A 144,179-nucleotide genomic window follows, 5' to 3' on the forward strand; every position below is an offset into this window, starting at 1 on the left:
CACCGGAGCGCGTATCGAGGCTTGCAGCTTGTACCGTTTTGCCGAGATGACGTCACCGGTGACGTTTGAAGCCTCATTTGAATCAAGTGATTCACCAAGTGGTTCGTTCGTTCACCGCGGACGCTTCGACTATACGACGTCCCAAAACTCATCTTGTATTCGTGGTAGTTATTGTCAGTGGTTGGAGAATTGGCGATAGTTGGAGATTTAGCTGTAGTTGGAGATTTAGATTGTTTGGTGTTGTTGGTAGTAGGCTATATAATATTTGAGATAGTTATAGAGCTAGTTAGGAAGAGAAATAACTTGATCCAGTTGCCCTGCACTGACCAGTTGTCCAAAAGTACTCATTGGCTTTACAAAAGTAGCCTACTGACCAGTATTCAAAAAGCACTTTCACTCTGTTCCAACGGCATAGAGAGTAAAGATAATTACCAGGCTTTTTATTTTAATCTAAAGCACCGTTTAAAATTCGCTTTGGTCAGGATTCGAAACTAAACAGATCAACGTTCAAACAGATCAAACAGAGGCAGTCGCTTACCGTTGTGCCACCTTACATTTCTTTATGATCAGATCGAACTATTATTAGAAAAAAGAATAAAAAAATAAATCTTTTATTGTCATTGTATTCGCCTACAATGAAATTTGAATTAATGGAGAAACGTTTTCTTCCACCATACGTTTGTGTGCATGTTATTTTAGCAGGCCTTGCGCACCACAACAAATTTAACAAATTCACTGTCCCGAGAAAATTTTTCTTACACCGTATTTTTATTGACCTGCAGGTGTCACTAGAGAGCGAACGACGCTTCGAGTAGTGAACCTTTTTTCGACACGTCTGGCTGGAAAGCTTCGAGGGTTCATGAAGCTTCATTTCGCCATCACTAGTTTACGCCCATTGTACATTGTTTGCCCTCACTCCTTCCCTCAGTGAGACTACGCATGGTGTCTTACTTCCGGGGACTCTTTATCGGCCCAAAGGAGCGCTGCCAAGATTATGCTGTATGTCATTATTACTAAAGAGTTGGGTGAGCAATCCTTATGCGGTGCCTACATTTCACACTAACGGTGCGTCTAATCACTTCTTGCCACGACAATTCGGTGGTTAATATCATATTGTCAGTTTCATTGTCCAAATCAAGCAATCACGTACCTTACAACAATGAACATCTGTTTTAAAGATTAAACTAAGAACGATATAATCCAGGTAACAAATGTCTTGCAGCGCATACAGTGTATGATTGAGGCCATCAAAAAAGATTGGACAAATGGCCTGCCTTGTCAAACACTGCAAGTAGACCTATGTGAAACCCAAACTGAACATCGGGGAATAGGCTGGAGCAACTGTTGAGAAGTGCGTAGAAATGTACAAAAAGTAAGCTGTGCTCAGGTCACATCCTCCTCTCATTTACGTGGGTCTCAGGAAAACAATAGCAATTGCAATCCGCTCACCCAAAACACTTGGAAATGTAAAACGAGTCATATTTCCTGGTAAATTACTGGGATAACCTTTCAGGCACTGCTAGACACGCAGCTACGTTCAGGAAAATTCCCCTCTTGAGCCTTTCCTCACATGCCAAGGCAATGCTGCCATAGACGGGGCAAGAGCTTGTCCCTGAAAACGTTACTGCTTTCACTTTCAACACAGCCATTCAGGCATTTCCCCTGACATGGTACTTTGTCTGAGGTGGGAAATTGGGGTTACAGAATTAGTTGAATATCGATCCCTGCTCCCATTCACACAGGACCCCATGAGGGAAATGTCCAGGAACAGTTCAGGGATAGTGTAGTGGAAAGTATGTGAAATAAAAACTCAATAATCAGTGTATGTATATTAACAATCAGTATACCCACTGGACAGGACAGGACAGTCATGATAACAAGCTATTAAAACTACTCTGCTATTCCAAAATGGTTTACACTATTGATATGAATTACATTATGTGCACTCTATGTTTAAATTTGTATCAAGTCTAACAGACATATTGATGGGCTTAGAGTCTTAGGGGAACCATCTGATGATGGCTGAGGGAACTCTCTGATAGCTGAGGGAACTCTCTGCAGGTCAGCTAAGGGAACTCTGATGAAGGCTGAGGGAACTCATAGAGAGGACTTTCACTTTCTGGTGATTTAGGGTGACAAGAGGGGATCTTCAGAGGTATCAGAAGAGAATACAAAACTCTGTGAAATCAGTATAGTCTCACGACTTGCTCAGGTTTATGCTGTTGGCACTGGCAATTCTTTTTTTACCTGACTTTTGAAGTTTGTTAAGACATTTCCTGAATGACCAATAACAAAGAGTTTTATTCAGATCAGAAAAGATGATCTTTACTCACAAACCTACAAATCAGACATGGCAATAGACTGCATGTATCTTTGGCATGCTTTAACTTGCTTTGCTACCAATCAAACAGTCTCTCTTCACGGCCCTTGATCTCATCTTGTCAAAATGTGTAAATCTACACACTTCCTGGACACTGCACTCACCTTTTTGCAGTCCAAAATAAACAAACTTCAGTGAAGAGGAAGGGGGAACTGGTCTGAATGTGAATGTGTCACACACTTCCTGACACTCCTCCTGGAAGCAGCTCCTCACTGCTGCTCCTGCTTCTTGCCTGCTATCGCTTGCTTTTTTTCACATTAATGTTACATTAATGTTACATTAATGCTACTTAGATACTGCCTTACTGCTCTATCCACTATCAAGCTATTTCCTCGGCTTGTACGGTGCCTCCCTGGAACTTAAATTCTTTCCTACACCCCTTCGGAGCGTAGCCTAGCATAGCTTCAGTTAACCTAGCTTAGCTTAGCCACTCAGCCCCATGACACTCGAAGACTCTCCAGACTGTGTAAGCTGTCTCAACTTGAAAAAGAAGATCAAGGAGTTGGAGACTCGGGTTGCTGTCCTGTACCAGATCTATGATGGTGAGCGATTTCTGGATGGGATTGCTGATCAGCCAAACCTTGCCGACAAACCTTGCTCTCACCTGGACTTCTCACTATCTGATGAGCCATGGCCTGCTCTTGGCACAAATCCAAAGAGGCCAAGCACCGCTTCTACCTCCAACGAAAAATGGACTAGCACCCAGGATAAGAAACGAAAAAAGCGAGGCAGAAACTCTTCCCACATCACTTCTCCTCCTGTTGCGCTCAGAAATAGTTTTTCACCACTGGAAACTCTCCAAGGGGAGCAATTCTCCACACCCAAGGCCAAAAGGCACAGGAGTGCTATCCGTGCTGCTAACAAGCATAAAGGGCCCGGATCCCCTACACATCATGATGGTCCTCATCTGCTGCACTCGGGAGTCCCCCATTTCACCCTAAACCCCTCTCAGACTACTCGGGGCGCTACTCGACCACTACCACAAGATCGCCGAAGACTAAGGTATGCTAACACCACTAGCACTAATGCCGAGGCTTCCCACAGGCCATTAGCACTCAGAGGAGCTAACGCTGCTAGCACTAGCCTTGTAGCTAATACTGTTTACCCAAACAACCCAAGAACTGGCCCCATAACTACTGATAAAGCAAGTGTGTGGAATGCAAACACAACGCCACAGATGGCCACTATCTTGGTTGGAGATGCCATGACAGAACATGTCAAACTTGCAAGGACAGAAAATCTTTGCCTTAGCAACACATCAGTCGAGGAACTGTCGTCAGAGATACAACCAATCCTCAAGAATAAACCAAACAATGCAAAGATTATCATCCACACTGGCTCATTTGATATCCTGCACAAAAAAACTGGCAACGTGATACTTCAAGAACATTTCACCCAGCTACTGAACACTCTAAACAAACATCAAGATGTGTCTATCAGTGGACCGATTGCATGTTTTCGCAGAGGAAATGAAATCTTCAGTCGACTACTATCTTTCAACACATGGCTGGCATCTGTCTGTCTTGCACACAACCGGAGATTTATTGACAATTTCAATGTTTTTTGGAATTGTGCAGACCGTTTTCAAGCCGATGGACTCCACCCAAACCGTAGAGGGTCTAGATTACTTACAGCAAACATCAGCCACGCGCTCTTGACGACCTCAAACAGCCATAATCAAGCCTCACTCCCTATTCCTGCTTTGCCTAAGACTGACACACCCCAAACCTCCTTCCATGGAACAGAACAGAACATTCAAACAGCCTCCTCCAAGGACACGGGCCCTGCACAGACCTCCACCACCCCAAGGAATTCCCCTGGGATAAACCACCTTGTGGGGAAAGCTGTGAAGGCCCATGAACTCAGTAATATGGACTGTCAGCCCGAAAAACAACAATAGGACAGCCACCATGCTATTTCATCAAACATACCGGTCATCATAAACAGCAAATGGCATGGTAAAATGCATGGTTATAAACCCGAAACTCGTCCTAGAAGGTTGAAAACTATCCATGTTCTCCCTATATCTCCCCCAGTTTTACCTGTTAATACCCCACAGATGAAACTGGCCCTTCTAAATGTCAGATCACTAAGTAACAAAACCTTTCTGGTCAACGATCTGATTAAAGAAAACAACTTAGATTGTATCTGTCTAACAGAAACTTGGCTAAACGATGACACGGCAACAGCAACTTTGATAGAAGCGTGTCCGCCTGATTACAGCTTCCACCAAGTTTCTAGGAAATCAAAAAGAGGTGGAGGAGTCGCAGCTATCTTCTCATCTAAACTGTTGTTCAAAATCACTGAGCTAGGTGAATTTACATCAATTGAATATCTTGCTATAGAGCTCAAAACTGAATCAGTACTGTTTGTTATTATATATCGGCCACCCAAGCACTCACCAATATTCATACAAGAATTCTCTGAACTATTATCACTATGTGTCACCAGATATGACAAAATAGTCCTGAATGGAGACCTTAACATCCACATTAATAAAAAAGCAGACCAAAGAACTATTGAGCTTTTAAATCTCCTCACCAGTTTCGATCTAACTCAGCACATAACGGATCCAACACACCAGCACGGAAACACACTTGATCTAGTAATAACAACTGGATTAAACATCAATAATATTTCAATAACTGATCTACCGCTCTCTGACCATCATTGTATACTTTTTGATGTGGAAATCATCTTACCAAAAACCACAAAAGAATTCTTAGTCCATAAAAGACATCTAGGCGATGAAGCTACGGAGAGATTTTCTGAGCAGATTGCTCTATATGAGCCAACTAGTCATGACTGCTCTCTAAATGAAATGGTAGAAAACCTAAATGATGCATTATCATCTGTGTTAGACTCTGTAGCCCCACTTAAAACTAAAAAGAAGTTTACAAGTAGGACCTCCCCATGGCTAAAAAATAAAAATGTTAGTGAAATAAAAAGAAAATGTCGCATAGCAGAGAGAAAATGGAGAAAAACAAAGACCACTATCCACCACGGTATCTACAAAGATGCACTAACTACCTATAACAAAACCATCCGTCTAGCAAGGAAAGGTTATTTTTCCTACATTATTACAGAAAATGCCGGAAATTCCAGAGTTCTGTTCTCCACCATTGACCGGCTGCTAAACACTGTCCCTGCCCCCCCACTATCCTCAGCAGCTAAATGCGAAGAGTTTGCTCAGTTCTTCAAGAACAAAATTACATCGATCAGATCTAGTATCACTACTACTGGAGGTGAAATTGACATCAGTAGATCTTGCAACTTAACTATGAGCACTTTCACATGTATCACACTAAGTGAACTCTCTAAAATCATCATCGAATGTAAATCTACAACCTCAGATATTGATCCCATTCCCACTGCATTCTTTAAGCGAGTGTTTGATAGTGTCTCAGGTCCGGTCCTTGACATCATAAACACATCCCTTAGAACTGGCGTTTTCCCAGATGCCTTCAAAACAGCTGTTGTAAGGCCCCTATTAAAGAAACCCAAATTGGATACCAGTACACTAGCAAGCTATAGACCCATATCCAATCTTCCATTTATTAGTAAAGTCCTGGAAAAGATAGTATTAGTCCAAATAAATTCATATCTGGAAGAAAATAACATCCTGGAAGTCTTTCAGTCAGGTTTCAGAAAATATCACAGTACTGAAACCGCTCTCACCAAAATAATTAGCGACCTCAGACAAAACTCTGATGCAAATAAAGTTTCTATCCTTATCCTGTTAGATCTTACTGCAGCATTTGATACCATTGATCATGACATCCTAATCAATAGACTTGAAAATCTTATTGGGTTCTCTGAGTGTGTATTGAACTGGATCAAAACATATATTAGAGGAAGGAAGTTTTATGTCAGTCTAGGAGACCATATGTCCGAGAAACATGAAAGCTGCTACGGGGTTGCACAAGGGAGCTGTTTAGGTCCATTGCTCTTTTCTCTTTATATGTTACCACTCAGTGACATCATCAGAGAACATAGTATAGATTTTCATAGCTATGCGGATGACACACAATTGTATATTTCCGCTGAGCCAAATGATGCAACAGCAATAAACTCCATTACCAACTGTTTATTGGCAATAAACAAATGGATGAACAATAACTTTCTAAAACTCAATGAGGACAAAACTGAAGTCCTACTTATCGGCCCTAAATTAAAAAGAGAGATGCTCACCAAGAATCTAGGAGGTTTATCCCGGTGGATTAAACCTGAGGTGGTTAGTCTTGGTGTCACCCTGGACTCAGATTTGAATTTCAACTCCCACATTAACAAAGTCACCAAAACAGCTTTCTTTCACCTCAGGAACATAGCAAAGGTACGATCATTCTTAAGCCAAAATGATGCCGAGAAGCTTATTCATGCTTTCATATCGAGCCGGCTAGACTACTGTAATTCACTTTTTACTGGTCTTCCCAAGAAAACAACTGTAAGACTCCAGCTCATTCAAAATTCTGCAGCTAGACTATTAACCAAAACTAAAAGGAGAGAACACATTAGTCCTGTCCTAGCTACTTTACACTGGCTTCCTGTTACCTTTAGAATTGACTTTAAGGTCCTCCTCCTCACATACAAAGCTCTAAATGGACAAGGACCTAGCTACATTGCTAACTCTCTTACTAACTACACACCAGCTAGAACACTGCGATCATCAGATACAGGTCTGTTACAGGTCACCAGAAGCAGTCATAAGAAGATTGGAGATGCAGCCTTTGTCAACTACGCCCCAAAATTATGGAACACATTACCCGTTAATATTAGGGAAGCAAACACGCTAGACACCTTCAAAAGGCAGCTTAAAACCTATCTTTTTACCAAAGCATTTTATTAATTTTATCTGGCACTTTTTATTTCTCTGTTCTCTTTGAAACTGTTTTAAGGGTTTTATGACTTTTATTACTTTTACTATTTCTCTGTAAAACTGTTTTGAGGGTACCATGGCACTGTCGGAAACCATATTGTGGCTCAATATATCACATATTATTCTCAGAGATATTTCCATAACAAATGTTCTAGTCCCCTAGGTGCAGTCACCTTCCTTAAGCCTGTAAAAGAGAGCTAGTGTCTCTCCCGAAGCCCTGAAGTGCGTTTGGTGGAAGAAGACGAAGAGGCCTCTGAAGGAAGGGTATAGAAGGAAGGGTGGCCTTTGGCCGGGGAAACATAGCTAGGGAAAATATTTAACAGGGTAGGTCGGAATCTATGGAGCAGCACTATGGTTTCGACTGCGCTAAATACCAGGCAGAAGGGTTTTATTACTTTTATTATGATTTTAATATTTTAAGCCTATCGGAACATCAGGTTCTGATACGATGTTGACCAATATTTTATTGCTCCTGCTGCTTGCTCTTATTGATTTTATGTAAAGCACTTTGAATTGCAACTCCTGTACGAAATGTGCTATATAAATAAAGTCTTACTTACTTACTTACTTACATAACAGCTTATTTTGAGGAGGAAACACACTCAACTTTATGTTCAACACACCTCTGCTTTTCTCTAAAACCACAATTGTTTGCATATACCACAGCCACAAGATTGGTGCCCCATAACTACATCTCCATATTTATCCCTATCGAAATGCAGACTCTCCAGTGTGATGGAAATTGATATAGTCATATAATTACCATTGCATACATGTATGCTCTTGTGTGTGTGTGTGCCATGTGTATTCACAGTCTGTCCCCCACCCTCACCCATGGCCTATGCTAAACGGAACCTCTCTAGACATCCCCTCTCTACTCATGGCCTATGTAATACACATCACCTTCTCACCAGGATGCATGTTCCGGAACATTCCGTGGGGGGTGGTGGTCACCTCACCTCCCCTCCCACTCACATCCCCCTTTGCCCACCTTGACCTACCTTGACCTATCACCCCAAGGTATCCTCCCATGATCGACCAGTATTTAACTTGTAACAATGTGATACTCTTCAGTCTGTTACTCTGTCTACCTTGATGTGGAACGGACTCCCTGCAGGCGTACGTGAGAAATAAACACCAAGACCTTTGATTCACCTCGTGGTTCTATTGTCTAAAGTTTACTAAAAGATTGGCTCAGTTATTGTTATATCAAGTGTAATTCGGTAAACAGGCTACACACGTGTGTCCACAAGATGGAGTGCTTACACCAGGAGCCGGCTGTATTTAGTCTGGTATGATGCCTGAGTTATTTATAGAAACCAAAATGTAAAGCTTAATGAAAAAGTGATATTATGTGTATAATAAAAAAAAACATTGATATATTTGTCATACTGAACTGTACTCACCTTGGTCGGTCTTAGAACCTGCTTGCTACGACGGAGACAAACTCGACGATTCGATTTTTTATTTACTTGTCACTCTCTTCTTTGTGGGTACAGTCCCTTACAGCTGTAACTTTGGCCCCCAGGGCAAGATACAGCAGGCTCCTAGTGTAAGCATTCTATCTTGTGGACACACGTGTGTAGCCTATTCACGAAACAACACACTGAAAATAGAAATAAATGATGAAATATAGGCTAGATAGAAACGTTTCAATTCGACAATGACAAGTGAAGCTAAGTGAGGATCCTAAAGAGTCTGGTTGGTTTCGGGCAAAAAGGAGAGACAGGTAAAACTCCTTGCCTACAATGGCGCTGGTGTCCAGGAGGGGAAACCGTGCCTACTCTTTCATTTGATAGGCTGTCTGACGAAGAAACTACCATTGACGAGCGGTGCGAACTTTCCTTTCACAGTCGAATATTTTTGCAAAAAACACAGAATTTCGGAGATACCAAAAGATAAGTGGATTAGACCATTGGACAACTGCAATGACAAGCCTACAGCAAAAGTTTATTGCAAATGTTCATTCCTTTCATAAGCAAACGTTAAAACATGTTTATTATTTGTTAAAAATATATAAATGGGATTGCATAGACCTTTTCTGCCAGGGGTTGAAATGCTTCAAAGGCTCCTGTCAAGGGTTGAAAGAATTGACCTACAGCCTTAACAAAGAAGCAATACGACTCATTTGACTCATACCCATAGTCAATGTTTAAACTCATTTTATATAATGTAATCTAGCTATAATAATGCAGAATGGTATTTTTTACATGTAGGCACCACTAGGCCTATACTGAGAATCAATAATGGCAATTTGCTGTATCTTTTTACTGTGAAGACACCAGGACTGATACATGCTTGTGTTTCTATAGTGTTTGTGAGCCCTACACTCCTCCTCGTACCTCACCTGCTCGGCCTCATCACCTGTCAGCTCACCCTCCTGCAGAGCTGAGTATACAGGGGAAGGGGGATTACAGTCAGCCACGCTCCGCTCCCCATCAAGAGGCACCCTATTGTAGACTAAAGCCTTACATTCCCTACTTCTTTGCAAACAACTCCCGACAGGACATCCTGCCCACTGATGCCACTGAGTCGTCTAAACTCCAGATTCTGGACGACCGCCTCAAGCTGGAAGACGCCTTGCTGTTCCCAGACTCCTACAGGAAGAGCTAATTCCCTTACAGCAAGACCAAGGCCTCCTTCACAGAACTGACCCTTCAGTACATCACTGAAGTCCTGGCCCAAGGAACCCCCCTAATCATTTTCTACCCCCACAAAAGTTAAGTTGTCATTTAAGGCCCATTGAATGCACATTGTAACATTTTGGTTTTCATTTAGGATGTTGGGTTTCAACAAACGTTTTATAAGAGGTACAACTTGTCCCAAGCTTCTTATAATTTAAATAAACACAGGAACCCCCAGTTGTTTTCTTCCCCCACAAAAGTATAGTTGTCATTGAAGGCCCCACTGAACATAAAGGTCTTCATATGAGGAAGTTGGGTTTCAACAAACGTTTTATAAGAGATACGCCTTGTCCCAAGCTTCTTATAATGTTAATAAACAGAGGTGCTACAGCGCCTAAAAGTGTGAGAGATGTGATATCATATTGTTTCCATCAAAGTTGGATGTTATATGCCAAATGTCATTGTTCTATGATTAGAATTGTGTCTCACATGGGTAAAACAGGTCTTAGTTGGGGTCATATCACTTCTTTTTTTACAAGAATGAACATACAGCATAAACGTGATAGAGGGATGACAAAAACCTGTTTAGCTGGCTGTGTGTTACCAGGAGGTGGAGCCAAAGATTGGATATATTATACTCTGAGAGAGTAGGAGCAGTGATCTCATACAAGTGCCCTCCCTCATGTCCTCCCTCACGTCCTCCCTCTCAGAGCTGTAGGCCCTGCAGCTCATCACTGAAGTCCTGACCCCAGAAACCCCCTAATTGTTTTCTACCCCCCACAAAAGTGAAGTCGTCATTGAAGGCCCATTGAATGCACGGTCCACTGAACATATTGGTTTTCATATGAGGAAGTTGGGTTTCAACAAACGTTTTATAAGAGATACGCCTTGTCCCAAGCTTCTTATAATGTAAATAAACAGGGGTGCTACAGCGCCTAAAAGTGTGAGAGATGTGATCTCATATTGTTTCCATCATAGTTGGATGTTTAATGCCAAATTTCATTGTTCTATGATATACAGTATGTTCATTAGAAATTGTGACCCTAGGTCTAAAATTAGCATTGCATGGATAAGATGGCCATTGTAGGGGTCATATCACTTATTTTTACATACAGCATAAACGTGATATAGGGATGTCCATAAGCATGTTTTTTATTTGAGATCTCTAGCTGGCTGGGAAACTGTCCACTCAAAACTAAATAAGGAAATTAGAGTAATTAAGACAAATGTTGCGGCAACTGAATGTCGCTGAGAGGCTAAGCAAGGGAGATTCACTTAGGTGACGGGCTACCAACAATTCCGATGCCCACTCCGGAGGTTACGATTTCTTCCATTCATTTATAGGCAGATAAAACATCTTCATTGAACAGGACGGCAGATAGAAAGTGCAAGTATTTCTGTGCAAATTGGCGATAATAAATATACATAAAATGCATCCAGTAAGCGTTTAGTTATTCCATAAAATGCATATCAAAGTTCCAATAGGCAGCATATTGAGCGGTCAACAAAAAATGTGCTCTCCCTACTCACCCCCTCGTCATACTACCACAGGTGCCTTCAGGTACGTATATTCATTCATGAATTCCTATGCCAATACCCACGTGACTTGCATACACACCCACCAGATACCAAAATAAAAGCACCAAAGCACAGACTAATTCAACCATGGCATATGGCCGCTATAACGATTAAGAGTTTCAATGATGGGAATTCATTGTTGCATGTCATTAGGGGCAGATTGTCAGTGTTAGTCTGGGCAGCAAACCAATATCTGTTAGAACAAGGCTGGTTTATCAGGTTTATAGAGGGGAAGTGAAAGTGAAAAAGAAAAGTTATTGAACCGACAAGAACTCAAGAGATGAATGAATGTCTTCACACTGGAAGACATAAAAACATTCTGGTTAATCATTGGCTTTTTAACGTCTGTTTTGATGGATGGCTTAAATATAAGTTACTTAAAGTAAGCATTAAATGCTTACATGATAGAGCTCCAAACAGTTTAATCAATTATTGTGCATATAAGTCTGGAGTTCGGTCTCCACTGCAAAGAGGTGTATTTATATCTTCATTTATAACGATTTATAAAGAAAAATGTTTTTGTTCCTACTCAACTTAAACTCAAATATATGTAGCTTTAATTTTTTTTACAACTTAACTTTTGTTTTTTACAAAACCCTCTCATCTTCAATGTTTCCTAAGCGCATTCTTTACATTCTAGTAGTGCACTGATCATAATTTTTCACCACAGCAATCTGATGGCCAGCATTATTCTGTGCTGTGGAATTGACAATGCACTGCTTGACACAGCCATTAAAGCAAGAGAGTGCTGACACACAGCATGAGGAAATGACAACTCGTGGCACTATATGGATGTTTACGTGTGTGTGTGTGTGTTTGTGTGTGTGTGTGTGTGTGTGTTTGTGTGTGTGTGTGTGTGTGTGTGTGTGTGTGTCTTTTAGTTATCTTTTTGCGTTGCTGAAAGATAACTAAAAGAGAAGTATCAAATGGGTGACTAGTCAATCTGCCCTGAGTAACTGTGGAATCAAAAATGTATTGCGCATAATAACCAGACACTTTTTCCAATTCATGTTGAACTCTTCATATGAAATTAATGTTGAGTATTTTGTGTCTGAGGTTAAACATTAATCCTTTAAGAAGAAGGCTGACTAAACCGCTTACTTCTCTTGTTGTCTGTTCGTTTCAGTAAAAAGAAAATACTTTTTTGGGGACTTCCCACAGCGGCCAAAACTCACTGTCACATGCAAGTATGCATAGCCACAAACCTCACTGTCACATGCAAGTATGCATGGACAGATTATGAAATCATGAGCCCCCTTCCCTGTGTGCGTGCCTGCAAAGATTGTGCGCTAGCAAGACATTACTTAAATGGAATGACATTTTTTTTCAACAGCATGATAACTAAATTCACCTGTACCTCAACAGGATTTACAGCTCACATACACTTTTTCTAACACAGCGTATAGGTACACTTAATTGAAGACAACAGCAAATTAAAAAACATGGAGCTGAGCGCATGGAGCTGAGCACACTACACATGGAGCTGAGCACACTAAACATGGAGCTGAGCACACTACACATGGAGCTGAACACACTACACATGGAGCTGAGCACACTACACATGGAGCTGAGCACACTACACATGGAGCTGAGCACACTACACATGGAGCTGAGCACACTACACATGGAGCTGAGCACACTACACATGGAGCTGAGCACACTACACATGGAGCTGAGCATACTACACATGGAGCTGAGCACACTACACATGGAGCTGAGCACACTACACATGGAGCTGAGCACACTACACATGGAGCTGAGCATACTACACATGGAGCTGAGCACACTACACATGGAGCTGAGCACACTACACATGGAGCTGAGCACACTACACATGGAGCTGAGCACACTACACATGGAGCTGAGCATACTACACATGGAGCTGAGCATACTACACATGGAGCTGAGCACACTACACATGGAGCTGAGCACACTACACATGGAGCTGAGCACACTACACATGGAGCTGAGCACACTACACATGGAGCTGAGCACACTACACATGGAGCTGAGCACACTACACATGGAGCTGAGCACACTACACATGGAGCTGAGCACACTACACATGGAGCTGAGCACACTACACATGGAGCTGACTGAGAACACTAATCATGGAGCTGAGCACACTACACATGGAGCTGAGCACACTACACATGGAGCTGAGCACACTACACATGGAGCTGAGCATACTACACATGGAGCTGAGCACACTACACATGGAGCTGAGCACACTACACATGGAGCTGACTGAGAACACTAATCATGGAGCTGAGCACACTACACATGGAGCTGAGCACACTACACATGGAGCTGAGCACACTACACATGGAGCTGAGCACACTACACATGGAGCTGAGCACACTACACATGGAGCTGAGCACACTACACATGGAGCTGACTGAGAACACTAATCATGGAGCTGAGCACACTACACATGGAGCTGACTGAGAACACTAATCATGGAGCTGACTGAGAACACTAATCATGGAGCTGAGCACACTACACATGGAGCTGAGCACACTACACATGGAGCTGAGCACACTACACATGGAGCTGAGCACACTACACATGGAGCTGAGCACACTACACATGGAGCTGACTGAGAACACTAATCATGGAGCTGAGCACACTACACATGGAGCTGAGCACACTACACATGGAGCTGAGCACACTACACATGGAGCTGAGCACACTACACATGGAGCTGAGCACACTACACATGGAGCTGACTGAGAACACTAATCATGGAGCTGAGCACACTACACATGGAGCTGAGCACACTACACATGGAGCTGACTGAGAACACTAATCATGGAGCTGAGCACACTACACATGGAGCTGAGCACACTACACATGGAGCTGAGCACACTACACATGGAGCTGAGCTAACTCCACACCCACATGCACATCCCCAAAAAGGCAATGTTACGACCCCCTGTGCCCCCTGCCTGCAGTCCCTGTACTGGCCATACAGAGGCAGCAGGTTGTGGGCCTGCAGCGCGTTTAAGAGTTTTTTACTCTTGTGTGTTGGTTTAGAGAGGAACCATGAATACGAAGCAATTTGTTGTACAAGTTAAGTTTCACTTGCTAAATGATGACACAATACAGCTTGTATAACCGACAATTTGGTACAGTCAGACATAGCCGGAGAATCGCAAGTTCTGACTAGTGTCCCTTCCGACTCCCACCCCCATAAAGCCCACTCCAGTGATGTCACTCGTGGACCCTTCGTATCATGAGGTGGTCATGAGTTTCACATGTATAAAGACAATCACACATTCTGTCTGAAATCTCAGATGTACTGCCTCTCATGCCTCCTGACCCATCTTATCCTGCCCAGGATGTTGTCTGCCTCCTCCTTTTTATGTTGCGGTCGTACGAGCCGTAAAAGGCAAGAAACAGGATGTGCTTTCTGAAGTAGTAGGAAGTACTGAGTACTCTGCCACAAGAAGTGTGTGGGTACTAACAAGACAAAAAAGCCAAACTGACAAAAACTGACAGCCATGGACAGTAAGACCTGCTGAGATAATCCCTTGTTCCCCCGTGACACTTAACAGGACAAAAATGAGAATACCTCTATAATGTCTATTTTGCTACCTAATGTTAGTTCATGCTGAGGTCAAATGGATTTCTGCCTTCACTGCAGTGAACACAGTCCCTCAGAGCACCTCAAACTTGCAGTGTCACATGTCAGAGTTTCGTTTTGTTTTTCACTATGTCAGCATTTCATTCTGTCCTCTAAGTGAGACAGACATCAGGCCCAGTCTTGTCAGATAAATAAAAGGTGACAAAACTCTATTTTCTTTCGATAAGGAATACAAGGAACAAGATTCGTTACTCGTACTATACAGGAAGTCGCTTTTATTTGAAATTTCTGCTTAATAAAGATCATATCTGCGCAGCTGATTGTGGATGGTTGCTTTGAGAATATGTACTGTATATAAACATGACTAAAGTACAGAAAGGGAAATTCCACTGGATCACAAGTTAAATGATGATACTATTCAATGACTATCAACCCCCACACTCAGATCTTGTGAAGGTGATACAATTACTGAATGTATGAAAAGCAACAGATCATGTAGATTCTTCAGTAAGAAGACTAATAAATAAATAATCATCATCATCATCAATAGTAATCATCAATCATCATCATAAATAAATCACAAACAACCATTGAGCTAATCTGTACAACATTCTAGATGAATAATACTGCTATCTGATTTTAAGGGTTAAAAGATTGAGATAACATGTTTGATGTAACTACAGTCATAAATGTGTGGGTTCAAAGCAAAGGTTAAAGCAATCACTACAATTACTACAAGTAGGCTAGGGACACATTTCCTTTATTTAAGTGGGTCAGTGTAAGGAAAAAAACATTATCAAACAAATATTAGTCTGAGACATCAAACAGGTATCACATGTTCAGTTTACAGCAATCCATTCAACCCGCTTCCTTAAGGGAGTCTTTTCTTTTGTGCTATCGGACAATGAGTGTTGTTAGTAGGTAACCCCAAACAGGTAAAAGAAAAGACTCCCTTAAGGAAGCGGGTTGAATGGATTGCTGTAAACTGAACATGTGATACCTGTTTGATGTCTTAGACTAATATTTGTTTGTAAATGTTTTTTTCCTTACACTGAAAAATCACTGCAGACCCCTCACAACCCGGAAACAAACTTTTTAAACGCCTCCCCTCTGGTAGGCGTTGCAGATCTCTGTTCACAAAAACCTCCAGACACAAAAACAGTTTCTTCCCCCTCGCTGTCTCACTATTGAACAGCTCAAAGTAACATACATATTTATCCATGTAGCACATATATTTATCCCTGCACTTCTTGCACTCTCCACTTTCTTCTTTGCACTATTGTAAAAATTCATAGCTCCTGTACATACTTTGTCAAACTTCATAGACCATTGCACTGCTGTTTTTGTTCATAGACCATTGCACTGTTGTTTTTGTATTGTATTGTGTTTGTTTTTGTATTGTGTTGTAATGTATATTATGTGTATATATGTGTAAGCACATGGAGAGTCAGTTCACCAGGTCAAATTCCTTGTTTGTTCTAACTTACTTGGCAAATAAAATCTGATTCTGATTCTGATTCTGATTCTGAAGAAAAAGATGGCAAGCCACAGCTACAAAGCTAATTGTTAAACAATAAAGTGCTAAAAATACAAAGTGCTGAAGTGCTGCAGATACTTTCAGAGTTTGTGTTTGTGTTTGTGTTTGTGTTTTTGTCCATTTCCTTCTCCCTTCTTTGAACTGGTCCCTTATCCAGGACCACTTCCCTTCTTTTCTTATCAAACTCAGGAACATGGATCTGGGATAATACAGTTTTGTTTGCCCTGGCCTCCCCATCCTCCAGTAGTTCAGTGTGGCTCCTTCAGAAAGAGCATAATCATCTTCATGAGGAAAGTTAGATGCTGAAATACCACAAACAATATGTGCTTCGATAAAGACATGATTGAGTTAGAACATCCTCATCCAGCAAGAGATGTTATTATTATGGTATGCAGGTCCCCACTCTGGCATCTCAGGGCAGCAGTCTCTGCAGTAGTGAGGTGGTGTAGCACAGCAGTAATAGAGAGGTGGCACTGTGGTCAGTTGGTCCAGAAGGAGAACAGGTCATTTGGCAGTCCTGTCTGGTTCAGTCTGTTCCATAAGCACCTGGACAGAAACAAACCGGATGAGATCATGTATTACTCTTTCAACTTGTCCACCAACTATTAATGTATACTCCATGTAAAACAGCCACAATTTGTGGTCTGGGGAACACTAAATCAAATCCGTAAGCTGCCAGGCCTTTAAAAAAAGATTAATTTCATGATGCCTCTGACTATTAAAATAAAATAAAGTTGGTGACTGCAATGGCAAGATTAAAAAACAGTTCAAGTATATGGGTTAAGAGGGAGAATTGGATTATTGTTGCCATGTTCCTTAAGAAATCCACAACTATTCTGGATTACATGAAAATGTGTTGTATATTTCACATATTGACATTTTTGACCAAACACAACTAAACAGAATTACAGTACATGAACACAATTAGAATCGCAATGGTGTTTCTTTGTTGCAATTTGATTCTAACTTATTTCTGTCTTGTAGGAAGATAGTACCTGACACAGACAGGACAGAAATGGACATAAGCTTTAGTGAATAACTGTACCTCTGATGTTACAGTATGGCCTGACCTCTCTTGTATGCCACTTTCCAAGCTTGTCTCTACTACAAAAATAAATACAAACAAATTTGAAGAATTCAAAAATAATCAATGAATATTAATGAACACACAAAATGAACACAAATATTACATAGATGTCTGTGTATGTCTATGAATAAAAAAAGGCCAAGAGAAAAGAAAAAACAATACCTTCATATGCTTGTGTTTTCATTAATCTTCTGGACAATGGCAATCATGACAACAGAATGCCTTTATAATAACAATAATTTAATAATAGTAAACATGGACATTCTTACCTGGTTGATCTATTCTTTTCCTCTTCCTTCTATTATATATAAATACCACAGCCCCACATGTAGCAGCTAGGACTGCAACACCAGCTATGATACCAGCTACAATGGCACAAGTGTTTTGTCTTTGACCACAATTAGTGTCATAAGAAGATGACCCTTCTCTTAGAACAACAAGTCCAATCAACTCACACCTACAGAGATCACATTAATACATATATTTTAAATACACAAGTAAATAACTTAGTGTATAATCCTTGCTTAACATGGAACATTCCAAGTGAATGAACGTACTGTGTGTGTGGTCTGCAGGATGTGAATGATCCATTTGAGTGTGTGTCGCCTACACAGTCACCACACACAGCATCTCTGGATGCTGTACCTGCATGGACAGAAAACACACATCATCCACTATGGACACATGTTGATGGTGATGGTCATTTTTAATACTGCAGATGAATGGAGACTCCGTCAGACAATGGTGTTCAATCAGGAACAAGCTTTTATTCTTTACAATGATGCATCAGTGATTCCCCCACGTCTATAATCAGACAAGGGTTGAAACAGACTGAGTTCAAGTATTCTACCAGGTGGACAGAAGGGGATGTTAATCAATAGTCCCAACCCCGGATGAATATGTATGAGACAACTACTCTACTACAGAAACTGCCATGATGGCTGCTCACAGAGAAAGCAGAAAATAACAGCATAAAAGTGTCTGATCTTGCAGGCGTCTGGAAAAATCCACTCCCCCTGTCGGCAAGAACACAAAGTTTGACATGGAGGACACAGACTTGACCAGAAACATTTCTGCTTGAACCTGACTCTTATGAGAAGACACACATGGATATAGTGAAAAATAATGAAAGAGGAATCATGATCAAAAATAGTGAAGAATAATGATTGAGAAATAATTATTCTGATTCATGACTCTTTCGATGCTTACATATAACTGTAACACGTTGCCTTGTTTTTTGCATCAGTGTGTGTGTGTGAAAGTGTATCTGTGTGTTTGTGTGTGTGTGTGTGTGTGTGTGTGTGTGTGTGTGTGTGTGTGTGTGTGTGTGTGTGTGTGTGTGTGTGTGTGTATGTATTCACCTCCTTTTCTAACTTTATCATTCTGTCTCTATAGGGAAATTAAAGAGGATTAGCAAACCTGTCTGGTTGACGTACTGCCCTGGTGAGCACTTTGTGTGTTCCACAGCTCCTCGGCAGCCATCTTTGATTGGGTCAGTACAGTAGTGACCTTCCAGAGGCTCACAGAGTGTGTCTGAAGTGAAACTGCACGCCCTCTTCACTCTTAGACCTGCACCCATATAAGGATATACAGTGCTTATAAAGTTGATTGAAAAACATATCAATTGCAATTAACAGTGCAAATAATTGACATAAATGATATACAGTACATAGAATGCACAAAAATACATTAATAAGGAAGGCAAAACAAAAGTGCTGCAATATTTGACTTACTCGAGTCACAAACTGTGCAGGATGTACAGGACCCCGGCCCATGGGGCACATCACTGTAGGTAGATGACGGGCATCGGACACATAGTGTATTGATGAACTCATGGCAGGGTTCCAATACATAATAACCTTTAATTAGTAAATAAATAGTTAATACATCAATCAAACATGGATTCATCTCATTGATGCAACATGAAGAAAGCTCTAACGAAGGAGCATGTCATGTACTATGACACAGTTAAAGGCACCCAGTGCAACTTTCGAGGCTTAAAAATAAACATTCAATTTCTAGTCTTTTTTAAACGTAGTAAGTTTCAATAACTCCATACCATTCCATATCGACATTCAAGGAGCAAAGATGAGACGTCGTTGTGTGGTGAGAACTGATAGAAAATCGATAACAACAACAATCGCCACCATCTTCTTTATTTTTTGTAACCTACAATAAATACAGCAGGCTTCCAGTCAATGGAAAAATGGCCTCTCCCCACCGGCGATTGTTGTTGTTTACGATTTTCTATCAGTTCTCACCACACAATGACGTCTTATCTTTGCTCCTTGAATGACGATATGTAATGGTATGGAGTTATTGAAACTTACTACGTGTAAAAAAGACTAGAAATTGAATGTTTATTTTTCATTGAATGTTTACATAAAGTTGCACTGGGTGCCTTTAAGTTACTTACCAGGACGACACATAGGACAGCATTCCTGCCCTATAAGATATTCAGCTCGACCACAGGCAGGAGAGACCCCAGACACGGTCAGCTGGATGATCAGATCAATAATCACCAACTTCACCAATATTTCCCCCATCAACGTCCGGTCCAATTGAGAATTGAGAATTGCCCAAAAGATGGCGTTCGTAAAGCAGTTCAAGAAATTCATGTCCTACAGTTTCATCGATTCATCTGTCAAAACAATGAAGAGACAATTTATTTCATTGCCCTCTTAATTATCTTATTTCTCATTTCTCGCTTTTCAATCTTCAGAGCTCTTTACATAACTGTAATACCAACTCCTACAAATGCATAAGTGACAGATTGGTACAAGTTAGAACAGATCAGGGACGGACTGGCCGTCGGGCATACCGGGCGTTTGCCTGGTGGGCCGAGGTGCAATATGGGCCGATAGTCCCGAATTTTTATTTTTAATTTTTTTCCCCATATAATGGTCTGACCGGCTGGCCCACGAAAGTAGTTCATCAGCGGCCCTACTGACACTGGGCTGGCCCAATCACATCCCCTGGGCTGACCCAACACAAACCCCTTTCGATTTAGACCTGCATACATAATGCATTAGGACGGTAAAAAAAACTCAGCGTGGCCCATGGCCTTGACATGCTTGACACGCGCACGCTAGTCTGCGGCCCATTGGCTGTCTTCTTGAGTGACTAGGGGCTTGTCCAATCATATCAGCAAACACCTTCTACCTTTAGCTAAATGTTTGCCACGGCAGGGCCATCATCACTCCCGTGGATGACAGTGCTGGTGGCTACAGCCAGGGAGATACGATACAACGACCTACGGTTAGCTTACTGATCATGAATTAAAACGTCTCTAAAATATGTTTGACTTAGGACCTATGTTCTATGGCCAAGTTCGTTTGCATTGTAAATACAAGACAAGTCTGTAGCTGTTGCTAGCCCTCAGCCTACTGTACTCTGAAACAGCCAGCCGTTAGCCTTCTCTCTATGTTGTGTGTTTGAGTGGTGCGCGGTGCCATGTCAATAGTTCCGAAAGCCCAGTATTCCCAAACCCTGGTATTCCGAAAATATGCCAATTTGTCCGAATTATGATAGCCCGAATTATGATAACCCCCCCCCCCCCCCAAGTTCAGGGGCGTAGTTCAAACGTTAATGCCACCTCATCAAGCGCATTTCCTACAGGAGGAAATAGACTCCCTTCTAGAAAAGGAAGCAATACAGCCTGTCCTCTCGGAGACGAGAACAGGGGGTTCTTCAGTCGCTATTTACATGGAAAATATCGACCGATCTTATACCTCCGTATTCTGAACAAAGCTTTAAAGTGTATGATGTATATTGTATTGCATTTAGATTAATTAAGACCACCACCTTAACACACAACTCTTGTTGAACTCATAAAGTAGTAGGTTCAGTGACGTGCGGTGAGACAGCTGTCTTCTGGAGCTTCTGCAAGCCCGTGAATCAATGTTTCGTTGAAATCATGATGTAGCGTTGTTGTAGCGGGAATACAGCAATGCTATTTTCTAATTGGCAGGTCATATGTATGATTCTAGACTTCGCTAAGCACTGAAGCGACTGAAACGGTGAATTTTGATCACATTCAGCGAAGTTAACAGGTAAAACGGGAGAAAAATAGGGCGTCTTTAGGCCGTCCTGCCTAAAAGCAGGGCGTCCCGTTTCTTCTTATTTTTTAGTAGACTATAGGGCAGACGCCCTGCTAGCTATAAGCCTGGTTGGTGTAGACATTCGAAAGACCAAAAAGACTGAAAAGGTGTGTTATTGAATTTAGTGGGCCGGTCTGGTTCAAAATGCCGGGCCGATTTTTTGTCCCAGTCCGCCCCTGGAACAGATCATATGGAACTGTCATCAAAATAAGCATTACCGGACATTTGTGTTGACACCTGGTCATTAATGGTCCAAAAACGAATATACAGACACTGTATTATATGCAGATTAGATACCAGCCCGAACCCCGCCCACAACATTTTTGGTCTAGGAGATTCGGTCTGGCTTTGTGCAGTTGGGGAGAGAGTATCAGAAGTCAGGATTCTGTCGTACCAATCAAATTGTCAGGGCGGGCTTTATAACGATGATGGACAGATGACCAACCATCGCTTGAGTTGATTAGATAGATAGATTAGAAGTGGTACCAAGATGGGGGCGTCTCGGGAATTTAGTGGGACATATTTTATGTGATTTAAGCTATCTACACGACTTTTTTATGTCTACATTGACTCGGTTAGTTGTGTATGTGCAACACGAATGTTGCCGAGGATTGTAGGTCTTAACTGAAGCGCTTTAGACCATTATTGATAGGTTATTGCTAATGCTGCTAACGCTAAGATCCATTGAAACACAAAGTAGCTAGCTAGCCTTGCTGCTAATAAGTACGTGAGCAGGCATATCTCACAGATATTGACAGCGCATTCATTTTGAAAGAGGAACAGAGAAACGCGATCAAGGCATTTGTCGATCGAAAATATGTTTTTGCCGTCCTTCCTACGGGATCCGGTAAAAGTTTTAATGTATCAGATGGTCATACTACGTTGCTCTGATTGGTTGTAGGTATCCAATTGAGCGAAGAGGCATTTTTTTTCCTGGTTCGTTGAAACACACCCCATAATCACAGCCCAATGGGTCAGTATCAGACTCATGTTCTGACTAGAATTATGAGTATGACATCGTCAGGCTACAGATTAGGTACATATTACATACAGATGATAAAAGAAACAATCAATATCCTGAACATTAAGTGTTAGTGTGAACAGCAGACAATAGGATGCATTTGTACGATATAGAGGCAAGGGGATTGTACAGTTTGTATTCCACGCAATTTAGTATATTAATTTAATAGATTATAAAACTAGAGTAAGGAGAATAGATATGTCTCAGTAGATATGACTGTTCTCATGTTTGATGGCTGTGGCATACAGAGGGGCTGCCAGAAGGGATGAAGTTGGAAGAGGTTGTGTTCAGGGTGGGAGGCGTCTATGGTGATTTAGCCTGTTCCTGTTTGTTTAGGTGTAAAAGTCCTGTAGGGTGGGCAGGGGGCACTAATGATCTTTTCCACAGTCCTTACTGTCCAGTGTAGTCTGTAGTGTTGCCCTGGTTGGTGGCTGCTCCAAACCAGACTGTGGTTGATGAGACTTGATGACTTTGGTGTTAAACTGAATGAGCAGCTCCTGTGGCCAGAAACTTTAACTTATGCCTCCTTTTTAGAAACAGCACTTTTTTGTTACAGTGCTTACATGTCTTTAGATTGATAAGGAAACTGTTACTGCAGTTGATAATTTTACTCTGAAGTATTGATGGACATCTATGAACAAACATCAAAGCTTTACAGGCCAAACACTCTTCCCTGGAAGAAAAGGAAGATGTTAGAGCCATACACCAACTCCAGCACGCCTCTGCTGCCCCAGATCACACGCCACATACTCCAAGTCCATTCAGCATTACAACTGTTTTCAGCGATTAATTACCATCCTCGTTCAGACTCCAGCCTCTCCATCTATTTGAGTTGGTTAAATCTATATTTAAAGTTACTTGATAGTTATTGAAGAGTCAAAGCTTGAGCACTATCTAGCTTCATAACGGTTGAGATGAGGAAAGAGTAATTCTACAGTAACGGCGTCTCTGGCCCGGTGTCTCACTCTGATTCCGCCTTCCGACTCCTCTAATAAACAGTTGCGGGATCAGCCTAAAGGGCATTTTCACCGCTAACAGAGCAAGTTAAACCAAGCTATCCTCCCAGAAGAGAACATGTAATCACACATCCCTGAGCAAGCCTATGGGAGAGATCAGGAGGTTTTGGACATGTATGTAGTTTGGGGAATCAGGTGTCTTAAATTTAAATTTGTCTTAAATGACTTGAGCTGATGCTGTTGTTGACCACACAGCTGCATTTTTCAAATCATTTGGCATCTGTCACGATCTGCCTGGCTCAAGGCAGCCCTGACATAAAATGGGTCAACCACACCGTAGTGTTTATTAAAAGGGTTTTATTTACAGGAGTATAAACAATCAGTATAGTGTATTAAAATGAAAGTGTCGTGCAATATGTCTAGGGGTAAACGAAAAAACAAACTAAAGTGTAAAAACCGCTACGAGGACGGAGGAAGTGTTCCGTGTGGAGTTCCTTAGTTGGACGTAGAGGTCGACCGATATGGGTTTTTCTATAACCGATGCCGATGCCGATACTTAGAGGTCAGGGTTAACCGATAGCCGATATGGGCTGCCGATTTTATTTGGCCGATTTTTAGGGCCGATATCTAAAAGTTTTCCCATTAATTTGCATGCTTAAGCGTAACACTAATAATAAGTAGATGCACACAATTTTACTCCCCTACTACACTGCAAAAAATGCCCCTCTAGATTTAAGACAAATAATTACATATTTAAGCAGGATTTTGCTTAAAACAAGCAAATTTGGCTGCCAGTGCGTTAAGCAAATTTGGCTTGTTAAGATTTCTTAAAATAAGTAATATTTGCTTGAATTAGGTAAAAATAACCTTACCAAGAAAGCACTAGGTAAGTACAATTTAGCTAGAAACAAGACCAACTCGATTTTTCATCTCAATATAAGAGTAATAACACTAGGTTAGAAAAGCATTTTTTGCAGTGTAGTATCTTTAGTCTGAAGTCCGTGCCCCCGTACACACACACACACACAGCCTAATACTTACAAACATCCATAATCTAGGAATCCAGAGAACCCCCCCCCCCCCCCCCATTTTTTAATGTATTATTTATTATTTTTGTTATTATTATTATTATTTTATGTTATTCTTTTCTTCAATGTATATACATATATGTATGTGTACAGACTATGATTTGTCTTTATTTTAGGGTTGCTGTCTGGGCCGTGGGAGGGGGGAGGGGGGAAGGGAAAATTCTTCTTTCTACATTTTATGTTTTCATGTGTTGTTACTTAAAAAAAAAAAAATGTATTTATTTTTTTAAATCGGCCGATGCCGATAGATTAAAAAATGACAAATATCGGCCCGATACATCGGCAAACCGATATATCGGTCGACCTCTGGACGTCTTGCATCAGGCTCTCACAACTGGAACAATCCAACCTCTGACGGCAACGCAGAAACCCAGAGCAGAGAGAGAGCCTCCATAGCGAACCGCAGCCAGCCCATTTGGTTCAGCACTCAGCACTCTGCAGGATGAATAAGCCCAGTGGCGTAACTGTAGGGAGTGCAGGGAGTGCAGCTGCACTAGGGCCCGTGGCGAAATGGGGGCCCGTCCTCGATCTCATCGCAACAGAAGTTTGACGTCTATTATCTAGTTGACGAGCTGGCGGGCCCCATGTCAAGCATTCAACGGCGTTATTTATTTGTGATCCAGTCCCATTAATTCGCAAACATTTCTCAATTATGGTGTCAGTTATTCATAATTATGAGTTATCACCTGCCCAATAAACATTTCAACAATAGTCAGTCTTGACCACATCAAATAATTAATTTAGCCTCATTTGCGTTTTGCTGAATGAAACAATTTTCAATTTTTATTAAGTAATATTGTCATCGAAAAACAGCGAGGATTTCTGGGCAAAATTGTTTTCAAAGATTCACCCACACATGTTGCGATTGTTTCCCATCCTGTGTTCTGTTGCATTGCGTATTGAGTAAGCTATAAGTAGGCTACCCTATGCCCTTTTAACACAAAAGTAGCTGCAGGAAGTGACTCGGACGTAAAGAGCAGGAAGAAAGGGTGGCAAAGCTGCCAAAATTATCTTGATTTGGATTTGTGGCGGAGAGTGTGCAGTAGGACGCTACGTCTGACCCCATACCAGCCCGACAGCAATGAGCCACCAGGGTAGGCTAATCACATAAAGTTTACTGTCTGGTATAGCCTAATGGAATGCATTAAGAAATGGCTATTAAACGTCATAAAATGCACGTATAGGCTAAGGCAGCCGCCAGGTTAGATATTAAAAACTATTTTGCAGGATGGAGTCGGAAAATAGCTAAAGCAAGTCTTCATAATCAGCCAGCTTTCCCAAAGATTCAGTAGTATGCGAGCAACCTGCCATATGGTTTACACCCCAGTACCCTTCAACTCGCAGGAGATGATGAGCTGTTTGGAAAGGCAAAAGTTTTGTCTGACCACTATGACAAAACGCCCGCGTTTCCACTGGAAACTTTCCAGAGCAACTCATATTGGTCCTGCTTTAAAGCAGCGATCAGCAATCATCAGTGCAACAGATAGCCAAACTCTGATTGTTGATAACCACTCAGTTACATCAGCATTTGGCAAGGTGTGCACAGCTCTGCTATTTTTGTGACCGTAGCCACAGCAGGGCGATCATTTTCTAAACTAAAGATGATTAAGACCTACTTTAGAGCAGCATGGGGCAGGAGAGACTGCGTGGATTAGCTACACTATCCATCGAAAGCATCCGAGCCAGGGAGTTGTGAACATTTCTGAAATTGTTGATCCTTTTGTTCAACGCAAGGCTCGTAGGATGCCATTTTAAACGTCATGCATGTTTCGTTTTTAATACGCCTCAAATGCTACTTGAAATGTATTTTTCCGCTTCAATGTCGAGTGGCTGTTCCCATAAATCCATGCAAATGTTCGTAATTCACAATAGTGTTTGATTACCCCCTGAATAAGTTGTATTAATGTTTCCCCATGTGTTGTCTATCTGCTCATTATACACTGTTTCTCCAAAATCAGTTTGATCGTTACAATACTGTGTTCATTGGTGTTTTAATGAAAACATATTGTAGCAACCCTTAATGTGTAGGCTACTGTACATCTGAAGTACATTTGCATGCACCTCGTCTGGATTATCATGCGTGAAGATAGTCTGACTACAAATCGGTAGGGGGCCCGATGGTGACGTCAGCACTCAGGCCCGTCAAGACTTTGTTGCGCCACTGAATAAGCCACAGCTGTAACACAATAAAGGGCGGAGCCTGGCCTGATTAGTAGGGCCGTAACACATCCAACTGACTTTTGCAGCTCATTTATTCCGTCATCATGGATTGTTAAGGACAGTTCACACCCCAGCCACTGACTGTTTGCCCTCCTCCCTTCTGGGAGGCGCAACAGGGTCCTCCTTTCCTGGATCAGCAGGTTCAGCTTCATCCCTTCGGCTGTCACCCTACTGAACTATGCACCACGGTGATAGCCCCCCTCACCCCTACACACACCTCCCCCTGTGACTGTACTTCCCCCCTCCGCCCTGGCTTGACTGTCACACACCCTCCTTAAGCCACTGAACATTTGCACCGTACTTCTCCCCCCTCCACCCTGGCTTGACTGCCACATACCCTCCTCCAGCCACTGAACATTTGCACCAGAATGTCTTTTTTTACTACTGTATATCCCACGTTTTACTGTATTAATCGTACTTACACCATACAATACTATATTTATATTACTACTACCTCATTCACCTAATTTCACTTACGTATTACCACCACTAATACTTACACCTGCACTTTTTATATACTAATCATATCTATACTTCTTAACTCAATTGCTGCTAGTCCCAATTCTGTTCATATTACATATCTATTTCTTACTGTACATATCTTATGTATTCACTAATTCCACTTTACATTTGCACATATTCTGCACTTTTATTGCTGTTTTGCACTTCTTTGCGCAGGTGCCAGTGAAGCACAGGTGCAAGCAAGTTTAATGACCTAATGATGTCACGATGGCCCAATAGTCTATGGGAGAATTTGTATTAGCGACGAAGTTTGAACGAAGTTTCTACGTTAAGTGGTTCGAGCTGAATAAAGCGCAGAAAAAGGTAAAAAGAATAAGAAGCCACGTAGGAATAACAATTCAGGGCATTTCATGCACTGTAATAATCCCATTTATGCAGAAAATAATCCTTGGATGCGGGTTCATGTTATTGATTTCATGTAGTAAAGGTAAACACTTACAACAGACGGCTTGCTAGGTTGTTATGTCTGGCAGCTGTCGACAACAGCGTCTGAGTGGAAATGACGATGAGAAGATTAAACGATCTTTCACTGAAGTAAAAACGTAAACCATGGTTTCGTAGGCTATTACAATGAGGTTAATTAGCAACTGTGGTTTAAACGTAAAGGTTGCCTCGACTCTGGCACGCCGCCAATATCTTAGTGTACACCAGCAGGAACGTAAAGACGGCGAGTGCAACAACACACCAAATCCGCGATAGCGCGCTACATGTCCCATCTGCACCCAGCATTAAGAAAGTCGTGCAAGACGTTCCTCATCGCTTATATATTGGTTCCCCAACCCGCTTTTGCTTTCGTTTCACTTGGCTAAGTTTAAAATCAGAGTGTAGTTCTCGCACTCTCCGCCTCTCTAGCTTTCAGATGAGGTAGGATTTATGCTGCGTTGGTACATGTCTCCGCCTTCTAACTCCTCACAGAGCAGAGCCAAATTAAACCAAGCACTCCTCCCAGAAGAGAACACGAGAACATGTAATCACACATCACTGAGCAAGCCTATGGGAGAGAATAGGAGTTTATTTAGTGAAGGGAAAGTCTGCTGAAGCTACTTTGAGCCTTCAACCACTGACTGATTTCTGCAGCTAACTTATTCTGTTATGGTGGAACTGTTGAGGTTGAGCTAGCCAAGCTGTTTCAAGAGTGTCCTGATTTGAGCCGACAGCTAAACTGTTTAGTGTAATAAACCACCAACACGTTTGACTGATCCATGAAGTGAACTTTTAGCAGCAAGCTGAAACTTTACCCAGCCTGTAGTTTTAAATAAAAGAGGATAACCAAATATGACAGACAAAGTCTTCCTTTATTCAGTGTGTGGACCAACAAACTCTCGACCAGGAAGTGAAGCCAAACTCGTAATATCGCATGGGACTGGAAGGGAGAGAGGCAGGGAGAGCAGAATTTGACATCCATGATTTCCTGTCAATGGCAGTCACATGCACATGCACGCACACACACACACACACACACACACACCAAACCCTGTACCCTGTACACAGTTCTGCTTTGACTGTCGTGCCACTGAGAAGTGAAGAATGCTGAAGCATTCTCACGCTCAGACATGCACTTGACCCTTCTCACTACGGGGGGTTTGAGGGTTTGAAATTCACTTCATCACTCCTTTTTTCCTCTCTGTATCTCTCCATTCACTTCTCTCTCTCACACACACTCTTTCTCTCTCTCTCTCTATCTTTCGGTGTGTTTGTTTTCACGAAGTGCACACCACTCATGGGATCTCGTGTGCAGGCCTCACCGGACATTTCTCTCCATCATTGGCAACTCATCGAGAGTCGACCTTTCTCGCAGAAAGCCCAAAAATAAATGACCCTTTCTTTTTTATTTTTTCTCTCTCCTCCACTCTCCAGAGTAAATGGAGAGAGACTGTGAAACTGAGAGAAAGGAAGAGACATTTCCTCATCGTATGACCCCTTTTACACCACCCTCCAACTCAAGTATGTGGTCACAGTGAAAACTTTACAGGCCTTTCATGCAGACAGCCAAATTGAAGTAACTGTACCTGGGAGTCTCAGTGGCAGGCAGCGAATGGTAATAGTGAGAATATGAAGCATAGAGTGAGGGCAGAGCAAAGTGAATCCTCCCTCACTCACCAAGAGGTGCGCGCACGTTGACAGGCACACAAACCCATGGCCAGGGGTTGGGAGAGAAACACCTGGGAGAATTATCTTGAGGTCATCTTGAGGTTACTGACATGTTGGAGAAGAGTTGACTGCTGTCTGTGTCTGTGTTTGTGTGTGTGTGTGTGTGTGTGTCTGTTAGTGCTTGTGTGTTTGGGGGGGTGCTAAGTTGGCCAAGAAACACTCATTATTACCACACGAAAGAGGTCTCTCCAGAAAAGGTTTACATACAAAGGGAGTGCTTTCCAGCCTTCGCCTATTCCAGACGAACTGAGGTATACTCTTGTCACAAGGGGGTGGCCTTGATGTGGGATTCTGGATGCGGTTCTGCTGAGCGGAGCCGGCTGCAGCCCAAGGCCCTGGAGCCATTAGCAGAGTGGGCGACGGGACGGAGGCTCGAGATGGAAAATGTGACACAGAGCATTGTGGGGGAAAATATTGGCCAGAGGTACAGTAATGGTCACCACCTTTTTGAACTGTTTCCCTCAGGGAGGCGCTTTCGCACAATCAAAGCAAAAACAGACAGGCTGAGAAACATCTTCTATCCAAGAGCCATCATAGCACTTAACAATGCACAAAACTAACCTGTATTTGTCTCTTTGATGTGAAATATGTCTTGTATTTTTTTTTTTTTTAAACTTGTTTTACTTAAGGTGAGTATTCATAGTGTAAATTTGTATAGTTATATTGTATATATTTGTATTGTTTTTGATTTTTCAATAGCACTGAAGTCTGAGAGCTGCCACCTCAATTTCGTTGCACTTGTGCAATGACAAATAAATATATTCTTTTCTATTCTAATAAATGGCCAGAGGTACAGTAATAAATGGCTGCCCTTTTCGCAGCACGGGAGCCACCAGTACCTGCCATAACCTCCCCTTCAAAACACTGCATTTCAGGGGTAAGGTTGCATATAAAACCAAACTACTAAAATCCTTCCATACCCATAACACCAACCCTCTTATCCAACATAACTACGAGCCAACTTCCACGTATGCACATAAATACACACCTGTTGGGTAGTCTACGTGCGTTTCATGTAATTAACTTCTCATGAGCATTACGTCACAGGCTTTCACCCAAAGCGTCATTTAAAAAAGCAATAAAGGCATGTATGCTCTGGTAGTCTCTAGTGCTTCCTACAGTTAGAACCCAGGGCCTTGATTCTGTAAGCACCTTGCCTGACTTGTTGAGCTACAGGATCTCGCACTCTCCGCCTCTCTAGCTTTCAGATGAGGGAAGATTTATGCTGCCTTGGTACATGTCTCCCAATTCCCACTCCACACAGAGCGGAGCCAAGTTAAACCAAGCTATCCTCCCTGGAGAAAACATGTGAACATGTTATCACACATCACTAAGCAAGCCTATGGGAAAGCTCAGGAGTTTTCGGACATGTATGTAGTGTAGGCAATCAGGCGTCAAGTCTGCTGAAGCTACTTTGAGCCTTCAACCACTGACTGATTTCTGCAGCTAACTTATTCTGTTATGGTGGAACTGTTGAGGTTGAGCTAGCCAAGCTGTTTCAAGAGTGTCCTGATTTGAGCCGACAGCTAAACTGATTTTAGTGTAATAAACCACCAACACGTGTTTTATCCTCTAAATCCTCCCATTCAAGAGAACACCACACTGAGCCAAGGCTACTGGGTGTGTGGTGACAAGCTAGGTTGGCTAGTACAGTGCACTCGGGCGGAACTATACTTGGGCAAATCAATGCCATTTCTGGATGATGTGGCGTCCTACCCCAACGCCCTCTGCTAAACACGTTTTCATCAAAGTATTCAGTACTACAATATGAATCAATTGTAACAAACAGTTGATGTGCTCAATTTACCTACCTTAGATTAATGTGTTGATATATTATGATAACAGCTGATGAGGACCTCCATAGACAACAGATCAGGATACCTATAAAGTGAAGGCTACCGCTGCCTGCCAAAATCCTTGAATGGAAACAGTAGGCCTACATTGACTGTAGTGGATGGGCTCCTAGGGTGGTTTGCAGTAACTCAAAGTAATGGAACTAGTAATGAAGCTGATCTAGGATATGCATGTATAGGGAAGCTCACAGATGAGAAACATTAGAGTAACCTTAAATACACAGTCTGTCATTCTAATCCGGTCAACTTTTTTTGTCAAATTAAATTAATTGCTCCTCACAGTCCTCAAGCTGTCCGTTCAGCTTCACCTCTGGTGTTCATACACAGTCCTGACTCTGTAAATGGAAAGCAAACATGGTGGCTTAGACAGAACCATAAACAATTTCAGCCAATCAGCACTATGCTTCAGGGAAGGGGTGTAATTTGATTGGCTGTTGAGCTCAAATATTATCAACCTTTTAAAACCAGCACAGAATCATGGATATACATACATGTAGCCTTTAATACTCCAGCCAAACAATACGACATGGGTTTCCACTGTCAACCCTGACCCTGTAGTACACTAAAAAACCTCATTTGAACTCACAGGTTGTTAAAAACATTATGTTTGTCACTCACGCTCGCTACAACCTTTCGCATAGATCAGGGGTGCCAAACTCAAATACACAGAGGGCCGAAATACAAAAAATGGGTGTAAGTGGAGGGCCGGACAGTGGGGCAAGCGCTCCCTAAATTGACGTATGCTACCAACACGGGGACAGTGCATTGTGGGACTTGCAGTATTTGTGGTGCGTTCGACTAGCGGCCACGGCAGACAAGCTCTAATAGATAAATAAATGGATACTTTATTAATCCTGAGGGAAAATTAGGCAAACCACTTAAAATGTCACCATTGCACCGGAGCTGGAGGGCTAGATTAAATGGCTTGTCGGGCCTAATTAGGACTGCAGGCCTTGAGTTTGACACATGTGGCATAGATAATGTGTATTCCCATCAATGTTACCTCAGGACTTTCCTTTGGTTTCTACGTCACAGATGCTATTGCCTGAATTAGCCATGCATTCGCTTGTACCCCTTTCACTATTAAATATGAAATAGTCCCACACATTTCCTCCCTGACATTATTTGACTTCACTTGATAATATCTACTTCTACTACTAGTACCATTTGTGTAGGTTCTGTCGCGCTATACTGCCATCTTCAGGCTGTCACGGATAGCTACACTGTACATAGAATTTTGAGAGTGTGACACCCTCCTGCCTTTGTAATGGATACGACGTCTAGAAAACCATTACGACAATTATTTCTTTTTTTTCTCATTTTATTTACATTATTTGTTTTTTTCAAACATTAATAGTTTTATTTAGTTTTAGTTCAAAATGTACTCAGGCTTTTCCCATACTGATTTTAAACGGTCCCTTAATGTTGTATTGACAATGGAGATAGTAGTGGTACTGGTAGACACTCCCTAAGACTCTCCCACACTCTGTTCAGCCAAACAAGAATATCAGATGAAGACACCCTTACAGATGTTTTGTAATGATATATATAGTTTCTCAACTATTTGCCAACATACCAATATTTCAATTACTGATTCAATTCCCAGAATGGAAGATGAAGACTGGAGTACTGAATGACCACAGACGATTTACTGGATTAAGATATATACTGTCTGACAGTCCTTGAAACTCGCAACTTCATAAGTTAATTTAAATGAAACACAATTTCATTCTTGACCAATACAGTTGTCATCCTGAAGGAACAATAGCATGTCTATCAGTATTCTTGTGCTCTACGTGCATCTTCGTTAATTCAGGTGTATTTATGTATGCTTACATTTGAAGGACCAGGAAATATGAACACCGGGGATGGCAGCAAGCTGGAACGCTTATTATTGTGTAGTTTTAAATAAAAGAGGAGAGAGGAATTTAACAGACCAAGTCTTCTTCTCCAAGGAGATTCTCCCCTCCAAGGACCAGGAAATAGAAGCAAACAACGTGATATTACAGTTAGGCCTACATCACAAACCATGTGTAACTAGGTTTTTCAAATGTGTGAAATTTTAGATATTTCAACATGACTGTAAGACGGGGATGACTCAGGTTGATTAAGGGTTCTCATTTGCCCAGCAGGAGGTACCAACACACCAGATAAACCTTCCTTTCCTCACTGTATCCAGCTTCCAACCACAAGTTTACGACCTGAGGTAGGCCTGAATAGCAGAGGTTCTCATTTATCCCAGACCCCGAGAGCGTTATAGTACCTGTTCATACCTTTTGGACTACCTCAGCCACCTGAAATTATCTTTAACACTAGGACCCGCTCTCAAATATCTATCTAGTGAACTTGCAATGAAGAAAGTAAAATGTAATTAACCAATAGTAGATTGATGTGGAAGTTGGCTATCATAGTGGGGGGCACAGTTTCCAAACAAAGCGACACATTACACACCGATAGGGGGATGGAGACTACATACTGACTGATGATGCAAGAAATGGCCCAGCAGGAGGTGCCAACCTAAAGTTTTAAATATATAAGAGAAAACCTGTGAAACATTCAAAAATTCGGAGGGTACTCCTAAGTCAGTAGTTTTAAATAAAAGGGATCAAATAATTTGACAAAGCCATTATTCAGTGTGTGGACCAACAAACTCTCACCTCCAAGGACCAGGAAATAGAAGCAAAACACTCACAGTTAACTACATCACAAATCATGCGGACAAGTTTTTTAAATGTCTGAAATATTTGAGTTGACTCAGGTTGATTAAGGGTTTTCATTTGCCCAGCCGGAGTCGCAAACATACCAGATACACAAAAGAGATGACGGCTACACACATGGAGTCTCACAGTCTGGCTGCAGAATTTTCAAGGCCATTTTACCATCTTCCCCTTAAATAACCAGTTTATTTAGTCCTACATCTGGCAAAATAATGAATCACATGGAATTTGGTGTTTACACTGATGGGGATCACACAGAGAGGAGGAGAGGAGGGGTTTACACTGATGGGGATCACACAGAGAGGACTAGTGGAGGGGTTTACACTGATTGGGGATCACACAGAGAGGACTAGTGGAGGGGTTTACACTGATGGGGATCACACAGAGAGGACTAGTGGAGGGGTTTACGCTGATGGGGATCACACAGAGAGGACGAGTGGAGGGGTTTACACTGATGGGGATCACACAGAGAGGACGAGTGGAGGGGTTTACACTGATGGGGTTACACAGAGAGGACTAGTGGAGGGGTTTACACTGATGGGGTTACACAGAGAGGACTAGTGGAGGGGTTTACACTGATGGGGATCACACAGAGAGGACTAATGGAGGGGTTTACACTGATTGGGTTACACAGAGAGGACGAGTGGAGGGGTTTACACTGATGGGGATCACAGAGAGAGGACTAGTGGAGGGGTTTACACTGATGGGGATCACACAGAGAGGACATATAAGACTGAAGACTCAGCTTGTCCTGGTGCATGTTTGACCCAAACATGACAAATACATTAAAAGAAAAAACATTATTGGACAAACACAAAGACATCGAACAGGTATCACATGTTCAGTTTAAAGCAATACATTCAATGGACCCAAAGCTGCAAGTGGCCGACTGCTTCCTCAAGGGAGTCTTTTCTGTTGTGCTTTCTGAAAGTGAGAGTTGTCCATAATGACGAAAAAGATGGCAAGCCTCAGCTACAAAGAGAATGGGGTTTATACGATGTTCTCATCTGCCAATAGCTCATTGTTTAACAATAAAGGTCTAAAAAATACAAAGTGCTAAAGTGCTGCAGATACTTTCAGAGTAAACATGTAAGGAACGGGTCCCCAGATAGAGCGTGCTACTAATTACTGATGTTCACAGTGAGGCCTTGAGGACAATAGATTGATACATTATCAAGGTTTCTCTCCATTCATTTGGTTATTTCTTTGAGTTGTTGTCAATTTCCTTATTCCTCCTTTGTTCATATCCATATCCCTTGCTTAACTAAAAAGTCTTGAGTAATGGTTGAAATAAAATCCTTTCGCGAAGCCATAAGTGAATCGCACATTCTGCCTTTAGGAAAATTACAGCAGGGACAGATTTTCCAGAACCACCAAAAGGTCTGATTCTTCCCTAGTTTTCTTAGCAAAACTCTGGAACATGGACTTAGGACGGCACAGTCTTGTGTGCCCTGGCCTCTCCATCCTCCAGCAGTCCAGTGTGGCTCCTTCAGAATGAGCATAATCCTCTTCATGAGGAAAGTCAGGTGCTGGAATACCACAAACAATATGTGTTCTGATAAGTCATGAATGAGTTATCCAGCAAGTGGTGTTCTGATCATGGTATGCAGGTCCCCACTCTGGCATCTCAGGGCAGCAGTCTCTGCAGTAGTAAGGTGGTGTAGCACAGCAGTAATAGAGAGGTGGCACTGTGGTCAGTTGGTCCAGAAGAAAAACAGGTCATTTGGCAGTCCCGTCTGGTTCAGTGTGTTTCAAAAGCACCTGGAAAGAAACACACTGGATGAGATGATGTATTACTCTTTGAACTTTTTCTTTGTCCACCAACTATACATTTATACTCCATGTAAAACAGCCAGAATTTGTGGTCTGGGGAACATTGAATTAATTCCGCAATCTTGCAGGCCTTTTACAAAACAGTAATCTCATGATGGCTCTTAAATTAAATTGTTAAATTGTGACTGCAATGGAACTTAAAACGAGTTTTCGAATATGGGTTAAGATGGAGAAAGGGATTATTGTTGCCATGCTCCCAAAGAAAACACACCTATTGTGGATTACATGAAAATGTGTTACACGAACACAATTATAATTGCAATGTTGTTTCTTGATTCTAACCTTATATCTTTCATGTAGGATAGTGTGTTACAGAAAGCATGAGATTATGGCAGGAATATGGTTCAAATCAAATCCAGTCAGAAACTGAGTGGTAAAAAAGTAGGCTACTCACGTCACCATTATCAATATGGTCATAAGAGCCATTCAGACCGTTCTTAATAACTGCTTTCACTTCAAATAGTTTACTTTGTTCCTACAGAAATACAAACATTATGATCAGAAACGCAATAAAACCTGACACAGATATGATAGAAATGGCCACAAGCTTTAGTGAATAACTGTACCTCTGTTACAGTATGGCCTGACCTCTCTTGTGTGTTGCTTTCCACACGCGTGTGTGCTAAACAAATAAATACAAACTAATTTGAAGAATTACAATAAACCGCAAAACAGACATTTTAGTGTGCATTTAATATGCATTAACATGAAGTAAATATTCTGGACAAATATTTTCAATACAACAATTAGTATCAATTAATACAAATGAATACAAATATTTAAAAGATGTAAGTATGTATGTGTATGAACATTCTTACCTTGTTGATCTTTTCTTCTCCTCTTCCTTCTATGATATATAAATGCCACAGCCCCACATGCAACAGCTAGGACTGCAACACCAGCTATGATACCAGCTACAATGGCAACAGTGTTTTGTCTTTGACCACAATCAGTGTCATAAGAGGATGATCCTTCTTTAAGGACAACAAGTCCATTCAACTCACACCTACAGAGATCACATAAATAGTTACATTTAAGATACACGAGTAAATAACTTCATCAATCAATGCTGAACATGGAACATTCAAAGTGAATGAACGTACAATGTGTGTGGTCTGCAGGATGTGAATGATCCATCTGAGTATGTGTCTCCTACACAGTCACCACACACAGTATCTGTGGATGCTGTACCTGCATGGACAGACAGAAATAAAGGAAAACACACATCAGCCACTATGGACACATGTTGATGGTATTCAATCAGGAACAAGTTTTTTTTCTTAACAATGATGAGCATCAAGAGAGAGAAGAAAGTTTCACATGAAGATTCCCCCACGTCTCTAATCAGACAAGGGTTGAAACAGACTGAGTTCAAGTATCCTACCAGTGGACAGAAGGGGGTGTTAATTAATAGACCCAACCCTACATGAATATGTATGAGACGACTACTCTGATACAGAAACTGCCATAATGTCTGCTCACAGAGAAGGCAGAAAACAGCATAACAGTCTCTGACCTTGGAGGTGTCTGGAACTTTATCAAAACAAATTCCACTACCCCTGTTAGCAAGAACACTAAGTTTGACATGGAGGACACAGACTTGACCAGAAACGTTTCTGTTTGAACTTAATTCTAATCAGAAGACACACATGAATAAAGTGAAGAATAATGAAAGTAGAATCATGATAGAAAAGAGTGAAGAATAATGATTGAGAAATAATGATTATGATTCACAACTCTTTCAGTGGCTAACATATTACTGTAACATGTTGCCTTTCTTGTGTTCCTGCATCACTGTGTGTGTGTGTGTGTGTGTGTGTGTGTGTGTGTATACGCCTCCTCTTTTAACTTTGACATTCTGTCTCTCTAAAATAATTACAAAGTTTTGTCTAACCTGTCTGGTTGACGTACTGCCCTGGTGAGCACTTTGTGTGTTCCACAGCTCCTCGGCAGCCATCTTTGATTGGGTCAGTACAGTAGTGACCTTCCAGAGGCTCACAGAGTGTGTCTGAAGTGGAGCTGCACGCCCTCTTCACTCTTAGGCCTGCACCTATATCAGGATATACAGTTATTACAAAGTTGATTGAAAAACATTTAAATATCAACAGTGCAAAGAATTGCAATAAATAATACACTTAGAATGTACAAAAAAATAAACTAATGACAAAAATAAAACTGGTGCAATATTTGACTTACTCAAGCAACACACTGAGCAGGATCTACAAGACCCCAGTTCATAGGATGCATCAGTATAGGTAGATGGCGGGCATGGAACACATGTCGTACTGAAGAACTCAGTACAGTTTTCCCCTACATTATAACCTTTAATGAATAGATAAGTAGTAAATACATAAATCAAACATGGGTTTATCTCATTGATGCAACATGAAGAAAGCTCTAATGAAGGAGCATGTCATGTACTATAACACAGTTACTACTGTTACTTACCAGGACCACACAAAGGGCAGCATAATTGCCCTACAGGATATTCATCTCGACCACAGGCAGGAGAGACCCCAGACACGGTCAGCAAGATCATTAAAAAAATAATCACCAACTCCACCATGCTTTCATCATCAACATTGGGTCCAACCAATGTAAATATGGCGTTCACGGTACATCTGTCAAACCCAAGAAGACAGTTTATTTCATTGCCCTCTTAATTTTACAGTGTAAAGTACAAGGCCTAAGTACAACACAAACTGAACATCGGGAATTTAGGCTATCTCCTCATAGCACGGTAGTCGAAGTAACAATCTCTTGATGATTGGTATTACAATATAAACATAGCCTATATACAGCTCCTGCCCAACTTTCTTTTACAACAATAGCATTCTCCTCTCTTTTAGGCGAAACTGGACTATCTGGCATTTACAAGATCAATGAAAGTACCCCTGTTCAGACCAAGAACAGATTCATCATGCTCTCTCTTGTTGCTCTCCCATGTAGCCTACAACACCACAGTGATTTCAATTGACGAGCCCGAATGTCCCTCTGAATGCAGCTCAACAGCACTGACAAAATATTTAAGTCATTTTCCTGTCTGGTCTAAACCCCGCCCTATTGCCTGGTTGGTTTGTGATCCATCAGTTCCTTATCGCAGGAACTGCGATATAATAACGGGACTTGACCTAGTGTCAAGGACTGGTTCGAAGAACTTATTCATTCACGCCGATAGGCAGGGAGAAGTGCGCCCATGCTCTGGCCCCGCCCCCACCGGAGCCTATAAAAGCCACGGCGCGCTCTTCCATCTTCCTTTTCAAAATCTTCCAAAAAAAGATTTGGACTCCAAGATTATTCTCTACGCTACTGTATAACTGGTCGTATAATACTTGTTTCTATTTTCTACAACTGATTAATACTCATTACGAGCTGGTGAGTTTCGGGTTATTTTAACCTTCACTACCTCAAGAGTGCTACAAGTACGACTTGCTTTAATTTAGAAAGTCAAGTTCACTGTCAGCAACGTGTTAGACTAGCTAGTCTCGGACTAGCCTGCCAGTGGGGTTTGCTAACCTCGTGTGGGTGATAGTGTGCTTATTATTTCTCTGTGTGCTTAATATTTCTCCTTTTTTACAGAAATGTCGCGCCATAGCTACCCCGGGTGTTGCCATGCCAAGGAGAAGGGCGACCGCCACCGACGTTGTGTTCTCTGCCTCGGTAGGGAGCACGCGGAGGCGGCGGTGGGTGGCACCGACTCCGGGTGCAATATATGTGCTACGATGACCGTAGCCAGGGCCAGGAGACGCTATGGGAGCGCAATGACACAGCGACTGCAGTGCCAACCGGGGAGCGGTCCCCGGTTCGGGCTGGTCGCCTCCTCGGCCCAGGCAGTTCAGTGCCCGGTGACCGCCCTCAGTCCCCTTTCGCCTCGCCTGCCCTCTTGGTCAGCCCAGACCCTGAGGTGGTGGAGTTACCCTCCGGATTTGGTGTTATCTCCGGTGGGCAATTCGATTTTGGGCTAGAAACAGAGAGTCTGGTGGACTACTCTTATGCCTCGGGCGAGGAGGAAGAGGAGGGGGAGATGGATGTGGCGCTACCACGGGCTAGCTCGCCCCCGGTCACATCAAAAATGCTGGGCCAGCAGCTACACGAGGTGGCTATGAGAGCGGCGCACGCTCTGAGTCTCCCTCTCCCTCCTCCACCCAAGGGACGATCATCCCTGCTGGACGGGATGTTTTATGGGGGCCCTCCAGTGGTGGCACAGTGCACCCTCCCCGTCTTCGAGGAGGTGCACGAGGAGGTCAAAGCTACGTGGGGTACGCCCTACTCGGGGCGAGCCCCTGTGCCAGGTTTTGGATGCTACATGAATGTAGACAAGGCGGAGGAGTTTGGCTACCTCACTTTCCCTCCGGTTGAGGAGACGGTTGCGGGCTACCTAGCCCCTTCCACCCCCACGATGCGCCTCGGTCATGGACCCCAGTTGCACTGCAGTTGCTATCAGGCTAAGCTCCTGGCAGAGCTCGCAGCATCGCTGGGGGAGGGTAACGAGACCGTAGTGGAGCTCCGGCAAGCTACGGATCTCATGCTGCGTCTGACGCGGTGCACGTCCCAGGCTCTGGGGAGAGTCATGGGAGCGAGCGCGGCAACCAACCGGTCGTTGTGGCTGACTCTGTCTAAGATGACAGACAGGGAGAAGGTGCCCCTTCTCGACGCACCAGTCTGCATCCAGGGCGTGTTTGGTGAGGCGGTAGCGTGCATGTCTGCTAAGTTCGTGGAACAGCAGAAGAGCAAGGAGGCGTTCCAGGCGTGGATGCCTCGCTCAGGGAGCTCCGACACCCAGTTTTCACTGGTCAGAAGAGGAGCGGGTTTAAGTCCCCCGCTTCTCCGGCAAAGATGCAAGCCGGAGCTTGAGGGTGGAACAGGCATCAGTTCCGCCCCGCGGCACAGCCACAGCCAGCGCACTCTGCAAAGGGCGCTACCCACCAGGGACGGCGTGGCCGTGGCAGGGGCTACAATTAGAATCCATCGTCCTGAGAGAGTGTCCTTGTCCACGGAGGGGAGAGTGGTGGATCCCTGGCCACCGAGGAAAACTTTGAGTCGCTCTCATGCACAGATCATGACAAGCACGGTAAAAGTATCCCAACAAGCACAACATTCAAAGGTTCATGACATTCACCCTGCCCCTTCGGGGCCAGTCATAAGGCATGCTTGCCCAGATAGCAAGCATACGTTGGCCCTACGTTGGCAAAACGTTGTGAGCCAACGGTGCATATCGTTGGCCTGACGGTGTGAGCCAACGCTGGCCCTACGACATTTTGGCCGCTGGCCTAATGTTGGCCCAACGTTGGTAAATAGGAGTGAGTGTCGGGTTTTGGTTGGCTTTTAACCAATTGCCAACGTTGGCTTAACCAATTGCCAACGTTGGCTTATAACCAATTGCCAACGTTGGCTAATAACCAATTGCCAACTTTAGCTTATTTTTGTTAAACCAAAGCTATTTTTCGCTTTCTATGATCTTACAGAAGTCCACCCGATGTCTATTCAATGTCATAATTCAATAATTCAAATCAGGATAAGGTGTTACAATGTCCCATAATCCAAGGACGGTCATACTTCTTGCCACCACAGTTAATGCATCCAAAAACTTAAACCAACCTATCGTAACGCGACCTATCCCGCGGGCCACCAAAAAAATCCGCTTAACAAATATGTTTTTATCAATATAAATATGGTTTAATGAATCAACCTTACATATTTCAGAAGTGACAGGTGTGTAAACAATGCATGAAGTCTTGTTTGACCCTCAGCAGGAACATCTCTTACCGTATTTTCCGATTTGTTTTGTACAGTCGCGAATGGCAACAAAGTCGATAGCCTAGGCACGGCCCGTAAGGAATTTAAACAGACAGCAGTTACCTACAGGTAAAAATCATTTATTGTTGGCAACACGCAAGCAAAGGCAAAACAAGCGAACACACAAATAAATTAGTCTTGGTAGGCTAGTCCGCATCAGAGCCGTCATCCATGCTGCTGCTGCTGTCGCTGGACACCGGATCACCAGCCGTAGAGATAGCTCAGCTGCTAACTAAATGACAGGTAGCTAGCCAGCTAACAAAATCAGCGTAGACAAGAATGTGAATTCTGCGCCTGCTTGCGTTACCTAGTCGATAGTGCTACGTCTTATGTGGTTAATTAACGATACGGTTCCTACCTTTACTGATAAATGTGGATCAAAAGTTTAAATAACTTGTTGAAAATTGAAATGACTCGCTACAGTCAGAAAAAGGTGACGAAGGCAGTTCACAATATCTGCTAACGGTTTTTAATTTTAAAATAAGCTCGTGGCTATTTGTATTGTTACGCAGTGATACAGAGTTATAGGCTATAGACAAGTTATTGACCCGTTTCCGCTCTATTTCCTGGGTATGACGCGTAAACTTGTCTATATTCTGAAAGTATTTACAGAGACGCGGAATCACAATGTCTGGCCACCAGTACGCTATATGCTTTTAATATGCATGTTTATCTTAATAAAAAAAAACACAGGATTGACTACCAATATGCCCCGCAGAAAAAGGTGGAATGGTTAAAAAAAAAAAAAAAAACACACAATCAAAATGTTGGGCAGCTGATGTTGAGCCAACATGAACCCAACGTCAACTGCCCAACCAACTGCCTTTTTATATTAATGTTGGGCAGTTGACGTTGGGTCAATGTTGGCCCAACGTTGGAATTCCAACTCCAACTGTAAAAAACACAGAGTTGGAATTCCAACCTTGGGCCAACGTTGAACCAACGTGAACTGTCCAACCGTTGCATTTTGAGAGACTGCTGACGTTGGTTCAACGTTGGCCCAAGGTTGGAATTCCACCGCCAACCTTTCCAACCAGTCGCCAACCAATGCCGCAGTTGGGCCAACGTGTGCTTGCTATCTGGGTGTGTAACTCCCCCCGCAACGCAGACCCAGCGTTTGCAAAACATTTTTTTTATTCAAACCATGTGGGGGCAGCCCCCAACCTCACCCCCCTAATCACTTCCACGACAATTCGGTGTGTAATATCATATTGTCAGTTTCATTGTCCACATCAAGCAATCGGCTACTTTACAACAATAAACATCGGTTTTAAAGATCAAACTAAAGACGATATAATCCAGGTAACAAATGTCTTGCAGCGCATGCAGTGTGATTGAGGCTATCAAAAAAAGATTGGACAAATGGCCTGCCTTGTCAAACACTGTCAATATTTACTCAAAGCGTTTGAAGCGCCGTTAGGTTAACTAAATATTTAACTAATGAATTAAATATTTACTCAAAGCGTCTGGTGAACAATATTCTTATTTCACAGTAACGGTGCTCTCTAATCACTTCCACGACAATTCGGTGTGTAATATCATATTGTCAGTTTCATTGTCCAAATCAGGCAATCAATAGGCTAGGCTACTTTACAACAATAAACATCTGTTTTAAAGATCAAACTAAGGTAATATCATATTGTCAGTTTCATTGTCCAAATCAAGCAATCAACAGGCTAGGCTACTTTACAACAATAAACATCTGTTTTAAAGATCAAACTAAGAACGATATAATCCAGGTAACAAATGTCTTGCAGCGCATGCAGTGTAGGATTGAGGCTATCAAAAACGATTGGACAAATGGCCTGCCTTGTCAAACACTGCAAGTAGGCTAGCTATATGTTAAACCCAAACTGAACATTGGGGACTAGGCTATCTCCTCATAACGCGGTAGTCAAAGTAACAATCTCTTGATGATTGGCATTACAATAGCACGTACAGCTCCTGCTCAATTTACTTTTTACAACAGTAGGCCTATTCTCCTCTCTTTCAGTGTGGCGAAACTTGGCTATCTGGCATTTACAAGATCAATGAAAGTAGCCTACCCCGGTTCAGAGCAAAGCAGATTCCTCATGCCCACGAAATGCCACTTGTTGCTCTCCCACGTAGTCTACAATACCACAGTGATTTCAATTGACGAGCCCGAATGTCCCTCTGAATGCAGCTCAACAGCACTGACAAAATATTTAAGTCATTTTCCTGTCTGGTCTAAACCCCGCCCTATTGCCTGGTTTGTTTGTGATCCATCAGTTAGCCTACACGCCCATTTCACATGGTTTGACTCTCCTCCCGACTTCATGGTGTCTAACTTCCGACGCGATTTATCCGTTCAAAGGAGCGCCGTCAAGTTAACTCCTCTATCAATATTTACTCTAATAGTCTGGTGAGCAATTCTTATCCTACGTGATAGCCTACATTTCACAGTAACGGTGCTCTCTAATCACTTCCACGACAATTCGGTGTGTAATATCAAATTGTCAGTTTCATTGTCGCTGGCTGCGCTCCAGCCAAACAAGAATATGAGATGAAGGCACTAAGATGTTTGCTTATGAAGATAAAGATGTTTTGTAAGGATATATGTAGTTCTCATCTGCTTTACAGGGAGGGTATTTACCATCATAGCAATATTTCAAACTGATTTTATTCTCAAAATGGAAGATGAAGACTAGTAGCCTACTGAATGACCACAGATTATTTACTGGATTGAGATTTGTAGGCCTAACTGTGTTATCACATTGTTTTGCTTCTATTTCCTGGTCCTTGGAGGTGAGAGTTCCTCACATGAATAATGCAGTCATTAGTCATTCAATATCCATGGATGCTTATGGTGATTGGATGAACAAAAGAACAATAGCTACTGTAGATGTGGCGTCAGGCAGGCATTTTCATTCCAAAGGAGAAGACTGCCATGACCATATAGGCTATAGTCCATTTCAATCCACCAAAGACTTCAGTGTGTTAATTGCTACTCCTTTCCTCTGGTCAGCATTTGTGAGCGGCATAGGCTGATATTGTAAGCCCCTCCTTGAAACTTGCATTGTCATAAGGTGCAATACGTATTTGTTATTGCCCAAAAAGTCCTTCTTGACAAATAAAGTTGTCATTCTGAAGTAACAATAGCATGTCTATCAGTGTTCTTGCGCTTTGCGTGCCTCTTCATTGATTCAGGTGTGTTTATGTATGTTTACATTTGAAGTACCAGGTTATATGAACACTGATGATGGCAGCAAGCTGAAAGGTTACTGTAGTTTTACGTAAATAAAAGAAGATAAGACAAAGTCCTGCATTATTCAGTGTGTGGAACTCTCACCTCCAAGGACCAGGAATTACAAGCAAAACAACATGATAACACAGTTAGGCCTACAAACAATGTGTATCTATTTTTATTTATATATATCTCAAATAATTGAGATTTCAACATGGCTCTGTAACGCGGGGTTGACTCAGGTTGACTAAGGGTTTTCATTTGACCAGCAGGAGGCGCCAACATACCAGATAAACCAGATAAACCTTTCTTTCCTCACTGTAGCCTATCAAACTTCCAACCACACGTTTCCAACCTGAGGGAGGCCTGAAATGCAGAGGTTCTCATTTACTGCAGACCCCAAAAGCGTTATTGTACCTGTCGATATTTTTTCGACTACCTCGGCCTCCTGAAATTATCCTTAACACTCTCAAACTTCTATTTAGTGAACTTCCAATGAAGAAAATAAAATGTAATTAATCAATAGTAGATAGATGTGGAAACTGGCTATCATAATAGGGGGAACAGATGGTAACACAGTAACAAAGTGCACACAGATAGGGAGAGGAAGACTACATACTGATTGATGACGTAAAAAATGGCCCAGCAGGAGGTGCCAACCTAAAGTTATAAATATATAAGAGAAAACCTGTGAAACGTTCATACATTCAGAGGGTGCTCCTGAGTCTGTAATTTTAAATAAAAGAGGATCAAATAATTTGACATACCTTTATTCAGTGTGTGGACCACCAAACTCTCACCTCCAAGGACCAGGAAATAGAAGCTAAACACTCACAGTTAACTACATCACAAATCATGCGGACAAGTTTTTTAAATGTCTGAAATATTTTAGTTGACTCAGGTTGATTAAGGGTTTTCATTTGCCCAGCCGGAGTCGCAAACATACCAGATAAACCTTCCTTTCCTCACAAGAGAGATGATGACTACACACATGGAGTCTCAGAGTCTCTGGCTGCAGAATTTTCAAGGCCATTTTACCATCTTCCCCTTAAATAACCAGTTTATTTAGTCCTACATCTGGCAAAATAATGAATCACATGGAATTTGGTGTTTACACTGATGGGGATCACACAGAGAGGACTAGTGGAGGGGTTTACACTGATGGGGATCACACAGAGAGGACGAGTGGAGGGGTTTACACTGATGGGGATCACACACAGAGGACTAGTGGAGGGGTTTACACTGATGGGGATCACACACAGAGGACTAGTGGAGGGGTTTACACTGATGGGGATCACACACAGAGGACTAGTGGAGGGGTTTGTCACCTGCAATTGTGGGTTACAGTTCCAGCACAGAGTCTCCAGCTGTATCTGCTTTCTGTTGAGCCGAATAGAAGTCAAAGTCAAAGTCAGTTTTATTGTCACACACCACACACATGCATTTGGCGGCGACACAGGACACACACACACGCATGCTGATGAGGTCCCCGGTGAAATTGTCCTTCTGCTTTTAACCCATCCCGAATCCTTGTCCATCCTCAAGGGGCTACAGGAGCAGTGGGCAGCCTTTTTTACGGCGCCCGGGGACCAGGCCAAGTGTTCAGTCCAATCCTGGTCAGGGACGGAGGATCCAGTCTTCTTTCACTGTAATTGACCAACATGCTCTACCTTGTAAGGCCTCTAGTTCACTGGGTTGTGTTGATGAGCTTTTTAAAGTTCACTTTGTCTTTGGCACCTCATGCTGTTAGGAACTGACCAATGTGTAGAGCGTTCTGCAAAAACAATGTCTACGTCACAGATGTTTAAAGCACCAAAGTGAATCCCAGAGTGACGGAGCTTAAAGCTCGGATGCTCAAGTGAGCAGATGATATGTCATGTGAAAAAGGTGGAGGTAAAAGGAACGTTTTATCTGGATTATCTGGTATGTTGGCGCCTCCTGCTGGGCAAATGAGAATCTGAGTGTTGGTCAACCTGAGTCAACCCTGTGGTTTTTAGGCCTTACTGTGATATAACCCTGAATTGTTTCTATTTCCTGGTCCTTGGAGGTGAGAGTTCCACACACGGAATAAGTGAAGACATGGTCTGTCAAATTATTTTATCCTCTTTTATTTAAAACTACAGACTTAGGAGCAATTGTCTCCCCTCACCACCAGCCTCCTACCCCAAGAGGCAGCAGCATTCAAAGAGAAATATAAGCCTGTCACACTAACAATATTAACCTAGACTGATGTATTGGACTTACACAGGATGGGCGGGGGCTGGGTGATGGCTCAAAAGACTACATTTTCACAAGCCATGAGTTCAAACTTAGCTACAGTTTGAGGGACAGTTAATTGTTGTTGCACATCTTGTGCTGTTCTCCAGATAATGGGAATCATAATGGCAGAATCAAGAGGCCACCAATGATTTTTGGTTTTGTTTTGTTTTGTGTGAATGAGATGCCCAGAAGAAAGATAAATCTAAAAGCAGAGTCGTTCACATATCCCATTACTTTTGAAGAGTCTGAATCAGGACATATCTTTAAAATACAGATTATTTTATTTAAAATATACCCTACAAACGTATTAGGAAGTGATGTGATGGGAGGGTTGGGCATTGCAGTTGTTCCAACAAAATTTGGTTTAAGAACAAATTATACTGTATGTAGGCTATACATGGAATTGCATCTTTGAAACAAATAAAAAAACTTAAATGACACAAAAAAAAAGAACAAATTATAGTTTGTCAAAGAAGGGGTGTCCCAAAAATATTATTATGTATAGAATACACAATGTTCAGCCCCAAAAGAGAAATGTATGCCTGTCACACAAACAACATTACCTAGACTCACGTATTGGACTTACACAGGATGGGCGGGGGCTGGGTGCTGGCTTTAACCCTTCCAACACGATGGCGCCCCGTGGGGCGTTTGGTGGTATTTCTATTAATAGAATGTAAAATCTCCGCAAGTTTTTGTCCTCCAAACATAAAACTAACACCCTGAGAAAGCTTGAATCTTCTAGTTTTCAAATATATGCAATTCGAAACAAACAAATATTCTTATTTTATATTATATATTATTATATAATTTTATATTTTATATTAATATTTTATTTTATTTTATTACTATATTTTCACAAGCCATGAGTTAAAACTTAGTTACAGTTTGAGGCACAGTCAATTGTTGTTGCACATAGCAGCTGTGGTCTACTAAAGTATCACTACCTTAAAAATAACCTCAGACAAAGACAAAGTCTGTGTGTTGATCTATGATTTATAAATGATTTAGTCCTAAGAAAATAGTGTGATTTACACAACAGGAATCCATACCACCTTACTTAAAAGTGGACAAAAAGCAAAACAGCATTAATACAGCTAAAATCACAACATTCACATAGAAGGTTATTTTTATGTTTGCCTGCATTTGAAAAACGAAACTCAAGTATGAAATGTTGAGGTCTCAGCCCCTATGGTAGCGCCATTGTCCAATCAGCATGGTTCACTGCAGGAGTGGCCACAGGCTGTCCGACAACACTTCTGCTCCTCTGGACATTGGCCGTCATGGTAACAGTACCCAGCGCTCTGTGGAACAGATACGGCACTGATAAACTTTAATCTCTTTGTGATGAACACAAACTACTTTATCTAATGGTTGCGGCAAAAGCAGAATGTAAAACTATGCCCAAGGTGGATGTCGTTTGTTGGGTATCCCATCTGCCCATACACCCCAAACCTGACCTGTGTAAGGTGCGAAACACTGGTGACCACATCCGTTGCTGCAGCATTTCTCATCCCTGGGGCAATCACAGTCGTTGGCGCAGTACTCTACGCACGCCCCAACTACATCGCTCCGAGTCCGTGGGCACACGCCTGGTTTTACTGCAAATTTAAGACCAAGAAAGGATTCAAACTCCTCGGCCTTAAGGAATATAATGTTTTAAGACCTCTTCACATCTGTCATGGTAACAGTACTCAGCGCCCTGTGGAACAGATACGGCACAGATAAACTTTAAAGGCACCCAGTGCAACTTTCGAGGCTTAAAAGTAAACATTCAATTTCTAGTCTTTTTTACACATAGTAAGTTTCAATAACTCCATATTATTACATATCGACATTCAAGGAGCAAAGATGAGACGTCGTTGTGTGGTGAGAACTGATAGAAAATCGATAACAACAACAATCTATGCCATTTTCTTTATTTATTGGTGCCACCAATAAATAAAGCAGGATTCCAGTCAATGGAAAAATGGCCTCTCCCCACCGGCGATTGTTGTTGTTTACGATTTTCTATCAGTTCTCACCACACAACAACGTCTCATCTTTGCTCATTGAATGTCGATATGTAATGGTATGGAGTTATTGAAACTAACTACGTGTAAAAAAGACTAGAAATTGAATGTTTATTTTTCGAGTCTCAAGCCTATGAAGTTGCACTGGGTGCCTTTAATCTCTTTGTGATGAACACAAACTACTTTATCTAATGGTTGCGGCAAAAGCAGAATGTAAAACTATGCCCAAGGTGGATGTCGTTGTTGGGTATCCCATCTGCCCATACACCCCAAACCTGACCTGTGGAAGGTGCGAAACACGAGTGACCACATCCGTTGCTGCAGCATTTCTCATACTGGGGGCAATCATTGTCGTTGGCGCAGTACTCTACGCACGCCCCAAATCCATCGCTCAGTGGGCACAGGCCTGGTTTTACTGCAAATTTAAGACCAAGAAAGGATTCAAACTCCTCGGCCTTAAGGAATGTAATGTTTTAAGACCTCTTCACATCTGTGATGATAACAGTACTCAGCGCTCTGTGGAACAGATACGGCACAGATAAACTTTAATCTCTTTGTGATAAACACAAACTACTTTATCTAATGGTTGCAGCAAAAGCAGAATGTAAAACTATGCCCAAGGTGGATGTCGTTTGTTGGGTATCCCATCTGCCTATACACCCCAAAACTGACCTGTCAAAGGTGCGAAACACTGGTGACCACATCCGTTGCCGCAGCATTTCTCATCCCTGGGGCAATCATTGTCGTTGGCGCAGTACTCTACGCAAGCCCCAACTACATCGCTCCGAGTCCGTGGGCACACGCCTGGTTTTGCTGCAAATTTAAGACCAAGAAAGGATTCAAACTCCTCGGCCTTAAGGAATGTAATGTTTTAAGACCGCTTCACATCGGTCATGGTAACAGTACTCAGCGCCCTGTGGAACAGATACGGCACAGATAAACTTTAAAGGCACCCAGTGCATCTTTCGAGGCTTAAAAGTAAACATTCAATTTCTAGTCTTTTTTACACATAGTAAGTTTCAATAACTCCATACCATTACATATCGACATTCAAGGAGCAAAGATGAGACGTCGTTGTGTGGTGAGAACTGATAGAAAATCGATAACAACAACAATCGCCGCCATTTTCTTTATTTATTGGTGCCACCAATAAATAAAGCAGGATTCCAGTCAATGGAAAAATGGCCTCTCCCCACCGGCGATTGTTGTTGTTTACGATTTTCTATCAGTTCTCACCACACAACAACGTCTCATCTTTGCTCATTGAATGTCGATATGTAATGGTATGGAGTTATTGAAACTTACTACGTGTAAAAAAGACTAGAAATTGAATGTTTATTTTTCGAGTCTCTAGCCTATACAGTGGCACTGGGTGCCTTTAATCTCTTTGTGATAAACACAAACTACTTTATCTAATGGTTGCGGCAAAAGCAGAATGTAAAACTATGCCCAAGGTGGATGTCGTTTGTTGGGTATCCCATCTGCCCATACACCCAAAACCTGACCTGTGTAAGGTGCGAAACACTGGTGACCACATCCGTTGCTGCAGCATTTCTCATCCTTGGGGCAATCATAGTCATTGGCGCAGTACACTGCGCACGCCCCAAATCCACCGCTCCGAGTCCGAGGGCACACGCCTGGTTTTGCTGCAAATTTAAGACCAAGAAAGGATTCAAACTCCTCGGCCTTAAGGAATGCAATGTTTTAAGACCTCTTCACATCTGTTTTCGTATTGTTTTCTTTTGTTTGTTTGAGGCTACTGGTTACAGGTAAACCAGGAAGTATTGCAATCTGCATATTACAGTATTCTACAGTTTAGCACCGATACAACACCATCAACCTCCGACCATTTACAACAACTTGAAACCAATTGCTTTGTCTATAACCTGTGAAAAATAATTTAAGCAAATAACCTGTTGTAGATTAATCATATGTTAATTTCATGAGATGACTGAAAGTCTTGCCGTTAGTTTTTTATAGTGCTGTCAAACGGTTAAAATATTTAATCACGATTAATCGCATTTTTGTCATAGTTAACTCAAAATTAATCGCGATTAATCGTAAATGTATTATTCGCAAATTTTTATCTATTCTAAATGTCCCTTACATTTTTTTTTTAATGCTCATATCAACATGGAAAAGTGGATTGGCTTGCTTTACGAAATGTTTTATTTTATTGAGAAACAACATTGCCAAACTAGTTATTATAAATGCACATTTCAGATAAACAAGGACTCAGCCTATAGTGCAGTTAATCCATGGCTTAATATTTTCTTTTTTTTAAGTTTGTTGTGAACATAGAAGTCAGGCCTCTTATTTTAAAAAACAATGAACCGTAACAGTTACTAGGGGTGTAAAAAATAACCGATACGTATCGATATCCGTTTTTAGCGTGTAAGATACGACTACATCGATGCGTGAAGTCCCGTATCGGTTTTAAAATGTCATGAACCGGTCTTTGCCCGATTTAAAAGTTATGAATCGGTTCACAAGCGTTTGTCCCTCCGTTTAAAAAAAAAAAAAAAACACAAAACACTTGCTGGCCTGTTGCATTTTATCTCAGAATAATGACAGCCTGTCATTGGCCAAAGCCCGCATAGCATAAACCAATCAGGCTGTATTCTCAGTATTAACGCAAGGACCTGGAGAGAATGACAGATTCTCAACAATGCTATGCTAGCTTCGCTATTCATTTTTCAATGGCCGATGCTATGCTAGCTACTTCCGCCAAGGAAGATACATGGTTGTTGATTGCGTGTTTCTACAGACATCCTCGGATTTAAATAATTATAAAATATATAAAATATTTGAATCATTAACAATTATGTTTAACATTAATAGTCATGATTCAGAGGCCGAGCCATCATGATGTCCTAATATAACTATAAGCAGTGTATGAACAGTGCAAATGCCAGTGCAGACATCCCAAGTCTCCCGGAAATTTCGGGAGTCTCCCACATATTGATAACGACTCCCTGATGCCCGCAAATTACTTAAAATCTCTCGGAATCAAGAGCGAGCGAACAAGACCGCGCACATGAGACAGACGTGCTCCAAACCACGTTAGCATTTCTGTAGCGCGCGCATGACAGAGAGGGAGAGGGACCTAGAGACTGTGCGTGTGTGTGTCAGGCAGTGTGAGTGTGTGCCTCACGAGCATCCTGATTAGCCTGTTTCGGTCAACCAATCAATTTTCAGTGTGGACAGGCTTTTATCTCTTCTGCCGAAACACATTAATCAGTTCAGTGAGTGTATCTAGGAACAGGGGCACCATGGCACAGGGACAGTGCCCCCCAAAAAGAAAATATAAGACATTTTACAACAGACTATACAAAGGTGTACCCCTGTCTTATAAAAGTAAATCACAATGACCGTCTTGCACGCTGTACTATCTGTTACAGTGTTTTCAGCATTGCCCATGCTGGGTTAAATTACTCTAATAGACATGTTGAGGTGAGTTCAACAAGTTTCATTTCATGTGCATATAATTCATGCCAGCTAGTTGCCAGGGCTACATGAAAACAACAAGCTCCTTAGAGTTGTTCAAAGTTGCAATGGAATACTAATAAAAGCAGTTAACATAAATAGGATAGTATTAGCAGCATATAATAAATAGTAAAAGTAATCTACATATTCAAACATAATTAACAAAGAATTGCATAGGACTATAGCCTATAGAATGATATTATGCTTTTATAACTTTTAGGGACCACAACAGAAATACATAGGCCTAGGGGGGGAATACCTCACTGAAATTATTTTTTGTAGGGTGGTATGTCTGACTTAGTGTTTTCAATAATTGAACGGCATCGAATCGCATCGTATCGTATCGTATCGTATCGTATCGTATCGTATCGTATCGTATCGTATCGTATCGTATCATACTGAATTGTTTTTTATCAACATGCATATTTTCTCGTATGGTATCGTGCCCATGTATCGAGATACGAATCAAATAGTTTTTGTCATGAGAGATTTACACCCCTATAGGTTACCAATAAAAGGTAAGCCTACTACTTCTGTGCTTTCAGCCAGCTGCCTGTTGACATTTTCAGGCAACAGTGAAGCTCGCTTTTTTTGCACAGCACAACTTTTAAAGGTAAACTTTCTATTCAGAAGCTTTTTATCATCCATTTCGCCGTATCGCGCTCATCATTCACTCAAACGTATCGTTAGCCTACTACACAGTTTGGGAGAGCCAAAAGAACGTTTACAACACGTTAATCGCACGTTAATAACGCGTTAAACTGACAGAACTATTTTTTTATATTTGGTAAATGCCTTTACTTTGTACTCACCTCTAGCTTCTGTAAAGCCAAAACATATTATCAGCATAACAAAGGGAAACACACAAAGCGCTAGCCGTCTCATCTCTCTGTCCACTTGTTTTACAATCACAGAACCGAACTTGTTGGATACATACTTTATATGGCCTGACTCAGGACAAGGTCAGGACAAGGTCCATTTTACCTTAGCGTGTCAGCTGAATGTTCAGAGGAACTGTGCCAAAACACACATTAGTTAGGAAAATAGACATTGTAGAGAGATGTCGACAGAAAAATAACCAACGTAAGATGAAATAACAGATCAGCTGTGTTGACACTGCAAGCGCTTGTGTGGAAAGAGCATGTGTCATGTGTTTTAGCGTACGCATAGAGGTGTGTGATAGATTGTGATTATCCCTGCTTGTAGGGACGGGTAGGGGATATCCATAACTGCACCAATTATTGTTTTCAGTTGGAACAAGGGTTCATCTGTCCATGATTGTTTGTAACCACACAGTGACTGCAGTGTCACAGTGACCAGGGCCGGATTAACCATTTTCTGTGCCCTGGGCAACAAGGCTCAAGGGCCCCCCCCCCCACCCCACTGGCCAAACAATCGCAAAAAAAAGATGGCCTCTGGAAACAGGCCCAGGGTGTTACTGCTAGAAGTATAATATATAAAGAAACCATGCTGCAATTAAACACTTCCCCTGTTCTTTAAAGGCACAATATGCAACAAATATGCTTCAGTATTAGGGTTAGGATAAGCAGTTTAACCTTAAAATAACAGCTTAAAAATAATTGGGGCGCTACAATGACTTTTAATATGGAGAATTGCGTCCGTGCCAATGGCATAGCAGGGTCGATAGGCATATAACTGCCTTCTGTAGTTTTGCCTGCCGATGCCCGCCGACCTGACTTTGATTACCTTCTGCCGATCTAGTAAGTAGCTTATTTGCCGTCTTGCTTAGTCTTGTGTTGCACATGATTGATGTTTGACTGTGTAAGGACAGTCGTTGAGTAATTTGTTTGTCATAATGTCAAAGTCAGCACATTTCAAGAGATTTCGTTAGTTTTAGCTGCTAGCATACCTTTAGGGAATAGCTATTAATCCTTAATGCACCTTAAACTATTGGAGAAACCTGCCTTGCAGGGGCGTGTTCTGGGGTTCATGGCTCTCCTGTGCTTCACGAGCCAGGACTTCACATACTGTGTTTGATTAAACACTCATGGCTATAACATGCAGGCATGAGAATCACTCACCTTTCAGCGAAATTCGCCGTTTTGAAAACAAAATAGGTGACCTACGTGAATCGTGTAGATTCGATGAGTTTTGTTTTTGTGTGTGGGGGGGGGGGGGGTCATATTCAGTTGCGGCAGGCGGCAGTGTTGCCAGATTGTAAATGGCGTATCATATCAAAGGAGGCTCAAAATGATCGTATTTGGAGGGTAATGAATTCTATCTGTCAACACTGGGAAAGTTTGACCAATGACAATTCTGTCTACAGTCAGAGCTCACGCAAGAAGGTGGAACTTAAGTCTTAGATACAGTTTCCAAAACGTGTAAAGACGTAATAAAAATTCCGGACAATTTTGGAATCCCTGCTGGACGCATTTTTTTTTGTGACCGTAATGGAAGCGTATAAAACGTTAAAACAGTAATCGGTAACTTAACAAGATGATTCATTTCAAGGGGTATAACCTTCAGATACATTTGTTTAAAAAAGTAAAAAAGTAGAAAAATACTTTCTTACTTTACTCAAGTATTATTTCTGAGTATCTGTACTTTACTTGATTGTTTTTTTTATACATACAGTAATTTATTGCATTTTCTCGCTTATATCACAGCTTACTTGCGAAAGTAATTAATGCATATGCTGAAAATTATGTTTAATGTGAACTTATGTAATTAGAAATCATAATACTTGGGTGCCCTGTCTGCACAGACACAACGCAGGAGGCACCACAGACAAACTGAGACACATAGTGGGACGTTAACTAAAGCGATTTTTTTTGGTCACTGTTGTCCCAAATGTATGTACTGTATAATTGCAATAACATGTTTTATTATTATTATTATTATCATTATTATTACTATATATTAAAAAAATATATATATATTTTTTTTTGCTTGGGGCCCCTGGCGTCTTGGGGCCCCTGGGCAGTTGCCCAGTTGCCCATATGGTTAATCCGGCCGTGACAGTGACACAAGATTTTTTGTGGAAAAGTTCCTCTTCCAGATGCTGAAAGCACCCTCCTCTGTTTTTTGCCTTTCTGAGGTTCGAGTGGATGTGGAGTTGATGTGGAGTTGATGTGGAGTGGATAGAAAATGTGACGGTTTCCATGGAGTGCTGAATGTGGCGATGGTGCAGTGGAAGGAGACATGTTTAGTGTGCTCAGCTCAGATGAGGCTGATAACTGTTGTGTCTTCTGCAAAGGTCAGAGTTCATGAATGAAAACAGCCTGGTCTATGGATGTGCAGTTGTTGGAGTACAGTGAGACAGTGGCGGTTCTAGACCATTTTTACTAGGGGGGCCAAGGAGGGGCCAGGGTTTAACCAGGGGGGCACATAAAAAAAACGCAACAAATGATATTTAAATATTATAAACTTGAATTACTTTAAAAACATATAAACATGTACAACGTAACTTAACATTATAACAATGAGTGCAGGTGCAAGAGTAAGGGCCATAAAAAATGAAAATGAAAAATACAGTACAGGGTGCAAATACAGAGCGTCAATTCAACTTTTGACACTTTGTGGGCGGGAACCAAAGTTGGGCTCTTCTCTGATTGGTCCTGATTTGACAGCAGGAGAGTCTCATAATCACGACAACCATTTACTAAAACTCTGTTAGGTAGCTACATAATGTCTTTGTATGTTGAAGACAGATATTTAATGACAAACCGAAGTAACGGTACCCATTAAACCTGTTTTGATTAAATACTAGTGGTGATTGTGGCTTTTGACCCAGGATCACTTTAATAATTCCAGGAAAAAGAGTCAGTTCTCATGACAGTCGATGTTATCTGCCCCTCATGCTATTGTTTAGCTGCTAGCTAGTCTACTGCTGATCTAAGATTGCTGCACTAGCAAGAAGCCTTTGCTTGCTAACTGTTGTTTGAGATCAGTGGACTGTTGTAGCTATCAGTGTTGAAAGCAGTGAAAACACCCCTGATCATGGGATACATTAAATGAAAACATTGAAGTCAACTTTGAAAACTCAGCAGCAAGAGCTAGCTACATCAGTTAGCAATCAAAGGCTTCTTGCTAGTGCATGAATCTAAAGCAGGGCAAATTAGAATAGCAGATAGATATTTCTAGATGGCCTATAAACATGTCCGTACAAGGTGAGACAATTATATTCACACATCAGTGCTAAAACGGTCAAAGGGTCAGAAATGCTTTCAAAAAGTATATATTATTTCAGGTCACAATCAATTAAAACGTAGAAGCTTATGTACACCTAGCTAGCACAGACAGACTGCTCGTCCTAGGCTAGGCTAGTCTCTGATTTTTTAAGGCAGATCCAGAAAACCCCAAACAGGACCTCATTCATTAATGTTACACATCAAACAAGACCGTTCCACCTTAAATCTTAAGCGGTGTAAAGAGACGATCCCTTTTAAAAGTGAATGAAACAAAACAGTAGGCACTCAAAACCACAATAATCAAAGCTAGATTACTGTATCATTGTACAATAAAACTTAAAACTTTACTTCTCAAAGAACAGGCAAAAATGCTAACAAAACTATGCTGGGAAAGCCATAATAAGCAAAACCAAAATCCGGGCAAGCCAGCAGACCAGGAGTAGCATTGCTAGCACCCTTAGTGGAGGTGTAGGGTTTATCTCTTTAATCACGACGTCCCTCTTCTTCTTATAAAATGCGGATACCTGTTGCATTCCTTCTTGTTCTTCAATGTCACATTATACTTCTACTCATGATATTTTGGGTATCAAAAACGGTTCCATTATTGTGAATTTGTTGATACTACCGCTTGACTGACTTTGACAGGGGACTTTCTCCTCTCTTTCTCCTTCTATCGTCAGTGAACGTCAACCCCCCCCCCCGGGCGCCGCCCCTGCCACTGGAGAAACCTGGGAGGAAAATGCAGAAACTCTTCCCCTTCTTTGCTTTATAAACACAAAGGCAGCTTTCATTTGCCCGTCCATTCATCAGGGACGACTAGGGTGCGTTTTAAAGTAAGTAAGTAAGACTGCCATTCGACAGAGTGGAGGCAAAGAACTCCACAACGCAAAGAGGAATGTTAGTATCCTCCATCTATACCCCAGTTGCCATACATGTACAGTATTAAGGTATGTATAACATCAGCCCACAAAGGAAACATTTGGTTTAGTCTAAAAAGAAACCAGCCTGTTTAGTTTTCAGACTAATATTTCTCTCTTTAGTCAAAGATAACGAAGGTAGCTTTGTTAAAATCGATTCCATTATCTCTAAGCTTGAATCCTTGCAAACACACACACACTGCCAGCACTGCCAGCACTGCCAGTGTACATATTCTTATCTTCCTCTGCCTGGCTGGGGTGAGAGCCAGTGTTTCCTAACCGCTAGATAAGCATGTTAAACCTTCACCAGCATCCAAAAGAGTCCAGCACAACACCCTCATAGGAGACCCAGATATTTGATTTAGTCTTGATTGACATAAAGGGGGAAGGTGTAATTAGCTGTAATGCAATAGCACCCTTTGGTTTCAATCCACTCTCAAAACAAATAAGCACAGTGATCCATGATTCTGAGTCTGAGATTGGAGATTCTGTCTCTGTGTGCATGTGTGTGTGTGCGTGTGTGTGCATGTGTTTGTGTGTGTGTGTGTGTGTGTGTGTATGTGTGTGTGTGCGTGCGCGCGTGCGTGCGTGTGTCTATTTTTGCGAGTGTGTGCGTGCGTACAAACATACAATCTTTTGCACATAAGTAAGATAGGACACAAGCCGTTATTTATATACAGTACACACCCTGTTAGTTTTTAAGCCAAATAAAAGTACACCCAGTCTAATTGATTTGCAGACATGGGGCTTGAAAAGCAAAAACATTTGAAAAAAGAAGTAGAACTCTGACAGGCCATTGCAATTCACAACCAAGAAATTAAATATATTTCTATTATAATATCAGTAATATCTATCTGAATGTCATAATCTGACCCCCATTTCACTACACAGACTCGATGCTGTGCATTTTTGTAATTCCATCATCAATTAGTTTTCAACACAGCTGTGAACTCAGGAATTATCTTCTGACATGGATTTCATGCTCTAGGGAAAGTGGATTATGCTCCTTGATTGTTTCATTGTGGTTTATATCTTTGAATAAAAAGTGCCCAATCTTCTACTATCTTCTTCATATGCTATTTAAGTATAATATGCTTGCTCTGACTCTTTTTAAAACCATAATTAAATATAAATATCTCTGAACACTTTATGATCTCTCTCTCTCTCTCTCTCTCTCTCTCTCTCTCTCTCTCTCTCTCTCTCTCTCTATCTCTCTCTCCTCTCCTCTCTCTCTCTCTCTTCTCTCTCTCTCTCTCTCTCTCTTCTCTCTTTCTCTCTCTCTCTATCTCTCTCTCCTCTCCTCTCCTCTCTCTTCTCTCTCTCTCTCTCTCTCTCTCTCTCTCTCTCTCTCTCTCTCTCTCTCTCTACTCTTTCTCACTCTCTATGGCAGCACTAGGGTATTATATAAGGACCACTTGGTCTGTGTCTTCAAAACCCTCATAATTCTCTCCTTGAGATGAAATCTTGTGTCCTCTTCCACATAATGTCTTTGATTGGTTGTCCAGTAAAGAAATGAAAAAAGAAAGGACAACCCTACATCTCTTTTCCCCCAGGGCCACATGGGCTGAACTGGGCCTCGGCAGTTAACCAGCTGAAACAGACTTCCCAAGGAGGCGCTCACCAGCAACTCTGGGCCCGGGGGGCCGCTGCTGATGGCTGGATGCGGAGCCTGTTGCTCAGAGAATATAGTGAGATTAGACTCCTTGCATTGGAGGCTGGGCAGCGAAGAACTCAGACCCAGCCAGAAAAACAGCCTTTAAGACTCTTCAGCGGGACTGATCGAGGAGCACTCTACAGGGCCAAGGGGACCCCCAGACAGCCAAGCCCAGTGTAAGCCATGTCCATTTGAAGGGACACCGAGGTAATCGCCTGAACCAGGGAACCTTTGTTTTTGTTTAATTGCTCGCCACCCCCCCCCCCCTCATTGTTTTAATTCGCTTGGAAAGGAAGATAGCTTTTTAGGGCCCACGGATTGCAATATAGAGGCTGTTACTGTGCACAACATGGGAAAGCTGCATCACTGACCTATGGTTCCTTTGACCCATTGCACAGACTAGAGTGGGTGGCAGCGGGGGGCGTGTTGCTCCACCCAAAAAAAATAAAAAAAATAACAGAGAGAAATAGAAAACAGCAGAGTTGTGCCAAGGCTTTTGGAATGTGTGCCCGTTTACGGCCTTGAGTCTGGTCGAGCAGATTTCAAAACTACACACGGACACATGCGTACACACACACACACACACACACACCTACACACACACACAGATTGTCAGATAAGTTCCTAGACAGAATCACTTCGATTAAGATACTGATTGGACTATCAAACGGTAACGTGTTAGGTAAGACAGCTTGTCTCTCCGTTTCCATGGTGAAACTACATGCATCACAACCTGTCTATCACTAATGTATTCTCATTCACAAATAAAAATCACGTTTCAACGGATGTTTAAGCAGAGTAAAGTCAGCAAAGTGTGACATGCGGGTGGAAAAAAGAAAGACTAATTACAGGCAAATCTCAAGCTGCCTTGGAAGTCAGAGATGGAGGAGAAAACCAGTTTGTCATGTTTTGTCTTTTCCAGGAAGGGTTAAGATTTTCTTATCAGTGCACACAGTCTGTGCAATCCACAGGTTTGGATTCAGTTAGCAGAACAACCATAGGACTGTGTGTGTGTGTGTGTGTGTGTGTGTGTGTGTGTGTGTGTGTGTGTGTGTGAGAGAGATATAGAGTGTGTAGCATTTCGTGTTGGTATCTCCCATGTCCTCCCTGTTGGAGCTGGGACTCTGGGACTCTGGGATTGATCTTGTGTTGAATTCACCCCAATCCAGGACTGTGAGCAAAGTAGCAGAGGCATCAGCACACACAGAAACACTCCATCAACTCTGCACCTGCATGGGCGCGGCATGCCCCGGACCGGTCATGTCTCAGGGGCACTTAGCACTCACATTCCTCCACGTTTGGCCTGTGGTCTTGGCAGTGGGGACACCTGTTCTACCTGTCCAGCTACTGCAACCCTCCCTCTATCCCTGTCCTCCACTTGACTAATCCTCCCAGGGAGAAGAGTAGAAGCAAGGGGAGACATTGGCTCAGCAGCTGTCTATTCGAACTGGATGTGCTACTGCGCTAAACAGAAGTGTGGGGGGTGGACACTCTGTTGAATGAAGAGGTAAACACAGGGGTGATTTAGGGACTAAGCAATCAAAAGATTTCCACTGGAACTATGGCTTCAAATTGCGAAGAAATTTCGACCTGTCCTGTGTGCTGTGACATCTTAACGGACCCTGTGCTCCTGTCATGTAATCACTGCTTCTTCTGTAAAGCCTGTCTGCAGCGCTTCTGGGGAACCAACGGATCCAGAGAATGTCCAGTCTGCAGGAGAAGGTCATCAAAGGATGAGACTCCAGTCAGTCTAACATTAAAGAATCTGAGTGGGACCTTCTTACAGGAGAGAAGTCAGAGAGCTTCAGCAGGGTCTGAGGTGCTCTGCAGTCTGCACAGTGAGAAACTCAAGCTTTTCTGTCTGGATGATTATCAGCCTGTGTGTGTGGTGTGTCGAGACTCAAAACAACACATCAACCACGAGTTCCAACCTATAGATGAGGCAGTATCCCACCTTAAGGTGAGTTCATGAGGTTTTAAAGGATTTCATTTTTAGAACACAACAACAAGCCTATACTAAATACAAATAACTATTTGCTGTGTCAATAGTACTGCAATGTTCAACTTGCGCCAGTTATTGGCACTGTTGTCTTTCCAGGTAGAAAAATACTTGTTATGTCGTGTGTCAGCATGAACTAAATTGAATGCATATACAGTAATACATGTAATTAATTACAAATAGTTACACACACACACCCACACACCCACACACACACACACACACACACACACAAGCACACACACAAACACACACACACACACACACACGCAAACCAAGATCATCATCATGTGTTTTTCTTCCAGGAGGAACTGAGGATTAGACTAGAGACCTTACAGAAGAAGCTGAATGTGTTTGAAGAAGCAAAATGCACCTCTGACCAAATAGCAGAACACATCCAGGTGAACGTTCATTCATATCAGAAAACATCTCTTTAAACTTAACCGAAAATAGAAAGTTTTGTGAATGCCATTCCAAGCTCAACACACCTTTGAGTAGATCAAGGATCTCGGTTCCACATTGTTTTACACAGAAATATTGTAGGTGCAGACCATTAACAATAAATCTTTATGGTATTCCAGACTCAGACCCAAAATACAGAGAGGAAGATCAAGGAGGAGTTTGAGAAGCTTCGCCAGTTTCTACGAGATGAAGAGGCAACTAGGATAGCTGCACTGAGGGAGGAAGAGGAGCAGAAGAGTCAGATGATGAAGGAGAAGATTGAGAAGATGAGCAGAGAAATCTCATCTCTTTCAGACTCGATCAGAGTCATAGAAGAGAAGATGAGAGCTGAAGACGACACATTTCTACAAGTAAGAACCATATTCTGTCCTTACCAGAGTGTGTAAGAGTGTGTGTGTGTGTGTGTGTGTGTGTGTGTGTGTGTGTGTGTGTGTGTATGTGTGTGGAGGGTGAGAGTAGAGAAGAGTAGGTGTGTGAGCTTACAGTGAAGTAGAGAGAGCAGTTTGTGTCTGTGGAGACTCAGGCTGCATTTGCAGGAGATGTGCTATGTGTGTGTGTGTGTGTTTTTCGTGCGTTGTTCAAAAAGCATGGGCTGCTCAACCACCAATGAGTCTGCGACTTAAAAACGGTTTAAAATCAGACATTTTCGTACCAATCATGATCAAATAAAATGTTCCTTCATCATTTCACAGAACTACAAGAGCACAGTGGAAAGGTGAGTGATCTGCCTCCTGTCTCTCTCTTCTCTGTGGTTCTGAACCCAAACCCACAGCAGCACTGACTCCTGAATGTTATTCCAGAGTCCAGTACACACTGCAGGATCCAGAGAGGGTTTCAGGAGCTCTGATCAATGTGGCAAAACACCTGGGCAACCTGAAGTTCAGAGTCTGGGAGAAGTTGCAGGGGATTGTTCAATACAGTAAGTGAATATATCCCACAGAAACACAGAGTGAGAGAGAAGGAGAGAGAGAGCACATTTCATACACAGAGGCAATTCAATGTGCTTTACATAACCAAGAGCAACAAGAACCCCAAAAAGATGTATGACAACTGACAAGAGGAGAGATCGAAACAGCTGCCAAGCGGAAGGGGGAACTGGAGGAGAGGGGAAGTGATGAGGAGTGTGAGCCAGAATTATCTTGGATATTTCAGTTGAGTAAAAATAATTGATAAGGATACAGTAAAGCTAAAACAGAAGACATTGTTAGAGTGAGCGGAATGCATTTGAAAGAGTACAGTACTATTAAGGATGCTCCAGTGAACTGTTTCTCCAGTGAACTGTATCATTCTCTCATGTCTAAAAATGGAGGATTCAGAATGACAGAGGTAAATGTCATCTCAAATTGCTTTGGATGTGTCAGAGTGTGTGATAATGCAGCCTGTTTTCATGCTTTGACAACATGATACAGGTACGCCTAACACATTTTCTTTTTTCGTGCATGATCAGCGTTTTTTGGGGGTGCAATGTATGTTTTTTTCGTCACTGACGGACTAAAGGAAATGTAAGGAACTGTGTTGCTCCTGCCTGAACTCGGTTAGCTAACTTGTCTCACCCTACTGTTTTGAAAAGACTTAATATGGGATGGTATTCAAGACATTTATTTTTGGGAATGATGGTATTTGTTTTCCAGGTTGACAGGGTTGCTAACAGTTTACTTTCCTGGAGGTCAATCTTCTGAAATGTTCAATTGCGCAATACAGCTTTCACGCCAAGAGTTATTAAGGGATCTCAATGGGTTGGTAAAGAAGTAATAAAAGAAAGATTAATGTGAATGTGCACTCCACCCTGTTTGTGTTATCCCCTAGTGTAGTGTAGTGTATGAGCTATATCATTGGTGGGAGGGCTACATGCAATACAGCTGTTTTCAGAAAAAGGCCCCAAATAGCCCAAGTAGAGCATTAGCCTGAATAGAATCCTTGATAGAGCCTGATAGAGCTGTTTCCAGAGGAGGCCTGAGATAGAGCTTAGCCCCAATAGAGAGAGAGAGAGAGAGAGAGAGAGAGAGATAGAGATAGAGAGAGAGAGAGCTTAGCCCCAATAGAGAGAGAGAGAGAGAGAGAGATAGAGCTTAGCCCCAATAGAGAGAGAGAGAGAGAGAGGGAGAGAGAGATAGAGGGTTGAGAAGGGGGCGTTCATTGACACACACACACACACACACACACACATCTCCATATACACACATAGACACACACACACGCTAGACACCTACTATACACACGTATTACAGCTCATGGCTTCTCTGCTTCTTCTCTCATAGGGCCAGCAGGCCAGTACAATGAATCAGTTTGATGCTTTGAAAGTGCACCAATTTCATCACCAATGAATATTAGTCTAAAAATTACAAAATGTGTCTGATTTAACATGACTTCCAGCATAGGCCACACCCACTTCTGGCCTTCTTTCCCAATCCAGATACAAAGACAGATAATTTTAAATGGTTTAACAGATACAAGTACAGATACATATAATAACAAATGATAACTTGTTTATTTGTTACATATCTCTTTTTGTGTGCTCTTTCCACCTAAACCATTTGTGTTTCTCACTCTGCAGCTCCTGTGACTCTGGATCCCAACACTGCAAACCCACGTCTCATCCTGTCTGAGGATCTGACCAGTGTGAAACTCAGTGATGAGAGACAGCAGCTTCCTGATAACCCAGAGAGATTTGATGAGTATGCCAACATCCTGGGCTCTGAGGGCGTTAACTCAGGGACTCACTGCTGGGATGTGGAGGTTGGAGAGAACACATGGTGGTTTGTGGGTGTGATGACAGAGTCTCTCCAGAGGAAGGGGAACCATGCCTCTGAGAGTGGCCAGTGGTATGTGTTTTATAACGATGGTAAATATGCAGCAGCTTCTCCACCACAGCCCCCCACTCTCCTCACAGTGAAGAAGAAGAAACTCCAGAGGATCACAGTGAAGCTGGACTGGGACAGAGGAAAGTTGACATTTTCTGACCCTGATAATAATAACGAACATCTCCACACTCTCACACACACTTTCACTGAGAGAGTGTTTCCATACTTTGGTAATGGCTGTGAACTGTCTCCTCTGAGGATCTTACCAGTGAAGGCTCAGGGTGAAAGTAAAGCAACACAGTGAGGGTTTATGGCACTTCATGTGTAGCGGTGTAGTACTCTGTCTTGCGTTGTGATTTGATACCGACACGGTGATTCTTTTGGCATCCAGCCGTTTATTCAGGACATCTGACATACAGTAATACAAACAGAGCAAAGTGATCACACATCCCCAGATCAACAGCCTCTCTTAGTCAGGGTAAACGCAGACTGATTATAGATACACCGGAGAGTTGCCCTAATGGTGTTCATTGTCACTGTTCTATGCTAATCCTGTGCTATTCAGCAACATTGAATAGAAAACTTAACTATTATAAGAAAAATACACATGGCATTGAGTTGGTTACATACCTGACATACAGTAATACAAACAGAGCAAAGTGATCACACATCCCCAGATCGACAGCCTAACATGAGGAAGAGACAATTAAGCTGAAGCAGCTTTTCATTGAGATATAACAGTAGCATAGAAGCAAAACCGCATGGTTAGCAAAGCTAGCAATCCTAAACTCTCAAATACACTTTACAAATATAGATATCAACTCCGAAATACACTATACTGTTATACTAATTATCAAATACACTAAAACACTGTAACAGCACTCAGACTCATGTTTAAGCTATACTAAAGTGTACATTATGATCCACCTGCTCTGGGTACGTACCTCTCTCAGTAAGGGTAAACGCAGACTGAGGAGAGGACGCGGCAATGCCAGGTATACTACAACTACAGTCCCATAGAGGGAGCTCTAACACACCAAACTCACCACTACAGCTACAGCTACAGCTACCAACAACAAGCAATGGCAAGTGGGAAGAATTAAACCTGTTACACATGCATTCCTTCCTTCCAGTTTAATAATGACTTGTTCATGGCGTTTAAATGTCTTCATGCATTATGATATCTGAGTGACCTGTTCTCTAGCTACTGCCTAAAGAATATCCATTCAGGTAGATGAAGAATCACATGATCTGAAGTGTGTGTAATTATTCCACACAGAAATATGGTTTTCATGATTAGAAATGGAATGGAGTGTCTTTAACCCATTAAAGTGCATGGATCGTGATGAATTAAACTGTACGGTTTCTTCTTAAGAGAATAATCTTTTACTTTAACTGAAGTTGGGACATTGAGCCTTAGTTTAGAGGAGCAGTTCAGCTTCATTAGTCTGATCAGACTCTGAGGTCCTGAAACAGTGGAGCAGCTCAGCTTCAGCTTCATTAGTCTGATCAGACTTTGAGGTCCTGAAACAGTGGAGCAGCTCAGCTTCAGCTTCATTAGTCTGATCAGACTCTAACACTGATGACAGGAATTCAATTAAAGCTCCTTTAATTGGCTTTAATCCATTGTGTGATTGATTTTAGGAAATAAGAGCTTTGAATGATACAAGGGATAAGGAATTGTATGAAAAAAAATGGGACGTTTCAGGAACGTTTCTTGTGGTTGATTCAGCAATATGGCTTTATTTCAGTAAAGAGCTGTAACAAAGCACATGAATATACTCAGGGTTCAGCAGTGTAGGTCTGAACAACAAGCATCTCAAATTGGAGCCATATATACTGTTTAGCCCTCATGAACATGGTTACAGAATTGACCGGCCTGACAGAAGGGTAAATAATGCTTTTTGCAAACATTTGATTCAGATTAATTTAGATTTAAAACTTTCTAAAAATTCAAATAATTGTCATCAAGACAGTTTTGTAAACCATTATGTATAATTTCAGATTTTTTTAGCCTTCTTTTAATGATGTTGTTCTATTTGTTGGTGTTCAAAATAAAGTAAATTCACAGTAACATATACAGCCGCGGAAAAAATTAAGAGACCACTTCAAAATTATCAGTTTATCTGGTTTTACTATTTATTGGTATGTGTTAAAGTAAAATGTACATTTTTGTTTTATTCTATAACCTACTGGCAACATTCCTACCAAATTTCAAATAAAAATATTGTCATTTAGATCATTTATTTGCAGAAAAATTACAATTGGTCAAAATAGCAAAAATGATGCAGTGTCTTCAGATCTCGAATAATGCAAAGAAAACAAGCTCATATTCATTTTTAAACTACACAATACTAATGCTTACACTTAGGAAGAGTTCAGAAATCAATATTTGGTGGAATAACCTTGATTTAAAATCACAACTTTCATGTGTCTTGGCATGCTCTCCACCAGTCTTTCACATTGCCGTTGGGTGACTTTATGCTACTCCTGGCGCAAGAATTCAAGCAGCTCGGCTTCTTTTCATGGCTTGTGACCATCCATCTTCCTCTTGATCACATTTCAGAGGTTTTTTATGGGATTCAGGTCTCGAAATTGGGCTGGCCATGACAGGGTCCTGATCTGGTGGTACTCCATCCACACCTTTACTGGCCTGGCTGTGTGGCATGGAGCATTGCCCTGCTGGAAAAAACACTTCTCAGAGTTGGGGAACATTGTCAGAGCAAAAGGAAGCAAGTTTTTCTTCCGGGACAACGTTGTACTTTGCCTGGCTGAGGTTTGTAAAAGACCATAAGGATTGAAAAAGCGGACTGGAGGTTCTTCTAAGTTCGTCTTCTCTGATGAGTCCGATTTCACAGTAGGTGCAAGACTCTCTGGCTTGTAGGCCTCTCCAGGTCTCCGTCTAACCATCAGACGACCATGTGTTGGGCAAAGCTGAAAATTGGACTCATCAGAGAAGACGAACTAGAAGACCCTCCAGTCCGTTTTTTTCAATCCTTATGGTCTTTTACAAACCTCAGCCAGGCAAAGTACAACGTTGTCCCGGAAGAAAAACTTGCTTCCTTTAGCTCTGACAATGTTCCCCAACTCTGAGAAATGTTTTTTCCAGCAGGGCAATGCTCCATGCCACACAGCCAGGCCAGTAAAGGTGTGGATGGAGTACCACCAGATCAGGACCCTGTCATGGCCAGCCCAATTTCGAGACCTGAATCCCATAAAAAACCTCTGAAATGTGATCAAGAGGAAGATGGATGGTCACAAGCCATGAAAAGAAGCCGAGCTGCTTGAATTTTTGCGCCAGGAGTAGCATAAAGTCACCCAACGGCAATGTGAAAGACTGGTGGAGAGCATGCCAAGACACATGAAAGTTGTGATTTTAAATCAAGGTTATTCCACCACATATTGATTTCTGAACTCTTCCTAAGTGTAAGCATTAGTATTGTGTAGTTTAAAAATGAATATGAGCTTGTTTTCTTTGCATTATTCGAGATCTGAAGACACTGCATCTTTTTTGCTATTTTGACCAATTGTAATTTTTCTGCAAATAAATGATCTAAATGACAATATTTTTATTTGAAATTTGGTAGGAATGTTGCCAGAAGGTTATAGAATAAAACAAAAATGTACATTTTACTTTAACACATACCAATAAATAGTAAAACCAGAGAAACTGATCATTTTGAAGTGGTCTCTTAATTTTTTCCGCGGCTGTATATTAAACATACTTACAACTAGTGCGAATCCAAATCTCCGGATTATTAGTATTTTGTGTATTTAACAAAGTACTGAACTCAGATTCCCTGTTGTCCCTCCCTCATTCCCCTCACTGATATTAGCAGAGAGTCAAGAGACGGCCCACAGCACATTCACCACACTATGGAAGAGTATATGATGTAGTGGTAATGTACACATGCCATTACATTACACAGATTAAGCTCCATTGCATCATATAACAGAGGAGGAAGGGCACAGAGTGTGTTTGTGTGTTCTTTTTCATATCCACTGATCTGGGGTCAGTCTCTGTGTCTCTGGCAGGTACAGTTCACACCCACATTCTCTTACCTGAACTTCAGACAGTGGAACTGGTCTGGCAACTAATGCTGACCAATCAGAATCCTTCCATCATACTCCCTGTCTTTAACTGACTGGTGATAATAATCATTTTGCACCACAGATACATTTGACGTCAGGCAATGGTAAAAAAAAAAAATAAGGAGTAAGGTTTTATTTACGATGATGCGCATCAGGGGAGAGAGAGCATGGCTTAACATAAAGATTCACCAGCTTCTCTGACTAGAGCAGAAAAAGTCTCAGTTGAGTCAAACACACACACACACACACACTGTTAACCCTGATAAGTTGAGTTTACTCAAAAAATTTGTGGAAACTGGTTGCCTTGAAATTCTTAGTCGATTAAACTTAAATTATCTTTCTTAAATGAAATGCTTTCCCAATTACTATGTACTTATTATATTAAGTTTTTTAGAATGAGTTCTTGAAGTGTTTAGTTGCAAAATTCTATATCCTCCAATTTCAAGAATCATTTTTTTTTCCCCCAAGTAATTTGATTGAACTTTTAAACAATATAGTAATAGACAACTTATTTTAAGTTTCTCTTGTATTTCAAGTCAAGAATTACACACGATAAACTGTTGAGCGTTTTATTGAACATTTGCATTAATAACAAATACACTTGTTTCAACAACAATCAACAAAACATTACCTGGGGGGCAGGGAAGCAAACACATCATTTGAAAAGTAAAAGAGGCTTGGTGTAGTATGTACGTGTGTGTGAGTGCGTGCTTGTGTGTGAATGTGCGTACGTGTGTACGGTATGTGCAAGTGTGTGTGTGTGTGTGTGCACCTGGCTGAGACAGTGTAATGAAAAATAACTCCTTACATTCCTAATACAATACATAACTTCCTTTTGAGGGTCAATGAAGTACTTTATAATGAAACTCTTAAATTTCTTTAATCCAGTGTGTGTGTTTGAGTGTGTTTAATCCACCTCCTGCATGTGAAACCATAAAAGTGTGTGTGTGTGTGTGTGTGTGTGTGAAATAACAAATACACTATTTTTTCAACAACAAACAATCAACAAAACACTACCTGGGGGGCAGGGGAGCAAACACATAATTTGAAAAGTAAAAGAAAAGGCTTGGAGTAGTAATGACAGATCAGAATCAGCTGTTTAAGTGTTTATTAGAGGAGGCAAAGGCATTGCAGTGCTGTGGAAGTTTGCCACACCTCAGGGTGACAAGACAGGCTTTGCTTTCATGCACGCACACACACACACACACACACACACTACACCTGTGACAGACACACACATACATACTACACCTGTAACACACAATGCAAAGGATTCCCACTGACGTTTGGCTAAATGCCTCTTGCTCAGTTGCGTCGTAAGAGAACATGGAACAGATAAAAGGAGAGGACAATCATGCACAATGCAGGTACACAATGTCTCATACACTTCTTAGTGTCAATGTTTCCTTTCATTGTGCTGCCACAGCAAATATAAAAAACACCTTTCTAAATGGTTGCATCTCACTAGCCAGCAGCAAATCGACTGTCACATACACAAGAAACTAAGTGAGAAATGTATATGAAATATGAGGACATTCTTGACAATGTCATGGTCAGAAAAAGGCATGCACTTAATACTGTTTTGTGTATTTACTGAAATAAGAGTTCATTAGCAATATATACATGAAGCTGAATTACTTACGGAGCAGGTCTTGAAGAAGGCCGCAGGATCATCACCCAACACGACGAATCAGGCACCTCATGTCAGTAGGCTTGTTTGTCTGAAAGATGATTGACATAAAGAGTACAACAGATTATTTATCACCAGAACCTCCCCTTAATGACTATCACAAGGATCAAAGGAGATTACATTAATGATACATAGAGATGAAAGATCAGTGCATAATAGTGACAAATACAAGCAGACACAGAAGACGGGAGAACAGGGACGACACAAAGACGTGAAGAATGGGAATGAAGGTATGGAAAGGAAAAGAAGAAAGAAGAAAAAGGATAAGGAAACAGGGTGAAGTAAACTGATATAATAAACCCACCTTTGTCTGCAGTAGGCCTACTTACAATTCCAAACCATCTGTGGTCTTCACCAGTTTCCACACACCTATGAGGAAAATAAAATGTATTCAGTTGATTGAATTGTTAGCTTGCAAATGTTAACGTTAACTAACAGCTGGTCAACGGGATTACACGGTACGGTTTAATTAGTAGAACTCGTTTAAAATAAGGTTTAACACCTTACATCAGCCACAGTTATGAGAACAGTACTTACAATCCCAAACCATCTGTGGTCTTCACCAGTTTCCACACACCTATGTGGAAAATAAAATGTATTCAGTTAATTAATGTATTTGCATTGGCTTAAAAGTAAATAATGCTTGCATTAGTTAAAACGCGTTTCCCTGCTCAAACACAACCCACTAGACAGCATGTGACCCGCTAGCGATAGCTATCTAAGATTAGCCACGAAATGTTAGCTCACAATTGTTAACGTTAACTAACAGCTGGTCAACGGGATTACACGGTACTGTTAGTAGAACTCGTTAAAAATAAGATTTAACACCTTACATCAGCCCTTGTGTGAAAATTCTTAATTAAGCTACGCTAACGTCGACAAGTTGACTTAGCTAATATTCGGTACTGTAAACGGTGGGAACCGAACTTCGCCAGTTCACAGCTCATGGAGTGCAGAACTAACGTTAGCTATGTCTGGTCAAAACCAACGTTTAAACTGTCTATTAATATCTACCTCTTATTGCCACGGCAAAACTGCTTTGCTTCGGTCTAATACGGAGATTCAGTCGTCTCATAACGTCGTCAACGAATTAATGTGAACTTACCAGATTCTCGTCAGGCAGCCCCTCCTCTCAAGGTGACTTTGCCGGAGCATGGGGGGAAAAACGGTGATTTGCAGCTCAGGACAATGAGGACACAGCTTGCAGATCGCCGGGTCACTTCATTGCCAAAACGAACGGAACACCATGACTGTAGATCTGACGTCTTAAGTCTTATTTGCAAAACTAACCACTTGTGACGAAGACATTTCAAATGCAAATGCTACAATGGTAATTCAAGTGCAAAGTGCATGGATTAGATTAGATTAGTTTCAACTTTATTGTGCAGAGTACAGGTACAAAGACAACAAAATGCGTCTGCAAAAAAGCAGAGTGCAATGTGTATCCAAAAGTGCAATGTGATATCCAACCATACACATTAAGGCCGAGTATTGCAGCCACAAGTCATGATTTAATGGATATAATGTGCACATTTGTTTTCTTATTTCTGATCATGAATGTTTTTTTGACTTTCTACTGATAACAGTTTTGAGTGTTTGATTTGACTTTCCAAAACATGCGAGAATCCCCCAAATAAATAAATAATAAATAGGGCCTATTAATTACATCATGCCATGGCACTGAAAGTATTAGTAGCTATTCAAACCAAAAATATCTCATTTAACATGCCAGAGGTGAACGTCAATCCACTTGACTTGTCAATCCAAGTACAATGTGCATAAACCGTTTGTTTTATTGCAATACTATAAAATATAAGTGTATTGTAACTCAAATTAGTCGAATGAAGTTATGTTTGTTAGTGATGCTTTAAAACTAAAAACAAAAAGTACAATTTAATTAACTATGTAATTTCAAATAAAATCCGGGTTTACAGTGCACACTGACTCAAACAGACAAACACACTGACTCAAACACACACACTGACTCAAACACACAAACACACTGAATCAAACATACACACACACACACACACACACCAGGAGTATAAGAATCATCAGACATTAATTATGATCTTCACTCCTTCACTGGCCTCGGAGCAGGAGGTGAAGTTGAGTGACAGGTTCAGTCTCTGTCCTTTACTAGATGCTCTTAATATGTTTATCTGAACCCCATGAGTTTGGGCAAAGCTGGTGAAATAGCCTTCAAAGAGAAGAGAGTCTCAAGACAAAATGGCTTCTAAGAAAAACTTGCCTTTTTCCCTGAAACAATTTTTTTTAAACATCCTGAAAGTCTTCTCTGAGGAGGCATTGCTATGTGGAATGCAAAGTAATGCCTTCATCAGCCTAGCCAGCTGACTGAAATGCTCATCTTTCCCTACAAGGCCCCAGAATCAGGCTGAATACTCATCAGAAAAGGAAAACGAGATGTTGTTTTTGGTGACTAACACTGCCATTTTCAGTTCGGCTTGCAGCACTTCGGTCTGTCCCTTATGTCATTTGATAATCAATGCACATCAACAGGTCCAGATCACAGCTTGCACATTGACAACTGATTGTTTTCATATTTCATATCAGCATTCTTTATACATGATGAACTGGTGTTAATATGTGTGAATATGAACTCATGCATATGAACTTGTAACATTAGCTAGATAACTAGCTATCATTTCATGCAAACGGAAATCTTCCATTGAAATTGTTTAAGGTTATTATAAGCATAGCACCTAGATAGAGTATTAGCAACCAGAAATCACAACTTTAGCTGCAAAGTTATGGATCTGTATTGACAAGAGGTAAATAGCGCCCTCCCTTGACCCATCTAAAACAATGTTAAAACTGTGGCCAGGCAGTGAACTGCAACCATTCTGAGTTACATATAGGACGTTGAAACAGAGGCCCTGTTCGAAATGGGTTAAAATGCTGACGTTCTGACTCTGATTCTGATCGGAGCCAAATTGGGCAGCCTTGGTCTAATGCTATTTCAAGAAAACAACATGAAATGTGAGAGAAACTTGTAATAATTGTCTTGACTATTACTATGAACAATAGCCTACATCTAAGCACGTACAGTAGTGGTTTGCCAAAACTACACTGTGATTAATAGGTTTATGTTATGGCTAATGAAACCTTGCAGTTTCCATTATTGTTGGTCAGCTGTTGGCGCGCGCGCACGCACACATGGAAGAAAGTGTCCCTCATTTGGGGTTGAGGAAGTACTTGTTGCTCTCATATGTACAACACCCCACTGATTAACCTCTTCATTATCTCACGATGTTTAGTTACCTGGCTGTGGTTTTAGACGCTTGTGTTAAGTAAGGTCGACCCGTACTTTGCTGAATAGCTTTAATTTAATGTAATGTGTGATACCTTACCTTATAGACGACTTGCTAGTTGAGTGCTTTTGGGCAACTGGTCAGCAGGGGAATGAAAGTGCAGTGTGATGGGTTTTTTTTTAAGACGAAGTGTGGTCAACCAGTGATGTAATTTCACCAAAACAATACAAGCCTCGATACAAAGCTCTGACTGGAAGTGCTTCACGTTCTCAACACAAGTTTTGAAGCCTCTGTGTTAAGGGTAAAGTAGCTTGCACACTGCCCCAACAAACGCCAACAAACACCAACAAACGGCAACAAACACCACTAATGACCGTGGCTTTGTTTGAAATAGCATACTTGCGTACTGCATACTGGCCCAGTATACACTGTGTACTGCATACTGCTTGAAAATGGGCGGGGAGGAACTGCAACTTTGCGTAGTGACCACACACATAGACACATATTATGTCTATGACCACACACACATCAGACATCAACCACATTCTGTCAGAACGGTCTGTTTTGTTCTGTCTGGGACTGAAACTAATCAGTAACTTCTGCTCTTAGTCAAATCCTCCTTCCTTTTCTGGTGGCCAGACTACATCAACCCCTCTTTTCGAAGGCATGTAGGCCTACCCTACGTTTTTTAGGATACTCTACTTTCACGGACACTCAACAAAAATTCAGGGAACAAGAACTAGAATTTAAGGAACAAATGATGAATGGTATTACATAGCCCTGGTTACATACGTAGCTATGTAAGGGATAATCTACTGAGAATACATAAACATATAATTCTGCGCAAGTATCTCAATAGCAAGTCACACATCTGCTCATACCATCCATCTTACAGACAACCAGGAATCAAGCAAATTGAATTAGTCTAAAGCAATGTAGCCTAATTTGTTTTCTCAGATTTTTAAATCATCGTAATTTTCTTTTCTAATGACTGATTGTTTTAAGGCCATTTTCCACCATAGTCGTTCAAAGGCACTTTTTAAGCTTCATTTGCACAAGCTGATTCAAACCCTGCCCATGCAACACACTACATGGATAACTGAACTGCACTTTGGACTCATTCTCCATGGTGCTATTTTGTACATTCTCAAGACCAATACTAATACATTGTGTCTGCATGAATGTCTGTCAGACAAATGGATCAAACTCACCCGTTAAGTAACTACCAGCCATTAGTTGTAACTGAGGCACTATACCTACAGGACTTTACACTACCAGCCTAACTACTCTGTGCCCTCTGCCTACAGGACATTACAGTACCAGCCTAACCACTCTGTGCCATCTGTGCCCGTAACCACTGATGAGTCTCTCATCCCCTCAGATGGATTCTTTATGCCACTCTTAGTGAATACCTCTGGGGCCAAAGTCACAGCTGTAAGGGACTTTACCCACAATAATAGCCAATTGAATCGTCGAGTGCGTCTCCACCAAAGTAAACAGGTTCTAAGATGAACCAAGGGAGTATAGTTCAGACAGAAGTGTGAGGATGACTGAGAGTGACGGTTTCTATAAATAGAACAGGCATCAGGCCAGATTAAATACAGCAGGCTCCTAGTGTAAGCACGCCATCTGGTGGACAACATCCGCAACTCATATTCGCTGGAGACATCTGATTGGTCAGTGACCAGATTACTGTTACACAATATTACACAAGATACACAACAGTGCCTAACTGGTTGGAGACAGCCACAACATGCGCCGTATGCTGTACCCAGGATCCGTTAAGGCCATCCTTCACGATTCAACAAATGCTGTCTGTAGCCCAGTTTTATAGATTTTGGGGGTTTTGTATGTGTTAAGTTATGTTATCTTATGTTGGCTGGCTGGCTGGACCGACAGGTGATGTTTTTTTTTCACAGAGCCTCCCTCCTAGAGCTGTATGGCCTCCTTCACAGAGCCGGTTAGCCTCCCTCCCTCTCAGAGCTGTAGGCCCTGCAGCTCATCACTGAAGTCCTGGCCCCAGGAACCCCCTAATTGTTTTCTACCCCCACCAAAGTGAAGTTGCATTGAAGGCCTATTGAATGCACGGCCCACTGAACATATTGGTTTTAATATGAGGAAGTTTCATAAGAGGTACACCTTGTCCCTACAGTTGTGCTCCAGCGCCTAAAAGTATAAGGGGTGTGATTTCATATTGTTTCCGTCATAGTTGAATGTTACATGCCAAATGTCATTGTTCTATTATAAATATTCATTAGAAATTCTGACCTGAAGTCTAAGATTAGCATTGTGCGTGTAAGACAGGCCTTAGTAGGGGTCATGGCACTTATTTTTTCATGAATGAACATACAGCATATACGTGATACGGGGATGACTATATACTTGTCTAGCTGGATGTGTGCTTCCAGCAGGTGGAGCCAAAGATTGGAGAAATTACGTTCCTAGAGGGCGCTACAAGGTCTAAGAGTGTGGGAGGTGTGTTCTCATCACAACCATATTTTGCATTGTACTCGGATGCCAAATTCCACTGCTCTATAAGGTGTGAGGTGTGCTTGTTATAAATTATAACCCCGGGTCTAAGCTCAGCATTGTGTCCCTGAAGTGCATGGGGCAGACAGGCCTTGGTATGCATTTCAACAGTCATTTACACATATATCAATATATGACACATATGTGATAGAGGAGGTGGAAATAAATATGTTTACCATATTTCATCCACATTAATTTGAAGATGATGCCAGAAGTAGTTGGTCCTAAAAAACACACCTGCAAGTGGCAAGTTGTTGCATAGTGTTGCTTTAAATGCCCAAATGAATTGTTCTATGAGGTGTGCTTGTTAGAAATGCCACCCTAGGTTTAAACTAAAGTACTGTATCTATGCATTACATGGGTTAGATAGGCTTTAGCTGGGGTCACATCAGTCATTTCTGCACATATCAGCATGTACACAAAGTAAGATTTGTTAGATTTTATTTTGAATAGATGTTATTGTTTGAAATATGTTCAAAGCTTCATGATTTATTTTGTCATGAAGGCTTCTGCAGTATAACATAGTGGTCTGTCGTTTCTTCTAAACTTATGCTGGACATATTTCTTGTGTCTGACTATGTTGTGCTCTTTAAATGTTGAGATGCACACATCCCGGCAGAACCTGTCCCGGCAGATTGTGTAATGCTCTACTGGAGATAGCAGACCAGGTGAAGGAGAACAGGCTGAATGGTGCCAAGTCATGTTCATGTCTGTACTTCAAAGGAAAGTAACTGAATAATATGGCGATAGATGCTTCTGGCATATTTAAAGTAATTATACTGGTCTGAGAGACAAGTATTGAACCCACCCTTCTACATACATTCTGTATATGTAGCTGTGTTTTTTAACAGAAAAAACCCTAAACATAAAAAATGACAACCAAAGTCTTGGCCTGCAAGATAGTCATGTGTAATAGTTGTCTGTGAAGTTACCAGTGTGCTGTAGAGCCAGATACATTCAGGGTCAGAACCAGAATATTTGTAAATGTACTGAATACTGTCAGTGCATGATATGTGCTTCTTCAATGGAATGTAACAGGGAATCTGTGTGTGTGTGTGTGTGTGTGTGTGTGTGTGTGTGTGTGTGTGTGGGTGTTAAAAGGCCTTGTGATCATTCTCAAGGCTGTTGTGATAGACACATACCACTGCTAATTCTTACATTTTACTTCGTCTTCTTAGCCAAACTCAATGTCCACAGAATGCTTAATGAGGAAAAGAGAGTTTCAAAGGGTGTGAATTAATCGTTGCATTCTCAGTGATAGTCTGTGCAGAAAGCACACATCTGTTAGAATAAGACTGACTTATCAGGTTTATAGAAGGGAATTGAAGGGGGAAGAGTTAGGTATGTGCGGGTGTGTTTGTGTGCAGGGTGTTGTACATGTCATTACATAATGTTTTGGTCTGGACAGCAATCACATATCTGTTAGAACAAGACTGGTTTATCAGGTTTATAGAGGAGAAGTGGAAGAGAAAGAGTTCTTGCACCAACAAGTCAACAAATAGCATCAACAGATAGATACATGTATTTCTAGGAACAGGATGACATAAAAACTTTCTGGTTGGTCATTAGCTTACATATAAAATCTAATTAAAATGAAATCAAATTGAATAGAAGTCACTTAGATTAAAACTTAGCTGTTTGCATGCTAGACCTCAAACCAGTTAAATCATTCACTGTGTCCAGTAGTAAAGTCTGGAGCAGGGACTACACTGCGGTGTATTTATGTCTTAATTAGTTATTTAATTATTTAAAGTCAATTGTTTTTGTTTCTGCTCAATTGTGTACATTTTGGAGAAATACACTAAAGTTTCATTTTTTAACTGAACTTACAATGTATTCTAAGTGTAAGTACTAATGATGTTTTTGCATGATAAAGCATTCATAATTGACAAACCGTGGCGGCGGCGGTGACAAAAATGAATGTTTTGCCCCTTTTTTCCAGGACAGAGCAATGGGCCTTCAAAATTCCTGTGCACGTCCCTGGTGTGCAGTGTGCAGTGTGTGTGTGTGTGTGTGTGTGTGTGTGTGTGTGTGTGTGTGTGTGTGTGTGTGTGGTGTGGCTGTGTGTACAGGGTGTTGCTAAAAGATTACTAAAACAGAAATAACAAAAGGGTGGTTAGTCAATCTGCCCTGGGTAACCCTAAATATATTGAGCTATAATATAATAATTGGTATAATAATCAGACACTTTCTCTTTCCAATCCATGTTGAACTCTCCATATGATATTCATGCTGATAGTATTTTGTCTCTGAGGTGAAACATAAATCCATTAAGAGGAAGGCTGACTTTGACCATCTTACCTTTCTAGTTGTCTGTTCATTTTAGTTTACACAGAAAAGTGTCACAAACTGGAGACTTGAAACAAGAAATAGGATGCAAGCGCTCAAGGCGTGTTTTACTTAAATAAATCAAAGTGCCACGATGGGCAAACAAGGCAAAGTTCACAGGACTTGAGAACACAGTGCGTCTTGCTGATCACAAACAATTACACACAAAGACAAAGGAAAAGTCTAAGGCTCACTGAATGAGGTGTCGTCATCCTTTGCCGAACTGAATTGTGGCTCCGTTCAGTTTGGCAAAGGATGACGTCACACCATTCAAAGTGAATGGGAATCCGTCGCCCTTAATGGATCAATGCATTCCAACACGTACGTGTGAGGAGTAGCATATGGAGCAAGAGCAGGAACAGGAACGGAGGAGCATGCAGCCAAGGTTGTGATAGAAAAGATGTTAAATTCCTTGGTCTATTGGGTTAGGGACTTCCCACAGCGGCCAAACCCTACTGTCACATGAAAGTACTCCTGGCCAAACCTAACCTAACCAGTATAACATATAATAATAATAATAATAATAATAATAATAATAATAATAATAATTTGTGTTCATAATGCAATGATAGGGTTAGAGTTTCTGCATTTCATTTCATTAGGTCGGGATAAACAAAAGAGGCTCTATGGAAGAGTCATGAATGTGTCCCCAATGCTTTCACTGTACTCCAACAACTGCACATCCATAGACCAGGCTGTTTTCATTCCTGAACTCTGACCTTTCCAGATGACAAAGTTATCAGCCTCACCTGAGATGGCTACAAGGCTCAATATCGGCAGGGTTTTGGGCGGCTGATCCAATGATCTAATGCAATCAGAAGAACATGGAACTCACCACACTACACATGGAGCTGAGCACACCACACATGGAGCTGAGCACACTACACATGGAGCTGAGCACACTACACATGGAGCTGAGGATACTACACATGGAGCTGACTGAGCACACTACACATGGAGCTGAGCACACTACACATTGTGAGAATCACATTCAAAGTTGATTGTATATATCCATTTCACATTTAATGCCTTTATTTATGCCTTTAGATTCAATTCCTCATGACAAACACAATTAAACAGAATAACATGAACACAATTAGAATTGCAATGGTGTTTCTATGTCGCAATTTGTTTCTAACCTTATTTATGTCTTGTAGAAAAAAAGTGTGTTACTGAAAGCATGAGATTCTGTCTATTCCTCAGGATGTTACCTGCAGTATATCACTCAGAACCAGAGGAACATCCCTATTCTCCACACTATTCTCCTACAAGAACAAAATATGGTTAAAATCAAATTGTGTGCTGCGAGTGGTAAAAAAGTAGGATACTCACCATCACCATTATTAATACGGTCACGAAAGCCATTGGGACTGTTCTTATCACATGATTGTTGCCATTCTACCACATAGTTCACATTGTAAAAAAAAATTGACAGAGAAACAGAAATGTTAGCTTGCATTTAATATGCCCCCCCCCCCCCCCAAAAGATGCTAGTGTGTATGTGTTTAAATTAAAGAAAAACAAGACAATCATATGCTTGTGTCTTTATAAATATTCTAAACAACTGCAATCATGATAACAGTAAGCCTTAATAATATCAATAATTTAATAATAAGAAACATGAACATTCTTACCTTGTTGAGCTTTTCTTTTCCTCTTATGTCTATAATATATAAATGCCACAGCCCCACATGTAGCAGCTAGGACTGCAACACCAGCTATGGTACCAGCTACAATGGCAACAGTGTTTTGACCACAAGCAGTGTCATAAGAAGATGATCCTTCTCTTAGGACAACAAGTCCAATCAACTCACACCTACAGAGATCACATAAATAGTTCCATTTTAGTAGATACACAAGTAAATAACTCAGTGTATAATCCTTGCTAAACTTGGAACATTCCAAGTGAATGAACGTACTGTGTGTGTGGTCTGCAAGATGTGAATGATCCATCTGAGTATGTGTGGCCTACACAGACACCACACACAGTATCTGTAGATGCTGTACCTGCATGGACAGACAGAAATAAAGGAATACACATCATCCACTATGGACGCATGTTGATGGTGATGGCCATTTTGAATACAACAGAGAATGGTGTTCAATCAGGAACAAGCTTTTATTCTTTACAATGATGCGCATCAAGGGAGAGAAGAAGGTTTCACATGAAGATTCCCCCACGTCTCTAATCAGACACGGGTTGAAACAGACTGAGTTCAAGTATCCTACCAGGTGGACAGAAGGGGGTGTTAATCAATAGTCCCAACCCTACATGAATATGTATGAGACGACTACTCTGATACAGAAACTGCCATAATGTCTGCTTACAGGGAAGGCAGAAAATAACAGCATAACAGTCTCTGATCTCGCAGGCGTCTGGAACTTTAGGAAAACAAATTCCACTACCCCTGTGTGTGTGTCTGTGTGTGTGTGTGTGTGTGTGTGTGTGTGTGTGTGTGTGTGTGTGTGTGTGTGTGTGTGTGTGTGTGTGTGTGTGTGTGTGTGTAGGAAGTCACCTCCTCTTCTAATTATGTCATTCTGTCTCTATAGGGTAATTCAAAAGGATTGTCTACCTGTTTGGTCGATGTACTGCCCTGGTGAGCACTTTGTGTGTTCCACAGCTCCTCGGCAGCCATCTTTGCTTGGGTCAGTACAGTAGTGACCTTCCAGAGGCTCACAGAGTGTGTCTGAAATGGAGTAGCAAGCCCTCTTCACTCTCAACCCTGCACCTATATTAAGATACACAGTGATTATAAAGTTGAAAACATTTCAATTGCAATCAACAGTACAAATAATTTACATAAATAATATACATAGAATGCACAAAAAAAATAACTAATAAGGAAGCCAAAACAAAAACGCTGCAATATTTGACTTACTCGAGTCACAAACTGTGCAGTATATACAGGACTGGAGTCCATTGGGTGCATCAGTGTAGGAAGGTGGCAGGCATGGAACACATGTCGTACTGGTGAAGTCAGTGCAGTGTTTCCGTACATGATAACCTTTAATGAGTAAACAAGTAGTAAATATGTAAATCAAACATGTGTTTATCTCGCTGCTGCAACATGAAGAAAGCTCTAATGAAGGAGCATGTCATGTACTATGACACAGTTACTACTGCTACTTACCAGGACCACACATAGGGCAGCATTCCTGCTCTATAAGATATTCAGCTCGACCACAGGCAGGAGAGACCCCAGACACGGTCAGCAGGCTCATCAGAACTATAATCACTAACTTCACCATGATGTCCTCATCAACTTCGGGTCCAGCTGACATAAAGATGTCATTTGCAAAGCTTTGCAACAAACTCATGTCCTATAGTTTCACCGATGCATCTGTCAAACCAATGAAGAGTCCGTTTATTTCACTGCCGTCATATTTCTAGTTTAATTTGTGATTTTCTATTGTCAGAAATCTTTACATAACTGTTATACCAACTACTACAAATGCATTAGTGTCAAAATTGGGCTCTGGTTTATAGTGTCCCTTAAAACAATATACAGACACTATACGATATGCAGATTAGTTACATATTGCATACAGATGTTAGAAAAAGAAACATAAAGTCACATAAAGTGTAAGTGTGAACAGTAGACAATAGGATGCATTTGTATGATATAGAGGCAAGGGGGTACTATAGAGTTTTTATGGCAAACAATGAAGTATGATATACATTTAATAGATAGGAAAACTAGAATAAGGAGAATGTCTCAGTAGGTGTCTCTGTTCTTATGTTTGATGGCTGTGGCATACAGAGGGGCTGCCAGAAGGGAAGAAGTGGGAAGAGGTTGTGTTCAGCGTGTGAGGCGTCTGTGGTGATTTATTTTGCCTGTTTTAGGTTTAAAAGTCCTTTAAGGTGGGCAGGTGGCACTAATGATCTTTTCCACTGTCCACTGCAGCCTTGTATTGTCCTGTTTAGTGGCTACTCCAAACCAGACTGGACAGACATGAAGTTTTGTTCTTAAACTAATATCAACCAGTTTATTTGTCCCCCTGACTTTATATTAATTCATCTTAATAACAAAAGTCATGATAATAACTGACCTGGAAACTTGTTAACAGAACATCATAATAGAGATAGCAAGAGTGAAAGCGATGCACCAAGTATGAAAATAACATGGAACTTTAGACCTTCTAAAATATTGTTTCACTTCACAAAATATTCTGTAACACTGTCTCCTTAACACAAAATTGAAGTCTAACTATATCTAAGTAATGGTTACGATCACTCTTAAAGAAAAAGTATTATGTATAAGAAGAACCATTAAATATTAACCATAAAATTCTCTCACTGTGCTCACATTCAGTGCTTGGGTTTGTTTTCCTCATTCTGTCACTTAATATGTTCCCTTTAGGTACTTATGGGAAACAGCCGTCACCAATTTGAGGATTGTTTATGATAAGAAAAGCCAGTCTGTGAATTCTAACAGCAGACATGGCACTCCTTTTGGTTTTAAAATCCCAATACATTTCCATTGCCTTATTTGTGTAATCTGTAAAAAAAACTCTACACTTTAAAGGCCACAGGGAACAGTAATGAAAGATATTCTAGTTCATAGCCATTTCTTATGTGATTCAAAACTCAAACTCATTGAAGACCTGTTCTGCTCAAAATGCATCAGTGTGTGAACCAAGACACATGGATTTTATATCAGAAACCAGTTAGAGTTCACTATTCACGCCAAAATGCCACTGAAGAAATAAAAAAGAATACAGACAAATGAATACAGACAAATTAATTTAGTTATTAAATACATTTATGTTATTGGTTTTGTAGTAAAGGTAAATACGTACCTAATAGTGGGCAACAGCGTCTGGGTTTAAGTCCGTGGGAATTGCAATGAGAAGATTAAGATCTCTCAATGGATGAAAACGTTAACCCATATTTGAATAGGCTATTACGTTTCTTTTACTGACTCTGATCGGAGTTATGACTAACAGCTGGGTGATGCCGCCTGAAGACTTAAAGGAGACTAAACGGGCAGTGCAATTACTATGGTGTAAACTCACTGGTAAGGTAGGGTAGCCTACTTGTAGGTGGAGCATAAATGATATGTTGCAATGTCATGGCATGTCATCAAGGTGCAATGTTGAGGATGAATTAGCCATGCTGTTTGAGGAGCGTTTGAGTAGCTTGGATTTGCTTTAATTTAGAATTCACTTTTCACCCCGAAAGGCGAAGTGAAAATATTGCAAGACAAGAAAAAAAAATCCCCTAATGCAGACAAACTTTCTTGGCTGTCAGGGAGTAGGCCTACTCGCTGTAGCTGCCGAATGTGAGTCGCTGCAGAATGTGAGTCGCGCATGCTCAAACGGCATAATGTGGGTATATTTACTGGTTTATTTAATTGTGTTGTAAACGGTGAACAGCTCAACGTCAACATATGGGGCTGGTTTTAACGCATAATACTGGTACATGTAATATACCAGTAATGTTATAGCCTATTTAATTGTGTTGTTAACGGTTAACAGCATAAGGCTCAACGTCAACATATTGGGCTATGTTGTATTACTGTTACTAGTAATGAATGCACTGCTTAACTAATAATTCAATACACATGAAGCTTAACATCATAAACCTTGGTGTTAAAACCAGGCCCATATGTTGACGTTCGGCAGCGTGTTCTTTAGGTTTCATTTTTGGTTTCTATAAATAGCACAGTCGTCAGACCAGAATACACCCACAGCAGGCTCCTATTGTAAGCACTCCATCTTGTGGACATGTGTGTGTAGTGTAGCCTATTCACGAAAATCAAAACAACACGCTGGAAAGTCCCTTATAACAACATTTATTTTGACCCCCACAATTTCATGCAAACCCCGAACTCACATTCGCGGACATCACCCAGAACCGTCATCAGAGAAAGGTAGGTAGGTGGTCTTTGGTGTTTCTATCAGTTTGTATTTGGCTGCAGTAGACTATTTGAGTAAAATAGGCTTATAAGTGTACACCCTGGCCGCGTCTGTTTTCTTTTTTGTAATGGAGCTTCGGACTTCTGGTGTGGAAACGAATTCAAGTTACTGTATCCGGTCTTGCTCGTTAAAATGAGAGAACGTGACATCTGGACAGTAGCCGTCGAGCATTTATGTCCGTTCTTCGTTAGTGAAGGCGGCATATTGCTTGTTTGCGTGGTATTTGTGACTTGCTCTTGAGATATTTGCGGAGAATTATTTGTTAATGTATTCTCAGTACACTATAGCTTACGTAACTATGTAACAAGGGTAATAATATTTATAATTTGTTCCTTACATTTACATTAGTTCCGGTTCCCTGATTTTCTTAGTTTAGGCTACATCTTACCAACCCTTTCTTTTAAAGTTGAGTGTCCTAACATACGTAGGGTTGGCCTACATGACTTCAAAACGAGGGATTGATGTAGTCTGGTCACCAGAAAGGGGGATTTGACTAAGCACAGAAGTTACTGATGAGGAAATGAGTTTCATGCGCTGTTCAGTCCCAATGTCCATGTGACGGGTTTCCTTATATTCACATTTCCCCTCGCTCGTTCTTTGTCCACTCATTAAATCAGGGCTTTTTGGGTACAGACTTTTTTTGGATATTCATAGAAGAAGTGACTTTTCATAATGATATTTTGGATATGTTTTTGTAAAACCTGTCTCATACCCGGCCTAAACAAAACAAAACAGACCTTTGATCTGACAGGATGTGTCTGTCCACACTGCAGCACAAACATCAAAAGTTGAGACAATAGTGAATGGAGATTGTGAAAAAAAGTCCCTTCAGTTATCAAGTGCAGTATTGTATTAATCTGAAAGAGAATCAGCTGTGGTTAATGTTTGATTCCGTGCATCAACATCAGTGTTAAGACAAAAGAGATTTAATGTTTTACATTTATTTTTGTAACTGTCATTTACCCCCCCCCCCCCCCCCCCCTAAAGTGCTGACTACACAAAGTTGTAGTTCCTTTTCTCAAAAGACTATGTGCTTTTCCACTCCTGCTTTGATACATATCTCTCTTCAAATGCATTTCGATACGGAGGAATAGCAAGATGTAGTTATGGGACACCAATCTTGTTGGTGTGCTATATGCAAACAATTGTGTTATTAGAGGAAAGCGGAGGTGTTGAACATAAAGTTGAGTGTGTTTCTTCCTCAAAATAAGATGTTATGCTGCTACAATCACACATAGACCAGTTCCCCTTCCTCACTGAAGTTAGTTTATTTTCTTACCAGGGTTCAGAGGCATTCCATTCCAAGTCGCCTAAAACGGTCGTCTGTATTGGGAATCTTAATGCCAAGTAGCCACTGAAGGCAAAGAGGTGAGTGCAGTGTCCAGGGAGTATGCAGACTTAATACACATTTTGTCAAGATAAGATCAGGGGCCTTAAGTGAGACTGTGTATAATGTGCTTATTAGGAAGTCAACATAAAGCGTGCCAAATATACATGCAGTCTGTCGGTGAAATGTTCCTGAACCTCTCCTTCATGGGGTCATGTGTAAATGGGAGCAGGGATCGATATTGAGGTAAATCTGTACCCCCAATTTCCCACCTCAAGACATAGTAACATTTCAGGAGAAATGCCTGTATGTCTGTGTTGAGAGTGAAAGCAGTAATATTGCAGAGACAAGCACGTAAACTATCTGCTGCCATCTGCTGGACTGTCCTTTGCCCCGTCTATGGCAGCATTGCCTTGGCACGTGAGAAAAGGCTCAAGAGGGACATTTTCCTGAATGTAGCTGCATGTCTGAATAGAGAAAAATTACTAGCGGTGCCTGGAAGGTTACATTTAAAAGTGTTTTGGGTGATCAGATTGCAATCGGATAGTACTTGACCCCATGTAACTACAGGTGTAAATGCACTCAAGACTCATTTAGGGTGTGTTGTGATTTGATTGGCAGTTCAGTTTTGGTCAAATGTTATTTTGGAACAGTTAAGGTTTGGATTGGTTGATTTTCAGCCGCAATCGATTAGGTTTCTTTTATTGATGTGTTATTGTACTGAAGCGTTAGCCCTCGGGTGAAGACCAGCTTCACCTGTGCCAGCCCACTGAGTAAGGAGTGTGTGTGTGTGTGTGTGTGTGTGTGTGTGTGTGTGTGTGTGTGTGTGTGTTTGTGTGCCTTCAGGTAGTTGCCCTTACTGAAGCGTGGATAAGGCCAGTAAACTCGTCAACACCTGCAGCATCAATTAAATTATTGAATTAATTGTGTAGACGGGCCCTGATGTGGTGTTGGGGACGTCTTTGATAAACAAAGGCGTCTTAAAGAGACAGTACACATTCACTTCATTGACAGTACAAAGTGGAACTAATGACTAATGACTTGAAATTCACACTTCTGCTCCCAGCGCACAGCTACGACTCGTTTAAATTTCACGCCATCATGATAACCCATCCTTTCAAGTTATACCTGGTGGTTATTTATCACGCCATCATGATAACCGGTCCTTTCAACTTATACTTGGTGGCTCTTTATTATCCACCTGGACAACTTGGCAGCTTTAAGGATGAGCTGGACATTCTGCTGTCTACACTTCTAATGGATAATTGTCCATTACCAATCCTCGGTGACATGAATATTCATTAGACATATTCAGTAGACTTCTTGTTGCTACTTACCGTTTTTTTATCTCAAACATGTCTACAGTAGTCTTACTCATAAGGCTGGTTAGGATATAGTTCTAATACTGTCACGTAATTGCACTACAGAAAAGCTAATGCTGAATCTATCACATGTATCTGACCAGTACTTTATTACCTTTTCTGTGTGTCTTGGTATTCTTTGAAATATTTGTGTTTGGAATGATTGCATGATTCTGACCTTTGTTCTATTCACAGTGTCACCTTTTGGACTTTGGACTTGGACTTGTCTGAACATGACACAGATCTGAAGTGGGGATCACAATATCACAACAGTGGCCTGAGTTCAAACCCAGCTCCTAACAACATGAAGACAACGAGTACGTGAACAATGGAGGATAAGTCAACTGAAGTTAAATCCCTCAAGTCGATGTTCACTTTTCTCATAAAGTGTGTTTGGGCAGCAGAATTAAAGTCTAATTAAGATGACATTTTCCAGACTTCCTACGATAGACATCTTTATTCTGCTGAGGCGAAGATCGCTGAGAAAACAATGTGGAGGTCACTGTCATCATTGTTCATAACGGCTGTGATTCTTCCTGGTTCCTCTGGGATATGCATGGGTTTGTCCTGTGGTCCTGCTGAGTATGAAGTAAATCAGGAGTGTTGTCCCACGTGTGCCCCTGGTGAGCTTTACGTGTAGTACATCACACTCAATAACTAATAACTCAATCAGTAGACTGACTCATCAGTTTCACAGAGTACATTCACACTCAGTAACAAAAAACATCAATATACTGACAGTTTTTTCTAATCTATTATTTAAAGTATTTTATTCATGATGTTATGATATTTATAGTATTTGAACACTTAACCCAATCTTCTCCTTTCTAGGATATTTTGTGCGTAAAGACTGTACAGAATATACCAGTACATCATGTGCTCCGTGCTCCCCATCTACCTACACTGAGGCTCACAGTGGACTTGGGTCATGCATGTTTTGTACAGTTTGTGACTTCAGTAAGTCAAAGCATCCATTGTAATTGTAATCATTAAAATAATGAATAATTCACAGCAATAATACCAATGATATTTATCTAGAGTCAAGTTCAACTGTGCCACAGCTCTGATTTTTTCATTCATTCTAACACTCATTTTAATAATGTGTTTTCTGTAGAGGCAGGTCTAATAGTAAAGAAAGCTTGCAGCTCCACTTCAGACACACTCTGTGAGCCTCTGGAAGGTCACTACTGTACTGACCCAATCAAAGATGGCTGCCGAGGAGCTGTGGAACACACAAAGTGCTCACCAGGGCAGTACGTCAAGCATCCAGGTTAGGAAACTGAAGAGGAACATATGCCTAGTGTTAGGATGGATTGGGTCACATGGTAGTTTCAGTGACGTCACTACCTGTGGTTAATTGGTAAAAACACACCTGCCTTAACTCCATGGCTTACAGTTAGTTTGGCAAAGTGTTAGTCAGGGGTCTAGTTTGGCTCTCTAAGGTAGTTGAGGTCTGTTTCCCTCCATTTTGGGTTGCCGGATGTGAGCCCAAAGCACTGTGGCATTTGGTTTTCACATGGATTTTAACCACCGACTAAAGAGCAGTTGCTACATTGAAACCAATGCCAGGGCTGGTCGTAGGACACCTAAAGAATGCCATTAGGCAGTGGGACCCGCAGGTAGCTGACCTTGACTGGGCTATATCAGGCTGGCAAACACACATTCATGTGCAGACACGGTAGGTCCTACTTCCATGGCTTGACAACATGTTGGAACAGTGTTTGCGGATAGGCTTCTGCTTGTTACACCCAGGACGCTGCGCTCATCTAGTGAGCAGCGTCTGGCACTGCCGCATGTGCAAGCACGGCAATCCAGACTATTCTCAGTTGTAGTTCCACGTTGGTGGAACGAACTGCCTAGCACTACCAGAGCAGGGGCGTCCCTCTCTACCTTCAAGAAGCTCTTGAAGATCCAACTCTTCACAACCTCCCTTCCTAACTGGCACCTTGGCTTAACTTGCACTTAAGCAGTGACAGTCCCGCACTTCTTTTTCTTTCTATGTCGCTTTCTATTTCTTGAAAAAAAAAGCAGTATTTATTGTTACACCAGGTTTTATTGCTCTTAGCTTGAATGATTCTCCCTTGTACGTCGCTTTGGACAAAAGCGTCTGCTAAATGACTAAATGTAAATGTAAATGCTTGTGCTTTCAGTTTTGGTGAAGTCAAGTGGAAGATGGCTCAAGCTACGACCACCTTTAACCGGAAGATAATGCAGCTTTGCTGCCAGAGTTGGGCCTCTGTTTGTAACATATTGTATAGTCATATTTATAGTTGAACAATAGTCCTGGAATAAATTATGTGATTTTAAAGTTAATTAAACATTCATATTTTTTCTCCATCTATGCATGCAGGTTCAACATCTTCAGACACTGTCTGTGACAACTGTAGTAACATCACATATTCAAATGGATCCTCTTCATCCTGTATACCACACACACAGTAAGTTAATCAAACCATAGTTCTTTTATGTAACAGTACACTGAGTTCTCTACAGCCCCAGCCAAAAAAATAATGATTTATTAATATTGCTCTTCTAGGTGTCAACCAGGATATGAAATTACAAAAGAAGGAACACTGTCATCTGATACTGAGTGTGAAAAAAACATTTCCATAATCCCTGTTATTATCTTTGTGGTCATACTAATATCTGTTGCAATAGCAGTATTTTGCTGGTGGCGAAACCGCAGGAAAAACTGTTTCTCTCATGGTATGAATGATTGAGTCATTGATAATATCATAATATGATCAAATGTAATATTAAGTGTTTTATTATGAAGGGGTTGTCAGTATTTCTAACATACTGGCTTCTGTCATGTGAGGTAATGTTATTGCAACTGTTTACTCACCTATTATTAAGAGTTATCTTTTTGTTTTTAGGTCAGAACAAGAGGAGAGATTCAGATAATAATACAGACAGCTTTAGGTGAGAAGTACAAACTGGACTTTTCTTTCACTCTTTCTTTCTCTGTCTCCATCTCTCTCTCAATTTTTTTCGAATAGCGACGGAACTCATTTAGTAAATCTTATGTCATGAAAATTAATATCTTTGAGATATGTTCCATATTTAAACAAAATGAAAATTCCTGTCTGTAAGCCTTTGAACACATACTTTTTTTCCTTTTATTTATAGGAAATTCCACCAAAGGTCGATGGCCGATCGAGCAGACATCGCCTCAGGAAGCTTTGCAGACTCGAACAATCCAGAATCGCTGCACTGCACTCCACTCACAGAGGAGGAGTCTGGGATATGAAATTGCTGAACTACTCCAATCCAGAATCGCTGCATCAGCCACCTACAGAGGAGGAGGCTGGGAGCAGGAGTTGCTGAACTATTCCAATCAAAATGAAGTCCATCACATGTAGTGTGAGTACTGCTTCAGGTTCAGCTATCTGTACCGGACACTAAGCGTCTACCATTGGTTTACAAGGCAAGCTCAACATTGAACTTTCTCAATGGCAAGCGATGCACGCTCTTTCCCGCCACCACAATAACTCAGTTCATATCTGAAGGCGTGTTTATATGAATATAGGTAATGTATGTAAATAGTTAGAGTTTGATTATTGAATTTCATTCCAATTTTTGCTCCTACGTACATGTAGTGCTTTTATATGTTTTTTTTATGTTCTAAAATTAAATAATTGTGTACCTTTAGTGTGTATGTAAATGTTTTTGTCCATTCTAGCTTATTTTATGGCATTCAATTTCATACATTTGTCCAAGTTTTAAAAAAAAAATGTGTCTGTTGTTGTTCAAGTTCATACCCTGTCACTCCTGTTCATTTGGAAGTTAAGATTCTTCATTGTGTTTAATCTGTCGTGCGATGTGTTTGCTGTACAATTAAAAGTTGTTAAACTATTCTGACTATTATGAGAATTTGTTTTACCACAACATAAGGAGTACAGGCTGACTAACTGGTGAAGAAGTGTTAAAACAGCACTAGGAAAGTGCATTAATGTTGGGAAATTAAATAAAAAAAATAGAGGATTGTGAGATATGAGAAGTATATAAAGTGCAGGTTAACTAGTTATGTCTACTATTTTCTTGTTTTTTTACCCTCTTTTATTCTGTTGTGTGTTACAGTATAGGCCAGTGCACCTTACTTTTCTTCTACAGACCTGCTATTTCATCTGAGGCCTCTTTTTCATTATTGATAAACTTACCACTGCTGCCACTAGAATCTGTGTCTGAAGACAAGAATCCTAGCGTTAATGTGACACATACTGTGTCAATAAATCTTGTAATTTTTCCAGATTGTTCTCTGCTGTGTCTGGTGAGGGGGGCTCTGAGGTTGAGTGTGGTCACAAGTTAACAGCTGTAAGATGCTTTGGCTGAGGCCAGTTCACCACCATGGGGACATTTTAAAAAGCTGAAGCTGTGGTTTGCTGTTGTTTGGGGGTCTGTGAAGCTTGCGGTCGTGCGGAGTATGAAACAGGAATTGAATGCTGCCCCATGTGCTCCCCAGGTAAGTTCCTCTTTGAAATCCTTTCTCCGTGGGAATTGCAGTTATTTTGGCCTTTTAACCGTTATTTTGCCTCAAAACCATAGCACTGGCATGGAGCTCGTTGTGTCCTGTACCTTTAGTTGTGCTGTTTATATCTTAAGGACACCGTGTGCATAAACACTGCACAGAGTTGACCAGCACGACATGTGTCCACCACTGCATAGGCTTTGATGCAGGTGAGAATATTTCACATAATTAACCTGATGGCTAGACCTGCTTCACTGATCAGTCGTTATCACTGATCATTGTATTAATCACAGGAATGATTCACGTGTTATATTTTTTATTTGAGTGCAACATTGGATCAAAAAGACAGTAATCAGAAACTGCCATCAAACATAAAGCTTTTAATGTGTTCTCTGTAGTTGAAGGTCTAAGAGTGAAGAGGGCGTGCAGCTCCACTTCAGACACACTCTTTGAGCCTCTGGAAGGTCACTACTGTACTGAACCAATCAAAGACGGCTGCCGAGGAGCTGTGGAACACACAAGTGCCCACCAGGGCAGTGCCTCAAACAACCAGGTTAGAGAGGAGAGGATGGTCATCTTGAAGCTGTAAAAAGTCGAAGTATGTAAAATCACTACTATTTGTATACATAGGCTTTTTGTATTTTGTTCATAGATTCAAAGTTCAAAACGTTTCACTCGGGTAAACTTAGTTATTTACTTGAGTAAAATCTAGGCGCAGATCTTGTTGAGCTTATTTGACTCTCCGTCCTTCCTGATGGCGTTGCGCCTCTTGTACTGACACATCTAATACGCTGGGAGGCAGCTCTGCAGTGATCGGGAATGACGCACTTTGTCATTGATGGATAAGAGCTGTGACGACGCGAGAGACCCTCACCTTCGATGGAGTCTGTCGTCAGTACCATAGACATCTATGGTCAGTACGGTGTCTGCGTTCTTAATAGGCTACTTAATTCTTGTGATTCGAAAAAGCAAATAAAAAGCCACAATCTGTACAGAACTTTGAAAATGTATGTACAAACACTACAATTATAACTATACGTAAATTATTGCCCCACATCAACTTTTTAGGTGAATTTCAAGAGTGAAATGTCCACATGTTATGCATAATAGAATTAGAAAGACTAGATGAGATGTGGCCATTTCAGAAAGGGGCGTGGTCATTTAAAAACGGCGGCTCAGTTTGTTTATCTACTCCAGACATAGGCTACTTGTGGTGTAAGATATTTACCCTCTTTTTTAAGGGGCGGGTAGGTTGCATATTGTAAGCCTACATTCAGTGGTTGGTGCAGAAAGCGGAAGCGGACTGGACTGATTTTGAGATGATGTGGATGACAGGACACTGATTGCTGCAGTCGTTCATAGAAAGCAATGGCTGCACACACCTGAAAGTGATGACTGATGGTTTTAATATCCGTGAAGGAAAATGGTCGAGAGATACGAGAGAGGGCACGCTGGAGGGAGCCGCTGGTGTTCACACAGACTGGGGAAATGCTTTGAAGCGTTCGTGGTTGGCTAGCACCACCGGCGCTGAAGAGACCGGGAAACCACTTATAAGCCCGGAGTTAGACAGTGGGGGAAACTACACTGATAGCCAGGAGAGCATAGGTGGACGCTAGTGGAATTACCCTTACGAGCGTGCAACACACGGTTTGTGTAGAACCTATGAATTGCTGTGTCCTGCTTTATCTTATTCACGTGTGCTGTGCTATTTATTCAGACTTTATTGTGTAGCCTACTCAAAGTTGTGTGTTGCGATTGGGTCAACGTGAGCCCTGTCTATGGATTTAAATAAAGATAATTGTTACTGCTACAGATTGCCTTATTGTTAGAGTGCTTTGACCGGACCAGACCGGGATTAAATTAAAGGTGGTGGCAGTTTATATCGCTGGTCACTTGCGCGTAACTCAATGCCATCTAGTGGCACTTTAGGAAATTATTACATAACATATTATTATTATTACATAACTAGCTACGTTTCTAGATAACTGTCTAACAGCTGTTGCCATCCCCACGAGACGAACATTTGAATGATGTCAAAGTAAAAGTCCTGTGTTGTTTCCATAACAGCAATACTTGCAATATAAATTTTCTGACCTAAATAAGCAGAGGGCAGAACATAGTCTGGGAAGTCCCGCCCCTCTTCCTCCGGCCAATTTGATTTTGCCTCTGAAGTGGGTCTGGCAAACTTTTGATAGCCGTTCATTTCAACATTTCCAGAATCTCTGGAACCAATCACAAACTGGCTTTTGGCTACCTGGCGCGCCATTGGCGGATTTAAAATAACCACGTCAACGTTACAAAAGCGAAAGCAAAGAGAAAGCACAGCAAAACTATACTGCTCTCGCGGCTGTCTTGGATGATTTCAAAGGCAAGTTTTCTTTGAAAATAGAACAGAAACCTGCTCTGGAACAATTCACAGAAAAAATATGTGTTTGCTTTATTACCGATCGTTGTATCGTTGTATAGTATCGTTGGTCTGATTGGTTAAAGGCTGTCCAATTACGTGAGTGAAGTGGACCTCCATTTAGTACTTCGCCAGACTAACTGAGCAAATGAAATGCAGTGAAGGGGCGGGGAATTCCCAGACAAGGCAGAACAGCCTATTATGCTACATTTTTGTAGTCCCGGTAATCTTTTGTTTGGCATGTTGGTAAGGTTATTTAGAGGAACATTTCTCAACGTTTTGGTTCTTTTAGAGAATGTTTGTTTATTAATTATTTATTTTTCAACAAACAACCCAATTATAAATTTCACCGCAACTTTTTGGAAAAGCCCCGCGAAATCAGCAATTTAAGGCCGCAACTATCACAAAAAGGCCTGCGAAATCCTTGGGGGAACTTGGTAAAAAAAAAAACGCTGGTGATAGGTTAAAATTTACTCTCAAGTTATCTCAGGACTCAGGAGTTGTAGATGCAGTATATGTATTTAATAACAATTGCAATCAAGCTCACTCACAGCACAAGGATTAAAGTGAAGCAATTTCACTTACATCACACAGGGTTTATATACTTAAGATTTATCTACTCCTGACGCCATACATGTTTAACATCTCAGTCAGTCATAATAGCCACTCTTGACTAAGACCTCTAACTGAGCTTCCTGTCTTCCAATGGATGTCAGTTCTACACAAGGTCGAAAAAGGCACAGTTCAACCCTCCCTATTACTACTGAGCTCACCCAAACATAGACAAGAGGTTCCTTCACTTACGCATGTAGATCTTACACATATGCAGACTATGTGGCGCCAGTGACTACTAATCAAAGTTACACATACAGTATACAGGAGCACAGAAAAGCCATGTCCCTGCTAGCATAAGCACATGATTCATACAAAGTCATTATTGATACAATGCACTTGATTAACAGTGTTTGGAAATTATCTCCATCAGCTGGTTCAGCAGTAATTATGCATATTTTGCATAATTTGTACTCTAAGGTGTGATTTCTTCTGGAGAGGTGATTATTAGATCTGTGAAAAATAAAAGAATGTAAACATGGGGCCCAGGTCCTGATTCAGGTTAATACAGACTCTCCTGATAGACAACATTCAGTCCATTTCTACATCACAATGAGCAGCTTATGTGTTGAGGACCTCAGAATCCCTCTGTGTGTCATTACTTTAGAGATTCATCATTGTACTCACACAACTATATGTCACTTCTAAGTACTTGCTGTAACCAGGGCAGGGATCAGAGAAGGCGGCGTTTGAAGCATGTAACTGACAAGAAGACTTCCCATTGCATCTGCAGAGATTGGACAGATTAGAAAGCACACACATGATCGTTTTAGTCTTTTGCATTTCTGATAAACAAAAACAGGATTTGGAATGCAACCTTGTTGCATTTACATTTGCATGCAGTCATTGAGCAGATGCTTTTATCCAAAGCAATTTACACTGTTGTACGCATGAACATTATCATTATTATTAGTCTGGGTGTCCCTGGGTATCAACACCAGCCAACAACTGGTGTTGTTTCTCTGACAGTTGAGCTACAGACACACAATCCTTGCCTTTGACTTTTTTAAGGCTATTTGTCAGCTTGAATTGAAAGACTCTAACCTGGAGCCTAGGTTGTCTGTTTGAGAGTGGTAACAGTCTGAGGTTGTTGAGTGATTATCGGGGCAGATCAGGCGATCCCTCCTTCCAAAATTGGCCTGATGAATAGACAGACTTCCCCTGGCTTGGGATGAATCAGCATTGACATAACAATTACAAATACAACAAAACGTGTAAATATATGGATATCAGTGTCATTATTATACATTTGACCTTTGTAATCTGGCATGTACAATCTGTATGTATGTTTTAATGTTGCTCAAGGTTTACCACAGCTGATAACACTCCGGGTGTGTTCACACATAACCTTTCTGCCTGTGTGTCAAAAAGAAAGAACCAATTAGTACAACACCATAGAGTAGGTACTAGGGGTGTAAAAAATAACCGATACGTATCCGTTTTTAGCGTGTTTAATACGACTACATCGATGCGTGAAGTCCCGTATCAGTATTAAAATGACATGAACCGGTCTTTGCCCGATTTAAAAGTTATGTACTGGTTCACAAGCGCTTGTCTCTCCGTTAAATTGCTAAGTTTGTCGCTCCGTTTAATTGTTAAATACACAAAACTCTCACTTGCTGACCTGTTGCATTTAATTTCAGTCCGAACAATGACAGCCTGTCATTGGCCAAAGCCCGCAAAGCATAAGCAAATCAGGCTGTATTCTCACAAATACCGCCCGAGGTACATGCAGGTTTTAGATATACGCTATTTATTTCAATGGCAAATGCTATGCTAGCTACTTCAGCCAAGGAAGATAAATCGTTGTTGATTGTGTGATTCTACAGACATCCTCGGATTTAAATAATTATAATAATAATAAAAAGGAGAATATTTGTATCATTAACAATTATGTTTAAGATTTATAGTCATGATTCCGAGACCGAGGCATCGTGATGTCCTAACATAAATAAAAGCACTATACAACACTTCAAATGGCAGTGAATAAATAAATAAGCACTAAACTCAATCGCGTAGATATAGCCATAGTGGGATAGAATGGACACATCTACATTCTGCTAAAGTCCCTCCACCTCCGCACCGGTGAAATTAGGTCTGGGTTTACCAGTGCCCGCTTTGACATGATTTTGATCAGTCTGAAGTTGCTTTCATGTTACCTGTGGAGTGTGCACACATTGCAATAGCATGCCCTAATAAGTAGCTGGCTGGGCTTTTCTGTATGCAAGTTCAGGCGCATGAGAAAGCGTGTTCAATTAAAGAATCAGTGCACAGCTAAGAAAACTTTGGCGGTTTAAGAATACTTTTCCAGGCGTTCATGATTCCGGCTGATGATTCTTTTCTGAGGTTGGTCTTTCGAAGTTGGGAAGAAGATATTTAAGGAGACACTTAAGAAAATGTTCGAGAATGAGGTCCATTGTTTCCTCACATCGCAGTGTTTTCAATTATTGAACTGCATCGCATCGCATTGAATCGCATCGCATCAAATCGCACTGAATCATACTGAATCGTTTTTTTTTATCAACATGCATCTTTTCTTGTATCGTATCATGGCCATGTATCGAGATACGAATCGTATCGTCTTTTTCAAGACAGATTTACACCCCTAGTAGGTACGGTCACATTTGAATAGCTTGTTGTAAATATATAGTCACACTTACTGGCTGGTAGGCATGTGAAAAATACATCCAAGTATTTATATGTCCCACCACAAGGATCAGAGAACACAGAGTTTGTAGCGGGTACATCACATTTAGACTTTCCATCGCACCTGTTAAAAACATAAACAGAGCATTAGTGCGTTGCTGTGCATGTGTGCATTAGTGTGTATAACATTCCAGGTATGTGCATTATTTTCGGGTTTGGTACCTGTCGGACATGATTTGTTGAGACCGGGACTGGTGGCAATGGGTGTTGGCAAGCTGATGTGATGGGCGTCCACTGCTACAGGTGGTTCTGTCACTGCGTCCATAACTGGCTGAGTCCACCTTGATAAAACCCGATTCTGTGGAATGACACTCAGTTACAGAAATGTCTATTCAACAAACAGGATAGAGATGAATACGCATTAAAATAACAATTACAAATACAGCAAAACTGTAAATATAAAATGTACATAAATGAATATCATTGTCATTATTATACATTTGTCCTTCGTAATCTGGCATGTACAATCTGCATGTATGTATGTTTGCATGTTGCTCAAGGCTTACCACAACTGATAACACTCCGGGCGCTTTCACACGTTACACTTCTTTCTGTGTGTCAAAAAGGAAGAACCATTTAGTATAACACCATAGCGGGTCAATAGGTACGGTCGCATTTGAAAAGCTTGTTGTAAATATATTGTCACACTTACTGGCTGGGAGGCATGTGAAAGATACATCCAAGTATTTATATGTCCCACCACAAGGATCAGAGAACACAGAGTTTGTAACGGGTACATCACATTTAGACTTTCCATCGCACCTGTTAAAAACATAAACAGAGCATTCGTACATTGCTGTGCATGTGTGTATTAGTGTGTATTACATTCCAGGTATGTGCATTATTTTCGGGTTTGGTACCTGTCGGACATGATTTGTTGAGACCGGGACTGGTGGCAATGGGTGTTGGCAAGCTGATGTGACGGGCGTCCACTGCTACAGGTGGTTCTGTCACTGCGTCCATAACTGGCTGAGTCCACCTTGATAAAACCCGATTCTGTGGAATGACACTCAGTTACAGAAATGTCTATTCAACAAACAGGATAGAGATGAATCCGCATTAAAATAACAATTACAAATACAGCAAAACTGTAAATATAAAATGTACATAAATGAATATCATTGTCATTATTACACATTTGACCTCAGTAATCTGGCATGTACAATCTGCATGTATGCATGTTGCTCAAAGCTTACCACAACTGATAACACTCCGGGCGCTTTCACACGTTACACTTCTTTCTGTGTGTCAAAAAGGAAGAACCATTTAGAATAACACCATAGAGGGTCAATAGGTACGGTCGCATTTGAAAAGCTTGTTGTAAATATATTGTCACACTTACTGGTTGTGATGCATGTGAAAGATACATCCAAGTATTTATAAGTCCCACCACAAGGATCAGAGAACACAGAGTTTGTAACGGGTACATCACATTTAGACTTTCCATCGCACCTGTTAAAAACATAAACAGAGCATTTGTGCATTGCGGTGCATGTGTGCATTAGTGTGTATTACATTCCAGGTATGTGCATTATTTTCGGGTTTGGTACCTGTCGGATATGATGTGTTGAGACCGGGACTGGTGGCAATGGGTGTTTGCAAGCTGATGTGATGGGCGTCCACTGCTACAGGTGGTTCTGTCACTGCGTCCATAACTGGCTGAGTCCACCTTGATGAAACCCAATTCTGAGGAATGACACTCAGTTACAGAAATGTCTATTCAACAAACAGGAAGTTCCTTTTCCAGGAATATGACTTATAAACGTATGAGCTCAAGTTATTTTGGATGACTACATCTGACAATAAATCTTCAACCAGTGGAAATGTGAGAAAGGGTACTAGACAGATTTTAAAGGTGTTAAATATTTAGTTTAGTTTTTAGTTTTTCATTTACATATATAGCCTATGTCTCTTACATACCACAGGAGAGATGTGCTGTCCATCCTTCACATACTGTGGATCTCTTGGCCTCAATGCCTGAAAACAAGGAAAAGCAGCTTAGAGGATGGATAGGATGGACAAATAATACATCAAGTATTGAAACATAGAAATGGTATCAGCATCATCAATAGATAAATAATCTGTCTTACCATTCTGGCACAGGGCGATACATGCTGAGGGGGGAGAAATCATTGAATGTTACTTAGTTCTGGTTACATCTATTCATCCAAAAATGATATAAACAAAAACAAATAGGCCAATCATTAACAGATACAGTGATATAGGCCTAGTGATTTTAACTAATCTAGCTAAAAGTAGATTGGCAACCCAGAGTACTTCCCAAAAACTGGTCTTGTACGGTCAACATACCAATGAGTCCGAAGAGTGTCTGTCTCTGCATTGTGAAAAGTCGTAGCTAGAGGAAGTGTTGTGTCAGTTTATATAGGCAAGGCACCAGCGTCTTATTTGGCCAAACTCCGATAAACTGGACTTGTGGTAAAAATTAGCATACATCCTGAATGTATGTATGTCTACATCCTTGTTAGGGAACCGATTGTCACTCTACATTGTGTAATCAGTGAGGTGTATTTCCTTCTGAAGTGATCTGTAGTTTACCCTTAAATGGCCCCCGGGAGTCATGATGGCTTTCCCAATACCATTTGTTTATCAAGAACAGGATTATTTACCTCAAACTTTTTCCTTCATCTCTGTCAAAGCCATAAAGGTCTAAAGGCCCATTATTTTTGTGATTCGCTTCCTTATGATAGCTTACAAGTGGAAGCTTTGTTGTCGCAGTTCAACAGTACCATTAATAAAGGACTTTGACGTGTGCATTTTTTTAGAGAATTGGTTTACCAGAGATAGACACAAAGACAGACCATATGAAAGGGACTTTGATTCATTATTTGATTGATTTCTTTGGTGGACGGATGGATGGATGGATTGATTGATTGAAATAATATTTTATTGTAATGACCTGAAATGTAATTAAATGCATGTGGTTATCATGGTTTGTAAACAAGCCAGTCTCCAAGCAATATCATAGTCATGTTTGTATTTTTTCGCTTTGATTATTGTAACCAGCCTATAAACTCAAGCATGTTGAACGATTTAATTTATATTTGCAGGCAATGAAGCTTCTTGGTCATTTGCAGGGAAGGCTCTGCAACCTCAAAATAACATTGATGAATCACCTACTGTTGCAAGGAGTGTATACCTGAACTCCTTGCTGTGCAATGGCACTCAGTTTATAAAATGTCTATTCTACAAACAGGACTTTCCTTCTCCAGGAATTGCACCTAAAAGTATGCGCTCAAGTACACATAAAGGTAACCTTACCATTCCGGCATAGAGAACTGAGAGCTGAAAGGAAGAATACAGTTTTGTTTCTCAGGTTGCCTCTTTCAGAAGCGCAACTCTTTCAACTTTCAAGCAAAAGGAATAATAAAATATCAAATGTAGTTTTTGAGCAATCGAAATTAGTTAAAAAAACAATGGCCTACTACACTATAGGCACTTTTTTATGTCTTCCATCAGGTTGGCACTGCCTTGTATTCAAAAACACTGGGAGGTTGGGGAGGGTGAAAATGAATCAGCATGAGGGAAATTTCTCTTATACATTCATGTTTTCATTGTACAATTCATTATGCTATTGCTTGTATAACTTTAAAGGGACATTCAGGCAACCGAATATCCTTCAAAGACTTGCGACCAACATTTTTGCCACTTGATGTTTAGTCTCCAACTCAGTTTTTCTGCCATTCCTGCAAATGTGTAGATCTGTAACTTGTAATCTTGTAATCCTGTAACTTGGGGCTAATGCTCACATATTGTATTTATGGAATTGATGTGTAATTCTGTTATTTTTGTGGAGCAAAAAATATCATTACTGTACTGGTGTACACTCTTTGTCGATGATATGGATACATTAAGCTTCAAGTCTTTCCATGTATGCGATACCTCGCCAAGGCATTTGTCCACAGATGATATTAAACTGATTTAACAGAATCTAACAGATTCTTTTGAATGTAGAAGCAATGTTACTCTTGTGAGCTATAACAAATCACCCATTTTATTTGTGTTATTTTCACACACACACATATACACACACACAAACACACACACCATACACACACACACACACACACACACACACACACACACACACACACACACACAAATACTGAAAAAAGTGTTTGTACAAGGAGGTACATGTAAGGTGGGTTAAGGGCACTTGTGTGGGAATATGAAAGTCTGTGGTTGGTTTGCCCATTAGAATCCTGTCAACTAACCTCAAATAGAGAAACTATTTCCTTGTTTGCTTAGCCCAACTCCTTTCAATGCCATAATTGGGCCCTTAATATACAGCTCATAAGTGAAGAACATACAGTCTGTTCAGTTATTGATGTTTTGTATGTTTAAAAAAAATATATTTTGTAATAATATATGTATTATATTTATCAGTACCAAAGATGTAACAGTGTGGTGTTGCACAAGTGTGCACTCCTCAGCTTCCATTCTCAGTACAGCTTTTCACTCTCTTTGTTCCTCTTTCAGCCTAAGATGGAGAAGCCCCCTTTAGTGAGTCCTTTAAAAGCTATGTACCAATAAAGCAAAAGTGTCTTCCCTCAGGGCTGTGTGCTCAGCCCCCTCCTGTTCTCCTTGTTCTCACATGATGTTTACACATTACATTTACACATCATCAATCATCAATCATTCATATGACGAAGAGGTTGAAATAATGTTGCTTTTATGTGCATACATCAATATCAAGCCAATATCAATATCAAGTCTAGCCTCTCGAAAAAAAACTGTAACCCTATTGTATGTATTCCTCATAGTCATAATAATAACATTTTCAGATTTAGTTTGATTTTTTTCTCAATGATGGTCAAATATTAGTAGTTAAAGATGCCCCATTTCGATAGTTTAGATTCATTTCAGTATTTCAAAGTGAATGAGCTGTGGGAGCACAAGAACAGTGAGCGTCTAGCAGCGATCATCATAGACATACATGTATGCATGCATATACAGTATGTCCGTGGAGATTATACCTGTAACAAGAAAGGTGTTTTTATAATTGTTACTTTTTCAGCAAAGCAAAGAGAGAAACCCAAACCTTCCAGACGCCTATTCCCTCATTGGTCTAGGAAATTACCGTCTTACATCACCAACACAGGCTCACCTCAGGGCTGTGTGCTCAGCCCCCTCCTGTTCTCCTCGTTCACACATGATGTTTACACATGACATTTACACATGACTTGCGGCAAAGCACAGTTCCAATCTCATCGTTAAGTTAGCGTCTAGCAGCGATTATCATAGACATACATGTATTGATTGATTGATTTATTTAGGCCTCGGAAGACAAATTGAGGAATAAGATCCTCATTTTCGATGGTGCCGAGGGTGCAATGAGAGAAAATGTAACATAAATAATATAAATATGCATATAATATAGTCAAGTAGTACAAGGGAACGATCATAAATAACAATTTTAAATATCCAGTAAATCCAGTAAAGTACTTAGGGTTGGCTCAACAGTTAAAATCATTGCAGGAGAAGTCAGTTGTACATTTCTTTAGACTTGTGAATTCCCTAAGTGAAATAAATGAGCACAACCTTAACGATTTTTGGACCTCATTCCAAATGTAGGGTGCCTTAAAACAGAAGGCTGTCTTCGCCAGTTTTGTGTTGGCATGAGGCAGATGTAACGAAAGCAAGCTTTTATTGATAGTGTTACAGTTCCAGCTGATGAGTAAGTAGAGATATAGTAGCATTAGCCCAATGATTGTTTTGTAAGTGAAAATATTCCAGTGAACATCCCTTCTTTCAGACAGGGCTGGCCAGCCAACCTGGTTATACAGAGTTCAGTGGTGTGTGCCATAGCGGTCTCCAGTTATAAAACGCAGAGCAGAATGGTACACAGCATCCAGGGTTTTTAGGGTGCTGTGGGATGCATTCCCATAGATTACATCACCATAATCTAAAACTGAAAAACAGACTCAATAATGCGTTTTCTGTCTGGAAAAGTAAAACAGCACCTATTTCTATATAAAAATGCAGGGATCTGCTTGAAGATCAGTAGTATGGAAAGTGTTATTGTTACGCCCCATCTTTAGTGGCCCTATGGGGCGAACAAACATTCCCCTTTGACCCAAAACAACTACTAAAAACACCTTTAAAAGTACCAAATCCATGGGATTTATTACAAACAAGTACACAAAACTACATGACAGACTATCAAGACATTTACATTGTACAAAAAGGTCAAACAAACAATGACGTCACCCCTTTCAAAGTGAATGGGGATACGTGCCCCATAGCAACACCCTTCGTGAAGTCAAATGATGTAAAATAAATGTGTTATGATTGCATCAATCAATGCTGAATTGTAACAATATAACAGAAAAACAGCATTTCATGAAGAAGACCACAAGCAATTACACACATTTTGGTAAAATGGAATTAATAGGGAGCTTTCATTCCAATATGGCGGAAACAGATATTCACTCATGTTGTATTTTGGGCTTGGTTAATCCAGCCATACATATGTATTGTTACAAACACAATGCCACTCCCTGGCCAAACAAGGGATCCTGATGAAGGAGGATATGCAGAACAGGAAGGGAATGTTTAGAAAGTGGAATCAAGAAGAGGAACTGACATTAGTGCTGGATCTATTTGCCAAAGTAGGACAGAGAGCTCAGAAAATAATGCTACCCCCTCCCATCATGCCAACAGCCCCACAATGATCACTGGTGTTGCAGATACCTCCCCTGGGGTGACGGAGGGCCTGGAGAGAAAGGTGGAGGATCTAGCAGAAGTAGTGAATATGTGGTGAACAAAGGTTTTTTTTCTCATTTTTGTGGAGAAAATACTTGCAAACATCAGAGGGCATTAGGTTGCTTTAGGGCAGCGTTTCTCAAAGTGTGGGGCGTGAATGGACACGATGAGAGGAAGACTTTTTTTTTTTACCCCTGATCTGTGGCAATGCTTTCCTTTACAGACAATAGATTTTGACTGACATCGGGGTATTATTGCAACTTGACAATTTTGATAAAACTTTCCTGGAGCACGAAAGTGTAGTAAGGGCGGTACTATTAAGACCAGGGTGAGCTGTCCTCAGTCTTCAGTCTCAACAATGATCAGAAGCAAACTTCTGGATGGCATCAGTGTTGCTAAGCCACGGCTGCCCAGTAGATGTCACAAGACATGCACTTACTATCTCTAACAGTTATGAAATCAGATCAAATTAAATCAGCATTAGAGACAAAGGCATCTTGTCAAGTATTGCACCACCATCTCTGCTTTAAAGTCGGTTACAAACAGCTTTGTGGCTCTTCCGTTATATGCCTTGGGCATGTCAGTCACACAAATACACACTGCAGAATCATTGGAAATGTCAATGTTGATGCTGTCTTCCTGTGCTCTCCATCCCCAGCCCAAGGACCTACGCTCATGACATGGCTGCCTGCAGGAAGGTGTCCTGGCCCATGAAGTTCGGCTCTCCAGACTGGAGTAGCCTGCTGCAGCTGGAGAGGAAGGCGCTGAGGACGGAGGTGAGGGAGAGAAATAGCTTTGATGTTTGTTAACTCTAGTCTTGCCTTTGAATAATTCACCTCTATTGAGAGAATGTTTACATCCGCGTTGCCCTCCACTATAAAAGATGAACTATTATGCTTTTCTGGGTTCACTTTAATGTGTGGTATAGCTTTTCATGCATGTAAAAGGTCTGCAACCCAAATTGCAACTATTGACTTAACGTGTTAGAGAAGGGCAAGAGGGAGGGGCACTTCTCTCCCTTCATTCACTACATTAATATCAGAGTAAACCATTGCTCCATTGATGTCCCATCATTTCTCTCAAGATTGTTAGATGTCTATGTGAAGCCATTTAACATATCATTGAACGGGCTATGTTGCAAATAGTATTTCCTGGTTGCTATGGTTGTCTTATATCTAAGGAACATTTTAAATAACTTTGCATGAAATGATAGCTAGGCATCCAGCTGATGTTACCGTGCCATCAATTTAACTCTGGGTGACTGTGCAGCTTCATAGTAACACTTATTGAGTTAACTGTTAAGATGGTTCCGTTAAATTCAGCTAAATTCTCCTCATGTGCCTCTAGCTGTCCATCCACTGTGTGCACTCAAATAAACGTGTGTTCCTGCACATCCTGTAAAGTAAGTAAGTAAGTAAGTAAAATGTATTTATAAAGCACATTTCACACAGCTTTCACTGACCAAAGTGCTGTACATACAAAATTGTGATTTAAATAAAATAAAGTAAAAAATAAGTAAACAAATAATTACAAAAAATCCTGGCTCTGTAAATGGGAAACAAACAAAGCGAGGGAGAAAAATGTGTTTGATGTTTGTACGATTTTGTTCACCCAACCTTGCTTTTAAGTAATCCTCCTGGTAGCCAGTAAATGTGTGCAGACATGTTTTGCTCCACTATTAGACAGGCAGGTGAATTAAGGTGAACAAAGCAGTAATTCAAGTATGGAGGGAAGAGGTGGGAGCAAAAAATCGAAACAGGGTAGAATCAGAATAGTTTTCAGCACACTATTATATTGATGCAGCAGTGCCAAGTATCATATTTATTTATTTAATATTATGATGTTCATTTTATTTTGGGACATACATACTCTGACAACATTCTGTGCTCTGTGCAAATTCCCATTTCTAGCACGTTTATTAACATATAAGAATGGGAAGGTCAGACAAAGCTCTTTTGATAGCAGCTAGCAGCAGGTTTAAAGTGTAGCTCACAACCATTAAATCTCTGAAGCTAAGGATGTGAGTACCTATGCTTGGAGAGTAGACCCTGTGATGTGTTCAACCAGCCTTGTTTCCGAGGAATCCCCCTGCAGTCAGGACATTTTTATACCACGACCACTACACTCCCCATTCCAAAACATGCGAGTTAATTCCACTCCAATTCCAATTTTTTTTTAACAGAGTTCTAAGCTCCTTAGAATGTTGCAAAAACATTCCATTGAATTCATGAGCTATCCCACCATTCAGAGGCCTGATATTTCCTTACAATCACTGCTGAAAATAATGAACGATTGCAGCCATTGGCATAGTCCCTCAGAAGAACTTTAAAACCAAGAATTGTAAAATATCCCATAAAATATAACAGGCCTATTCAGGATCAAGCCACCCAACCCCAAAATGCTAATAGGTTAATTCTGTCTGCTTGTCTGGTAATGTAGTGTTCATCATTTTTTATGGATTTTCTAACTTTACAACTGTGTATGCTGTCGAGGCTACATTCCTGTTCTTTCCTCAGTAAGACCTTTTAATGTTTTCTTTTACAAGGTGGGATGATTAACCGTTTTTCTTTTTTTTGTTCTATTTCTGTCCAGCTTCAACGTGACAAGGAGTTTGTGAAGCAGAGGAGCAGAGTGGCGTACCTCCAGTTATACTACCTCTGAGTCAGCAGAGAAGTCAGCAGCAGAAATGAATGCCCTGCCTGGATTTGTATTAATGTGAAATAACAAAGGAAAAAAGTGCTCACCAGGGCAGTAGGCCTACGTCAAACAACCAGGATAGAGAGGAGAGGATGGTCATCTTGAAGCTGTAAAAAACAGACGAGACGAGGTATTGAAAATGTTTCACTCGGGTAAACTTAGTTTTTTACTTAGTTATGGAGAAAATCTAGGCGAAGATCTTGTTGAGCTTATTTTACTCCCCCTGTCTTTCCTGATGGCGTTGCGCCACTTGTACTGACACATCTGAAACGCTGGGAGGCAGTATAGCCACCCCTGCAGTAATCGGGAATGACGCACTTTGATAAATAAGAGTTGTGAAGACGTGAGAGACCCTCGTCTTTGGTGGAGTCTAATAGGCCTACAGGCCATGGGAATACATCTGAATTAAGACTTAGGTGGAAGTACGAATGATTTAATGAATTTGTCAGCGTTCCATAGCAAAGTATAATGTAAGAAATATCGCTTGTCATGCAAGTGACATTTAAATGCAACATTTTCATTCTCAGTTGACCTATTTCATTTAAATGTGTTCAATTAATAATTGCTTTATAAGGGCCTTGTCTAGTCTATTTGTGAATTCTTGTTCGTGTGTTTTTGTGATCATATGGTGCACATGCTTACAGCTGTTTGTTTTCGTGCCTGCACGCTGTATAATAAAGAGCTATAATCACGGGTGAGATTGGCTCCCTGCGTTCTTAATAGGCTACTAAAGATTCATGATTCGAAAAAAGGAAATATAAAGGTATAATGTAGAACTTTGAACATGAATGTATAAAAACTACAATTATTATTATACGCAAATGATTAGGTTATGCTAAATAGAATTAGAAGGACTAGAAGGCACGTGGCCATTCAGAAAGGGGCGTGGCAATTAAGAAAACGGCGACTCAGTTTGTTTATCTTCTCCAGACATACTTGTGGTGTAAGGTCGTCCTTATTTTTGAAGAGGCGGGTAGGGTGCATATTCTAAGCCTACATTCAGTGGTTGGTGCATAAAGCGGAAACAATTGAGAAATGTTGCAAAGTTTGTTTTGCAGAAATGTTCACGAGAAGGAAAAACTGTACAAACAAGGACTGAAAGTGAGGTTGATTTTGCACTGGACCGATTTAGAGATGATAGGGCAATATGTTTACGTAATTTTTAGACAGCTACGAGTAACGTTCATATCTAGGCCTATATTATGTGTTAGCTATTTAGATAGTTATTTTTATCAGGATTAGTATCTAGGTAGTAGCCTATATGTAGTTTCTGACGAGTAACCTAGCCAATGACAGTAGTTCACTTTATCTGACCGTACATGTTATATGCAGTTTGTTTTTGCTCAAATGTTCGCAGCAAGGAGGCAAAGCGGTATCGTTACCCTACAGACAAGGTCTGAACGTATGGGCGAAGGGTAGTTTTGAACTTGACAGCTGCGGAGTAAAAATTAGTTGCCGATATTTTATTGGGCTACTACAGATAGCGTGAATTAGGACACTTGAATAAGAGGTACATATACCTCTTTAAAGCAGCATAAATGCATACATATGTGATTAAGCCTTTAAAAGGCTAATGTCTAAACGTCATTTTTCTGCTTTCTTGCAGATGCATGCTGATTTGCTGCTGTCTTCAAAGAAACTGAATAATTCTTCAACTAATGCTCATAAAATGATCATTCTAGATATAAGTTGCCCAGGATGTAGTGTAATAGTAGGCTACTGTAATTTTGTCTATCATTAGGCTTATCATAGCCTAATATTAAATGTGTAAATCATTTTAACAAATCAAACTTAGCGTTGATAAAGTAGTGTACTAGTTAACACCATGTTAAACGACATTATCTATAGACTCATTTTGTTTACAATCATAACACCATGTAATGATCATACAAAGGCATGTGGTAGAGCTGAGTATCTCTCTCCAGACGGATGCTGTCCGGTCTGTTCCCCTGGTAAGAGATTGACATGTATTATGAGTCCTTTGTAGGTTTATTATATTTGTTTCAGTTTCATCTGATCATTTGTTTACCTGTGTTTGATTGTTTTTAAGTTGTTTTTTTTTAAAGTTTTTTTTTGGTGGTGTTTATTATTTGTGCCTGAGAGTTTGTTTATTTATACAGGGTATTACGTGCGGAAGCACTGCACAGAGTATACCAGTACGTCGTGCGCTCCTTGCCCTTCGTCCACTTTCACTGATGCGGCCAGTGGTCTCACCAGCTGTGTGTCCTGCACAGTCTGTGACGTGGGTAAGGATCCTCAGCAACATAGAATTTTCTATTCATTTTCAAAGGCAAAGGTTGCAGAGGTGTACCTGACATTCATTATGTCCACAGGCATGTTAAAGAAATGGGTGTAATAAATTGATGGCTGAATTAGGAATTGAAATATTTGTTAAGTTCAATTCTGATTCCAATTAGTGACTGAACAGTCTGTAGTCGTGTGCCCTAAAAGGGATGTGGGATGAGTAATTATAAAGGGACATGGCTGAGAAGTGGCTCCTACATTGTACCTTTTTAACAGTCTTATCCCTGCACAAATACATGTCTATAAGGCATCTGATGTTTGTGACACTCTTCAGCTATATGGATCAGAGACCATAGGTATTGCTTTTATTACATTTCTGTAGCTGCAGGTCTAAGAGTGAAAAGGGCGTGCAGCTCCACCTCAGACACACTCTGTGAGCCTCTTGACGGTCACTACTGTACTGACCCAATCAAAGATGGCTGCCGAGGAGCTGTGGAACACACAAAGTGCTCACCAGGGCAATACATCAACCAGACAGGTTAGACAATCCACTGTAATTACCTTATAGAGACATAATGACAAAGTTAGAAGAGGAGGTGCACACACACAAAAACACAAACACACACACACACACACTGCTGCTACTGTATATCAGGCTGGCCCACACACACATTCATGAAGACACGGGTGGGTCCTACTTCCATGGTTTGACAACATGTTGGAACAGTGTTTACAGCTAGGCTTTTGCGTGTGTTTTCATGTTTTGTTTAAGTCAAGTGGAGGGTGGCTCAGGATAGAACCACCTTTAACTGGAAGTTAATGAAGCTTTGCTACCAGAGTTGGGCCTTTGTTTGTAACATAGTGTATATATAGTCATAATCATAGTTGAACAATGGTCCTGTAATAAAAACATTTAAAAAATGAATTATGTGATTTTAAAGTTAATGAAGTATTAATGTTTTTCTCCATCTATGCGTGCAGGTTCAACATCTTCAGACACTGTGTGTGACAACTGTGGTAATGACACATATTCAAATGGATCCTTGTCATCCTGTATACCGCACACACAGTAAGCTCATCAAAACATAACTCTTTTCTGTAACAGTACACTGAGTTCTCTACCACACCAGCTAAAAAAATAATGATTTATTAATTTTGCTCTTCTAGGTGTCAACCAGGATATGAAATGGCAAAAGAAGGAACACTGTCATCTGATACTGAGTGTGAAAAAAACGTTTCTATAATCCCTGTTATTGTCCTTCTGGTCATACTGATATCTGTTGCAATAGCAATATTTTGCTGGTGGCGAAACTGTTTCTCTCATGGTATGTAATGATTGGGTCATTGATAATAATATAATATGATCTTATATAATATTTTGTGTATTCTTATGAAAAGGTTGTCAGTAATTCTAACATATTGGCTTCTGTCATGGGGGTAACATTATTGCAACTGTTATTAAACACAAAGAGTTATTTTTTTTAAGGTCACAACGAGAGGGGAAGTTCCAGTCATAAAGCAGTCAGACAGAGGTAAGAAATACATATCGGACTTTGGTTACATTCTTTCTCTGTCTCTGTCTCCATCTCTGTCTTTCTCTCTCTCTCTCTCTCTCTCTCTCTCTCTCTCTTTATTATTTGTACATCTTACAGTGACGGAACTCATTTTGTAAATCTTATGTCATGAAAATGTATATCTTTGGGATATGTTCCATGAGAAGCCCTGCCTGTAAGCCTTTGAGCACACAATTTTCTTCCTTTTATTTATAGGAAATTCCAGGAAAAGTCAGGTACCGTTTGATCAGACATCGCCTCAGGAAGCTTAGGAGACTCAAACCATCCAGATTCCCTCTACTCCATTCCACTCACAGAGGAGGAGGCTAAGGTCTGAAAATGCTGAACTACTCCATTCCACTCCCAAATGAGGAGTCTAGGAAATGAAATTGCTGAACTACTCCAATCCAGAATTGTTGCATCAGCCACCTACAGAGGAGGAGGCTGTGAGGCTGAGCAGGAGTTGCTGAACTACTCCAATCAAAATGGAGTCCATCACATGTAGTGTGAGTACTGCTTCAGGCTCAGTGTACTGCTTCAGGTTCAGCTATCTGTAGACCGGACACCAAGCGTCTACCATTGGTTTACAAGGCAAGCTCAACATTAAACTTTGTCAATGGCAAGCGATGCATGCTCTTTCCCGCCACCACAATAATTCAGTTCATATCTGAAGGCGTGTTTATATGAATATAGGTAATGTATGTAAATATGTAAATAGTTAATGTTTGATTCATTGAATTTCATTCCAAATTTGACTATGTTTTTTATGTTCTAAAAGTAAAATTAATTAATTGTGCACCGTTAGTGTGTATGTAAATGTTTTTGTCCATTCTAGCTTACTTTATGGCATTCTATTTTATACATGTGTCCCAAGTTTTTTTAAACCTTGTATGCCAGGTATGGTAGGTTTAATGTTAATACTGTAACACTCCTCACTGTCTGCCCCATGGTCTGTGTGTTGGACTTTTATTTTGCACTTATCTTGTCTGTTTACTTCCTGGTTTCGAAGTGTTGCTTTGTTTATCCAATCATGTGTCTCTGTTGTTCCTTGTGTGATTGTCTCCGCCCCTCACCTGTCTCAGCTCTTCTCATTTAATAGCATGATTATTGTCTGCCTTGTGTCAGCTGCCCCTTGTTGGGTAAATTCTGATTTCTTTGTGTATTTAAACTCTTGTTTCCTTGGTTATTTGTCTGTTGTGGTTCAAGTTCTTACCCTGTCACTCCTGTTCATTTGGAAGTAAAGATTCTTTGTGTTTAATCTGTTGAAGGATGTATTTGCAGTACAATGAAAAGTTGTTAAACTATTCTGATGACTATCTGGGAATTTGTTTTACTACAACATAAAGAGTACAGGCTGACTAAATGGTGAAAAAGTGTTAAAACAGCACTAGGAAAGTGCATTAATGGTGGGAAACTAAATTAAATCAAATTATAGAGGATTGTGAGAGAGGGCATGTAGCTCCACTTCAGACACACTCTGTGAGCCTCTGGAGGGTCACTACTGTACTGGAGCATCCATGACACGTAAATCCCTGTGACTGCTTATCACAAAACCGAAACACGTTCTCTTATCAAGGTGTCCCCACCCCCCCGGCTACTCCGCCAGCCCCCCGCAGCGCATAGCAACCTGCACATGAGCTGCCACAGCTGTCAGAGAGCAAGGAGATGAGCAGCTAAAGGAGGCAGCAAAGGGGAGCACATCTTTGCAGAGTTGGTTACAAAGAAGCAAAGCAGAAGGTGAGACAGAGACATTGCATTGTGATAAAGATGACAATGTGTAGGCTAATTAATTAATGTGAAACAGGCTCATATTTTCAGACCCATATTTTTAGCAGACTTAATGCCAATTTATTATAAAAACATAACATTTAAGATGAGGAGCGACCACAAGCCTCCAGACCAGAGGAAAATGTGGACCAGGAGACACATAGGACAGGTAGGCCTAATAGTCCAGGCAAAGTAACTCATTTTGGAGCCAAAAATAGAAGTTATTGTAAAATAATTCAAGCATAGATCATTTCTATGAGGTGTCCAGAACAACATACTAGAAGTCCTAAGAAATCGTAGTTGAGAAAATATGTTTAATTCTCATCAATCCGAGATGTGTGCAAATAATGCCAGGCAACAATACACCCCACAAATGTATTATTTTTTCCTTTACTCCTATCAAAATTAAACTTTACACAATGAAAAGTAACATTTGTTGTATTACAAGTTTCTGTGAAAATGAATTTGAATATGCAAATGAGCTATACACTAATCGAATGTGCCTAAAATACACCCAAATAGGCTTAATTGTTTTCCTTTACTCCTACCACAATAAAACTTTAAATAGTAAAAGTATACATGAAAAGTAACTCTTTTGTATTACAAGTTTCTTTTGAGATTAATTTGAATATGCACATAAGCTCCACACGTATTGAATATGTCCTGATTGCATAGACAGAAAAACCATACTCTCGCAGGTACTACCAAGCCAGGCAGTTTCAGGTTAGAGGCCAGTCTAAAAGCAGCATTGCCATCACCCATTGGCAGTAGAATGATTGGATGAAGATTAGTCCGATGTATTTGTCATACATGTGAATGGTGTTTCTGCCTATGCAAATTAGGACATATTCAATGTTTAAGTAAGATACTTTGTAAATAATTAACCTGTCTTGTCTGACTTACGATGTTTGTTTGTGTGTGCGTGTGCAAACATGTATACAAAAATGGTTTCAAAACAATACTGTGTCTTTTTAATGAGAGGCTTACGTGTAACTTGACAAGTGTTTCATCTCAACACTCATTATTGTATCTTAAAGTAACTTCAATACTCTTCAATACAGAGTTTTCTACAGACAAGTATGAGCAGAAGTCAATAAAGACAGACATTAAAGTCAAACGCAAAATGCATAAAAACAAGTCACTAATTGGAGACAAAATGAAAGCCATTACATGTATTTTTTATCACAGCAAAAAGAGAATTACATACAATTTCCAGACATTTTCATGGTTGACACTGGACACGACACTGGAGACTGGATAAAAACCTACACACTGGACACTGGATAAAAACATTCTTATTTATTGTCGTGATACTGGCAGGGGACTGGGGTGTGGATGACCAGAGGAGAGGAATTGTGGCCGTTTGAAGCAGTATAAGGGTTAAAGACAGGGTAGATTGTGCCATTAAATTGAGCATGTTTGAATGAAGAGTAGATCCCAGTGGTCTGCATTATAAAAGAAGACCAACCCTGCCTCATAATCCACAAACACCCCAACCTTTTCAAGCTCTTTTAATGGCTTAGCTGAGGCTGAAAAGTTCCCTTGCTGTATTGTCCAGTAACCATTCTCCGGGGTTTCGTCAGTTGACCCTTTTCTATTACTGGACTCTCTGGTTACTCCTAAAAGCCAGCCTGTCTTCTCCTTGACCTGAACCTCATAGTAAAATCTACCAGAGGGGAATCCCTGTTTGCCCAAGACAGAGACAATTTTATCAAACCGCTTTGGGTTGGCAGGGAGATAAGGGTGCATATCATTCAGTTACTATCTGTTATTTCTATGTTTGTTTTGGTATGTAAATAATTTTAAAATGTGTAATTTATAAATTAAACTGTGTTGTCTGGCTTACGATCAAGGTTTGTTTGTGCATGCGTGTGCAAACATGTGTACGAAAATGGTTTCATAACAATACTGTATCATTTTAATAAGAAGCTTAAGTTGACAAGTGGTTCATCTCAACACTCATTACAGTATCTTAAAGCAACTTCCATACACTTCAATACAGAGTTTTATACAGACAAGCAGAAGCAAAGGTCAATAAAGGGAAGTATAAAGGCAGGCATTAAAGTAACACAATGCAACAATCATACTTCAGGATTAGGGTTAGGATAAGCAGTTTAACCTTAAAATAACAGCTTGAAAAAAATTGGGGCGCTACAATGACTTTTAATATGGAGAATCGCCGCCATTGCCATACCAGGGTCCATAGGCATATAACTTCGTTCTGTAGTTTTGCCTGTGGCCGCCCGACTTTCCACTGTCTGCCGAACTAGTAGTAGCTTATTTGCCGTCTTGCTTTGTCTTGCTTGATGTTTGACTGTGTAAGGACAGTTGTTGAGTAACTAGTTTGTCATAATGTCAAAGTCAGCGCATTTCAAGAGATTTCGTTAGTTTTAGCTGCTAGCATATCGTTAGCGAATAGCTATTGATCCGTTGTGCTGCTTTAAAGTCAAAAGCAAGATGCATAAGAACAAGTCACTAATTGGAGAGAAAATGAAAGCCATTACATGTATTCTTTATGGCAGCAAAAAGAGAAAGACTTAGATATTTTCATGGTTGTGAAAACCGGCACACTGGATAGACACCTGCATACTGGACACTGGATATTCTTATTTATATTCGTGATACTGGCAGGCGACTGGGGTGTGGATGACCAGAGGAGAAGAATTATCGCCGTTGTTATTGGCATAAGGGTTAAAGATAGGGTAGATTGAGCCATTGAAATGTGCATGTTTGAATGAATAGAGTAGATCCCAGTGGTCTGCATTATAAAAGGAGACCAACCCTGCCTCATAATCCACAAACACCCCAACCCTTTCAAGCTTATTTAATGGCTTAAGAGGAATAGAGCTATCATCTAAGGCCCGAAACTCGTTCCAGTCATCTTGCTCTATTGTCCAGTAACCTTTCTCTAGGTTTGCTTTAAAATACCCTTTTCTATTACTGGACCCCCTGATTACTCCTAATGTCCAGCCTTTCTTCTCCTTGACCTGAACCTCATAGTAAAATCTACCAGAGGAGAATCCCTGTTTACCCAAGACAGAAAGGTGTATATCAAACCGCTTTGGGTTGTCAGGGATATCCCATCTAGAAGTACCGTTATCTCTCACTTGTTTCCCATCGGCAGACAGGATAAGCAAAGGATGAGCCGTTTCAGGGTCCAGGGTCACATCCACTGCAGGAGAGAAGGGACGTTTTTTAACTAGCATACATTTTCTAATATGTATCACACACACTCCATCTTCTACCCAAAAGGCAATCAATATCAAGATGAAAAAAAAAGACTTACCAGCATACTGTTTGACATCCTTTTCTGAGAATAAAAGAGGACAAAATGATCATTAAGATCGCCTACAGTCTGTCTATATATGCTTTGTACATTCAGCTTATCAGAGATGTCCAAAGTCCGGCCCGCGAGCCAACCGTGGCACGCGGTCAGATTTCATATGGCCCGCAGCTTCGGTCTTATGATGTATTATCTATGGCCCACCAGCACTGTTAAACGAATAATAAAACTTTCAAATGCATTTCCCCCTTCAACCACTAGGGTATTGGACTTTTACTTTGGCATCTGTCAATGCCGCATCGTAGTAGTAACTGGATCGTAGTCGCGCATGCGTAGTAGTTACTTTGCGAAACTGTTACAACGAGCCAGGTAATCCACCAAGGTTTATGATGTTAAGCTTCATGTTTATTGAATTATTAGTTAAACAGTGCATTCATTACTAGTGAAAGAGTCTGTTTAAGTCTTTGATCCAAGGTCAGGTTTGCAGATATTCAGGAACTCGGGAAAGTGTCCAATAGAAAAAATAGGTTTATTTCAGCGTCACAGGACAATCCAACTCACATGTTGCACGAGAGGTTTCTTTCAAAATAGTAACAGAGGGTCGAGTCTTTTATACAAAGGTATATGGGATATGGGAGGGAATGGGTGTGTCTGGAGGTATGTGTCAGTTTTGAGTGGATGACTGCTAATTAGGACTTTGACCCTGATGTAATCACATTGAATGAATACCCTGATTCAATCCCATTGAATACCAAAAGGTCAGGGAGCCAGCTTGAGTACATCAACCCAGTGAAATCTAACACTAGTAAGATTAATACAAAATATCCCCATATGTTGACGTTGAGCCTTATCCTGTTAACCGTCTACAACACAATTAAATATAACATTAAATGTACCCGTATTATGCGTTAAGACCAGCCCCATATGTTGACGTTGAGCCCTATGCTGTTAACCGTTTACAACATTATAAAACATTACGTTAAATAAACCTACATTATGCGTTAAGACAAGCCAGATATGTTGATACTGAGCCTTGTGCTGTAAACCGTTTGTGTTTGAGCATGCGCGATGTGTGGGACTACGATCCGGCATTGACAGCATCGCTCAAATGTTCATCTCGTGAGAACAAGGCAACAGTGTGATATTCTATGTTAGTAGGCCTACTTGTCCAACCTACTTTCAACCACGCGTTGCCGCGAACCCTTCTCCGATCATTTCTACCAAGTAAGTGGCAAGTAAAAAGACGAAAGTTGACAGTGAGGGCATCCGCTTTTAGGAGAAATGGGAATTGCAATATTTCTTCTCTGAAAATCGAGGCAATTACGCATCTCAACCAGTGCCGTCATACCCGACCTGGCCTGTGCACTGAAATCCAGATATCAGTATCACCCTTCTCATTAGTGTCAGCAAGTTATCTGTTTCTTGGTCAATCTGAAATTATGTGTGTTTTGAACAGTAACATCTGTCACTATTAACAATGAAAATTCAAAAGCACAGTTAATATATGCACTTGGACTGATGGCACTTATTTTATTAAACTCTTGAATAAGATTTGGCTATAACCGTTGATGTTATGTACCTTTAGATGTGACACAAACTATTACTTACTGAATGATCATGTAAAAGACAGAGCAAAATTCACATGTTTTAACAGACAACAGACAGCATAACTTATAACTCCTGTTTGAAATGAAGTTCATGAAAGTTAAGGTATTACATATAGTTTGTTCAATGTTCTCTGACTCCAGATATGAATGAATTGTGTTTTTACAGTTTTCACGCCTGCCTGAGTGGCTTATATTTGGTTACATTGCCATTTGAAATATAAAGATAATTGTGACAATGTAAATTGTGTATTATTTGCATGTAACTTTTATGGTTAAAATATGTCAAAAAGGGACGATTGGCCTCCGAGCATCTTCACATCATCAAATCTGGCCCTCTTTGAAAAAAGTTTGGACACCCCTGAGCTAAATGCTCTAAGAGCCACAAGATTTAGGCAGGTTGTGAAACAACTCATTTAGGTTCAACTTACTAGTACAAAAATATATTTTGAATCCTTCCCAAAAAGGCACATAAATAAGGCCCTAAAAGCCAAAAGTAATGTTTTGAGGCGGATTCCTGAAACCTCTGCCTAAAAGACTCTGACTTTTCTGGCGGGCGGAATAAGAGCTCACTGAGTTCTGTGAATGTAAACTTCTGATTTCCTTTTCATCCATATATTTACATCAGAAAAATATTTGCATTAAAATGAGAGTTTAAATCTTATAGAAAGTCACTCTTAATGTATGTAGCAGGGTAGAATATGTTAATAGGATTGGCTTGGATATGCCAATGACCACTGCTGAGTCAGTGAGAAACTGTTCAACGACATTTAGCCACAATACCATTCTGCATCTTTTATATTTTTAAAGCAATGAGCGTCACTGCATTACATTAGTGTGAGAAATTGGGATTTTATTGATGAGGTGCATTTGTGTTTGGATTAATAGAGCAAGTAGGTTTGTGTGTAGTTTTATTGACGAGTCTAATGCTGTCCATTCAGACTTTCTTGTGCTCCAACTGGCTTTCCGTTCCAGAGACACCACTGGTCTTCACTACCTAACAAGACCATACTAGTGAGTGGTATGTGCTGAAGTCACTTTTCTTCAGGAAACACATTTATTCCCTGACTATTGAAGTATTGTTCTCAGATATTTATCCAGTCAAACACTTATAGACATCAAATATCCTCTCACCTAGTTTGCAAAGACGTGCCTGCAGATTATCTTTCTCTTCAGCTGTGATGTTGTAACTGGTATGTAACTGCGAATTCTGCAGCTTCAGCTGGTTGTACTGGTGCCTCTCTTGGGTCAGGTTGCTCTCCAGCTCTGCTACCTCCATGGCTTTCTCAGTCTGCAGACTGCTGATATCCGACTGGCACTGGTTTCTCTCTTGCGTGGTCTTGGCAAACAGTCCAGCGACGACCAGCAGAAGAACACTCAGCAGTCCCACAAGCGCAAGAGTCAACCTCTTCCACACTGAGGAGAAAACAAATTGGATTTAAGTATAAAAGAGATTTCATGTGTAACCTTGGATGGATGTGTCTGTTAAGTTAAAGTTTAGGTATCACAAAGGTAGGTAAACAATTCACTGAGAATCACATAGAAAACACATTTACCTTGATGTCCCTTCACTTCTCTAGGCTTTTGTGCACCAACATCGTCATATTCTCCATTGTTAGGGTGACGGTGTAAATCTTCCATTGTCCTCTAGGGATTTTACTTCTGCCAGGAAAAGGTTATATGGGGTATGAGCAGTAGTAACATTGGCAGCAATAGTGGTCATTAGTGCAGATATGATATAGGTATATGCAAAGTGCAGATGCAGTACAGGTGAAGGTAGCAATAGAAGTTATGAATGAGGTAAGAGGCATGTAGAACCTGATAATGTAATAATTTCCCGATAATGTAATACAAATTCCTTCATAAGTCCCTAAAACATGTAATAAAATCTGATAATGTAATAATACCCCGATAATGAAATAAAGTGCATTTCCCAATAATTTTGCAGAACCTGATAATGTAATAATTACCTGATATTGTAATAAATTTTGATGGTGCTGTAGCATCAGGTCTCCAGTTTCAGAGGTCCAAACAGTGAAGCTGTCCAGAGACCTGCTGCTTCACTATTAGCAGATACAGTATATATTGTATATGATTGCGAATGCACAATTTTTAAAACGGTGAAAGGGATATTCAGTGGTAATCAACTAATAGAGAAAAAATAAGAACATTTTGGTATGTTATAGACCGGCAGCTAATGGGCACATAGAACATTGAGTTTCTAAGTCCTCTTTGATCATCAATAGCTGACATTTCGCTATTTGATTTATATCAAATTCTCTTTTGATTTTGTGTGGCAATGTCCCTTAAAAATTACACTATATACTGCAAAACACCATGCAACATGCATTTCCTCTACTTTCCCTTGACTTTGCACATGACAAGGCAGTTTGAATGGATCTTCTGTTGGCTTGTTGTGCCAGACCCTTGTACAGCTTCTTGCTGTACAGGTTTGGCTTGTGAGGCTAAAGGCCTATACCATTGGGATCAAAATATGTGCAAAACAATAGTGGGTGGTTGTCTACACAGCATCACTACTTGGTCTGAATAACTGTGGTGTCCCAACATTTCAGCACTGACCAAATTTTTTACAATATCAGGAATTTATTACATTATCAGGTTCTGCAAAATTGAGGCTTACCTGATAATGTAATAACTTCCAATTAATGTAACATTTTATTACATTATTGGTATGGCGATTGTTACATTATTGGGAAATGCACTTTATTACATTATTGGGATATTATTACATTATCAGGGTTATTACGTTATCAGGAAATTATTACATTATCAGGTTCTACAAGGCATGATAAGCTATAAGTACAATGAATATGAGATAAGAGGCATGATAAGATATAAGTACAATGAATATGAGGTAAGAGGCATGATATGATATATACAATGAATATGAGGTAAGAGGCATGATATGATATAAATACAATGAATAGGGACAACAATTTTAAATAAGTAGCTATAGATATGAATACACTAGAACACCTCAGCAATAATACAATGGCAGTAAAAGGAATGTAGTAAAAAAGTGTTTTATTAAAATGAATGAATGAATACTCTAGTCTAGAACACCTCAGCAATAATACAATGACAGTAAAAGGAATGTATTAAAAAAGGGTTTTATTAAAATTAAATCTAAAGACACTAAAATTGAATCTTGTTTTAGAGGTGCTCAGACTTTGTCCAAATCACATTGTACATATTTTGGAAGTTTTCTTTTTTACTCTGAACCTTGTAAACAGAGGTGTTTGGTCCACATAGGTGAATTTAGCATTCAGAAACTGTTTGTGGTTTCTATACTAATAATAAGTAACTTAGAAAGTGACACTATTCTTCACCTAGAGCACTATGCATATTGATGAGAGAGGTGTTTCTGGAACACCTCAGTCGAAGACAATGGCCAGGGTGATTTACACGCCTTCGTGTGTTTTTGTGAGTGTGTATTTTCTATTTCTTTCAACAACTTTTAAGAAATAAATGACATTGCTTGACCATGTAGCTATTTGTCTGTTTTGTTACCGACTTTCAACCACGAGAATGAGTAAGATCTGTGTTTTTGTCTCTGTTGTGTTACCGACTTTCAACCACGAGAATGAGTAAGATCTTTAATAAGTGTCTCAACAACGTTTATACAGTGCCTTGCATAAGTATTCACCCCCTTGGATGTTTTACCCTTTTATTGCTTTTATAAATCAGTCATGGTCAATATAAGTTGGCTTTTTGGACAAAAGAAATCACAAAAAAGCCCTCTTTAATGTCAACCTGAAAACAGATTTCTACACAGTAATGTAAATTAAATAAAAATATGTAATGAAAATAAGTGATTGCATAAGTATTCACCCCCTTTATATAGACTGACCTAATTCAACAGATGTCCAGCCAATTGGTGCTAGAAGTCTCACAATTAGTGAAATGGGGATCAGTGTGCAGTGAATGTGTCTCAAGAGATTGTAGTATAACGACACCTGTGTCTGGAAGGTCCATTCACTGGTCAGTATTCAGTAATCAGTATTCAGATCAGATTTTGACTGGTTGCAGGTTCATATCAACAAAGAACAAGAGTGAGTTGTGAGTAGTGAGATGCAGGGTACAGTATAGGGGTACAAGGAGGAGAAAGAACCAACAAGTCGGTAACAAAACAGACAAATAGCTACATGGTCAAGCAATGTCATTTATTTCTTAAAAGTTGTTGAAAGAAATAGAAAATACACACTCACAAAAACACACGAGATTTTGACTGGTTGCAGGTTCATATCAACAAAGAACAAGAGTGAGTTGTGAGTAGTGAGATGCAGGGTACAGTATAGGGGTACAAGGAGGAGAAAGAACCAACAAAAAGCAAAGAGCAAAGCAAAGCAGAGTAGTCATTTCTGATGAATTTTTAGCTACTATGAGAGAACATGTTTTCCTTCATCAAAAGATGACGGCCCCATAAATATGAAAATTGTTTTCAGATTAAAAATATACTTCTCCTTGAGAACTACAGTATATGTTTTTGAACAATGTGTTTTCTATTTTTTGGTGTATTGTTTACTGACTGCTTGAAAGTGCTTTGTTTATGATTTGAGAGTAGTATTTGATTTTGAGCACAGGTAAAACTGTTTTTAGGCGAAAGTTTCATTTTGCAAGAGGATTCAGAGGTTTTGTAAATAGTGCTTGAAGATGAGGTTTTGAGTTTACAGTTTTGAGAAAATGCGTGACTGTTTCAAGAAATGTGTTTTAGCAATCGTAAAAAAAAACTGTAATAAGAGTCTCAACAACGTTTATAGTAGGCTATGTGCGCCCACGCCCCTGCCTCTAAGTGATGCAATGCGCCTCGAGCGCACCTCATTCACGGTGGGCGTCTCGCCCAGGCGGGAAGTGCCAGATCGCGTCCTAGTGCTTACCTGCGTTCTGTCTAAGTTTATTGTTTGCTACAAGTTCCAGGTCCAGACTCCTAGGTAGATCCCGCGCACCGGCGCTGTCTCGTTCAGTTTTTGCCACGACTTCCACATCCTGGTGTTCTCAGTTCCTTCCCGCGCCCCTGCTTGACTTTTGCGTACTCGTTTTGGTTCCATGGCAATGTTCCGAAAGCCCAATATTCCAACAGCCCGCTGTTCCAAAATTGTGAGCACAGCAACGTAAAACACTATAGCCCACATGCACATCCCAATGAATTGAACACACAATGATAAACATATAAATGCATTCATTTCACAAGCATGAACTTGAATTCAGAATATTATTATAATACACACATGGAATTTGCATCGCGATGATAAAACTATTTGTATGATAGCCAACGCATGTATGCCTTGTCAGTGCTTGTAATGTCCTGCGACAATCTGCCGGTGATTTCCTTCGCACGAATGGTACCCCATATTCAAAACCAGAGTAGGCTAAATTAACAAATATTGCCTAGGAAAAGTGATATGCGTGATAGCCCGATGAGCGTCTCCGTTGCGCAAATTAAAAGCTGTGTGTGTTTTGTGCCACTTAAACTAGTTCTAAAGAATGCCAGGGGGACTTTTTTTTTCCGCAATATTGAGATTTCGGAATATTGGGCTTTCGGAACACTAGGCCGTCCCCCTCGTTTTTTCCCCATAATACCCTGTGTTTCCCTCTGTTAACCCTGTACTGGCTGGTTTATTAAACTCCATCACCCTGGCACCTTTGTGTCGTCTGCCAATCCATGACAGGACAGCATCCAGAACAAACCACACAGAGAAAATAACATAAATGTCACCTGGAGAACACAAGAATGGATGAGGACAACACAAAGGGAGTGCACAGTTTGTGGCTTTAAGTACAGTCATCTCAGTTGAGAGACATGAATAGCTACTGCGTTTCCCAAACACAGCCATTGCATGCTGAGTGTTTCTGACGATTCCAAATTGAAACTAATAAAAACATCAGCATCCCCAATGTTTTCCACTATCGGGCATGAGTGGTTAGTGGAGTCAGGTAAGAGAGGTTCAGCACTAAAGCAGGATGACTAGTCACTATCACATAACCTACACGCTACCAAATAAACAGATCATTCAGAAATATGACTATAATAATTGGGCTAATGAAGCAGTTAGCTTGAACAAGTAGGGGAGACTGAACAACCAACACAACTGTAATTCTTTTGATAGGTGTCCGTTTTGACTTGGTTGATGAGATTTCAAGATGCATGACTACAAGGCTACGCATCAACTACAAGATGTAAACGCAGAGATGACTAACAACTTCCTGCTCCTTAACTCAGATGAAACTGAGGTTATGCTTGTAGCCCTAAACAATTGAGAATGACACTATCTAACCATCTACCCACACACAATGGCATCTCATTAACATATACACTTGCATCAAAGGTCTGGGCGTAATTATCAACCAACACCTTTTACCTTTTGGGGTTCTACTAGAAAAGGTTGACATGTTTCTGTGTTCCAAAAACACATTATTTTTCTCATACCACACATCTCTGTTCACACACTGTCTCAAACACTCTGAAATAACAGAAGCTCATCAGACACACTTCCTGTGGAAATAAATATGTGTGTGTGCATGTGTGTCCTTTTACGGTATGGGTGTGTTTGTGTGTATGTGTGTGTGGTCCGACCAAACTTGCTGACTAAGAGTATCACCACATAACAAAATGTTTCAAAACATTTCAAAGTATGCATTTCATTAGGTTACTGTGTTATTTCTATGTATGCTTTGCAATGAATGTTAAGGTATGTCAATCATTTTGATGTGTAAGTAAGATACTTTTTTAATTAACCTGTCTTGTTTGACTTGACGATTAATGTTTGTTTGTGCCTGTGTGTGCCTGTGCGTGTACAAGCATGTATACAAAAATGGTTTCAAAACAATACTTGTGTCTTTTTAATAAGAGGCTTAACTTGACAAGTGGTTCATCTCAACACTCATTACAGTAACTTAAAGCAACTTACATACACTTCAATACAGAGGTGTATACAGACAAGCATGAGCAAAGGTCAATAAAGGGAAGTATAAATGCAGAAATTAAACTAAAAAGCAAAATGCATAAGAATAAGTCACTAATTGGAGACAAAATGATAGCCATTACATGTTATTTTTATGGCAGCAAACAGAGAAAGACTTACAATTTCCATATATTTCCATGGTTGTGACATGTAAAAACCTGCACACTGGATAGACACCTGCACACTGGACACTGGATAGACACCTGCACACTGGACACTGGATAGACACCTGCACACTGGACACTGGATAAAAACCTGCACATTGGACACTGGGCATTCTTATGTATTGTCGTGATACTGGCAGGCCACTGGGGTGTGGATGACCAGAGGAGAGGAATTTTGGCCGTCTTTATTATTATAAGGGCTAAAGACAGGGTAGATTGTGCCATTGAAATGTGCATGCTTAAATGAATAGAGTAGATCCCGGTAGTCTGCATTATAAAAGGAGACCAACCCTGCCTCATAATCCACAAACACCCCAACCCTTTCAAGCTTGTTTAATGGCTTAAGAGGAATAGAGCTTTCATCTGAGGCCCAAAACTCGTTCCAGTTATTTTGCCGTATTCTCCAGTAACCTTTCTCTGGCCGATATGTAATTGACCCTTTTCTATTACTGGACTCTCTGGTTACTCCTAAAAACCAGCTTTTCTTGTCCTTGACCTGAACCTCATAGTAAAATCTACCAGAGGAGAATCCCTTTTTACCCAAGACAGAGAGGTGTGTATCAAACCGCTTTGGGTTGGCAGGGAGATCAGATCTAGTAGTACTGCTATATCTCACTTGTTTCCCATCTGCAGACACGATAAGAGACGGATGAGCCGTTTCAGGGTCCAGGGTCACATCCACTGCAGGAGAGAAGGGATGGTTGTTTAACTAGCATACATTTTCTGAAATATTTATCACACACACTCCATCTTCTACACAAAAGGCAATCAATATCAAGACAATGTCTTTCAGGAAAAAAAAGACTTACCAGCATACTGTTTAACATCCTTTTCTGAGGATAAAAAGACGACAAAATGATCATTAAGATCAACTAAAGTCTGTCTCTATATTTTTTGTACATTCAGCAAAATGCTCTAAGAGCCAAGATATTCAGACGAAATATCAGGGGTGTTATTAGCATTTGAAATGCCAAATGTACCAGAAAAATATATCATATATTAGAATTTTTTTTTAATTAAAATGAGAGTTTACTTATGGTAAACTGCCTGAATCTTACAGAAAGTTGCTCTTAATGTACGTAGCAGGGTAGGATATGCTAATTTGATTGGAATGGATATGCCAATGATCACTGCTGAGTCAGAAAGGGATTAAGACATTTAAACACAATACCATGGGAAACAAAGGTCAGATTCACATGCTATGGTACCAACTGAAAATGAATGAATTAATGGATTGGTGGACTTTGACAGAAAAACTGAAATAAAGGATCGTTCTGCATCTTTCTTTTCAAGCAATGAATGTCACTGGGGAGTCTATTGCACAAGACACAGACAGGACACAGACAGCTTTTGGTTTCCTCAGTCTGAAATGTTGCATTAGATGTGTTATTAAAGTTACAGACCACAATAATACTGCGTAAGGTTAATGAGTGCATTTTATTGATTGGATGCATTTGTGTTTGGATTCAGTGAGCAAGTAGGTTTGTGTGTAGTTTTATTGACAAGTCTAATGCTGCCCATACAGACTTTCTTGTGCTCTGGCTTTCCTTGCCAGAGACACCACTGGTCTCCACTAGCTTACAAGACCATAATAGTGAATGGTATGTGCTGAAGTCACGTCACTTTTTTTCAGGAAACACATTTATTCCCTTACTATTCAAGTATTGTTCTCAAAAGTCTGTATGGGCAGCATTAGACTCGTCAATAAAACTACACACAAACCTACTTTCTCACTGAATCCAAACACAAACGCATCTCATCAATAAAATTCACACTAACGTAACGCAATATCATTGTGGTCTGCAACTGTAATAACACATCTAATTTATCCAGTCAAACACTTATAGTCATCAAATATCCTCTCACCTAGTTTGCAAAGACGTGCGTGCAGATTATCTTTCTCTTCGGCTGTGATGTTGTAGCTGGTGTATAGCTCTCCTTTCTCAGACTGACACTGGTCTCTCTCTGCCATGGTCGTGGCAAACAGTCCAGCGATCTTATCTTTCTCTTCAGCTGTGATGTTGTAACTGGTGTGAAGCTCTGCTTTCTCAGTTTGCAGACTGCTGAAATCCGAATGGCACTGGTTTCTCTCTGCCATGGTCGTGGCAAACAGTCCAGCAATCTTATCTTTCTCTTCAGCTGTGATGTTGTAACTGGTGTGTAGCTCCTTCAGACACTGGTTTCTCTCTGCCATGGTCATGGCAAACAGTGTAGTGATGACCAGCAACAGCAGACACAGCAGTCCCACGAGCGCCAGGATCAACCATTTCCAGACTAAGGAGAAAACATATTGGGTGTAAGGGTAAAAACCTTCACAGAGAAAATGGTTGCATGTAAACTTGGATGAATGTGTGGTAAACAAATTCTTTGAGAATCACGTAGAAACCACATTTACCTTGATGTCCCTTCACCTCTCTAGGCCTTTGTGCACCAACATTGGCATATTCCTCATCGTTAGGGTGACGGTGTAAATCTTGATATATACCTTCAGATAGTTCCATTGTCCTCTAGTATTTTTCACAGATTACCTGTGCAGACTGGAATATGGTCAGTTCTGTCATCATGTGTGTTGTAGAGTGAACCCTGCAGTCTTGAATCACACGGATGATGTTAAAAAGTGTTGAAACGGGAAGTAACAGTTCAGCATTATATTTGTATTTGTGTCTTCCTGTTACAACGCCTAGAATATTAGTTTAACCACATGTGTTCAGTTAGTGCCAAGTAATTATATTTTTACTTGGCAAGTACTTATTTCAAAGATATGCTACTAAACTAATATTGATGTAAATAACATAAAAGACGTACTGGCAATTTACTTTACAATAACAGTAAATTGCCTGCTATTCATACAATCTAAAGCACAAAACTGTCGAGCAAACATACCCACTCAAATCCGAACGCAGGGCACAGAAAATAAAAAGTGCCCAATATGATCGATCCACCAGAATCCTAATATATTCATTCACTGTCAAACAACCTGCTTGCGAATGTTCCCTTAGAGTTGCTTGGATTTTGGGTCAACATAAAAAACATTTAATGACAAAAGGGGTCAATGACTGCGTGAGTGCGGTAGCTGAAACCTTACTTGAGGTTCAAACAAAAAGAAGAGTTTTCTGACCTCCTCCCCCTCCACGCCCCTACCCGTTGCCTCAGGTCTGCCCACGCAACCACCATCAGGACTAACGCCGGGCCTGGGGTGACAGGGCCTTCTCTGCTGCTGCACCCTCTCTCTGGAATGACCTCCCTCTCCCCATCCGTCAGGCTCCCACCATAGCACTGCTTAAACAGTCCCTCAAGACTCACCTTTTCAATCTCGCCTTCTCTTATGTTCAGTTTTCTTTCTAAGATGTTTCTGTCTGTTTTGTATGAGCTTTTGTCTTTCATATTTTTCTGTTGTTTGCTCGTCTTTTGTAAAGCGTCTTTGGGTATTAGAAAAGCGCTATAAAAATTTGAATTATTATTATTAATAAACACATACTGTTTTCATGCTTCTGCACGAGATATTCTGAGCCAAAGGCCAGTTGCGGTTGAAACCACTTCTGCAAATCGATATTATTGAGAATCATGGTTATAATACAGTGGTGTGGTGAGCAGTACCGGTTCTTTCAACACGCACACTACGCACGTTGCGTAGGGCCCCGCAAATGTATTATTTAATAAAGGCCCCGTGGGGGAAAAAAAAAAACGTGACAACGTAACTGTCCGTCGCGGACGTCAGATAGCCATGCGCATCATTGCATCATCAGTGTAGAAAGATGAAGCGGCGCTATCCCTCGGGGAATGAAAAAAAGGAAGAGGAAGGAACTTGAAAATGAACTGCGGGACCAGCAGTCAGGTAAAGCCTTTAACTCTCCTCTCCTGGTGGGAGAGAGGGAGGGACAGTCCGTGTTAGACCTACATCAACAGGGCGGTGAGCCCTTGGGGATCCCCGGTCTCTTTGTGCGTCTTGCTAGCTTCTATAATTTTAGTTGTAGCCTTGTATAGTTACAATTGCACTTAACAAAATGGAAAGTAATAGATACATATTGACTAAGATTGAAGTTTGTTTGCTTGGATAGCCCACAGGCAAATATAGACGCAGATACGATTTATTTCGTGAAATATTATGACAATAATAAACACTTATTAATAGAGTGAGATCATACCGAGAAATATCAAACTGTTGCTTGAAGTATTGGTTTGATGTTTCGAGGTTAGTACGTTGTTTATTATGGCATTTTACTCTCCTTTCATTTTATAAAGACACGGTCATTGTAAATCAAAAACATGCCGTTTTGTTAAGCTCAAGTCTTCTCACGACTCAATTTGTTTGCCTAGCAACCACTTCAACAGAAAACGGACAATATGGATCTGCTAAATAAAATGGTTTTAATTCCAACACAAGTGATTCAGAGTTTGTAGTCTTTCTATAACAAATAGTTGCTTCTGAGAACCTTGGCATATTTTTTACTGGACCATTGAAGATTTGAAAGTTACAACCAATGTGTGTGTTTTCATGTTAGCATGGGAGCTGGTAAATTAACTGTTGATTGTAAATAGGCTGCCTTTTAAAGATTTTTAGGTCTTTGTGTTTTTGTGAACATTTTGGGGGTTCAGTTAGGAGGGCCCCTTGGCAGAATTTTGCCTAGGGCCCTATGGAGGTCTGAACCGGCTCTGGTGGTGAGCATGAAGCAATTTTGCAACAACAAGTGTCATTAGGCCCATGTTCAGTGACTAGTGTAAACAGTAAAAAGAGGACGTGTCCCTTAGTACCTAAGGACACACTCAAGGCTCACAACACCCTTTAAAGCTCCTGGTCATAGTCCTGGTACACTAACAACCTGCTTTCCAGAGCTGCGGAAGCCATCATCCAGGAACACACACACATACGCACACACACACACACACACACACACCACCACCATCACCGAAACCCGCCCCTCCAAAAAATCCCTATCTGGATAAAGAATGGAGATCATCAGGATGGGGGACGAGGGAGGATTGTGTGTGTGTGTGTGTGTGTGTGTGTGTGTGTGTGTGTGTGTGTGTGTGTGTGTGTGTGTGTGCGTGTTCGGTTTGTGTGTTTGTGTGTGTGTGTATGAGTGAAGGATTGTGTGTGAGTGTGTGCACGTGTGAGTGTGTACGTTCTGTGACAACACCACTGTATTATAACCATGATTCTCAATGATATCGATTTGCAGAAGTGGTTTCAACCGCAACTGGCCTTTAGCTCAGAATATCTCGTGCAGAATATGAATATGTTTTCGCTACAACAATATCTTGCACTCAAAGACATTTGCAGAAGGGACACCACTCGAAGCAGAATGTACAGAATATGAACATGCCCATATAAGCTTATGTGAGCACTTGTATACAAAAGCTGGCTGCAACCAGCTGCACTCTGGATTCATGTGTATGATCTTGTTCGAGTCATCTCTCCCCTTTTGCAAAAGATAAAGAAACAACAAATTCTGATCGCTGGTACCTAAGGACACACTCAAGAATCAGAACACCCTTTAAAGCTCCTGGTCATAGTCCTGATATTGTGGCTAGACCTTCAGTTGCTCTAAAACCAAAGAGATGTTAGGAAAACATTTGGCTGTTGCTCAGCTGAACCGCATGAGCACTTGTCCACGGTGCTCTGACAGACCCTTAATCTTGAATAGCAGCTTCATCCATATTTTATTTACCCAGGTCTTGCTCAGCATTGACACACAAAAAAAAAAACCCACGCTTGGAGTAGGGGGTGTAGTGAAGGGAGAGTGTGGTCACCCCACCCGGACTCAAACCCGGGTCTACAGGGTGGCAAACATGCACTCTGACCGCAACGCCAAAGAACCAGGCGCGATGGCATGGCAGTCAGAACACATACTCATCTGTAGGGACGATCACATCGTATTATGAAGGGCCCTAGTGCACGCACGTTACTAGGTAAGAGGTGGGCGTGAGCACACACACTCACACCATTAGGCGTATATGTATATATTATGATAGAAAAGTTGAACTAGGTTGTTATTATGTATAATCATTCTGACTGACCTAACAAGACACCCACCTCTGCACTGGACCATTCTGACTGACCTAACAAGACACTAGTCACTGAACACGGGCCTAATGACACTTGTTGTTGCAAAACTGCTTCATGTTCACTACACCTGTCACGTCAGAGCCCGGACCTGCACCAGCCACGCCCCCTTTGGTTTCCACCTGCTCACCTGCAACGCGTTCACACTCACCGGAATACTAATCACTCACACCTGTTTACTAATCACCCACACCTGTCACTGTCCCTACTAATACCTCCCACTCCCTTCACTCTGTGTCTGGTATCGCACATGACAAGTTACAGTGGATTACCTGCTGCCTGACATATGGATGAGTATTGCCATAGTTCGCTACCAAGTTTGTTATACTTTTGTTCAAAGTCTGTGTTATAGTTTTGTTCATAGCCTGGCCGATTGTGACTCGTGTTTTGTTTTCCGCTGTGGCGTTGAGTTAGATAGTTTAGTTAGGTTAAAGAGTAAGAGTCTGTTTTGTTTCTTTCTGTGTCTTAAGTGCCAGTTTCCTGAGTTTCCTCCAGAGCTTCGAGCATGTGCCCCTCTGTGGGTTTTGCCTGCGTGCAAGAGGATCTGTTTCCTTGTCATCTGTGTTTCTACCATGATTCTCAATGATCTCGATTTGCAGAAGTGGTTTCAACCGCAACTGGCCTATAGCTCAGAATATCTTGTGCAGGATATGAATATGTTTTCGCTACAACCATATATTGCACGCACAGACATTTGCAGAAGGGTCACCACTCTGAGCAGAATGTACAGAATATGAACATGCCAATATAAGCTTATGTGAGCACTCGTATACAAAAGCGTGCTGAGCCCAGCTGCACTTTGGATTCATGTGCATGATCTTGTTTGTGCCATCTCTTCCCTTTTGCAAAAGATAAAGCAACAACAAATTCTGATCGCTGGTACCTCATGACACACTCAAGGCTCAGAACCCCCTTTATAACGGGTGTGTTTCCATAGCGACACTAATAGGCGGCCACTTCTCAGAAACACTAGTTTGTGAAAGACACAGAGAAAAGCAACACGAATATCCGATGAGGAAAAATCCCGCCTGGTTTTGGAATCCTTGCTGGATGCAATTTTTTAGGTCTCAAAAAGAGGGCGTGTCAGGGCAAAAGAGGACGTCTGGTCAGCTACGCTTAGTACCTAAGGACACACTCAAGGCTCACAACCCTTTAACGCTCCCGGTCTTAGTCTTGATATTGTGGCTAGACCTTCAGTTGCTCTAAAACCAAAGAGATGTTCAATTAAACATTTGGCTGTTGTTCAGTTCAACACTTAATCTTGAATGGCAGCTTCATCCATTTTTTATTTACCCAGCACTCACTCAGCATTGACACACAAAAAAAAGTAGTGAAGGGAGAGCGTGGTCACCCCACCCGGACTCAAAAGGGCGTAGGTTTGGTCTCAACATTGGTAGGGACACTAATTACAAGGCCCATATCTTCATGTGGTCTGTTCTGTTTGGCTGTTTGCATCAGCATTAACTATTCCCTCTTCGCTGGGTACCCATGTACCTCTTCGCTGGGTGTGTGTGTGGACCCCCTGAGACCCCTCCTCAACGGGGGTTTCTTGGACTGTCCCTGTGTCGTGTCATTAGTGCTGACTTTAACGTCAGTGAATCATGTCAATAGTTAAGTAACTGCTTCCCGCCTGGTCTGCCTTCCAAAAGTGAGACTTTCATACTAATGAGTTAATCCATGTTCAGCTAAACATAAAAAATATAGACATGCTTAATTGACTGCTGACTTTGGTCGAGAGATTACAGGGAGCAGAAATAGCCTTATTACTATCCAAGGGATCATATCATACGTACATCGTGGAAAATTCTAAACACTTCTCAAAAAACTTCTCAAGGCAAACAGGTTTTATTCCATTTTATTTCAGAGAAGTTAACTGCTGCTGAGCGGGTCCAGTGAGGCAAGAGCGATCAGGCAGATGAACTGTATGGAAGTTTATTAGACTCTTTATTCAAATGGCAATGCATTTGTCAAATGGCAATTCAATGCGCAAAGTGACAATGCAATCCGCAATTCAAATGGCAAACCAGTTGTCAAATGGCAATTCAATGTGCAAATGACAATGCAATCCGCAATTCAGTTTGTATTATTTTGAATAAAAATTTGAATGAACGCTTATTGCATTGCATTTCATATTGACACGGTTTTTTCGACTCTTTATTCAAATGGCAATGCATTTTTCAATTGGCAATTCAATGCGCAAAGTGACAATGCAATCCGCAATTCAAATGGCAAACCAGTTGTCAAATGGCAATTCAATGTGCAAATGACAATGCAATCCGCAATTCAGTTTGTATTATTTTGAATAACAATTTGAATGAGCGCTTATTGCATTGCATTTCATATTGACACAGTCTTTTCGACTCTTTATTCAAATGGCAAAGGGGCAATGCAATCCGCAACATATCAATATCCACGTGATGTCAGTCACGTGATATGTTAGTGTGAACCTCAACATGGGGTCCATGTATTAAATGTCAGAAGAATCAGAATCAGCTTTTTTGGGCCAAGTAATCATCTTTTAATCAAAAATGAACATACAATTTTCTGTCACTGACATGGATGTAATTGAGGAGGACACAAGAGACCAGGCAATGGGTGGTTCATTTTTCAAACACAGAGCCGAGAGAATTGGGGCTTCGATCGCTAAACAGGACAGTTCTTCAAAACCTGCCCAGCCTTCACATTCCCTTATCAGAAATATGTGTAACCCAAAGCTTTTCAACTTCACCTCACCTGCCACTGAACATGGATGCACACATGAAAAACATGCAGTTAATGAATTCTTACATGCTACTCCAGATTTCGTTTGTAGTTGTGACTGCTGTGGTCAAGGTTGCGGGGAAGTTAAGTGTCACTGTGCTTACACGTATTCCTCAAAATATACAGCATAACACAAAACAATACAACAGTGCAAAACAATATAATACAACAGTTCAAAACAATATAATACAACAGTTCAAAACAATAAGTTGTTCTTTAGAAAAATGTATCGTAGAGAAACTGCCGAAGACCGAATGTAGAAGATAGCTGCTAATCCTGGCTCTCGGGAGTCTGTTAAAACTGGAAATATTTGTATGTGAATTAAGGTGTTTACACAACTTTTATAAGTCTACATCGACTCGGTTTGTTGTTAATATACTATACGAACACTGTCAGGGCAAACAGAATATTGTAGGTCTTTAATTAAGCTCTCGACCGTTATGGTTAGCTTGCTGCCTAAACTTTAATTGGAGATCAATGTAGAAGATAGCTGCTAAAATGCTATAAGCGCTGCACTGCAGCCGAGCTTGCTACTTGACACTCGCTACATGACAGCCAAACATGTTCTTTTTTCTGACCACGACCCCTAGGCGAAATACCGCCTGCCGATAATTCGTCCCAATGGAAACGTGGAGTTAGACTTGAAGAGAAGAGAAGAGAAAATAAGAGCTTCTTGAGAATAGCGGTATAAAACACTGCAAAACAGTGCCGTACATGGACCCCAACATGGCCGGCAAAGTTTGTTGTCATGGATATTGGTCACGTGACTAAATACGCCTAATAGGGGTAGGGACCCGCCTTGATGGGGCGACTGACAGATTGCATTTTCATTTGAATTTTGCAACAAAAAGAGCGTGATGACAAGTAAATGCTAATGCAATATAGTGGGGGCGCTGTTCAGCTACTACATTGAATTTCCATTTGAATAAAGAGTCGAAAAGACCATGTCAATATGAAATGTAATGCAATAAGCGCTCATTCAAATTGTTATTCAAAATAATACAAACTGGATTGCGGATTGCATTGTCATTTGCACATTGAATTGCCATTTGACAACTGCTTTTCCATTTGAATTGCGGATTGCATTGTCACTTTGTGCATTGAATTGCCAATTGAAAAATGCATTTTCATTTGAATAAAGAGTCGAAAAAACCGTGTCAATATGAAATGCAATGCAATAAGCGTTCATTCAAATATTTATTCAAAATAATACAAACTGAATTGCGGATTGCATTGTCATTTGCACATTGAATTGCCATTTGACAACTGGTTTGCCATTTGAATTGCGGATTGCATTGTCACTTTGCACATTGAATTGCCATTTGACAAATGCATTGCCATTTGAATAAAGAGTCTAATAAACTTCCATAGAACTGAGCCTCCTCCAACCCATTTTAAACAGTTTTAACCACTTCTCTTCTTCCTTGCACCTCTGTCCTTGTTACTTCTCAGAATTAACCACATCGAACTCTCTTGCTGATAAGTTTTGAACAATTTGCAGACTGGACAGTTTTCACACTGCTGACTGTATATAAGTATTAAACAATTTGTAGACTGGGCGGTTGTCACACTGCTGACTGTTCAGCTGTGACCACAGTCGTCCTGCCCTTTTCAGAGAAGCCTGGACAGTTTTCACAATGCTGACTGTTCTCCTGTGAAAACGATTGTCTTGACCTTTTCAGAGGAGGCCTACAGATTCTCTATGGCTCATGGCCTTCCTGTGGCAGCTTTTCCACACGGGCAGCCATTCTGTGCACTGTAAACCTGAACAAGTTCAGAATACTTAAAACTTTTGATGTAACCGATTACATTTTAAGTAAAATTATACATCGGCTATACTGATTTATTTTGTTATCATTTTCATAATTTTTAAGTTCTCTGAACTCATATTAAGAATTTTTATACTTACATCTTTTAACGTCTATGTACTAAATTATTTTCACTCAACACAAAATAAAATTAAGTTTTAAGCCTTAAAAATCAAGTTCAGTGCACTTAATATTGTTAAAAGAGTTTGTCTGGCAGAGATCCAAAAATCGTCCATGAATTTGCCTTGTCGTATATTTGTGTTTCTCTGGGTCTTTCACAAACTAGTTATTAAACCCTTTTTTGAATCTCCCTTACATTACAGTATCTCCCTTACATTCCAACGTCTTGCGCAAGCTCTTACTGTAGAGAGAACTGTCATTGGTCGACCGCCTTCCCAGTGTTGCCAGATGTACATTTACATCTGTGATTTAGCAGACACTGTTTTCCAGAGCGATTTACAAGGAATTTTGCATGGCAGTCAGAGCACATAATCGTCTGTAGAGACGATCACATTGTCACAGGGGTTAACACTGGGGGGCTCTTACAGTCATTAGACACACTCCCTTCTCTTTGCGAGTGTGTGTGTGTGTGTGTGTGTGTGTGTGTGTGTGTGTGTGTGTGTGTGTGTGTGTGTGTGTGTGTGTGTGTGTGTGTGTGTGTGTGTGTGTGAGTGAGTGCGTGCGTGCAGAAGAAGGAGCTGGTGTCCATAATGTGGCAGTCAGGCACAGCCATCCTCTAGGGCAGGGGTGTCAAACTCAAATACACAGAGGGCCAAATTTAAAAACTACGTCCAAGTCGAGGGCCGGATATATTCAATAGGCCTATTTATTGAAAAAAACCTGAACTTAAGTTTAAGATAGGCCTATTTAATCTGGGACAAGCACGCTTAAGGCTCTTAGGCCTATTAGTTATTGCCTATGAACAGAGATCACATTTCTAAATAAAATAAACATAAGTGGCATTTTTTTCTCATGCCTCTCTTTTCTACCCATTGCAGGCGCTCTATCTGTGGTCAGTCCAACAAGTTTGTCCCAAGGCAGCCCCATTTCATTTACACATTTGGATACCTCTTCAAAGAGATCTTTCTCCGTAGTTGTGCCACTGATTTAAATCCCAAAAGTTCCTTTATAACGCACAGAGTCGAGTCCACGGATGAAGATTTAGAGCTGGGCGGTATCAGATGTGTCGCTGCTCTCATCCACAGCAAGGGAGTATGCAATGAAATATTTCCCTTTCCCATCAGCTGTTGTAGATCAGTGGCAAGATCACGTACACAATCAGCAACAGTGTTTATGCTCAGGCTCACATTTAAAAATCAGAGCACACGATGTCGCAAACTTTTATCATACAGTTCTTGATAAACTCCCTCGGTAAAGGGTCGGGCTTTCTCCGCTACAATAGCGATCTGCGCTACAACAACAAAGTTTGCCTTTACAGCAGCCTCACGTTGTGATTTGGCTTTTACGAACACATTCTGCTGTGACAACAGCCTTCTTTTCAACTTCTCTACCTTCTGGAGCTTCTGTTTCATGTCGTAGCCTACTTGTCTTGGTGTTTCGTTTCATAGTGCCGTCTTAAATATGTTCTTTCAGTACAGGTTTGTTCTTTACATCGGTAAACATAAATTCTGCTTCCCACCTCGTATGAAAACCCCTGTTTGCAATGTCCACCTGTTTGGAAATTTTTTGGGGAGAGAAAGACAAGCTGCAAGCTAAACTTTGACTTCAGGTGATGAGGCTGCAGACAGTGGGGCTTACGCTTCTAATTTGACGTAGGCTACCAACGCGGTGGCAGTGCATTGTGGGACTTGCAGTATTAGGGGTGCGTGCGACATACCGGCGGCCGCGGCAGACCAGCTCCGATAGACATTATATTATCTGGCGGGTCAAATAAAATTACACCGTTTAAACTTTTGCAACATTCTGAGGAGCCGGCGGGCCAGATGAAATCGCTTGGCGGGCCGGATCAGGCCTGCGGGCCTTGAGTTTGACACATGTGCTCTAGGGGGCTCTTACAGTTATTAGACACACTCCCTTCTCTGTGTGAGTGTGTGTGCACGAGTGTGTGTGTGAGAGTGTGTGTGTCTGAGATGGGGGTTAGACTCTCACCTATTTCTAAAGATGTCCCCTTTAACTGTAACATGTATGCTACTGTTTTTATCCGGATGCGTGTATGAATTCATCTGCTTACCTTTGATTCTCTCTTCCTCTCTTCTCCTTCCTTCCCTTCTGACACACACACACACACACACACACATGGGAGTACAACGCAAAAGCTTAAATAGTGATGTGATGCATTTTACACAACATATCATATAGTGAAGCAAATTACTTTACATATCATATAGTGATGCATATTACATTATATATCATATAGTGATGCAAATTACTTTACATATCATATAGTGATGCATATTGCATTATATATCATATAGTGATGGATATTACATTCATTTACAGCTTGCTTGTTGCCAAAATCTATTTTAAGATCTTGTTACAATTACTGATGGCTGAAGGGAAATTCACTGTCTTCATAAACTAATCCTGTGCTGAAGAGACAAGACAAGAACCATTCTATACGCAGCTCATTTCCATTCATTTTCAAATCCCCTATTTGCTGCCCTCTTGTGGATAATCGAGAGTAATCCAACTGAGAGGAAAGTGTGTGAATTTTGACTAGGGCCGTCTTTCCCTTGACCTGTACCTCATAGTAAGACCTGCCAGAAGAGAAGCCCTGTTTTCCCAGGACAGCATGGGCATACTCAAACATCTTTGGACTGTCAGGCTGAATCTGCCTATTGTACAACCTCTATAAGATCTTTAGCTTGCTAACATGCTAATGTTATGTCTGCATACTGCTGGGTAATTTAACAGTATTTTGAAAAATGAACATTTTCAAACATACATGCAAGCAATGGATCTACACGGTTTTTTTTCCTCTTCTATGCACTCCAATTAACTTTTGTAGTTTCTTTTTTTTAAAGTTGTAGCCAATACTTTACTTATGCACCCAGAACAAACCACAGTGATATACTGTACATTAAGCCTCACCAAAAAGTTTCATTTTTATTATTTATGCATACAATTGACCTGTCGCTAAGCGCCGCCCTTAGAACGCAGATGAACCAATGACATTCCAGCCTGAACTGGACTCGGACATCAGCTCCGATAACTCCATTGAAAACAACAGGGAGGAGACCTTTTTCAATAATTTAATGATCGATTGATGTTGCTTATGAAAAAAAAAAAACATGGTCAAACGATGTGCTTGGGGTACATGTAACACCGACAGTAGGTATCCCGATAGGCTGCAGAATGGGGTATATTGCATCCCTTTTCCCCAAGCCACAACGGGACAAAAACAAGTGTGTAATTGTGGTAATGTAGTTTCAACATAAATGGCCAAACGATGTGCATGGGGTAGATACTGATACGAGTTATCGTGAGAAGATAGGCAATGGGGTATATTGTATCTCATTTCCTAAACGAAAACAAGGCCGGTCCAAAATATCTCTGGTGGATTAAGCTGTGTGACAGACCACTCAGTGAACGCTACGTTCATTAGCTTTCTGCCATACTCTTGTTAGAATTTCCCTTTGCTAAAGCAATCAACTAAGCCTACATGATAAAAGGCATAGGCCTACTCATTATTCACAGTCCCTGCTTACTTTCACCACTGATGTTATGCTAGGCTTAGGCAAGTTATCTCTGGTTCAAATTAGCTAACGTCAATTATTCAATAGCTGCGCTAGCGTAACTTTGTCAGTTATGGGACAGTTTATTAAAAATCGGCCATTCTATTAAACAAACGATAGGTTTAATAATAGATTAACATGACAACGTGAACGAAACACACGCATGCCGGTAATTAACAAGGTTACATTAACAAGCTAGACAGTTAGGACCATAGCCTATGGTTAGGACACTGTCCTGTCAGGGGCAGGTTCCTGCTAGTTAATAAACGTAGGTGTAGGCTACGGTGCCTTCCAGATTAGTTAAATTAACTGACTGAATTCATTGTATCTTCCCCATGCGGTGCATGAACAATGCTGGTATTGGATGTATTTATCTGCAATCGCGATGACCGTGAGTTGAGGCTTCTCCCTCTTGCATTGAGCTCTGTAAATTCTCGCCTCAAATTTAAGCTTGTTATCCACCATATCGAGTTTTAAATTGTATACATATCCCGCCATTGCATAATTAAGTCCCTTTTAAAGGGTTCTAGGCGAAATCAGGTCCTTTTGTCTCCAAAAGTTGTCTAGGGCCTCTTGGGATATAGTTTTGTCACTGATATAGCTGCCATTGTAAACTTTAGTCAGCTCTGATAAAGTGTCCGATTTAGCAACTGTCACAATGGGGGGCGGGGCTTAGCGATAGGTCAATTGTGTAGATGTATAGTTTATAGTTTACATGGGTTTGTTGTATAGAGGAGCTGATTTTTATGTTAAAATCAGATGGATTATTAAAGGTATTTGTAAAATAAGAAAACATTTTTTTAAACAATATTCTCTTTAATCTCCATCTCTGTGTGAGAGGAAAAAATCAACCAGGTTTTTTTATCCTTCTTGAGGAGGTGGTATGATTCAGGGTCAGCCCCATGGTTGAGTTGGTGGTATGATCCAGGGCCGGCCCCATAGTTGAGGTGGTGGTATGATCCAGGGCCGGCCCCATAGTTGAGGTGGTGGTATGATCCAGGGCCGGCCCCATGGTTGAGTTGGTGGTATGATCCAGGGTTAGACCCATAGGGGGAGCAAAAGATGCAGACGCACCCAGGCCCTGTGTTTAGAGGCCCCAACATTAAATTATATCACAGGAATCATGGCCTTTACACAACCTCTCTGTCACGTCCAGATTCAGAGCCTTCAGGGGCTGGAAGCAAAAGTTGAACTATCCAAGTGAAGTTTTTTGTGTCTAATTCAGTAAGTCAGTTGCTAAATGACGCAGTCGCTTAGAAATACCTAATTGGCCAGTTCATAATGAAGTTGTGGTGGAACTGGCAGGCGACTGGGGTGTGGATGACCAGAGGAGAGGAATCCTTATGATGTGTTAGTAAGACACTTTGTAAATTAAATCTTGTTTGACTTACGATTAAGGTTTGTTTGTGCCTGCGTGTGCCTGTGCGTGTGCAAACATGTATACAAAAATGGTTTCAAAACAATACTGTATCTTTTTAATAAGAGGCTTACCTTGACAAGTGGTTCATCTCAACACTCATTACAGTAACTTAAAGCAACTTCCATACACTTCAATACAGAGTTGTGTACAGACAAACATGAGCAAAGGTCAATAAAGGGAAGTATAAGGGCAGATATTGAGGTGAAAAGCAAAATGCACTAATTGTAGACAAAATGAAAGCCATTACATGTTTTTCTTTCAAAAAGAGAATGATTTACAATTTCCACATATTTTCATTGGAGTGACATGTAAAAACCTACACACTGCACACTGGATAAAAACCTGCACACTGGACACTGGATAAAAACCTGCACACTAGATAAAAATCTGCACATTGGACACTGGATTAAAAACCTGCACATTTGACACTGGATAAAAACCTGCACACCAGATACAAATCTGCACATTGGACACTGGATAAAAACCTGCACATTTGACACTGGATAAAAACCTGCACACTAGAAAAAAATCTGCACATTAGACACTGGATAAAAACCTGCACATTTTACACTGGATAAAAACCTGCCCACTGGACACTGGATAAAAACCTGCACTGGACATTGGATAAGAACCTGCATACTGGACACTGGATAAAAACCTGCACACTGGACACTGGATAAGAACCTGCACACTGCACACTGGATAAAAACCTGCACTGGACACTGGATAAGAACCTGCACACTGGATAAAAACCTGCACTGAACACTGGATAAAAACCTGTACACATGATTGATGGAACCGAAAATATTGCTATTTTGTTGTTGTAAGACATTAACTAAGTGTAGCCTTATTTTGTATCTGTAACTCATCCTTGGATGTGTACTCTGTCTGTCTCACTGAGACCTGAACTAATGGCATGTGAGAGAGGGTCTCCACGCCAAAATAAACTCCAGAAACCTGACTATGTCCTGCGATGCCTTCTTCAACTTTGGCGTGCTCATTTAGATTCTATCAAGATAAAAACGTACATATTTGACCCTACATGAAAACCTGCATATTTAACACTAGATAAAAACCTGGACATTGTACACAGGATAAGAACCTGCACACTACACACAGGATGCAAAGTACACACTGGATGAAAAACCTGGACACTGGATAAAACCTGCACATTGGACACTGGATATTCCTATTTATTGTTGTGAAACTGGCAGGCCACTGGGATGTGGATGACCAGAGGAGAGGAATTTTTGCCTTCTTTATTACTATAAGGGCTAAAGATAGGGTAGATTGTGCCATTGAAATGTGCATGTTTGAATGAATAGAGTAGATCCCAGTGGCCTGCATTATAAAAGGAGACCAACCCTGCCTCATAATCCACAAACACCCCAACCCTTTTAAGCTTGTTTAATGGCTGAAGAGGAATAGAGCTATCATCTGAGGCCCATAACTTGTTCCAGTTACTTTGCAGTATTCTCCAGTAACCATTCTCTGGGTTTTGTTTAGGTGACCCTTTTCTATTACTGGACTCTCTGGTAACTCCTAAAGACCATGCTGTCTTTCCCTTGACCTGAACCTCATAGTAAAATCTACCAGAGGAGAATCCCTGTTTACCCAAGACAAGGAGGGTTGTATCAAACCGCTTTGGGTTGTCAGGGATATTCAGTCTAGTTCTGCTATATTTCACTTGTTTCCCATCTGCAGACAGGATAAGTTTAGGATGAGCCGTTTCAGGGTCCAGGGTCACATTCACTGCAGGAGAGAAGGGACGTTTTTTTAACTAGCATACATTTTCTGAAATATTTATCACACACACTCCATATTCTACCCAAAAGGCAATCAATAACAATACTTACCAGCATACTGTTTAACATCCTTTTCTGAGAATAAAAAGAGGACAAAATGATCATTAAGACCAGAGATGAGGAGGACACAGGTTTGGGCTATTCAGTGGCGTAACGTAGTTATGACGGGCCCAGGTGCAGGCTATTATGACGGGCCCTTGTCAGTGTTGTAAGGCAGTGGTTCCCAAACATTTGAGTCCCGTATCCTTTTTTTCATGTTTGTAACCGCCGCCACCACGCCCCTGCCGCCGCACACATATTCCGCCTATTACACCTGTCAGTGTAATTTTTTCGCTGAATATAGGTATACATCAGTATTTTTGGCAATGTGACATGGCTATTCAGACTATTTAGATTGACATGAATATGTCTAAGGGCCCTTGCTACGGGGCTATAATGTACACAAAGCTCTGGTGAACCCAGTAAAAAAGGAAGAACAGTCACAGAATGTCAGTGTAACTAAGCAAAGCTATTAAAAGACAACAACTTGATTGATTTTGTATATTGGGCTCTCATTGCAATCTCTATGGCTTCCGGGAGGGCTATCCCCACCATGCTTTCGTCATATGTAATTGCGTATAAGGACATCATACGGCTTTGATTAAGTCACATTCTGTCAAGATGGCTAACGTTCAGTGCAACAACTCGATTCGCTCTTTGAAAGAACCTCCTTTTAGTCAGTGTACTAATGAAGATAAATTGAAAGTTTTCGACCTGAGCCCTGTTTTGTGAAAAAAATGGATTTAACATGAGAGTCAATAAGAGAGATCTGGGGTGATTTCCTTTTCGCCCCAAAAAGGGGCGGGCCATAAGAAGCACCACTTTTGGCAAATTGACTGATGCCTGATTCGACAATGACATTCAGAGGCAGATCAGATGGTCTAGTGGTAGAATCCGACAGAAAAAAATCTCCATCTGCCTAAACACTGGAGAAAGTATTTTGAGTATTTTAAATACAAAATTACTCCACTCTAAAGTATTTTGTTACAAATTACTTTGGATTTTTTATCGGCCCTATCAAATACAAATTACAAAATACTCAAAAGTAGATTAACTAGTATTTCAAATACAAGTAATTGAAATACTGCCCATCTCTGCCTACAGACAATATCATGGGGAACAGAGGTGAAATTCACATGCTATGCTATCAACTGAACATTAATGAATTCATGGATTGGTGGACTTAAACAGAAAAAAATTAAATAGAGGATCGTTCTGCATCTTTCTTTTCAAGCAATGAACGTTACTGATGAGTCTATTGCACAAGGCGTGGTATTCTGGCTGTAGGTCAAGACACAGAAAGCTTTGGGTTTCCTCAGTCTGAAATGTTGCATTAGATGTTTTATTACAGTTGCAGACCACAATAATACTGCGTAAGGTTAATGAGTGAATTTTATTGATTGGATGCATTTGTGTTTGGATTCAGTGAGCAAGTAGGTTTGTGTGTAGTTTTATTGACAAGTCTAATGCTGCCCATACAGACTTTCTTGTGCTCTGGCTTTCCGTGCCAGAGACGCCACTGGTCTCCACTACCTAACAAGACCATAATAGTGAGTGGTATGTGCTGAAGTCACTTAACTTTTTCCAGGAAACACATTTATTCCCTGACTATTTGAGTATTGTTCTCAGATATTAATATGGTCAAACACTTATAGTCATCAAATATCCTCTCACCTAGTTTGCAAAGACGCGCCTGCACACTGCTGGAATCCGACTGACACTGGTTTCTCTCTGCCGTGGTCGTGGCAAACAGTCCAGCAATGACCGCCAGCAGCAGAACACACAGCAGCCCCACGAGTGCCAGAACCAACCTCTTCCACACTGAGGAGAAAACAAATTGGATATTAGTGTAAAAACCTTCACAGAGAAAATGTTTCTCTGATATTTTGCATGTCACTTTGGATGAATGTGTGGTAAACAAATTATTTGAGAATCACATAGAAACCACATTTACCTTGATGTCCCTTCACCTCTTCAGGCCTTTTTGCACC

At 40.8% G+C, this 144,179-nt stretch overlaps 4 protein-coding genes and 1 long non-coding RNA gene across 5 annotated transcripts; 1 reads left to right on the forward strand and 4 right to left on the reverse strand.

Moving 5' to 3' along the window:
• Positions 1–17,107: 17,107 nt before the first annotated feature.
• On the reverse strand, positions 17,108–20,214 carry LOC308361093 (tumor necrosis factor receptor superfamily member 14-like; the record flags this gene model as incomplete). The annotated part of the gene is made up of 6 exons (XM_080833341.1): positions 17,108–17,127; positions 17,938–18,125; positions 18,226–18,313; positions 19,088–19,237; positions 19,402–19,527; positions 20,085–20,214. 6 exons carry the CDS (start codon positions 20,212–20,214, stop codon positions 17,108–17,110), a joined length of 702 nt encoding a protein of 233 aa, XP_080689467.1.
• A 15,426-nt stretch (positions 20,215–35,640) lies between these two features.
• Positions 35,641–82,100, reverse strand: LOC308361095 (tumor necrosis factor receptor superfamily member 14-like; the record flags this gene model as incomplete). The annotated part of the gene is made up of 6 exons (XM_080833343.1): positions 35,641–35,825; positions 36,948–37,135; positions 37,233–37,320; positions 38,024–38,179; positions 81,662–81,787; positions 81,914–82,100. The coding sequence occupies 6 exons, from the start codon at positions 82,098–82,100 to the stop codon at positions 35,641–35,643; spliced, it is 930 nt and encodes a 309-aa protein (XP_080689469.1).
• A 4,150-nt stretch (positions 82,101–86,250) lies between these two features.
• LOC308361103 (uncharacterized protein) lies at positions 86,251–91,148 on the forward strand (the record flags this gene model as incomplete). Its single annotated transcript, XM_080833357.1, has 8 exons — positions 86,251–86,274; positions 87,826–88,012; positions 88,221–88,346; positions 88,504–88,659; positions 89,740–89,827; positions 89,926–90,095; positions 90,266–90,311; positions 90,519–91,148. The coding sequence occupies 8 exons, from the start codon at positions 86,251–86,253 to the stop codon at positions 90,637–90,639; spliced, it is 918 nt and encodes a 305-aa protein (XP_080689483.1). The 3' UTR covers positions 90,640–91,148.
• Positions 91,149–93,328: 2,180 nt separating this feature from the next.
• LOC308361106 (L-rhamnose-binding lectin CSL2-like) lies at positions 93,329–99,692 on the reverse strand (the record flags this gene model as incomplete). Its single annotated transcript, XM_080833362.1, has 7 exons — positions 93,329–93,384; positions 97,534–97,643; positions 97,742–97,877; positions 98,232–98,341; positions 98,440–98,575; positions 99,130–99,248; positions 99,670–99,692. The coding sequence occupies 7 exons, from the start codon at positions 99,690–99,692 to the stop codon at positions 93,329–93,331; spliced, it is 690 nt and encodes a 229-aa protein (XP_080689488.1).
• A 19,034-nt stretch (positions 99,693–118,726) lies between these two features.
• LOC308383235 lies at positions 118,727–122,425 on the reverse strand. Its single transcript, XR_013969073.1, has 3 exons — positions 122,349–122,425; positions 119,007–119,112; positions 118,727–118,866 (listed from the first exon to the last, which is right to left on the reverse strand). It is a non-coding gene; the product is annotated as an uncharacterized lncRNA (long non-coding RNA).
• Positions 122,426–144,179: the final 21,754 nt, after the last annotated feature.

The sequence above is a fragment of the Sprattus sprattus genome (assembly GCF_963457725.1).
Source record: "Sprattus sprattus genome assembly, chromosome: 2".
In the NCBI taxonomy this organism is placed as follows: Eukaryota; Metazoa; Chordata; class Actinopteri; order Clupeiformes; family Clupeidae; genus Sprattus; species Sprattus sprattus.